This window comes from Nycticebus coucang, chromosome 10, assembly GCF_027406575.1.
Source record: "Nycticebus coucang isolate mNycCou1 chromosome 10, mNycCou1.pri, whole genome shotgun sequence".
NCBI classification, from domain to species: domain Eukaryota; kingdom Metazoa; phylum Chordata; class Mammalia; order Primates; family Lorisidae; genus Nycticebus; species Nycticebus coucang.
Genome location: NC_069789.1, coordinates 127,042,808 through 127,182,222, shown reverse-complemented (window position 1 = coordinate 127,182,222; position 139,415 = coordinate 127,042,808). Strand labels below are relative to the sequence as shown.

The following is a 139,415-nucleotide window of genomic DNA, read 5'->3' as shown; positions in this document are numbered from 1 at the left end:
GGACATATGAGCAGAGTCTAATGGAGCTGGGGACCTTAACCCTCTATGTTCTGCCAAGTCTCTTTGCTTGTTGAAGCAGCCCTTTCACCCCTGCCTGAGGGGTGAGTCTCTTCTTTGCTGTGATGGCCCTCCGTAAGGTAGTTGCCTTGCAAGGCACAGTCATTGCCCCTCAAGGCCTACATCTATCACTTCTTCTTGCTTGTAAGACCTGTGACTAAACTCAAGGCTCAGGGCCAAGTAGAGTGTAACCCCTAAAGAGGTGCAACACATACCCAAATAATTGTCAATTTCTGCTCGCCAGTTTATAGCAACAGAAAACTGGGGGATGTGTGTGGAAATGGATCTTAAGAGTGTGGAATCAAAGGGAAGAATATAAACTTGGATGAGGCATAGTTATTGATATTGGCCTACGGAGCAGAGATTCAGCTTGAGTGAGGTGCAAGGAACAGCTATGACAGTTTGCTTGGTTGGTTGATTGATATACAGACCCAAAGTTGGCTGAAATATCAAAACTTCCTTGGCATATTGCAGAGTATGAGTCAGCAAGCTTTTTCTGTAAAAGACCAGGTAGTAAATGTTTTAAGTTTTTTTGTTTATTTGTTTGTTTTTTTCAGTTTTTGGCTGGGCCTGAGTTTGAATCCGCCACCTCTGGCATATGGGGCCGGTGCCCTACCCTTGTGAGCCACAGGCGCTGCCTACAAATGTTTTAAGTTTTGTGGGACAGTCTCAGGCTATGAATATTCAACTCTCCCCCACTGTAGCAAAAGAAACCACCAAGAATAATGTATTAATAAGTGAGTATGGCTGTGTTTCAATAAAATTTGTGGACAGTAAAATGTTTGTGAACATTAAAATTGGAATTTCATATGGTTTTCATGTGTCACAAATATTATTCTTCTTTTGATTTGATCTCAACTAAAAAATGTAAAAACCATCTTTATCATGTGAGCCATACAAAAACAGCCCCTGGGCTAGATTGGGCCATGGTCTGTACTTTGATAATCTCTGCTTTAGTGAAAGGCTTAGGAGATTGGAAAGATGGAGCAGCTTTCTCATGTAAGATTTGCTTAACTACCCACACCAGGGGGCGGGTGGTCAAGGGGACATAACTTTCACTGTAACTATCAGAAATAAATTCTTTTTTTTGGTTTTTGGCCGGGGCTAGGTTTGAACCCGCCACCTCCGGCATATGGGACCGGCGCCCTACTCCTTGAGCCACAGGCGCCGCCCCAGAAATAAATTCTTAAAAAAAGAGTCCTGTCATCCTTGAAGAGCTCTATGGTGACTCTTCTTTGTATGTAAGACATTCTGGTGAAAGTCACCAAGACGGCTAACTAGAGGTACCCAATACTCAACTCCTCCACAAAGATGGACCAGAACAGCAAATACATAACTGCACTTCAAATTGAGTGTCTGAGGGAGAAGACTGGAATTCAGTAAGGAAGTGATAAAAAACGCTCTGAGGCACAGAAACTCAGGGTGGCAGCAAAGAGAAAGAAGAGAAATACCTGGCCAGGTCTGGCTCAGAGTCAAGAGGAACTCCCAGGACTGGCTCAGAGTCAAGAGGAACTCCCAGGACTGGCTCAGAGTCAATAGGAACTCCCTGAGGAAGGGAAAAGGTAAGCAGGAGATCCCCAACCATTTACACCCCCATGCGCACACCTTCAGAGCCTGCTACAGCAGAGCCTCACAGGCCCTGAACCCAGCATGGGGAGATGCCTGGAATCTACAAGACTGCATTGTTCAGAGAGGGAACTCACGCTGGCGCCCTCCCACTCCTCCAAGCTGTTACGACACAGCACCAGGTGGAGAACAGAGGCACTGCTATAGTACATCCCACTCTGGGGGCCAGTAGCCCCTGCATCTCCACATCTCTGGGGTCCTGCCATCATCCCACCATGCCTTCACAAAATATTGCAATGCCAAGACCCCAGCTAGATCCAGCAGTAGAGCCATGAACCCAGCATGGGGGCTCATGCAGTGTCCCACATCTCAAGGAACACGTAGTCGAGCACAGCAGGGTGGCCATCCCCCAAACTGGGGAGGCAACATGCATGTCTCTCAGGGACCAAGGATCAGTCTACCTGGTGCCCACTGATGTCAGTGATGCTGCTGGAATGATGGGCCAGGTTGCTGTTCTCAGTACATGCCTCCCCGAGGCCTGAGAGCAGGCCTGCCCAGTAGATCCTGCCTCTAGCAAAGCCATGCCATTGCCTGCACTAACACTTGCAGTCTGAGGGACTTGCAGGCACCACTGAGGCAGATGATTATAGCCAGAGAAATCACACGAAGACGGTACGACTGCACCCACCCAGAGCTAAAGCCAAAAAAGCAAAAAGAACGAAAGCGCCCTGCCCAGACGACATTGGAGGACACATATATAGCAAAAAGGCTTCTCCCATGAAAGCTACTCCATGAAATTGGAAGAAGTGACTGTTCTGCCAGATGTACAAATACCAACATAGGGACACAAGAAACATGAAAAAACAAGGAAATATGACATCTCTAAAGGAACAAAATAATTATTCTTATGTGTATGTGTGATAAGAGTCTCACTTTGTCATCCTTGGCAGAGTGCCATGACATCCTCATTCACAGCAACCTCAAACTCTTGGGTTTAAGAAATCCTCTTGCCTCATCCTCCTGAGTAGCTGGGATTACAGGCACCCACCACAACACTGGGCTATTTTTTTAGAGACAGGGTCTCGCTCTTGCTCAGGCTGGTCTCAAACTCATGAACTCAAGCAATCCACCTGCCTCAGCCTCCCAGGATGCTAGGATTACAGGCATGAGCCACTGCACCCAGCAGAACAAAATAATTCTCCAATAATGGATACCAATGAAATATATGATGAAATGCCCCCAAAATGATTCAAAATAATGATCTTAAGGAAACGCAGCAACATATAAGAGAATACAAGTAAATAATTCAAAAAAAAATCAGGAAAACAATTTGTGATCTGAATGAGAAATTCAACAAGAGATACATATCATAAAAAAGAACCAAACAAAAATCTTGAAGCTAAATAATTCAATAAATTCAATTAAAAAATACAATTGAGAGCTTCAACAACAGCCTGGATCCAGCAGAAGAACGAATTTCTGAACTTGAAGACAGGTCTTTTGAAATAACCCAGTGAGACAAAAAATAAATTATTAACAAATAAATGAAATGCTACGGGACTTATGGGACACAATTAAATAGAAAAATAGCAGTATTTACATTTTGGAGGTTCCAGAAGAAGAGATGGGGAAAGGTATAGAAAGCCTATGTAATGAAATAATATCTGAGAACTTCCCAAGTCTTAGGGAACATATGGACATACAGATCCAGGAAGGTCAAAGAACCCCAAATTGATTCAATCCAGAAAAGATCTTTTCCAAGGCACTTTACAGTCAAACTGCCAAAAGTCAAAGACAAAGAAGGAATTCTAAAACAGTAAGACCTAAGTGTCAAGTCACATATAAGGGAATAGCCATTAGATTAACAGCAGATTTCTCAGCAGAAACCTTACAGATCAGAAGAGAATGGAATGATATATTTGAAGGGCTGAAAGAAAAAAAAAAAATCAGCCAAGAATATTATAGCCAGTGAAGTTTATGTCAGACAAGCAAAAACTGAAGAAATCTATCACTGCTAAACCAGCCTCACAAGAAATGCTCAAAGAAGCCCTACCTCTGGCAGTGAAAGGATGGTATAATAACCACCACACAAAAATCACACTAAAGTATAAAACTAACCGTACGGCAGATACACAGATGAGAAAGAGAAAAGCATCAAACTTTATCAATATGGAAAACCACTGAATTCCACAGATGGTCAAGGAAGAAAGGAGCAAAGGATATAAAAACCTACCAGAAAACAATGATCAATATGACGGAGAAAAGTCCTCGCCTATCAACAAAAGACTTGAATATAAATGAATTAAAAATTTTCCTAATTAAAAAATATAAATGGCTAAATGGAGGAAAAAAATGACACAATTCTACGCTGCTTACAAAAGCCTCATGTGCACCTGTAAAGGCACTCACAGAGTGAAAGGAAAGAGATGGAAAAAGATAATCCATGCAAAATAGCCGGGCGTTGTGGCGGGCGCCTGTACTCCCAGGTACTCGGGAGGCTGAGGCAAGAGAATCACCTAAGCCCAAGAGTTGGAGGTTGCTGTGAGCTGTGTGACGCCACAGCACTGTACCAAGAGTGATTAAAAGAGACTCTGTCTCTACAAAAAAAAAAAAAAAAGATAATCCCTGCAAATGGAAACCAAAGATGAGCAGGACAAACTATACTTACATAAGATAAAATAGATTTTAAGTCAAAATCCGTAAAAACAGACAAAAGAGAGCATTATGTAATGATAAAGGAATCAATTCATCCAGAGGATGTAACAATTGTAAATACATATGCACCCATTATGAGAGTACCTGGATTTTATTATTAGATAGCAAATATTAGTAAAAAGGAGAGACACATTCTGATAAAAGAATTATTCCGGACCTCAATGCCCCACTTTCAGCACTGGACAGATCACCCAGACAGAAAATTAAGAGAGATACATTGGATATAAACTGCACTATTGACCAAACAGAGCCAACAGGCATTTATAGAACAATTTATCCAACAGCTGCAGAAAACACACTCTCCAGAATAAAACATAAAGGCAATCCCAAGGTACAAACATCCAACTTACATAGAACCTGTACTTACGAATAGAGAGTATTACAAGTAACAGGTAAATGTACCTGTTCCAATTTACATACAAATTCAACTTAAAAACTAACCTAAAGAACCTATCTCATTTGTAATCTGGGAATTGCCTGTATTAGGGCACAAAACCAGTCTCAACAAATTTCAAAAAACCAAAATCATATCAAGTACCTTTTCTGACTATAGCGGAATAAAACTAGCAATCAATAACAGGTGGAACTTTGGAAACCATCCAAATATCTTTTAAACAACATGTTTAATTAAACACCATGTTCCTGAATTACCGATGGTACAATGAAGAAATTAAGATGAAAATTTAAAAATATCTTGAAACAAAATAAAAACACAACATACCAAAACCTATGGAATATAGCAAAAGTAGTCCTAAGAGGGACATTTAGAACAATAAATGTCTACATTGGAAAAGTAGAGATATTTCAAATAAAGAACTTGATGTGGGTTTTTTTTTTGTTTGTTTGTTTTTTGAGACAGAGCCTCAAGCTGTCCCACTGGGTAGAGTGCTGTAGCATCACAGCTCACAGCAACCTCCAACTCCTGGGCTCAAGTGATTCTCCTGCCTCTACCTCCCAGTAGCTGGGACTACATGCGCCCACCACAACACCCGGCTATTTTTTGGTTGCAGCCATCATTGTTGCTTGGCAGGCCCCAGGCTGGATTTGAACCCACCAGCTCAGGTGTACGTGGCTGGCGCCTTAGCTACATGAGCCACAGGCGCCAAGCCAACTTGATATGTCTTAAGGAATAAGAAAAGGAAGAACAAACTAAACCCCAAATTGGGAGAAAAAAAGAAATAATAAAGATTAGAGCACCAATAAACAAAAGAGACCAATAAAATACAAAAGATCGATTAAATAAAAAGTTGGATTTTTGAGAACATAAATAAAATCAACAAGCCATTAGCTAGACTATGAAAAAGAGAGAGAATACCCAAGTAAATAACCGAAACAAACAAACAAACAAAAACCCATTACAACTGGTACCACAGAAATACAAAGAATCATTAGTGACTATATGCCAACAAATTGGAAAACCTAGAAGGAATGGATAAATTCCTGGACCCATACGATCTACCAAGATTGAACCAGGAAAAACTAAAAATCCTGAACAGACCAATATGAGTAATGAGATTGAATCAGTAACTTAAAATCTTCCAACAAAAGCTCAGCAATGAATGACTTCACTACTAAACTCTACCAAAAACAATCCTAAAATTCATATGGAACCACAAAAGACCCCCAAACCATCCTGAGCTAAAAGAACAAGGCTGGAGGTATAACACCACTTAACTTTAAAATAGTATACTACAAAGCTACAGTCACCCAAACAGTATTATACTGGTATAAAAGCAGACATACAGATTAATGAAATAGAGAACCCAGAATAGAGAAATAAATCCAAGTATTTATTACCAACTGATTTTAGACAAAGATGTTAAGAATATACATCAAGGAAAAATAGTCCCTTCAATAAATGGTGTTGGGAAAACTGGATCTCCACACACAGAAAAATAAAACTAGACCCCTCTATCTAACCATATACAAAAATGAAATCAAAATGGATTGAAAACTCAAATGGAAGTCCCGAAACTATGAAAATAATAGAAAAAAATGTGGGGGAAATGGTTTTGGCAAAGAATTTATGGGTAAGACCTCAAAAGTACAGGGAACAAAAGCAAAAACACACAAATGGGATTATATCAAATAGAAAAGCTCTCTGCACAGCAAAGGAAATGAGAGCGTAAAGAGAGGATTTTCTCCCATTCGGAGTAAACCCACCGAATGAGAGAAAATACTGCATTTACGAACTATTCATTGACAAGGAATATGAATCTGGAACACACAGAGAATTCAAACAACTAAAGAGCAATAAAACACATAATTTAATTAAAAACGAGCAAAGAATCTCATAGGTATTTATTAAAATATACAAGATGTAAAAATGGCTAACGAATAAATATGAAAAATGCTCAATATCACAAGCCATCAGGGAAATACAAATCAAAACCACAATGGAATACCCAGTTAGAATGGCTGTTATCAAAGAAAAACATAACAAATGCTCATAAAGGTGCAGAGAAAGGGGAACTTTTATATACTTTTGGGAACATAAATATGGAGAACAGTATGGATGTTCCTCAAAAAACTCAGAATAGAACTATCAGATGATTATATGATTCAGCAGTCACACTCTTGGGTATTTTTCTTTTCTTTTTTTAGAGACAGAGTCTCACTTTATTGCCCTTTGTAGAGTGGGGTCACAGCTCACAGCAACCTCCAATTCCTGGGCTTAGGCAATTCTCTTGCCTTAGCCTCTCCAGGACCTGGAACTACAGGCGCCCGCCACAACACCCAGCTATTTTTTTTTGCTGCAGTTTGGCCAGGGCCGGGTTTGAACCCACCACCCTCGGTATATGAGGCCGGCGCCCTACCCACTGAACCATAGGCGCTGTCCTACAATCTTGGGTATTTTTCTAAAGAAAGAGGATCAAGGCTGGCACAATGGCTCACGCTTGCAATCCTAGCAGTCTGTGAGTCTGAGGCAGGTGGATTGATGGAGCTCAGGAGTTCCAGACCAGCCTGAGCTAAAGTGAGACTCCATTTCTAAAAATAGCTGGGCATTGTGGTGGGGGGCCTGTAGTCCCAGCTACTCCAGAAGTTGACGCAAGAGGCAAGTTTGAGGTTGCTGCAAGCTATGGCACTCTACCCAGGGTGACAGAATGAGACTGCCAAAAAAAAAATAATAAAGGGGTGGGGGGGAGGAAGGAAGGAAGGAAGGAGAGAGAGAAGTGTCAAAGAGATTTCTGCACTCCCGTGCTTATGGCAGCACTGTTCACAACAGCCTAAACATGGAATTAGCTTCAGTGTCCGTTGGCAGGGTGGAGAGAGGCAGCACACACACACACAGTGGATATTATGCACCCGTTCCCAGCTTCTGACCAGAAACTGTGCTTCCCAGCCTGTCACGATGGCTCCCCAGAGCTGCAACCCTTTATGAGAAACAGAGCTCTCCTTTCTAACTTTATGGACTTCACCATTCTTCACTTGACACATCTTCATTTTGTTATTGACTCCATCTAGTGAATTTATTATTTTGGCTATTGTGTTTTTCAGTTGCAAGATTTCCACTTATTTTTGTCTTGATATGTTCTATTTTTTTTTTTTTTTGCAATTATTTTATTTTGTTATTTCAGGTTAATGTGAGGGTACAAACAACCAGGTTACAATGTTTGCATTTGTCAGGCAGAGTCCTTCTTGTACTTGTGTCCCGCCCCCAGGAGGCGTGCCATATGGCTCTGACATTGTGCCCACTGGGTGAGAACGCACCAGTCCCCCTCCATTCTCCCCTCCCCCCCACTTGAATTGAATTGAGTTTTTCTCTTGTGTGGATGTATATTTGATCATCTACTGGCTTCATATTAGCATCGAATAGCATTGCTTTTCCATTCTTGTGATACTTTACCAAGAAGAATACGACGATATGTTCTATTTCTTTGCCGATACCTTTTATTGTATTTATTTATTTATTTTTTATTGTTGCAGTTTGGCCAGGGTCGGGTTTGAACTCACCACCCTCAGTATATGGGGCCAGCACCCTACTCACTGAGCCACAGGCACTACCCTGATACCTTTATTTTAATGTTCAAGACCATTTTTTATATAATTTCATTTTTTGTGTCATTTTAGTGGCATCTATTCATTGTCTTTTCGCAGGAGAGTTAAGATTTTTCACATGCCAAGTGATATCGGTTTGCCTCCTGTGTATTTTGTATACTACATTATAACACCCTGGGTCTTGTTTCAATTCTATTGAGACTATTGCTATTTTTGGTTTAGTGACCAGTTAGCCTGGGGAGAGACAGACAAGTTTCTACTTGCCTTATGTTATCTGTGGTTTCATTGTCAGTTCAGCTTTGGGAGAATTTGCCTTGCTGTTCTGATCTGTCTCACATATGGGTCATCCTGTGGTGATGCCAGGGCCTGGACAGAGGTCTAATCATCAGCTCACTTACCACGTCTGTGGTATGCTTATACGGCCCAGGTAAGTCTAGGAATTTATGAATTACTTTATGGGGTGACTTTCTCAAGTTCTTCTTGCTCAGTCTCCCTGATACGTTCTGGTTCCCTGAGCTCCCTTTTGGATCCTCCGGCCAGAAACTGCCCACTCTCGTGATTGTTCCAGGTTGAGGACCAAGAGATAAGAGAATAGAATGGGAACAAAAACCAAAACCCTGCCCCCTGAATGGCAAGAGAAGAGCTGCCTCTTTACATTTTTGGCTGCTATAGTTGCTGCTATGGCTTTGCTTGCAAGAGAACAGAGAAAAAAGAAGAGAAAAGAAATTCTCTCCACTCTCCCTGAGCTCTAGGAGTTCCCTTTCTTGCCTCTTGAGCCAAACTTCTGGGTCTCTCCCTGTCAGCACCACAGGGCTCACTTCCGAGTTTTGGACTGTGTTGAGTTGAAGTCAGGGGGTCCAGGAGGAAAATGGGATGGTGAACTCACCATTAATTCAGTGACACTTTGAATTCTGTGTCTCTCCCCAGTCCCACTAGCATCCAGAAGGTAGAAATGGGTGCAACTTACTTTCCGGAATTTTCAAGTAGCTGGGCTGTGTATTCCATCCAGATTTTATAGTCGTGTCCAGCGGAAAGAAAGGGTGACGTGTGTTTTACTCCTTCTTCCAAACTGGAACGCAAAACTGACTTTTGAAGATTTGGTTACAGTGCCATCTGTCTTAGTCTGTCCAGGCTGCTAGAACAAAAATGCCCTGTCCCTAGTGGCTTAAACAGTGGGCATCTATTTCTCACAGTTCTGGAGGCTGGGCAGTCCAAGATCAAGGCACTGGTAGATCCAGAGTCTGGTGGAGGCCCCTCTCTTGTTCATAAATGCTCCCTTCCCACTGTGTCTTCCCAAGGTGGAAGGGGCAAAGGATTTCTCCGGGGTCTCCTTTATAAGCTCACAAATCCCGGTCAAGAGGGATCTGTCCTCATGACCAATTACCTCCCCAAAGCACCACCTCTGAACTCTATCACCTTGGGGGGTGAGAATTTCAACTTATGAATTTGGTGGTGGAGGGAACACAAATATTCAGACCATAGCATCGCCCATGTGGCCACACCTGTGGTGCTGGGGCTCTGTTCTCTAGGACAGTGCTTTTCAACCTTTTTTTTTTTTTTATCTTACAGTACACTTGAACCTATGGTTAAACTTCCATGGCCCACTTAAATTATGTTGCTAAAAAAAAAAAAAAAACGGTAAAAAAATGAATACACTTACTGTGCTTTGAACTTCTTTTGAAAATAATTTAATTAATGACCTTTCAAAAATTTTTCCAGCATACCAGTCATTATGCCACCAGTTGAAAATCACTGCTCTAGAATGTGGTATATGCTCTAAGTCAGGGGCTAATATGTAGTGGTGTCTCTCCCCTCAGCAGGATTTGTGGGTTCTTGTGGGAGGGTTGCTCTCAGACCTACCCCTACTTCATCCACTGTCAAAATATTTGCTACCTGACCCCACAACTTTAGCTTCCGCTGCTCTAGAGGTCTTAGTTGCAATGGGAGTGATGCTTCTGCCAGCGGACACAACCGTGAGTCCCTTGAACTTGGGAGTGCTGCCTGGCTGCCTTGGGTTCTCCCACCCTTGAGTCAATAAAACAATAGGCAAGAGAGAGGAGGAGCTAAATTGGCTGGTGTAATTAATTCTGACTGTCAAGGAGAAATTGAAGGTGAGCAGTAGGCCTGGATTACAGAAGATTAACCAGGTGTCTCTCAGTACCCTCCTGTTTTGTGATTGTAAGTTAATTGAAAACTACAGCAACCCAACTCGGGCAGGGCTGCTAATGGACCGGGCCCTTCAGAAGTGAAGGTTTGGGTCACTCCACCAGGCAAACGTCCATAACCAGATGAGGGGGTCAGTATAGAATGGGGAAGGTAGCTATAGATGTAAATGCTGTGGGCAACGCCAGTATGGAATGGGGAAGGATGGAATGGAGAATGTCACGATAAATGCCAGCTGTGACCTCATGACCAGGTGTAGAAATACAGACTTTCCTTGTTAGAAGTATTCCTTGATTTGATATGAATATATTTATACGTATAAACCACACACTTTTAGTTCCTTTCCCTCTCTTCTCTCTGTCTCTCTGTTTTATTGTTGGGGATTCATTGAGGGTACAAGAAACCAGGGTACACTGATTGCATTTGTTCCCCTTTTAATTGCCACCCAGGCAGTTCTCATTCCATCTTCTACGTCGCAGGTAAGTGGCTTTATCTCTCCCACACCAAGGCCTGCAAATGCTGGAAGCAGCTGTCTGTGGCCTTCCACCATCAACTCCTGGTTCCTTTAACTGGAGGCTTTTCTGGATGCCCTCAAGGTATATTCCAGGGGGACCGATTATCTCCCACATTAGTCACCTCCTGGCATCATCTTGAAGCTCAACTTAGGTCAAAAGGAAAACACTACAGAAGAAATGCTTCTTGGTTCACTGCCAGCAAGAAGATGAGCTCTCCCGCGTTTTGCTTACACTGGTCAAGTATGACCTCTCAGAGACAGATTTTGAAAATACAGGTCTTGGCTGGGTGTGATGCTTCATGCCTGCAATTCCAGCACTTGGGGAGGCCGAGGCGAGAGGATCACTTGAGGCCAGGAGTTCGAGACCAGCCTGGGCAGCACAGCAAGACCCCATGTCTACAAACATAAAAAAATTAGCAGGCCATGATGGCCTGCACCTGTTGTCCCAGATCCTCGTGAGGTAGACCTATGAGTTTGAGGCTGCAGTGAACTCTAATTACACCACTGCACTCCAGCCTGAGCAAAGACTCTGTCTCCAAATAAATAAACGAATAAATAAATAAAACACAAGTCTTCGCCATTAGCAAAAGGCACGTCATGACGAGATGGATGTACCCCTCTCTCCGCAGCTGTGAAGAAAGCAGTACAATCTGCATCAAAAGTCTAGTTCACAGAATCTGATGGGACGAGGGGTAAGTGAGGGCACTGATGAGAACATTGCCCACACGCAGCAGAGGAGTAGCTTTTAGCATGAAACAAAAGGCCTCCTGCTGCCTCCACCTGGTGGCCTGGATGCTCACTCTCTAGCCTGGTCTCTTAGTTTCCCTGTGCTCCCACTTGCTCTCAACTCCAGCCACACGGCTCAGACTCATCATTCTCTCTCCTGGCACAGACCTTTGCACATGCTGTACCTTCTCCCTGAAATGCTGTTCCCTGCATTCTTTATCTAGTTAAGCCCCCTCCTCCTTCAAGTCTCTAGTCTCTGCTCATGCTTCACGTCCCTTCTAGTATCTGTTCTCATGAATTCCTATACTTGGCCTTGACATTTTATCCTTCACATGGGCCTTTGTAGTTAGGTGCATAAAGCGTCCCCTGCCCCTTTAGAACATAAGCTCTGTCAGTGCAGGGACCAGGTCTCAGTCACTAATGAATGTTTAACACTCACTGTGGGGGGTGGGGGTTGCAGATTGATGGTATTTGCTGATTTTCATGGTGTGAATCTCCCATCATGGCTGATTTCAAGCTACAAATGTGATTTTTACCACAATTGCTGAAAAAACTTAACAATCAGCTCCTGTGAATGTGCATGTTCCATACTCTTGGTACTGATGCCCCAATACTGAGCAAAGATTTACTGAATGCGGGAATGAATGAATGAAATAAGTTCCACAAAGCCGAGACCTTCTGCCTATCCACGAAACACTCTCTGTCCATCTACAGCTACTTTTTTTTTTTTTTTGAGACAGAGTCTCACTATGACGCCCTCAGTAGAGTGCTGTGGCAGTCCTGCTGGTGATATTCATGTGTTTACATAGTTGTCCACTCATTCATCAAACTTCACTTTGCCTCATGCTCTTCTGCACCCGTCACACACACACACACACACACACACACACACACACACACACACACACACGGCTGGAGTACAGCTTTAATTAGCTCATGCAAATAGTGTCTAGAGCAGAAAATGGAAAATAATTTACTATATAATTAGTTCAGCCAACTAGTATAGAGGGAGGTTTCCTGGTAGGTCACATGTCTTTACCAAGGGCCTGAGTCTGGCTTCACCTGCAGCCCTCCTCCTACCCTCATCCCCCAAGGGGCAGCTAGGGGCTGTCCCCCAGCACGGAGGGAGAACAGAGGGCAACGAGCCTCTGCCCCGTCATGCTCCTTACCCACCACACTCCCTGCCCCACCAGCTGTCACCGGGTGGGTAGCTAGTCTGTAAGTGCTCCCTCAACTCTAAGCTGAGCCACTGGCAGCCAGGGGAGCTGGGCGTGGGGGTGGTGACGACTGGAACAGGAAGTTCCCTGGTGTCCAAACAAGGCCTCTCTAGGAATCTCCTTCCCTCAAATCTGGGATCTCAATGGTCTTCACCCTTTATGTTTCAAGGGAAATGAGAGAGACAGAGATTCACAAAAGTCCAAGGGGGGTGGTGGGATTTTTCCAAGTAAAGACATGGAAAACAAAACAAAGCTACTAAACCAAAAAACATTGCTGTCAATGTTTGGACTGTGAAAGAATCGTTTTACATCACAACCATGATACAGACACACATTCCAGACACATCACAGCTGGAGACAGACTCTGATACTCTGAAATTTCTCTTACCCTCTACTTAATTTAATTTTTAAAAAATGCTAGTTATGACCTTCTCAACTGATCTCATGAACCACTCTAATGAGTCACAACTCACAGTGGGCAAGCTCTAATTACATGCTGGAAAGTATGTTTCAACACTGGGAGAAAATAGCAAAGCTTTACCCAGAGGATATTCCTCTTCACTGAATACACTTCACTTGATGACAAAGGCTGGACTTTTGCATTTTAAAAAAGTAGCTGCAGGATCAGCTCCCGCTGCTCAGCGGGTAGGGCACCAGCCACATACACCGAGGCAGGGGGTTCAAGCCCAGCCTGGGGACTGCTAAACAACAATGACAACTGCAACCAAAAAATAGCCAGGCATTGTGGCAGGAGCCTATAGTCCCAGCTACTTGGGAGGCTGAGGCAAGAGAATCGCTTAAGCCCAAGAGCTGGAGGTTGCTGTGAGCTGTGATGCTATGGCACTCTACCAAGGGCCACATAGTGAGACTCTGTCTCAAAAAAAATAAAAAATGTACATACAACATAATAGTTTTCCAGATGGTCTCAAAGCAACCTTTGAAACAAACTTTATAAGTCCTCATCTGCTCACTGCCTAAATAAATTGGTTATTGATTTCATATATTGAGCACAGGTCTCAAAAAAATAAATAAATAACAAGAAGTCAGTTATAATAGTAAAAATAAGAATGGCTAACCATTATGGGACACCTACTAAGTATTTTTAATATATATTTATTTACTGCATAGAATTCCTCACAGCACTTTCTCCCTAAATGTTTATAATCCAGAAGAAAAAAGATTTGAAAAAGTATTGCATTGTGCTCATGTTTTTAAAAAATACAAAAGTGTGGCCAGGCGTGATGGCTCACACCTGTAATCTTAGCACTCTGGGAGGCCAAGGCAGGTGGATCACTTGAGTGAGACCAGCCTGAGCAAGAGTGAGACCCCATCTCTACTGAAAATAGAACTAGCCAGGTGTGGTGGCAGGTGCCTGTAGTCCCAGCTGCTCCGAAGGCTGAGGCAAGAGGCTCTCTTGAGCCCAGGTGTTTGAGGTTGCTGTGAGCTATGATGATGCTGTGGCACTCTGCCCAGGGCAAGAGAGTGAAACTCAAAAAATAAATAAATAAAAATAATGGGCAGCACCTGTGGCTCAAAGGAGTAGGGCGCTGGCCCCATATACCGGAGGTGACAGGTTCAAACCCAGCCCTGGCCAAAAACTGCAAAAAAAAAAAAAAAGTAATAATAATAATGAAAATATTAAAATTCAAAAATGAACATTAGGATTACTGACGTGTTAATATGCCCAACTGCCTGGCTATCAAAACAGGTGACTGAGTTTACAAGGGCTGCTCCAAGCCCTCCCCAGGCTTCAGGGGGGCTGTCTTTGTACCTACTGTTCTGGCCATTTGGAGAGGAGAAGACCGGGGCACAGAGAGGGCACCATCACACAGAGAGCAGAGCTAGGTTTAAGCACTTGGCACTGAAGCTGCTTGACCCAGAGCCCTCTGAGCAGCTCCTCTGTGCCAGGCTTTGTGCTGGGCACTGGGTGACAGCTGTGATTGCAAGGTTCATAGCTTGAAAGTGTCAGAGAGAGAAAGGTATGCAGGGTGGCGAGCTTTGGAAAGGGCTGTGGGTGATTCAGCTGGAGTGTTCAGCGAGGGCTGCTCAGAAGTGAGAGGGCTGAGGGCTTAGAAAGAACCAGCCTCGCAAAGTTTGGGGATAGGATGTTTTAGGCAGAGGGGACAGCAAGCACAAAGGCCTGAGGTGGGACCAAGCTGGGTGTGTCTGAGGAACGGAAAAGAGGAAGTGAGAACGAGGCAGGGGAGGGAGAGGAGAAGCAGTTTTTGATGGCGCGGGGGTGAGGGGGGGTGTTTCCAAGCAGCACAGGAGCCTCAGGAGTGGAGAGAGGGACATGGGATAAGGTCTCCCAAGTAGGTCCCACCGTTGGCCCCTCCTCCTGGCTTCTGAGGAGTCCTAACATCCTTCCCCTCCTCCTCCTCCTCCTCTCAGACAACATCTGCCCTCTCCACTCTCCCTGCAAGGTCTACAGCCCAGCTCCAGCTCTCCTTTACTAAATGGGCTCACTGGTTCATTCTGAGCGGGAGGGAAGAAGGGGCTTTTCATATGCAGTTCCTGCCTATAGGGATTCATTCACTCTCTCTCTCATTCATTCTTGTCCTCATCCACTCAGTCATCAAATATTTCCCTCAGGTCTTCTGCCCTTTCCAGCCTCTCTACCTGAAATACTCACTTAACTCCCCCCTCCGCCAGGCTCTGCTTCCCATATTGCCTTTTCATCCCTAGGAGGAGAAAATCTGCACGAAAATGAAATTGATATTTTTGACTGGGGCCGGGCTTAAACCCACCACCCCCAGTATATGGGGCCAGCACCCTACTCCTTGAGCCACAGGCACAGCCCGAAAATGAAATTGATATTGAGGAAAGCAGAGAGGAGAGAGAAGCACAGCCCTGAGTGTATTGCTTAAGCGCCTGGATCCAGCCACACCTGAAATCCACACTTCCCTTGAACTTTCCATTATAAGAACCAATAAATTCCCTTTGTGCTTTAATTAGTTTGTGTTTCAGTCACTTGTGATAAAAGATCTCAATGATAATGAAGGCTCAGACATATGCTGATGGTAAAGATAAGGTACTTTCCTCTTGAGGGATGTGGTCAGGCGCTTCCTTCTCTCAGAAACCACTCCTGCTCTAGAGGCTCCTAGTCTACGAAGCCTGGGTGTTTGAAGTTCATTCAGCCTGAGGCACAAACACAAAAGCAAAATGCTAGATCCAGCAACTGCACACACAGCTACACAACCAGCAACAGGAACTGGGAATTTGCATTATTCATAAACAAATCCATAATCCTTTTACTCTGCTTATTTTTGTAAGGAGAGTCCTAATTTTATTAGCTGTTGACACGTGTTCAGGAAAAGTAACCTCAGCCTCTGAGGGGTCTAAACCAGTCACAGTTCTCTCGTCTCCTTGTTAGTGATTTGCTCTGGAGGGGGCGGTGACAGGTCTCTTGTCCTGCTCAGAAGATGCACGGGGGAGTCCGTCAAGGGCTGGATAGCAGGAGGCTTCTGGGCTAAAACGTTTTTCTTTTCTCTTCTCTTCTCTCTCTCTTTCTTTTCTTTCTCTCTCTCTCTCTCTTTCTTTCTTTTTTGAGACAAGAGTCTCACTATGTCGCATCACAGCTCCACAGCAACCTCCAACTCCTGGGCTTAAGTGATTCTCTTGCCTCAGCCTCCCAAATAGCTAGGACTACAGGCGCCCGCCACAACAGCTGACTATTTTTTTGTTGCAGTTGTCATTGTTGCTTAGCTGGCCCAGGCTGGGTTCGAATCCACCACCCTTGGTGCATTTGGCCAGTGCCACAACCACTGTGCTACAGGTGCTGAGCCAAAACGTTTTACTCTTAGAAAGTAGGCCAGACACGATGGCTCTTGCCTGTAATCCTAGCACTTTGGAAGACCAAGGCGGATCACTTAAGGCTAGCAGTTCAAGACCAGCCTGAGCAACATAGACTCCATCTCTACAAAAACACCCAGAAAAATTAGCCAGACATGATGGCGTGACCCTGTAGTCCTGGCTTCTCAGGAGGCTGAGGTGGGCAGATCACTTGAGTTCAGGAATTTCAGGTTGCAGTGAGCTGTGGTAACACTACTGCACTTTAGGCCTGGCAACAGAGTGAGACTCTGTCTCAAATAATAACGATAACAATAATCCAAGAGAAAGAAACTTTCTTTTTCTGCCTCACAGAAAAAAATGTGGCAGTGTGAGGAGTCATTAACTGCATAAACTGAGACTTTTCATACTCCTACTGTAAAGCAGATTATAACAGAGTCATGTGCTTTTATTTTCCTTTCTGTCTGCATGGGAGCTGAGAGGGTGGTAATATTCTTTTGTTTTAACAAAGGAAAATCTCATAAATATTTATTCTTTGCAGCATCTACATGCCACTTTAAGTATTATTCCTGGGGCAATAAATTATTAAGTAAGGCAAGAAATCAGAATTATAGATTTTGGAAGGTTAGAGTTTCCTTTGATAAGACATACTAATGATCTCTGAAGTCCCGGTGGCCTGCAAAGAATATTTGCAAGAAGAGTTTTGTGATGCTGAGCAGTGTCCCCGATTTTTCTGCAGCTACAGAGTAAAAGATCATTTTGCTTTTTATCTTTATGCAAATTATTTCACCAGCACTTAAAAGAGCCTGTAAACCTCAAGATCTAGAACCCATTAGTTACTACCATGAGCAAAATCAGAAAGACAAAACACTCAAAATAGAGAAAAGAAATGGGCAGAGTACTTTTTTAGTAAAAGGAAGTATACGGTTGCAATGCTTTGCAGTTGTAGGAAATGATGGCCGGAGCTGTGGCAGCCATGTTGCCACCACAAGGGATGATGTTGCCAACATATGAAGAAGGCTGACTCTATGTGGATGCCATTTAACTGATGCATGGACCATTGTAGACCCTCTCTGCCTTCATAGGACTATTGTAAAATAATAAAGGCCCTTACTTTTTAAAAGATGCTTGGAATGTATTCTTCCCTTGCTTGCACCCAACATCATTTATGTGATGCACCCAGGCTGAGTGATGCACATAAGATGGGTAAACCAATGCTGGCCCAGGAACTTAACCAGTATGGCCCATTCAGTATCCAGACCAGTGCCCTCTCTGGCCATTGTCCCAGCTGTCAGCACTGAGAGTCCCTCCTCTCCTCCAGGCCCGGTCACATCTGTGCATGAGAACGTTGATCATGGTCTCTGTATGCTATGGAAGGGAGCAGAAACTTTTTTTTCAACTCTAGCCAAACCACAAAATTTAACCAAGTTCATTCTAGAACATACCTGTCACCCACTCTGATAATTTAACAGTAACAATATCAGAACCATGATTGCCTTTGCAGGTAGATTTTGGGTGAGGATTATCAGGGATGGGGCATAAGGAAACTTCATGACGGAATAGAAGTGTTCTTTATCTTGGTAGGTGTTTGTAGTCTGCAGCAAAAGGGTACACTTTACACAACTGTATGCATTGGTCAAAACTTGGCAAATGCACGTTGGAGATAGGTGCATTTCACTAAATGCAATTGTCACCTCAAAAAATAACTGCAAACATTGAACTCTAGTTAAGTGATATGAATGCTGCAATGTATAGGGGTAAAGAATACTGTATAGGGGTAAAGAATACCTTCAGTGTAAGGCCAGGCGTGGTGGCTCATGCCTGTAAGCCCAGCGCTCTGGAAGGCTGAGGCAGGAGGATCACTTGAGCCCAAGAGTTTGAGATTGCTGTGAGCTGTGACTCTATAGCACCGTACCCAAGGCAACAGAGTGAGACTCTGTCTCAAAAATGAAAAATGATGACAATGGTAGAATCTAGAGGGTGAGAATATGGGTGGAAGAGTAAAATGTATTCATCTTTTCTATAGGTTTGAGAGTTTTCATATTTAACAGTTGGGGGGGAATAAAAGCCCACATATAGTTAGGAAGCTGTGTCCTCTACTGTGGCAGGTACCCCCAAAATAATCATGCTCAAACCAGGCGGAAAACCCTCTTTCTCGGAGACAGCCCAGGCAGGTCCTCCTCTCTGCTGTTGTGCCAACCACGGGCCTTGTCCGCAGGACCATCGTGTCCACATTCCAGGCTGAGGGAGGAGAAAAGCAAGAAGAAATAGAGATGCTATCTATTATTGAAAGTAGTAAAGATAATAGAAAAACCACAAATGGTGGTGATGGAGCGGGCATGGACAGCGGTGACAGCCGCACACTCCCCTGATGGTGGGCAAAGCCCCGTGCTGAGAGCTCCGTGTGAGTGACCCTGTTCACTCCTCACAGCCACCTGATGACATTATTCTCATTTACAGATGTGACCCCGGGGACCCAGGGAGGCTGAGCAGAGTCAGTACATCAGAGGGGGCCTGATATGAATTGAATCCTCCCCTCTCAGAGCTGAAAGTCAGCAGAGAAGGGCTCCGTGGGTAACGCTGGTGAATCTCAGAATCACAGCATAGACATCTTGTTAAGAAATGTGGAAATTCTGAAAGACGTGTAGCAGTGGAAGGTGGCTGATGCGTCTCCAGAGGAAGGAGGGAGATGGGGCAGCCAGGCACGGTGGCAGCACCATCGTGTCAGCTCGGCAGGACAAGAGGCTGGAAGCTGTGAATCTTGGAACCGTGGAGGGCTTCCTCACGAGATCCAAGTGTCAGCATGTCTCAGTCAGCATCAGAGCCAATGATTGAGGTCTGGGGAGGGGGCTGCTGCTGGGACGTCCTGCAGGGACGGCTCCAGCTTAGAAGCATGAGATGGGAACAGTACGCACGGGTGTGCCCAGCCAGAGGGCCTTGTTATGTGTCCTGCCCAGCTCTCCAAAACCAAGTCCAGGCACAGCCGCACCACCTGCAACAGGAAGTGTTCACGAGGCATGTTCTCTGTGCCAGGCTCTGTTCTGAGCATTACCTGTGTGTAATTATCTTCCCAACAGTAAGGAGGAAGTAGGTGCTGGAACTAACTCATTTCACATATGGAAAAACTGAGGCATAGAGGGATAACCCTACGAAGGGCAGTGGGGACCCAACTGTAAACTTCCCACCACAAATAGCCAAATGTCAGGCTTCCCCAAAGTTGGACGCTTTCTTCCTTCCTTTCTTTCTTTCTTTCTTTTTTTTTTTTTTTTTTTGTTTTTTGAGACAGAATCTCACTCTGTCCCCCTGGGTAGAGTGCCATGGCGTCATAGCTCGCAGCAACCTCGAACTCTTGGGTTCAAGCACTCCTCCTGTCTCAGCCTCCCATGGGGCCCACAGGTGCCCACCACCATGCCTGGTTAGTTTTTCTATTTTTTTAGTAGAGACAGGGTCCCACTCTTGTTCAGGCTGGTCTCAAACAAAGGTGAACACTTGCTTGATTCATTTTGGATGTCCTGGCTTGAATTTCCACCATAGTGACCACAACGTTGGCTGAGATCCTCAGTGGCAGGAGCAATGCAAGTCCCACAGGCAAGGGGGACTCAGCTTGGAGGAGCTCCCATGCCATTCTGACTGTGTCTGCAAGGTGGTAGAAAGATGGCTTTTTTTTTGAGTATCAGTAGCATTTAGAGAAGGAGGACTTGGGATACACGTGAATCCTTCTAGCTATTGCTAGTGTTATGATTATTGGCCTGATAAATAAACAAAGAAACAAAGAAGGGAAGGGGGGAAGGGACAAAGAAGAGATGAGGTACCTCGAATGAGCCTATAATCCCACACTCTGGGAGGCCGAGGTGGGTGGATGGCTTGAGCTCAAGCATTTGAGACCAGTCTGAGCAAGAGGGAGACCCCATCTCTACTAAAAATAGAAAAATTAGTTGAGCATTGTGGTGGGCACCTGTGGTCCCAGCTCCTTGGGAGGCTGAGGCAAAAGGATCTCTTGAGCCCGGGAGTTTGAGGTTGCCATGAGCTGTGATGATGCCACAGCACTCTACTCAGGGTGACAGAGTGAGACTCTGTCTCAAAAAAAAAGGGAGAGAGAGAGAGACAAGAAACAATACCTTTTAATGTCAAAGAGAAAGGAAGAGCGTGAGAAGGAAGGGGTGGGGCTGAGAATGAGAAAAGAAGGCATGAAGCGGAGATTCCCATGAACAAGTGAAAAAAATAGTTTTGTCCTTACAGGAGTCAGTGGCAGGGTATGGACGGTGCAGGTGAGGCGCTTTGCTAGGTGAGTTAAGTGTCTACCTGGAAGCCATCCCCAGCCCAGTATTATGTGCTGGCCACGAGGCTGAGAGCAAGTGATCCTCCCTCTCTGAGCCTCAGTTTCCCAGCTGCACCATGGGGACCAGTGTCCCCAAGCCCACAGGCTGGCGTGAGAGCCTGATAGGCCATGCGCTTGTTTGTGGCATTTGTCTGGGACAAGGAGAATTGCCTGCTTCCCACTCCTGAGACTTGATGTCATTACCTGTGCCCAGCTCCCACTTGGCAGGCAAATCAAAGAGCTCAAAACAACCGTGTCTTGGTTTCTCACAAATGCATTAAATATGACTTGGCGTCTTGCCCGGGCTTCCTGTCAGGGCGGTGGGCAAGGATTGTTTTGCAGAAGTCTGACAGGTGTCAGGGTTATTGTCATGTGCAAATGCACAAGGCAGGACTCAAAAGGAGCCCCATGTGCCCTGAGGCAGCAGGTGTGGTCGGCCCACCCTCCCTGTCCTCGGCGTGGACTCACACTGGCCACCCTGGGCCCTGGCGAGCCCCGTCTGGGGACTCAGGCTTGGCCACTGGCCTCTGCCCTGACTCAGCCCTCTGGCCCCACCTGCATTAGGTCAATCTGTTCACAAGTGAGTGCCGGAAGGGTGTAGGGCAGTAGGTGAAGGGCAGAGGAGGGAGAGGTGAGCGCACAGCTAGTGAGCACGCTGGGTTGTCCTGAGGGCTCCCTCCATTGCACTTTATGAAGCTCCCAAGTCTGACCTCACCCCTGGCTCAGGGGTATTACCCTGGGAGCAGCAGATGCAGACTCTGGACTGCACTGTCTGGGCTCAAGTCTCAGCTGCCCTATATGTGATATCAGGCTTAGCTAGGTTCTCAGTGCTTCAGTTTCCCCAGATGTGAAATGGAAATAACAACAATGCCTACTTCATAGTGTTGTTGGAAAGATGAAATGGATGATGATGATGATGATGAAGATGATTTTTTGACATTCAAAATAGTATCACGCCCGGAGTATCTGAGTAAGGGTTTGCTATTACATATATTACTATTTTTCTGCTAGAACAGTGTGGTAGTTAAGAGGAAGGACCCTAGAGCCTGGTCAGGTTCGATTTCCAGCCCCACAACGTACAACCAATGTAAACTTAGCCCTGGGTTTAGCCTTTGTGTGCTTCAGTTTCCTAATCTGTAAAATGGGAATGGTGATGATCCCTCATAGAGTGTTATGAGGATAAGTCAATGCTGGCTGAGTACTCAGGCTGGTTCCCCGCACATGGTAAACGCTCCACTGCTGTCGCCACCATTGATGTTTCTGTTACTGAAGTTGTGCTCAGTCAGTGGTGCTAAGCTGCTGTGATGGGGGCCTGGAGCTGCCAAAGGTGCTATCTCCTCTTGGGTAGCACCTGCTTGAGGGTGAAGGTAATGCAGGAAAAAGCAGAGCAGGGACATGGGGGAAGACCACCACAGAGGGCATTGTACGAGCACCTGGATCTAACTGTGCCTGAAGGAGAACCCTGGACTTCTCACTTCCAAGAGCCTATAAATTTCTTCTTAGTGTAAACCATTTTGCGTGAATTTCTGCGACTTGAAGCCAAATGAGTGCTTAAACAGAAGGCTATTGGGAGGCTCAAATAACAGATAGGGAAGCTATGCAAGGATGTGTGGAAACTGAGGAAAGAAACAGAAGTGAGACGAATTGAGAAGTGTAGGCTATGTGGAGGTGGTGTGTCTGTGGAACCCCAGTGTGGTACTGGCCCTGTGGGAAGGTGGTTACACCATAGAGGCACCCCTTCACTCCTCCCTGTACACATTTTCGTGATGTGACTTTGCCATTCTTCCCAACAAGAGATGGAGTCGATCTCTCCATCCTTTGAATCTGGGCTGACACTGAAACTTGTTTGGGCCAATAGAACTTAGTGAAAGTGATGCTGTGCTGGTTCTAGGCCTAGGCGTCAAGAAAACTTGCAGGTTCTGTTTGCTCTTTTGGATGGCCTCACCATGACCTCAGGACCATGACCTGGCTAGCTTGCTGGAAGATGAGAACCCAGAGGCTCCCCAGCCAACTGCCACCCAGCCCCACTGAGGCTGAGTCCTCTAGCTACCCAGAGCTGGCCACAGATGCACGAGTAAGCCCAGCCTGTGTTACCAACCCACAGAATGGAGACATAAATACATCAATGTTGTTTTAAGCCACTGAGTTTTGGATAGTTTCTTTTTTCTTTTTTGTAGAGACAGAGTCTCACTGTACCGCCCTCGGGTAGAGTGCTGTGGCGTCACACAGCTCACAGCAACCTCTAACTCTTGGGCTTATGTGATTCTCTTGCCTCAGCCTCCCGAGCAGCTGGGACTACAGGCGCCCGCCACAACGCCCGGCTATGGATGGTTTCTTATGCAGCAGTAGCTGACTGCTACTTCAGTTTAACTCAACCTTGTCCAGGGGCCTTTCAAAATCCTGACTTTCAGGTCACATGGAAAGCTGAGGTCTTCCCATCCTAGTCCCTGGTGATATCACATCTGGTGGTATTCTGAGACTGCGCCTTAAGTGAACTTGAAATTTCCATTCGGTTTCTTGGACCCCTGCCACCACCTGGTGGACAAGCCTGGGTCAGCCTGCCGGAGAATGAGAGACCACATGAGAAGAACCCAGCTGCCCTAGCTGATGACGTCTGGTCCAGCCCACAGAGAGCTGACTTCCAAATAAGTGAGTGACCCCAGCCAAGATCAGCACAGCCAACTCAAACCCACTGCCAATCAGAGAAGCGTGAATGATCCCACTGAAACCAGAATTATGCAGCTAACTTGTAGACTGATAAGCAAGCAGTAATGAATCCTCATTATTTAAAATCTCTGATTTGGGGGATATTTTGTTTGGCATCCATGACTGATATACTAACTTTGTATCTGTGGGCAAATGATTCACCTCTCTGGGTGAAAAAGAGGAGTAATTTGGGATGGTCATAAGGATGCTGTAAGCTCATGACCCTAAAGCTCTTGGCACAGAGCCTGGTTGTGTTAGCCCATTTGGGCTGCTGTCATAAATTGCCATGAGCTAAGTGGCTTAAACAACAAACATTTACTTCTCACAGTTCTGGAGACTGGGAAATCCAAGGTCAAGGCACAGGCAGAATGGGTATCTGATGAGGGCTCTGCTTTGTAGATGGCTAGGCGAGAACCTTGGTGTCTCTTATAAGGACATAGTCCCTTCATGAGGATTCTACTCTTACGACCAAATTATGTCCCAAAGGCCCAACCTCCTAACACCATCCCATTGTGGGGGAGTAGAATTTCAACATATGAATTTGGGGGAGACACAAACACACACTCCATACATTGGCAGAAAGTGAGGACTCATTTAATGATAGTTTTTAAAAAAGGTAAAATGGGCCAGGCGAGGTGGTTCATGCATATAATCCTCCCAGAGTGAGGCCAAGGCAGGTAGATGGCCTGAGCTCAGGAGTTCAAAACTAGCCTGAGAAAGAGCCAGACCTTGTCTCTACTAAAAATAGAAAAACTAGTTAGGCACTGGCGCAGGCACCTGTAGTCCCAGCCTGACATACATTTATTGAGGTTTTATGATATTCCAGTTTTTTAGGAGCTGGAGTTACAATGGGAAAATAACAAATTCATGACTTCGTGGAGCTCTCAGTTCAGTGGGTTAAAGAAAAAAATATTAAGCCCATTGAGAAACAAGTGGAAACTCCAAAAGAGACAAGTGTTTTGGAACAAGTGTGTAAGTCAGGATGGGCTAGATCATGCTGTGGTAACAAACATCCCCCAAGCCTTATTATAACAAAAGTTTATTTCTTACTTACGCACCAGCTGAAACTTGCTGCTCAGCTGAAACTCTGTTCCACGTCCCCTCTTTCTCAGTCCAGGCTTGCAGAGCACTTTCCACCTCAAGTATGGTGGGTTCTGCACAGAGGGAGAGAGAACCCTAGAGCATCTTGTCTCTGGCAATTAAACACTCTGGCCAAAAGCGACTCACATTACTGCTGCCCACATTTCACTAGCCAGAGCCAGTTGCATGGCCCCACCCACATAAAGAGGCCAGGAGGTGCTACTCTAGCCTAGCCTTATAAGGTAAGAGCCAGGGAAATTTAGGGAGCAGCACTAGTGGCACATATGTGGTGGGAAGGCTTCCACAACACAATGATGCTTGAGTTCAGGCCTGGAGGATGAGAGGAGGAAAAAAGACGGGTTTTCTAGGTGGCATGCATAGCACAGTGAGAAGGGAATGAGTGGGAACAGCTTAAAGGTAGCTAGTTTGGTTGGAGCTGAAAGGAAGGGTCTGAGAGTGTATCGTGTGAGAACAAGGGAGCAGTGATCAGCTACCCTCTTGTGCAGGCCTGCAGGCCACAAAGAGAAGTTGGCCTGATTCTAGGAGCAATGAACAGCCATTGCCAGGTTTTTAGGCAAATTTGCTCAAAAATTCAGGGAGAACATGGCCAGGAGCCCATGTGAAGGCCAACAGGTTGTGTCTCAAGCTGCATGGGAGGATGTGGACCCTCTGAAAATCTTTGTCTAATAAGACTCTGGAAGATCCAAAGCTTTATTTTTACCTAGATATGAGTAAAGAGGTAGATGCCAATAATCCTCTTACATCTGAACAAAGAAACAATGAGTATATATAAGTTTAGGAATTCAGAGAAGTTGGTTTAAATATTACCCTGAAGTCAACAAATCATTAGTACAAGGAATCAGAATTACAGATTTTTTTTAAGCAGTTAAAACTGCTTTCACAGAAGCCAGGTGCAGTGGCTTATGTCTGTAATGCTAGCACTCTGGTCAACTAAGGCAGGTGGATTGCTCAAGCTCAGGAGTTCGAGACCAGCCTGAGTAAGAGTAAGGCCCCCATTTCTACCAAAAATAGAAAAACTAGGCAGGCTTTGTGGCATATACCTGTAGTCCCAGCTACTCAGGAGCTTGAGGCAGGAGGATCACTTGAACCCAGGAGTTTGAGGTTGCTGTGAGCAGGGATGATGCCATGGCATTTTAGCCTGGGCAACAGAGTGAGACTCTGTCTCAAAAAAAAAAAAAAAGCTTTCACAGGATACAGCCACAATTTCTGAATCCTAACCTGTGGCATTAACTGGCCAGCTGCCCAATAATTTACCTCCTCTTTCGGGGCTGAGGCACATGGGAGGCCACATTTTCCAGCTTCCTTTCTGGTTAGGAGGAGCCATATGACTGAGTTCTGGCCAGTGGAATGTTCTGACCAGTGGATGAAATGAATGACATTTCTAGACCTGGTTTTACCTCTCATATCTGATTCTATGTTCTCTCTATCCATTGTGTGGTGACCTTGGAAACCAACACTTCAGATAGCAGCCTGGATCCCTGAGGCACCTGAGTCACAAGTGGAAGTAGTACACCTGGTCTGCGATTAAGATGTAAGTGGGAAATAAACTTTTGTGTTTATTCTGGGGGTTATTTATTACTGCAGCAGAGCCTACCCTATACTGACTAATACAGAATGATGAACAAAGCTCTTTCAATAGCAGTAACATTTGCTGGGACAATTTTGTGATTTAGAAAGTGTCAGTACTCTGGGTTGCCATGGGAAATTGTCCAGGTTAAGCACTGTGCAGTGTCCAGCCAAAGAGCAAGTAAGAACCCACTTCATGCTTTACTTACCAGTCTGGTACCCTGAGATGGGGCTGTGCCATTACAGGGTACAATTTACAAATCATACAATTTATACTAAGGTGACCTACAGGCTACTGGCAGCCTTGTCTGTATTTCTACAGCTTCAGCCAAAAAAAAAAATAATAATAATAAGAAGAAGAAATATTTTCTCCTCCTTCCCCTTCTCCAGTAAATGGGAGGAACTATATAGTGAGGTCAAGTACTGGAATTACAATTATTAGCAGTAATTTTTTTTTTTCAAAAGAGCAGGCTTGAGAACTTAAAAAATTACAGTAAGGAAAAGAAAGGGGCAGAATAGGATGGCTAAAAATGGAATGTGGGCCATGTTGCGTCTTGCACTGCACTCCGCGGGGTGGGGGAGGGTGGTGAGGGCAGGCCTTACCGTGGCTCCTGCTCAGTGGCGGAAGTTTCTGTCTTCAGGACAGGCACAGCAGCTCACCCCTGTAATCCCAGCACTCTGGGAGAACAAGGCAGATGGACTGCTTGAGCTCAGGAATTTGAGAGCAACCTGAGCAAGAGCGAGACCCTGTGTCTACTAGAAACAGAAAAATTAGGTGCGTTGTGGTGGTTGCCTATAGTCCTAGCTACTTGGAAGGCTGAGGCAAGAGGATGGCTTGAGCCCAAGAATTTGAGGTTGCTGTGAGCTATGATGCCACTGCACTCTAACCAGGGCAAAAGAGCGAGACTTTCTCAAAACAAAACAAACAGTTTCTCATCAAGTTGGCCACATGCAAAATGGTTGCTATATCCTGCCCAAACCTGGGGGCTACCCCAACCCTTGCCTATAAGGGACTCCTTATCAAAATCATCGTTTTATTTTATTATTTTTATTTGTATTTATTTATTTTGAGACAGAGTCTCACTTATTAACCCTCGGTAGAGTGCCATGGCGTCACAGCTCATAGCAACCTACAAATCCTTGGGCTTAGGCGATTCTCCTGCCTCAGCCTCCTGAGTAGCTGGGACTACAGGCGCCCACCACAACACCGGGCTATTTTTTTGTTTCAGTTTAGCTGGGCTGGCTTTGAACCACCGCCCTTGGCATATGGGGCTGGCGCCTTACCCACTGAGGCACAGACACTGCCCATCATTTTAAATGGACATCAGATCATGTCCCTCCACTGCTCAAAACCCTTCCATGGCTCCCACCTCAATTCAAGGCAAGTTCTAAGTCCTTCCTCAGGCCTACAGGGTCCTATAGAGGCTGGCTTCCCTGGCTACGTTTCAGAAGCCCTGTCCCACCTCGGCTGCCTCCTTGCCCTGGGACACTCCATCCACCCTGCAGACACCCTCTCTAGAACCTTTTTATCTGCTGCTTCTGCCTTGGGGAAGGCTGAGTAATGGCCTCTCCCATATCGCTAATCCCCAGGACCTGTGATACATTACACGAGGCACCCTCCAAGGAGATATGTCATCCGGGGTGAAGAAGCTGGATACTTCTCCACCTCCCATCCCTCCAGGCTACAGACTGCTCTCGGGGGCAGGGACTGGCCAGCGTCCAGACTGCTCTGTGGGTTAGGAAGCCCTGGGCACACACTAGAACCATCCCCGTGATGCTAAAGTGTGGGTACTTCCTGGATGGGCCGGGGGATATAGGTGGGTATATTAGTTGTCTATTGCTGGATAACATATTGCCAATTTTACTGGCTTAAAACGACATACATCTCTGTGCATCAGGAGTCCAGGCATGGCTCAGCTGGGTCCCCTGCTCAGTGTCTCAGAAGGCTGCAGGCGCCAGGTGTCAACCAGGCTGCACTTGTACCTGGAATCTGCTCTGAGTTCGTTCAGGTTATTGACAGAGTTCAACAGGGCCCTGGCTTTTTGCTAGCTGTCCTCCAGAGGCCACTGTGAAGTCCTAGAGGCCACTTGCCGTCCCTGCAGCCCCTTGCCAGCTGGGTTTCCTCAGCATGGCTGCTGGCTTCATCAAACGTGCAGACTGTCTCCTTCTGGTCTGCTGAGACAGAGTATTAGATGATGTAACCCCGTCTGGGGACCCACGGCCCAACACTCTCACCACTTGCTATAGGTTATAAGCAAGGTCACAGGTCCGTTCTAGACTGAAGAGGAGCAGATCACAAAAAGGCATTGGGGTCCCCTAAGTGTCGCCTGCCACAGTGGGGCATAGACAGACTCCATGGTGGGTTATGAGTCCTCTGGTGTTGTGCTGCCCAGACTGGGCACGGGACCTGTGCCTGGTTGTCACTGCTGCCCCACCAGCTACCACACGAGGGGGCTTGCTATGGGCACCAGACACTGCGGATTTCCTGGGAGCCAGGCTGGGGGGTGCACATGAGGTGCACCCTCCCGTCACCAGCCCCTTCCCAAGCTCACTGAGTGACCTCAGGCAAGTTACTTGAGCCTTCTGTGCCTTGATGTTCTCAGCTGCAAAACAAGGTTAATAGTAACACCAGCCTGGGGAGTGGGGTGGGTGTGGGGACAAGCTTATGATGGATTTGAGTTTTGACCACACCAGGAAGTCCAAAAGTATTTGCTATTATTATTGCTGTTCCCCGCCCCTGCTTCCCCGGGGAGCTCCCTTCGTTTCTCAGGAAACACCCCCTCACTTTGCAGGCATCTTTGAGTCTCTCTGGGCACCACCTTAAGTGTTTTGGCAACAGTGTCTGGTACACGGGGCCAGTTCTGCCCTGTCTTTGGGGCAGAAGTTCTGTTCTGGGAGAGTTTCATGTCTAGCTTGTAATTGCTTCACAGTGAACTATTGGGGAAACAAATTTTAAAAGGCATTAATATTTTATTTCTCACTCTTGCACTTGGCTAAATTTCTGGGAACAACCAGGCCTAGTGATTTCTGCTGGCCGGCTGAGCCAGCCCTGGCGCCTTGTCCCGGCAGAGGGGCTTGTCTCTCTCCCCTCTCCGGGTCTGAGGGGGCTCACTGCACCGCCAGAGCCAGGACGGCTGGTGTGGGCCCAGCTATCCTAGATCTGGACTTCTCCAGCAGCCCCTGTCTCTGACCTGGGTGCAGTGGAGAGGGTGGGCAAGGGACAGTCAGTAGGGCACAGGGCAGACCTGGGGGCATGGACACTGCCAGGTCACAGCCCTTGCGTTGTCCTGGGGAGAATGGGGTTAGTGAGGAGGCTATGATTTACCACACCTGGGGACACTCCTCCTCCCTAAAATGGCCTCATTTCTCCCTCCCTCCTTCCCTCTGGGGGGCACCAGACTTGAGCCAGGCACCCTGGGTTTGAACTAGGGCTCCAGTCTTAGATAGCCTTGCCTAAGGTTTCTCATCTGTGGAAGGGGATCCCTAATGAGTTAACAGAGCAGGACCTGGACAGGGGAAGGGCTCAGTCACTCTTGGCTACTGCCACAGGCTTGTTTTGGGTCACACCCTCGGAGCACGACGCGTGTGGGGCAGGCTTAGGAGTGAGAGCCGTGGACGGGACGCTGGGGCAATGAAGGGGCAGGACTCTGGGACCCTGGGACACTGAGGGCTTGCTTTATTTCACCAGTAGCACCTGGTCACTTTTTTTGCCCTGAAAGGGGTGGCAGAACTTGAGCATCAGCCCTGCCAGGGCCAGCACCGTGGCTGCAAGCAGCACCAGCTTCAGGCCTGTGAGGACAGAGTCGGACTTCCCCTGCGGGGTTTCCACGGCCTCCTGCTGCTCCTCGTCCTCTCCCATCTGGGCCTCCAGGATGTCCACGTTGGTGCTGGGGTTGAACTGGGCCATGAACTCTTGCTCCACGAAGCACTTATAAATGGCCGGCTGGTAAACCTGCAGCTGCCTGCCACCAGAGGAGGGGTCCAGGAAGGTGCTGACGTCCCGGCCAGACAGCTGGCCCTCCCAAGTCAGGGGAGTGTTGTTGGCTTCCCAGATGACAGGCCTGTGTGTGAGGAGGACAAGATCAGCTGCGGGGCCCCAGGGAGAAAGAGGGGGACCGATGTCTATCCTAAGGGAGGTGGGGACAGCAGCAGCCTCCTCCCTGTGCCCCCCGCAGAGGAATGTGCAGCAGTCAACAGGGAGGTGTGAACAGCATGGATCCTTACTGGCTGAGCGACCTGGGCAAAAATGGGAGTGGAGGATGGTAGTGACCTCACGGGGTTATCTGGAGGAACTAGCAAGCACCCTCCCTAATGATATGTGTCCCCTTCCCTGTCTGGCCCATCTCCTCCACACTGCCAGACATACCTCTGACCCATGGGTACAGCCTCAGCCTCAGCCTTGCAAACTCCTGAGCTCAAGTGATCCTCCTGCTTTGGCCTCCCGAGTACTGGAACTACAGGTGCCTGCCACCACGCCTGGCTATTTTTAGAGACGGGGGTCTCACTCTTGCTCAAGCTAGTCTTGAACTCCTAAGCTTAGGCGATCTTCCCACCTCAGCCTCCTAGAGTGCTGGGATTACAGTAGTGAGCCATTGAGTCCGGCTGCGTGGAAGGCTCTTCCTCCGCCTGCATGGCCCCCTCATCTCCTCCCATTCCTGGCCCCAAAATGGCCCTTTCTCAGAGGAGCCTTCTCTGGCTTCCTCTTTACAACTTTTTTTTTTTTTTGAGACAGAGTCTCACTATGTCGTCCTCAGCAGAGTGCTATGACATCATAGCTCACAGCAACCTCTAACTCCTGGGCTTAAGTGATTCTCTTGCCTCAGTGTAGCTGGAACTACAGGTGCACACCACCACGCCCAGCTATTTTTTTTGTTGTTGCAGTTGTCATTGTTGTTTAGCAGGCCTGGGCCGGGCTGGAACCTGCCACCTTCAGTGTATGTGGCTGGCGTCCTACTCACTGAGCTACAGGCGCTGAGCCCCTATTTACAACTTTAATCCCCCTTCCCAATGCCCAGCATTCCTCCCTCCCCTTATCGCCACCCCAACTACTCTACATTTTATGCATCTTAAAACACTATGTATTTATTTCTCCACAAGGGCAGGGATCTTTGTCAGTTTCGTTGTTCACTGTCTCCTAGGTCCCTCAGACAGTGCTTGGCGTATACGTGAGCAGTAAAGATGTGTTCAGTGAATAAACATGCCCAGCATGGCTGAGGATCAGAGAAGGCGCTCAACAGAATAAAAGCAACACACAACAGCCACAGCTGCCACCTGTGCAGAGTGTGGCACTGTGTCTGACATGGAGGTATGGACCATGTGGTGTCAGCCACCTTAAACATCACACTGACCCCAGGAGGCCCAGGCTAGTGAGACCCCTGTACTGAGTCAGGTAATGCCCCTCTGAAATTTATGTCCTTCCCAGAACCTCCTATTGTGACCTTATTTGGAAATTGGGTTATTGAAAATGGAATTCATTAAGATGAGTCATACATAGGAGAGTGGGCACTAAATCCGATATGTCTGGTGTCCTTTCAAGAAGAGGAGACGAGACATGGAGACACAGACAGGAAGGATGCCAGGCGGTGACGGAGCAGATGCTGGGACGATGTGGCTACAAGCTGAAGGAGGCTGAGGGTCGCCCACTGCCTCCAGGAGCTAGGGAAAGGCAAGGAAAGATTCCACCTGCTGGGTACGGTGGCTCATGCCTATAATCCCAGCACTCTGGGAGGCCGAGGCGGGTGGATTGCTTGAGCTGAGGAATTATGGGATCAGTGTGAGCAAGAGTGAGACCCTGTCTCTACCAAAAAATGGAAAAACCAGCTGGGCGTTGTCACGGGCACCTGTAGTCCCAGCTACTCGGGAAGCTGAGGCAAGAGGATTGCTTGAGCCCCAAAATTATTTGAAGTTGCTATGAGCTATGATGCCACAGCACTCTACCGAGGATGACAGAGTGAGACCCCATGCCAAAAAAAGAAAGAAAGAAAGAAAAGAAAGAGAGAGAGAAAGAAAAGATTCTACTCAGCCCTACTGACTCTCTGGCTCAGACTTCCAGCCTCTGGAATGGTGAGAAAATACCTTTCTGTTGTAAGCCCAAGTTTGTGGTGCTTTGTTACAGCTGCTTTATGAAACTAATTCAACTTTGTAATGAGGAAACAGAGGCCCAGAGATGTGCCAGCATCACACAGTCGCAAAGTGGTGCAGAAACCTTACAAGACCTGCCCTTCCACTCGGCTCCTGAGAGACAGGCCGTGACCCTGGGTTCTTCTCTCAAGATCCTGTGACTTGTAAGCACATGACATGGAGCAGGGGTTCCCATATCGATGGGAGGAGGGGTTCAGCTTGCTTTCCTCCCACTTTGAATTGTGTTTTTCTTACGGAAAAGATGTTACTTTTATACTTACAGGAGAAGAAAGGGAGAGAGACAAAAAGTCCCAAAGGTGAGAGGAGAGAATAGAAGTTACAGTTGGAAGAAACAAGGAAAAGAAAACTGGATGGGGTGGGGAGACCAGACACCATGAGCCCCAAGATGTGGCTGGGGCTTCCCCTTTACCAGAAGCCCATGCAAGCAACAGAAGGGCACATGGGGGAGGGCAAAGGGACCCCAGGGCGAAGTATTGGGAATTTCGGGTCTATGCTGCCGCCTCCTACTGTGGGTCCCCTGGGCCAGGCTGCACCCATCTGAGCTGCTGCTTTCCCATCTGTAAAATGGACCTCCTTGGGTCCAGCACTCCTGGGGCAGGGAGGATGGGGTGGAACGGATGGCACATCTTGTCCAGCCTCCTACCTAGAGTGGTTGAATTTCTTTTTTCTTTAATATTAAAATTTTGTTCTCCCTCCTCTCCCATTTGGAATCAGCAGTACCCTAGTTTTTTGTTTGTTTTTGTTGTTGTTTTGTTTTTGAGACAGAGTATCACTCTATCACCCTGGGTAGAGTGCTGTGGCATCATAGCTCACAGCAACCTCAAACTCAGGCTGAAGTAATCCTCTTACCTCAGCCTCCTGATTAGCTGGGACTATAGGCACTGGCCACAACACCCAGCTAATTTTTTTCTATTTTTAATAGAGACAGGGTCTCGCTGTTGCTCAGACTGGTCTTGAACTCCTGAGCTGAAACAATCTACCCGCCTCAGTCCCAAAGTGCTAGGATTACGGGTGTGAGCCACTGCCCCCTCCCTACCCCCCGGTTGTACTTCTTATTAGTTGGGGTGGGTGGACTGGGGAAGAGGAGGTGAAGGGGAGATTTCCTAGGAGCTCCAGCCAGGAAGACAAAAGCATGAGGGGGAGCTCCGGGAAGCAGATCCTGGTGGGCAACATGGGGGCACCATCCTTTCCCCCAGGGTCTGGCAGACTCTACCAATAAGTCAGGGGCCTCTCGGGGGAGCCCCCAGGCTTCTTGGTTTCCCCCATAACTCTGCCTGGATGTCTCCCACCCCAGCTCTGACCACTCTGGGCTGCCTACCCCAGAACTGTGGACGGCCTCAGGGCAAGGCCTTAAACTGTCTCCATGACCATTGAGCCTTGCTGGGCTGCCCCGCATAGGACCCCTCCCTCTCTGCACACATTAATCATGAGGGCTTCCCGGCCAAGGCCAAGAAGCAGGATTAGTGCTAGGCCCCCATCACCTGTAGATGGATCCTAAGGGGCAGGACAGCCATGCAGATGCTGACTCCTGGAGCTGGAAGTTGTCAAAGATGACATAACCCATCCCAAATGGTTTGCTAGAAAGGCACTTGACGGTGCAGGCTTCCACCTGCAACTCGGGCCGCATGCGGCTGGACCACAGAGTCACCTGTCTCAGGTAGAGCCAGCAGGGGAGGGGTTCCTCCAGGGGCTCCTCCACATAGCAGTACCCCAGGCGCTTCCGCTCGCCTGGCTGCTCGCAGTGGCTGCAGTCCTGCCAGGGCTCCCACCGGGTAAAGATGCGCTCTTGGCCACCCGGGTGTAGGGACTCATTCTGCAGGGGCTGTTGGCCCAGGCCTTTGTGTGTTATATACAGGGTGGTAACATCCTGGAAGTCAATCTCATACTGTGTCACTTGGATGTCATTGTGGTCACAGCAGTAGTAGGTACCCGTCTGGGAGGGCAGTGGATTTTTAATGAGGAGGCCACCCTCGGGCATTATTTCTAAGTTGGAGACACTGGTGATGTTGGAGAGCGATGGGCTGCTGCCTTGCATGATGAAGTAATACCAGTGCGCCCCTGACGCGTTGCAGAGCAGAAGGATATCATTGCCAGACAGCAGGGCCTGCTGGCACTGCTTGCCTCTGGGACAGCTGACAGAAACATAGACCCCTAGCACAGGGACAGCGAAGCTGAGCAGCAGCCTCAGGGTGGTCAGCATGGTGGACTGGGATCGTGGTAGTGGGCTGGCACCACCTGGACATTGTGAGGTCACCCAGGAACTGTGGCCTCAGTCCTGGGCAGTGTGTGAAATGCAGCCCATGTATGTGTGTGAGGTCACTAGCCATCCCCATTTGTTTTGTAACAAACGGACGACCCTACTTAATTTCTACTTCAAGGCTTCTGCTTCGCTGGGATAGAAGGAAATGATTTGCTTATTCAGGGTTTTCTCTAGCACCTACTTCTCCCATCTTCCCCAAGGGTGAGTCTGCATTACCAAGGATGGTCCAACATCATTAAAGTGTCATATGGGAATGTTAACCCATTTTTTTTTGGAACACCTATATTCCAAGCACACTTCTTAGCACTGGGGATATAGAAGTGAGCAAACCCTCCCTAGTTACTTTTCTGACCTCTTACACCTTTCCTTCCACTTCAGCCATGTTGGCCTCCCTGCTGCTTCCTGAACAAGTTAGGAAAGCAAAGGCACTCTTGCCTCAGGACCTTTGCACTTGCTGCTTCCTGGCTCTTCGCCCAGATATCTGCATGACACAATCCATCCTAAACAAATATTTTTCTCAGTTGCCCTTTCCAATCCCTTTTCTAAACTCCTTCTCAGTCTTGACATTACAAATAATTATCATGCTGGCTTGACCAGATGTCATTCACTCATTTCACAAATGTTCACTGACTGTTTTCTGTGTGCCAGCCACTAATCACAGCAGTGAGCAAATCAGACAAATCCTTTGCCTTCCTTGAGCTTATCCTCTAGTGGAAGAGATACATAGTAAACAGGTATGTAATGAATAACGATGGATACAATTGACTCTCATCATTCATTGAAGTTACATTCTGTAAATTTGCCAAAAACATTGAATTGGCAAATACTGAACAATTGCTCCTAGAGGAAATACAGGTTTAGGTTCCTGCATGCTTCTGATCATAACATGTTTGCTAACTGATCGATACATCATCAAATTTTATGTGGATTTTTGTTTAAAGGCAGATTTTTAATACATATGGTTGATTTGTTAACCTTGAACTTCTGGCCATCGCACTGTAAGCTGTGCCTGAACAATGCTTATCTAACACACATTTTCCCCGGGAGGCACACCACAGCCTTCTTGCATTTACGAACAAGAGAAGGCAGAGTGTCACCTTATTTTACCTGATCTGGGAACGTGCTCTCCTTTCTGGGTGACTCAGATTTCTCACCACTATACGTGTGTATGAAAATCCTGTGGGTATTGATTTTGGAGGTACAAATAATTTTAGTGAGTAGGCAAATTTGCAAATTCAGAACCCACAAATAAGGAGGGGTGACTGTAATAATAATTACTCAACAGAAAAAGAGTAGGCTCGTAGCACAGTGGTTACGGCACCAGCCACATACACCAATGCTGGTGGGTTCGAACCCGGCCAGGCCAGCTAAAGCAACAATGACAACTGCAGAAAAAAAGCTGCACATTGTAGCAGGCACTTGTAGTCCCAGCTATAGGGAAGCTGAGGCAAGAGAATCGCTTAAGCCCAAGAGTTGGAGATTGCTGTGAGCTGTGACTCCATGGCACTCTACCAAGGGAAACATAGTGAGACTCTGTCTCAAAACAATAAATAAATAAATAAAAAGAAAAACAGAGCAGAGAAATGAGGATAGAACCCGCAGGCCCGGCACCATGGCTCACACCTGTAATCCTAGCACTCTGGGAGGCCAAGGCAGGCGAATGCCTGAACTCAGTTCAAGACCAACCTGAGCAAGAGACAGACTCTATTTCTAAAAATAGAGAAACTACCTGGTGTGTTGTTGGGCATCTGCAGTCCCAGCTACTCAAGGCTGAGGCAAGAGGATGGTTTGAACCCAAGAGTTTGAGGTCACAGAGCTATGACGCTGCCATGGCCCTCTACCCTGGGTGACAGAGGGAGATTCTCTGTTTCTCAAAATAGAATTATCTGAGGATAGAAAGTGAAAGAATGGTGTGTAGGTGTGAGCTACTTTACAGAGGATGATTAGGCCTATCTGAGGACTTTATAAGGAGGAGGAGCCATTTAAAAAATTTTATTTTATTTGAAAGTTGAAAGCAAAAACATGGGAAAACATCATGCAAACACTAACCAGCCAGGAAACTTGTGTAGTAGCTATACCAATCGATAGCAGAAGAAGTAGACATAGGGCTCAAAAGTGAAAGAGATTCCAAGAGATACTTTATAAAATGGTCAATCCAATAGGAAGATATATAATCCTAAATTTGTATGAACTAAAACTATATAAAGCAAAACCTGACATATCTAAATGTTGAAATATATCAACCCACAATCACAGTTGGAGATATACATCTCTCAGTAATTAATGGAACATTCGAACACAGATTTAGCAGCGATATGGAAGATTTGCACCACATGATAAATAAATTTGGCTTAATTCATACACATGGAACTCTGTACTCAACAACGAAAGAACATACATTTTTTTCACATTTACATGAAAAAAAAACAAAAAGGAAATAATAAATACCAAAAATCAGCAAAATAGAAAACAAAAGTACAATAACAAAATTAAAAAATTGAAATTTGATTCTTTGGAAAGGTGAAGGAGACTGTAAAGCCCTAGCGAGACTGAAGGAGGAAGACCAGAGAAAGCCTGAATACTAACAACAGCGAAAAAAAGAGGCATGGCTATAGATCCCACAGCCATAGAAAGGTCTTGAGAGGATTTTACAAACTTTTAGCCAAAGTTTGTGCAAATTTAGGTGAAATGGACAAATGTATGGAAAAACTCAACAATGGCACAAACAAAAAACCACCCCAAAAGTTCTATATTTACCATTAAAGAAAGTGAATCTATACTTTAAAACTTATGTATAAAATCCCTCTATGCCCAGAAAGCTTTACCAGAGTTTTCTTTCAAACACGTCTGAACATAAAAATGACATCAATCTGACATTTCCCAAAATAGAAAAAAAATGGAACACATCTGAACTTCTTTTTTTCTTTTTTTTTTTTTTTGAGACAGATTCTCACTATGTCGCTCTTGGTAGAGTGCCGTGGCATCACAGCTCACAGCAATCTCCAACTCTTGGACTTAAGCTATTCTCTTGCCTCAGCCTCCCAAGTAGCTGGGACTACAGGTGCCCGCCACAACATCCAGCTATTTTTTTATTGCAATTGTCATTGTTGTTTGGCAGGCCTGGGCCAGATTTGAACACGCCTGTTCTGGTGTATGTGACTGGCGCCCTAGCCGCTGAGCCACGGGCACGGAGCCCACATCTCAACTTCTATGAAGAGCCTGAATCACCTTGATACCAAAATCTTATAAGGACATTACAACAAAGCAAAACCTCAGGTCAATCTCTTTATGGCATAATATCCTAAAGAAAATATTAGCAAATTTATTCCAATGATTGAAAAAAAGGATAAACATCATGACCAATTTAGGTTTACCCTAGGAAGGCAAAGTTGGATTTATATTTACATATCAGTCTATATAATTCACCACATTAACAGAATAAAGGAGAAAACCTTATCATACATTATCATCTCAGTAGATGCAGAAAACGCATTTGATAAGATTCAACACTCAAAACTCTTGGCAAATTAGGAACAAAACAGAATTTTCTTAATTTGATAAAGTGTTTCTATTAAAAACTTTGAGCTTACCTGGATGGAGTTGAAACGTTCTACTTAGTAAAGTATCACAAGAATGGGGGGGGGAGGGAAGTATCCAATGTACTCAATGCTAATATGAAACCAATATCTAAACAACTACATGCCCACAGGAAAGAAAAGCACAAGTCTAGCAAGGGGGAGGGGAGAGGACAGGGAGGGGAGGAGCTCAGGGGGAGGGGAGGAGGGTGGGAGGTGACTGGCAGGATCTCACCTAAGGTGCACCATGTGAGGGTGTTCAGCACACCCCTGGCTCAACTACAACTTGAACTTTACCTTAGAAATGAAAACAACGTAACCTAAAGATTTGTACCCTCATATCAATCTGAAATAAATAAATACCTAGAGCAAAATTATACTTAATAGTGAAATACTGAGACTAACAAAAACACGTCTGCCATCAACTTCTCTATTCACCATTTTACTGCCGGCAAGTGACTTTACCAAAATAATGAGATACAAGGTCAAGTATAATTTACATACCAGCAATAAAGAATTAAAAGATGAAATTAAAAGAAACAATTTGTGATTGCATGAAAATATCAAATACTTACAAATAAATATAAGATACGTAAGGCCTCCACATTAATAACCATACATTATTGAGAGAAATTAAAGTTTAAGTAAAGGAAGTATTTATCATGTTCAGGCATTGGAAGACTAAAAATATATTGATTCTCCCCAAATTTATCTTTAGAATCAATGAAGTCTTGATTAAAAAAAAAAAAAAAAGATGTCTTAGGTAGAAACAATAATAACGAATTGATTCCAAAATTTTTATATAAAGGGCTGGGAATAACCAAGACAATCTTAAAAACAAATTCAAAAATATTTACTACCATCTATCATGGCTTATTAAAAAGGTACAATAGGGGCAGGGCACAGTGGCTCACGCCTGTAATCCCAGCACTTGGGAGGCCAAGGTTGGTGGATTGCCTGAGCTCACAGGTTGGAGACCGGCCTGAGCCGGAGCGAGACCCTGTCTCTAAAAATGGCTGAGCATTGTGGCGGGCACCTGTAGTCCCAGCTACTTGGGAGGCTGAGGCAAGAGGACTGCTCAAGCCTGAGAGTTTGAGGTTGCTGTGAGCTATGATGCCACAGTACTTTACAGAGGGCAACAAAGTGAGACTGTCTCAAAAAAAAAAAAAAAGGTACAATAATTAAGATACTGTGGTGCTGGCACAAGAATGGATAAACTGTAACTGTCTGTCCAATCAGGCAGAAGGCAGAAACTATAGCAATGTATGTGTTGGCATGAACATGGACCTGACTGTCTCGGTCTCTGGATTTTCCATTTGGTCTCCCCCCCTGAATATCAGGATCTGGAGCAGACAAGAACAAGGTCTTTGTTAGTCACTACTTTGACCCTGACATCATCTGCCCAGGCCCCAGCTCAGAGGCAGCACCAGGGAATTCCTGCTAAACAAACCTCTGAGCTGGTCTGTGAAGAGATCCCTTCCCATGGAGGCTTAAGGGCTGGGAGAGAGCCTGATTATCTGTTGGAAGGTAAACGGCTAGCCCAGGGGGGCTCAGGAAACAAAGCCTGGGCTACTGCCCCGGTCCTGTCACCTGTAGATGGAGGCCAGGGGGCAGGTGAGCCACATACTGTTGATCAACATGCCCAGCTGGTAAATGTCAAAGATGAAGTACGGCTGGTGGATTTCCTTGATGTGCTCACAGGGTACATGGCAGGCTTCCACCTGCAGCTCAGGGCGCATGCGGCTGTACGGCGTCTTCTTCTCTCCCAGGTAAAGCCAACAGGGCATAGGTCTTTCCAGGGGCTCCTCAACATAGCAGTACCCCAGGCGTTTGCGCTCTCCTGGCTCCTCACAGCGGTTACAGTCCTGCCAGGGCTCCCACCGGGTAAAGATGAGTACCTTGCCACCCAGGTGTCGGGTCTCATTCTGCAGGGGCTCTTGCCCCAGGCCTTTGTGTGTAACATGCAGGGTGGTGGCATCCTGGAAGTCAATCTCATAATCCACTATGAAGGTTTCATCAGTGCCCTGGCACCGATAGAGGCCTGTCTGTGAGGGCTGAGGGTTGGTCAGTTGGAGGCTACCACCCGGCAGTTTCTTTATGTTAGACATTGAGTTGAGCAGGAGGGGTTCCTCCCCAAGAATGGAAGAGAAGTACCAGAATGCCTTGGAATGGTCACACTTCAAGACAATGTCATTGCCAGAGAGCAGGGCCCGCTGGCACAGACGCTTATAGCTACAGCTGATTAATATCTGGGAACACAGAGTGGGGAAAGAAAGGCTCACCAGCCACAGGGTGGCCAGCATGGTGAGCCAGACTACACAAACAGTCACGGAGCCACCCTACGGCATTGTGAAGTCACCTGTAGAACTCTAGGCAGTGGAAGGAACCTCGTTCCGCTGCGCTTCCAAGAGTACAAGTCAGTTCATGCCATCAAATAGTATGGTGTCGGGTGAAAACTCCAGTGTCCACAGGCACTAGGCAAGAAATACAATGAGTTAAGTCAGAGAAAGTAAACTACAAAGGCAAATATTTGGCCTCCAAACCCTCCATAGAATGTGGTGAGTTCATGCTCAACAGAAAGGAGAGACACACAGAAATCAGTGATCTGTACTATTTCCAAAAATCCAGTGAGAAAAATTACAAGTGTCTCTTGTCGATGGGGAGGGCTCCTTAATCAGCACCAAATTAGCGCCTCGGTGGGGGAGGGAGGGGAGCGGAGCGTCCAAACCCCTGGCTTAGGTCTCCACTCTTGAGGGAGCTATCTCCGTTTTCATTAAATTCCTTGGCTACAACTGAAGTGAAATTGAAAGATGTGTCATCAGAAGTTTTCTCAGCCTGCTTTCTGTCCCCCAAAGTTTGGGATCTAAGAATCCTGGTAAGCTTCCAGTTCACTTCACGTATAAAACAAACAAAAAAACAACCAAAAACCACATCCTCCGTCCTCTTCTCCTTCTTTTCCCTTCCTCCTCCTTCCTCCTCCTCTGTCCTCTCTCCTCTCTCTGGTTCATGGCAAATAAACTCTGTCAAGCATCTTGGAGAGCCACATCCTTCATCTCTCTTCCACGGAGACATTTGTCTACCTGAAAGGATTTCTTGGTAGTATCTTAAAATCTCATTCAGAGATTTTAAACAATGGTTAATAATTATTTAACTAATGCTATAACCATCCTTTCCAAAAGCTGAGTTCTCCCGGTGGCCAACATGCACTCCTAACTCCTCTATTCCAACTGCTTTCCCTAAAACAGCAAGTTCATGAAGTAAATTATTTGCCTTCCAAAGTATCTCTCAGGCAATCATCTCCATCCTTCTGGTTTCAAACAACTTTTCTTGTTCCCAGTGTATCTAAGCCAATGCCATGTATTTTTACTTTTGAATACATTAGCACTACCTGCAATGATTTTGGTATTGGTCTAGATAGGCTATTTGATACTATACTATCTTCCCCCAGATATGAATGACTTAAAACAATGAAGGTTCGCTTCTCATTCATGTTCCATGTCTACTACGGGTTGAAGTAATAATTAGTCAGGGATCCAGCATAATGGAGCAAATGGCATCTCAAACGTTTTTGGTTTCTTCAGAGGAGGGAGAAAGAAAGCTCTGTAGGATTTCCTGCCTATATTAAGGGCTCTGCCCTTGCATAACATACAACATTTGCTCACAAAACATTAGCCAGAAACAACTACATGGTACCACCAGTCCACCAAGCCAACAAAAGAAATGGGATCCCATGAGGTCTAGGAAACTGTTTGCAAATGGCAGTCATGATTACCACAGCTAATGTGTATTACAAGGAGTATTTCCTCTGGTGCGCCCCTTTATAACAAAGTTAAAACCATTTCCAAAATCTTCCCATAGGTTCTTCTCAAAAGTTCCATTGGCCAAGATTGAGTCCTATGCCCGGATCTGAACTAATCCCTGAAAGGAAATGAAGTTTCCAGACTTGGCTTAAACCAATCAGAATTTCTTCCTTAGGACTGGAGAAGGGTGATCTTTGCTTACCAGAGAAGCTATTGAAGACTCAAAGAAAATCAGGGTTTTGCTTGCAGGAGAGTTGCAGAAGAGAATGTGCGTTTGGTGTCGCCAACCACGACTCCAACAGCATCCACTGATGGGAAGTTTCAGGTGTACCAGGATTGTGCTAGGTGCTGTCAGAGCTATAGGATTTTAGGCAAGTTGCTGAGATCGCTAAGCCTCACTTCCCTCATCTGTAAAATAGGGACATTAGAACTCTCCATCACATACTAAGGTTATTGTAGAGCTTTCAAGAAATTATTCATTTCTAACTCTTGATACAGTGTGTTTTGTAATAAGGCAGTGGTTAGGATAGTAGGAATATGGCCAATCTCAGCCTTCCCTTCTCTGGGCCAGGAACATTTACTTACTCCATGAATAATTATTGCCTACCCACCTTGCACCAGGCACAAAGGATCCAGGATAGGCCTTTGACCTCTTGGAGCTTATAGTCTAGAGGGATTGTATTAGTTCGTATAGGTTAGGTTATGCTATGCAACAAAAGAATTCTGGAATCTTAGTGGCTTAAAATCATCTTTTTCGTGCTACATGTCCAATGTTGGCTGATGGAGAGCTCTACTTTACAAAGTCCCTTCAGATACCATAGCTAATGGAGGCTGCACCACCAGCAACATCATTAGTTTCTATGGCAGGAGAAAGGGGAGGTAGCAAGACATGAACTGGTAATTAAATGCTTTGGTCAGGGAGCAACCCACATGACTTTCGTTCACAGACCATTAACTAGACTTCATCTCACGGCCCCACGCAATAGCAGAGGGGCTGAGAAATGTAGGGGAGTTTGTGAAATATTTGCTGAATAATATCATCTTTACATCGCAGGGGGCAAAGCATGTTAAATAAATAAACAATGAGGTCATGGTAACTGCTTTGAAGAAAAAAAAAAGCGAGGGGAGAGAGATTGTGGATGAAGACTGTTATGGGATAAATTTTGTCTCCTCCTCCCCAAATTAACATGTTGAAACCCTAATCTCTAACACTCCAGAATGTGACTGTATTAGGAAACAGGGCCTTTAAAGAAATCATTAAGTTAGAGTGGGCTCTAATCCAATCGGACTCGTGTCCTTAGAAGAACAGAAAATGAAGACACAGACAGAAAGATGACCATGTGAGGACACAGTGAAAAGGCAGTCATCGGCAGGCCAAAGAGAAAAGCCTCAGAATGAAACCACCCCGACAATACTTTGCTCTTGAACTTCTAGCTTCCAGAATTGTGAAAAAATAAATGTATGTAGTTTAAGCTACCCAGCCTTTGGTGTTTGTTATGGCATCTCTAGCAGACTAATACAGGGACTTTGGTAGAGGAAGTGCAGAGAAAAGTCTTCTCTGAAGAAGTGACATTGGAGCAGACCTGCATAAGACAAGCCATGAAGATTCCAGAGGAAGTGAAGTCAGAACTAAGCAAATAGCACATGCAAAGCTGTTGAAAGGGGAATAGGTTTGGCATGTAGCAATGCCCTTCAGCCAGAGACCATCAGGAACACACCTGTGAGCAAAGTTGGGTTTTTTGACTCAATGCAGCCAGGGAAGATATACACCATGGTGAATGGTGCAGTGTCTCAGCAACAAGCTGTTAGAAAAGACAGATTTGTGTTGTGTTGTGTCATGTGGGGAAAGGTTCAAAGAACTGAGGATTTGCTCTGGATTGGGTGCTGTCAAAACTTGTGACTAATTCTATTTTATCTAGAACATGAGAAGAAGGGAGTAAAGCTAAAACTAGAACTGTTAAAACAGCAGTTACTCGTATTAGCTAGGAGAGGGGGTGTTTGACATCTTGTGGTTTGGACAATGTCCCTGTTTTGTCTCTGTTCAGACATGGTTACAGAATGGTCTTGATTTCATCTAGATTCCTTGATTTTATCTAGATTCATTACAGTCACAGAAAAGCCTTGCCCGATGTTGGTTTTCTGTGAAACTTATTTATGTTTCAACAGAAGAACACCATCAACTAAAAGGGAATTCTAGGTCAGTTTCTAGCAACACCAAGACTCGGTTGTTACTGTCAGTCCAGGTCCTGGCTATCAGGGGATGCTCTCTCTCACATATTTGAGGAACTGCACGAAGTGTGCTTCAGTTTGTGAACCTCCATTTCCTAATTTTCAAAGGATTCGAATGGTTCTGGCCATTAGAAGGGCTCCTTCTGGGTGGTGCTTGTGGCTCAGTGAGTAGGGTGCTGGCCCCATGTACTGAGGGTGGTGAGTTCAAACCCAACCCCGGCCAAACTGCAACAATAAAAAAATTAAAAAAAAAAAAGAAAGGCTCCTTCTAAGGATCTGATAAGATGTTGTATATGAAGTACTTAGCCAGTATTATTGCTAGGGGGTGAGCAATAAGGACTTTGTCCTCCAAATATTAGAATTATGTTCTGATCACAAAGGTGCAGGCACAGAGGTGAACTACTATTAGTTTAATCCCCTCCAACTGAAGTGGTTTCCAGGAGATTTCCCTGAATTTTCTCTTTTTCTCTTCTTTTGGTTACTGGACATTATAGGATAAAGATATTCAATAGCAATCACATATACAGGGAAATTTAGAAAGTCACTGCACAAGCTGAGGAAAATATAAAAGCTTAGACCTAAAATGATCTTAAGCTTTTGTTTCAGGCTGATCCCAGCAGTTTGTTTACTGATCTGCAACAGTAAACAAACAAACAACAACAAAACCCCCAGCAAACTCTGGGAAATGAGGAAATCTGATTTCCAGAGTTATCACATAACATTAAAATGTTGATTTTCAACAAAAAATAAAATCACAATACATATAAAGAAAAAAAAAAGTATGGCCCATTAAAGAAAAATGATCCCTGAAGAAGCCCAAGTGGTAGACTTACCATACAAAGACTTAAATAATTGTCTTAAAGACATTCAAGAACTAAGGGAGACATGGGCAAAGGCAGAAAAATGATGTATGAACAAAATAAAATACCAATAGAAAATAGAATATAAAAAGGAACCAAAAGGAAAATCCCAGAGCTGAAAATACAATTACTGAAATTAAAAACAAAAAATCATTAGAAGCATTCAGAAGTAGATTTGAGGCTCGGTGCCTGTGGCTCAAGTGGCTAAGGCACCAGCCACATACACCTGAGCTAGTAGGTTCGAATCCAGCCCGGGCCCGTCCAACAATGATGGCTGCAACCAAAAAAATAGCCAAGTGTTGTGGCAGGTGCCTGTAATCTCAGCTAGTTAGGAGGTGGAGGCAGGAGAATCACTGAGCCCAGGGGTTGGAGGTTGCTATGAACACTCACGGCACTCTACCCAGGGTGACAGCTTGAGGCTCTGTCTCAAAAAAAAAGAAAAAGAAAGTAGATTTGAGCAGACAGACAAAACAATAAGCAATTTGATGATAGGACTGAAATTATGGAATCTGAGGTACAAAAAGAAAATAAAGAAAATTGAACAGAGCCCGAGGGATTTGTTGGACACCATAAGAAGACCAACATACATATTGTGGAATGCTCCCAAGGAGGAGAGAGAGAGAAAGGGGAAGAAGGAATTACATTTGAAGAAATAATGGTTGAAAACTTTCTAAATTTGATGAAAGACATGAACCTACAAATCCACAAAGCTCAACAAATTCTAACTATGAAAAACCCAAAGAAATTTGTCATGTTCAAGAAACCTTCAATCATCCCTGGCAGGTTTCTCATCAGAAATCTTGGAGACCAGAGGCAGTGAGTTGATACATTCAAATCACAAAAAAACCCCAAAACAAAAAAACCCAAACACCAAAATCCTGTCAGCCAAGAAGTCCATAACCAAACTATCCTCCAGCAATGAGGGAGAAACTTAGACCTGCTCAGATAAACAAAAGTTGAAGTTTATTACCAGACTCACCCTGCAAGAAGTGCTAAAGGGAGTCCTTCATGTTGAAATGAAAAAATATTAGACAATAACTTCAAGATGTATGAAGAAATAAAGATCTCTGATAAAGGTAAAGGCAAGGGCAATTATATAAGCTAAGGTCATTGTAAGTTTGGTTTGTTATTCCACTTTTTATTGCCAACATGATATAAAAGAAAATGCATTAAAAATTATTAATCTTTGTTACTGGGAAAACAATGTATGAAGATGTAAGTTGTGACATCAACAACAGAAAAGTGGTGACAGCATATAGAAGCAGAGCATGTATATGCCATCAAAATTAAGCTGCAACAAATTCAAATTAGAGTGTTATAACTTTAGGATGTTATATATAATATAATCCCCATTATAAACTATAGAATATACATATTCAGAAATGAAAAGAGAATCAAAACTTTTCATTACAAAAAAGATTAGCTGAACACAGGCAGCAATGGAGGAAATTAAGGACCTTAAAAAGAAGGCAGCAATGGAGGAAATTAAGGACCAAAAACTATAATGCATATGCAAAACAAGTATGGCAGAAGTTCCTCCTGATAGTAATTTCTTTAAAGCAAAACCAGATTAGCAGAATGGATTTTAAAAAATGATCCAACTATATGCTACCTACAAGAGATTCATGATCAATCCAAACACACGAATAAGCTGAAAGTGAAAGGGATAAAAAAGGACATTCCATGCAAATAATAACCAAAAGGCAGCTGGAGTAGCTATACAAATATCAGACAAAATAAACTTCAAATCAGAAAAGTTTACAAGAGACACAGGTGGACATTCTATATTACTAAAAAGTTCAATACACAGGAAGATATAAAAATTATAAATATTTACATACCTAATAACAGAACTCAAAATATGAAGTAAAAACTGATAGAATAAAAAGGGAGAAATACACAGTTCTGTGTACCTTTACCTCATACATCTTCAAGTTATTGTCTAACTTTCTTTCATTACAACATGAAGGACTTCCTTTCGCATTTCTTGCAGGGTGAGTCTGGTAATAAACTTCAACTTTTGTTTATCTGAGCATGTCTAAATTTCTCCCTCATAATAATCGGAGATTCCAACATTCCACTTTTAATAATGGATAGAACAGGGTGGTGCCTGTGGCTCAAAGGAGTAGGGTACGGGCCCCATATGTTGAGGTGGTGGGTTCAAACTCAGCCCTGGCCAAAAACTGCAAAAAAAAAAAAAAAAAGGATGGAACACCTAGGAGATAGAGGTCTTGACAACACAATAAATCAACTTGCCTAGCAGACAGAACTAACAACAAAAAAATGCAAGTGCACATGGGCATTCTCTAGGATAGATGACATGTTAGGCCATAAATTAAGTCTCAGTAGATTTAAATAGAGAGACATTACACAAAGTATTTTCTCTAACCATAACAAAACAAAGTTAGAAATCAATTAACGGAAGGAAAACTGGAAAAGACACAAATATGTGGAAATAAAACCATACCCTACTTAATCAACCAATAGGTCAAGAAATTGGAAAATACTTGGAGACAAATGAAAATAAAAACAAATTATATCAAAACTTATGAGATAGAAAAACAATGTTCAGAGGTAAATTAATAGCTGTTAATGCTATGTTAAAAAAGAAAGATTTGACTTAATAACCTGATGTACACATTAAGAAACTAGAAAAAGTAAAGCCAACAAAACTCAAAGCTAACGGAAGGAAGGAAATAATAGAGATTAGAGCAGAGACAAATAAAATAGAGAAAAAGGATAGGAATAAAATCCATAAAACCAAAAGTTGATTTTTTTGGAAAAGATTAACAAACGTGACAAACCTTTAACTAAGCTAATAAAGAACAAAAAACAGAAGGGACAAACAACTAAAATTCAGAAAGGAAAATGACAACATTAATATCGACCTTACAGAAATAAAACAGATTATAAGAACAACTGTATATGAATAAATTAAATATTATAAAAGAAATGAACAAATTCCATGAAACATACATTTACCTAAACTGACGCGAAAAGAAACAGAAAATCTTAACACACCTACAACAAGGAACAGAATCAGTAATTAAAAACCTCTCAGCAGGGCGGCGCCTGTGGCTCAGTCGGTAAGGCGCCGGCCCCATATACCGAGGGTGGCGGGTTCAAACCCGGCCTCGGCTGAACTGCAAACCAAAAAATAGCTGGGCGTTGTGGCGGGTACCTGTAGTCCCAGCTACTCGGGAGGCTGAGGCAAGAGAATTGCTGAAGCCCAGGAGTTGGAGGTTGCTGTGAGCTGTGTGATGCCATGGCACTCTACCGAGGGTGATAAAGTGAGACTCTGTCTCTACAAAAAAAAAACCTCTCAGCAAAGTCTTAGACCAGATGGCTTCACAAATTCATCCAACCAAACATTTAAAAGAGAATTAGCAGAAATCCTTCTCCAACCCTTCTAAAAAATTGAAGAGGAAACAGCCAGCATTACCCTAATAGCAAAGCCACATAAATGCATCACAAGAAAATCACAGACTAATATCCCCTCTGAATATAGATACAAAAATATTCAACAGAATATCAGCAAATCGAATCCAATAACATATTAAAAGAATTATTTATCTGAGCAAGTTTGATTTATGCAGGCAGAAAAGAAGTGGTTCAACATAAGAAATCAATGTGATAGGGAAAAATCTTCACATGATCATCTCGATTAATGCAGAAAAGACATTTAACAAAAATCTGATACTATTTTATGATTTAAAAAGTCCCTCAGAAGACTAATGATAAAGAGTAATTTTCTCAATATGATAAAAAGTATTTATGCAAAACCATACTCAGTGGTAAAATCTGAAAGCTTTTCCTTAAGATCAGATATAACACAAAGATGTACCCTGTCACCACTGCTATGCAACACTGCCCTGGAGGTTCTAAACAGAGCTATCAGACGGGAAAATGAAGTAAAAATCATCCAAATTGCAAAGAAAGAGGGAAAACTATCTCTATTCCCAGATGACATGACCCATATATAGAAAACCCCAAAGAATTCACAAGACAGCTATTACAGTTAGTAAACAAATTTCAGGGTACGTGAATGGAACACAAAGTCGGTCACCAGCACTGAACAATCTAAAGAAGAAATTAAGAAAACAATTTCATTTACAATAGCATCTAAAATAAGTAAATGCTTAGGAATAAATCTAACCCAGGAGGTGAGAGAATTGAACACTAAAATATACAAAAGATGGCTTAAAGAAATTAAAGAATACACAGATTTTAAATAAATGGAAAGACATCTCATGCTCTTGGGAAGGAAGAATTAACATTGTTAAGATGTCCAATACTACCAAAAATAACATACAGATTTAACACAATGCCTATCAAATTTCCACGGTCCTGTTTCAAAGAAATAGAAGCAGATCCTCAAATTCACATGGAATTGCAAGGGACCCCAAATAACCAAAATAATCTTGAAAAAGGACGAAGTCGGAGGACTCACATTTCCCAACTTTGAACTCAGTACAAAGCTACAGTAATTAAAACAATATGGTACTAGCAAAAGGGTAGACATATAGGCTAATGGAATAAAATAGAGAACTCAGAAACAAATTCTCACATATAGGATCAATTGATTTTTTACAAGGAAGCCAAGCCTGGGTAATGAGGAAAGGACAGTCTTTTTTCAACAAATGGTGATAGGAAAACTGAATATCCACATACAAAAGGATGAAGTGAAATCCTTATTTTATACCGTATACAAAAATTAAAATGTCTCAAAGACCCAACTTAAGAGTTAAAATTATAAAACTCTTAGAAGAAAATATAGGGGAACATTTTAACCACATTGGATTTGGCAACAGTTGCATAGATATGACATCAAAAGTACAGGGAAGAAAAATAATGGATAAACTGAACTTCATAAAATTAAGAAGAACTTTGGTGCATCAAAAGCACATCAAGAAGTGAAAAAATCTGAAGAATGGAAGAAAATATTTGCAAATCATATATCAGACAATGGATTAATATTCAAAATACATAAAGAATTCCTTCAACTTGACAACAACAACAACAACAAAAAACTCAATTCAAAAATGGGCAAAGGACCTGAATAGAAATTTCCTCAAAGATATACAATCTTCTTTGTGTTGGACAATACGTACATGAAAAGATGTACATCATTAGTCATTAAGAAAACAAGGATTGGGCACCGGCCCCATATACCGAGGGTGGTGGGTTCAAACCCAGCCCTGGCCAAACTGCAACATAAAATAGCGGGGCGTTGTGGTGTGCGCCTGTAGTCCCAGCTACTTGGGAGGCTGAGGCAGGAGAATCGCCTAAGCCCAGAAGCTGGAGGTTGCTGTGAGCTGTGTGACGCCATAGCACTCTACTGAGGGCGATAAAGTGAGACTCTGTCTCAAAAAAAAAAAAGAAAGAAAACAAGGATTAAAATTGCACTGATATGTCACTTCACACCTATTAGGAGGCTTTAATTAAAAGAATGGATAACAAGTGGTGGTAAGGATGTGGAGAAATTGGAACCTTCTCGGACTGCAAGTAGGAATCTAAAATAGTGCAGCCACTGTGGAAAACAGTTTGGCAGTTCCTCAAAAGGTTAGAAATAAGGGCTGGGCGCAGTGGCTAACTCCTGTAATCCTAGCACTCTGGGAGGCTGAGGTGGGAGGGGAGTTTAAACTCAGGAGTTCAAGACCAGCCTGAGCAAATGAGACCCTGTCTCTACTAAAAATAGAAAACCTAGCTGGACGTTGTGACGGTCACCTGTAGTCCCAGCTATGCCAGAGGCTGAGGCAAGAGGATCACTTGAGCCCAAGAGTTTGAGGTTGCTGTGAGCTGTGATAGCACATCACTCTAGGGTGACAGAGTGAGATGCTGTTTCAAAAAATTTTTTCTTTTAAGTAACAATGGTGATATTTACAAAAAGTAGCCATGAGAGGCACTATAAAGGTGACTTCTAAGCAAAACCCTGAAGGAGGTGGAGGAACGCGTGGTCATCTGTGGGAAGGGTGTTCGGGCAGAGGGAGTAGCACGGACAGTGGCCCTAAGTGAGAAGCGTATTCGGAACAGCAAGGAACCCAGGAGGAGGCTGGTGTGGCTGAAACCGAGCGAGCCAGGAGAGTGCGCGGAGGTGAGGTTGGAGAGGGATCCGCTCACGGCTTCTGCTAGGAGTGCGGAGGAGCCACCGGAGGGCTTGAGCCGAGCGGCGTGCGCTGACTTGAGTTTTAACCGGATCTGGTAGAATACATGTCTGGATACTGAAATCACCAGCTAGTAGCCAGTTTGCAAGTCCCACTGAGGGAGCGCCCGTGACTCCCTCAGGATGCGCTTCCCTCAGCTGCCATCGGGGGCCAGCAGAGTCGCGCCGAGCTCCGCGTGCACTGATTGCTGCGCCCTGCCCCGCCCGCCCTCAGGCACAGGTGGCTAGTCCCTGAGAATGCAGAGACAGAAACCGGTACCTAGCGCCTCCGCTCGGCCCCTTTAAAAGCTGGTTTCCGGAGGCCTGACCTAGGGCATGGGATGCTCGGGGTGGAATCGAGAGTTGGGAACCCGGGAGGTGGTGAAAACTTCCTTAGTTAAGATTCCAACTTCTCCCGGGCCTGATTCCCTTAGGGCGTCCCCAAGTGGGCAGAGCTTCCCAGCGGCGAACTTCGTTTGGTTCCTTAGGTCATCTAGCTGGGAGGCACAAGAGGCCCAAAGCGCCTCCCTCCACCCAGACCAGAGAAACCCCAGCACGACTGGGAAAGTCAGGAACCACCGCGTAGCCTCTTCCAGCCCGGACCTGGCTTAGACTCGACTCTCTCCGCAAGACACACGTAGGCAGGTCCATCGCCAGCCGGGGAGAGGGGTGTGAGCAAGAAAGGAATAGGTGCGCGGCGGGACCCGCCCTCTCTCAACAGGTGAGTCACCCCAAATGGATTTCGGTTCTCCAGGATCTGAGTCCGCTCGGTTTAGCTTAATGCATAGAGGGCCGGACAGGACCAGCAATATGAGAGCGCCCTCTTGGCCAGCGGGTCACTTGGTTCCGGCGCCGGGGGCTGGAGCGCACCTGGATCAGCCCACTTCCGGGGAGGGAGGTGGAGGAACCCCTCCCCGCTGCCCACCCCAAGCCCTGCCCTCCGCTGCAACCCTTGTGTACCTGGGCGGATCCATTCCCCAGGGCTCGTAGGGGGTGGCCTGGTTCAGAGAACTACAATTGGGGCAAGGAAGTTTCTCCCCGATAGCTGAAAGCGTGCGCTTCATCCACGTTGCTTCCGTTCATTAAAACTTCTAGAACGCGGCAGGGTGGACGTTCAAGGAATAGGAACAAGGAACAGAAGCGGGAAAGGGGAGGAGCGTGCACCCCTCCCGGCCTTGGTGCGCGCCGCGCCCCCTACCCTCCGGTACTTGGGAAGGGACGCGCGGGCTGGACGCGCCCAGACGGCCGAGATGGCGCTGGTGGCCCGCGGGCTTTCGCTTGGTCTGCGCTCCGATCCGGCCGCCCTAGGCCGGGGTACGGTTGTCTTCCTGTGGCTCCTTTTTAGCACCTGGTGCACAGGTACGGGGGACGGGGGCGCTGGTGCTGCGGAACGGTGGGAGGTCACTCTAGAGCGATATGGATAGAGTTGCATACGGCCGAGGAGGCGGGAGAACGTGGTGGGGGCCAGAAACTAGGACCTCCAGGTCTAGTGGGTCTTCGGAGATCCCTTGTGTGCCGGGATGAGGGGAATTCCCCCATCGGTGTAGGGGAGCGCTCCCTGCGCCTTGTCTGGAGATAGCAGGAACTGAAACTCCCGCACGGTGAGCCTCGGGGCTGCTAGAAGAACGCGACCCTTTGTGAGGCTGGAGAGAAGGACCGCCATATCACTGGGAAAGGCTGGGTGGGCACCTGGGCGCACCCCGATTTCTAAGTGTTGGAGTAACGGGGAGAGGGCATAGGAAGGCTGGATCAGACTCTTCCTGGAGCGAGAGATTAACAAACAGCGCCTGGGCCTCGGGTGGATGTGGGATTGGGGACTTCCCACTTTCCGAGCCGCACCTACCTCCCGCGGTCTCGGGAGTGTCTATGCGTTAAGAGTCCAGTAGGGTGGACTTATGTACTCGAAACCATCTTCTGCTGGCACACTTTCGCCTAGATGGCATGCTTGTTTAGGTGGGGGTGAGGGAGCTCTCTCTTTGGGCCAGCACTTTTTCACGCGGTCATTTGAGATGGCCTTGGGTAGGGTGAGGTCGTGGGAGGCTGGTGGAGATACTGCAGGGGCCTTTAGCCACTGCCTGGGAAAGATTTTCATCAAACAAGACCAGAATTTTTCCTCCAAATTAAAGGAAAGAAAGAACCCTAGATAACGTGGAACAGTTGATGGTTCGTTTTGAAGTGGGGCCTGGGGCACTGAAGGCATTGCAGTGGCCAAAGACCAATAGCCAAGGGAAGAAGGGATGGGGTGGTTTAGAGCTGCAGTCCCCAATCCCAGGGTGGTGGACCGGTAGGGTCTGTAGCCTGTTAGGCACTGGGTGGCAGAGCAGGAGGTGAACTGTGAGCAGAGCTTCATCTGTATTTACAGCCACTCCCCTGGCTCCTGCTACCACCTGAGCTCTGCCTCTTGTCAGATAAGTGGGGATATTAGATTTTCATAGGAGCGATAGCCCTACTGTAAGATGTGCCTTCAAGGGATCTAGGTTGTGAGCTCCTTATGAGAATCTGAGGCCAATGAGCTGAGGTGGGGATGTCATGGACTGAATCATCCAGAAGCCATCCCCCAGTACCCTGTTGGGTGGAAAAATTGTCTTCCATGAAACTGGTCACTGATGCCAAAAAGACTGGGAACTGGTTTAGGGCTACAGGCTGGGAAGAGAGATGGCCGGGAGGTTCCAAGGAAACTGGCCATGTGTGACTGTACCTGCCACTTCAGCCCCACGGGTCCATATAATGGGCATGATTATCGTACCTACCTCACCGGTCCTGGGGATTAAGGAAGAAAGTGTGCCAGGTGCTCCATGAAATCGTACACTATGTCAAGCCGGTGACAAGTTGTGTTCCTCATTTCTGTTGAAGTACCTCCCTGAGCTCACAGTAGTCCCTGTTGACACTTCTTTTGCCCTCAGCTCCTGCCAGTGCCATCCAGGTGACCGTGTCAGACCCCTTTCACGTGGTGATCCTCTTCCAGCCGGTGACCCTACCCTGCACCTACCAGGTGACCACGACCCCCACAGTACCCATTGTGGTCTGGAAGTACAAGTCCTTCTGCCGGGACCGCATCGCTGACGCCTTCTCCTCAGCCAGTGCTGACAACCAGCTCAATGCCCAGCTGGCAGCTGGTAACCCTGGCTACAACCCTTACGTGGAGTGCCAGGATAGCGTTCGCACCGTCAGGGTTGTGGCCACCAAGCAGGGCAACGCTGTGACCCTGGGAGAGTACTACCAGGGCCGGAGGATCACCATCACAGGAAGTACGTAGGGGGGTGAGGCTGGGCTTGCTTGGGTGGTGGGACTGGAGCCTTTGTGCCCCGTCTACAGTTCCCATGTCGATGTCTTAGAGGACAGTGGAGGGAGTGATCCTTCCTTCTGTCTGTCCATCCAGTCCTTTATTTAACAGCAAAGATTTATTGACCACCTAACATGTAACAGACATTGTTCTAGGCCTGGGGAATACAGCAGTAGTCAAAATTGTTAAATCACAGGTCACGTCCCAGTGAGAAAGACAAATTCAACTTAAACTGTCAAATGCTTGACAACAGAGAAAATCGGGCAAGGCAGGGATTCATTTGTAATAATGCCAGTCATATGAACAATAAGAAGTAAAGCGTATGTAAGTAACAACATACTCCCGTGTGCCAGGCTCTCATCCAGGTCTATATGGAGGGACTCATTTTAGATTCATTTAGTAATTTAATGAATCAGTTCTATCATTGTTATTTTACAGAAGTCCAGAGAGATAAAGGGACTTGGATTGGGTCCCACAGCTGGTAACAGCTGGGATTGTAACTCAGCCACTGTGGTTCTAGGCTGGAGAGAAGGTGGCATGAGTGACCTGAAGGGGCAAGAGACTTGAACAGGGGAAACCACAGCTTGCCGGGCACTTTATGCACATTGTCCCACTGGGTCTTGACCACCTGATTTTATATTCCTGACAGCTGAGGCAACGTTAGTTCCTCTGGGTACACAGGTAGTAAAGGCTTGGGTCTGGGACCCAGGCAGCCCTGACAGCTCTTGTTCATAACCATAATGTAGCCTCCTGCCAGAAGGGCCTAAGTGAGGGGCAATGGGAAGGCAGCCATTCATCCGGTCAGTATTTATCAAGCATCTGCTATGGGCTAGGCACTGTGGCGAGTGCTGGGGATAGTGTAGTGATTGAGATGGCCAAGGTCCCTGCCCTCAAGGAGAGGACATTCTAGTGCATGAGACTGGCAGTAAAAATGCAGGCAAAGAAAGAATAAGAGGATTTCAGAGAATGCCCAGTGCTGTAAAGAAAATAGCCCTGGTGATGTCCCCCTGAAGAACTCTGTGAATGTGATTCGAGGGAGCACAGGGTCTGGGCCCTAACAGTGAGGGGCAGTGGGCCAGGGTGAAGGCTCACTCACTTAATGGATGTATCCTTTCACGATCTTGAACAAGGATTAGAGTTTTAGTCTCGGGCATGGGAGCAGAGGGGAAAGGGAGGATTCTGTTGCAGACCCCAGGAAACCAGGCCACTTTCCTCCATGCTGTTGGAGCAGAGATGAAAGGCAGGGTTCTAGGGGACCAGCCTGTCAGTCCTGTTCTGGGGAGGGACCAGGCTTGCTTGTCATGAATTCCCGTAGGCAGCTCAGCTGTCAGCATCCTGCTGTTCTGGAGGTTGGGGTGCTTCTAGTGTGTGTTTATATTCCTGATTTTATATTCCTGACAGCTGAGGCAACGTTAGTTCCTCTGGGTACACAGGTAGTAAAGGCTTGGGTCTGGGACCCAGGCAGCCCTGACAGCTCTTGTTCATAACCATAATGTAACCTATACAGGCACCCCCTCTAACCCAGGGATTGCTCCAGTCTGGACCAGCGCCTGTCAGGACAGCCCAGATACTGAGAGTGGCTCCTCTGCTGGGCACAAAACTCCAGAATGTGGGTGGGGAACCTTTCCTGCTCTAGAGGCCTCACAGGCCTAGGTCTTTCAAGCTGCCTTGAGCCAGGTCCTGCCCTGACTGTAAACATCCATTGTGAGTCTATCCTTTCAGGAAACAGTACCCCTGAGAGCTTCCTCCATTTCAGCTTTGAGGTTGGGGAAAAGGGGACTTTCCTGTGGTGTTCCTGTGGTTATCCACTGTGCTGGTTTTAAAAGTGAAAAGAGTCCTGGGCCACCAGAAAGCTGTTCACCCTAGGGGTCCCTTAGGTCAGGGTGAGTCCTCCCTTCTGTTCATTCTTCTCTGCTTGGAATGGTGATGGGGCACCCAGGGAGACTCTTTGGGGTCCATATGTCCTCGTTTAGCAGCAGAGGAGTAGAGGGCCCATAAGACTTCTGGAACCTTGAGGGCCACCTCTACCGTGTATAAAGAGGGAACCAGAGGCCTGGCTTCTGGTTCCCTCCCATCAGAGACCCAGCATCTTCTCCCTGCACCTAAAAAAATTAAAGCAGTGCCTAAACCCATGTGATCTCAGAGCCAGATGGGGACTGGGAACAGGGTGTGCCTTGCAGGAAGGAGGTGGGTCCAGGCCTTTAGATTGATCTAAAGATGCCAGAAAGCCATTATTATTTTTGTGGGTTTTAAAAACATTATACAGGCCAAACCAAATGCAACCGGGCCCATACTGGGCCCATGACACTCCCAGATGTCACCCCTGACCTGATGTAAAGATACAGGTGGAAAAAAAATGGGTCAAGGGGGCACTATGGAAAATCTGGAGGATTTAGGAGAATCTATTATAATTTAGAGCGGTGATTTTCAACCCATGTGCCACGGCACAGTGGTGTGCCATGAGAGGATCTTAGGTGTGCCACGAAAATTTTTAAAGATCATTAATAATTTTTGAAAAAAGTTCAAAGCACTGTAAGTATATGCTTTTAAACTCTTTTTTGGATCAACATGTGTGCCATGGACGTTTAACTATAGGTTCAAGTGTGCCATGAGATTGAGGATTCACTGGTATAATATGTACAAAGGGACCCAGCGCACAGTAAGAGCTTAATAACCAGAGGCTAGGCTAGATGCCTGGCTGTGGAGGGGAGGCTCGGCCCCCACTGCTTCCCTTCTGCTCCCAAGGTCACCTTATCCGAGGCCCTCCCTGGCCTCCTGCTCCTGGCCAGTACTCCCTGACTGCCTTCTCTGATTCGTTTTCTTGGTACTGCTTATCGCTCTCTGATATGTGACGTAGTTCAATTTTTTATTTGTCTCTCTTTCCCAGTTAGAATCTGGGCTCTGTAAGGGCAAGAATTTATGTCAGTTCTTTATGGCAGTGGTTCTCGAATGTTTTGGTCTTAGAATCTCTTCACACTCTTAATTACTGAGGTCCCAAAGAGCTTTTGTTTTTATAGCCAGCAGACTGAGAGGAGTTTAACAAATGTTTTAAATGACACTAATAAACTTATTATAGGGTAACATAAATAACATGCTTTATGGGGGGAAACATACAAAACACGCCAATGTTCCAAAGAAATTTCAATGAAAAGAGTGGAATAGTTTTATATTTTTGAAAGTCTCTGAAGTCAGGCTAAATAGAAGAGCCTGGATTCTCAATGCTGCTTCAGCGTCTATCTTATCTCCCCGAAGCCTCTGGAAAACTCCACATTACACTCAGGAGAGATTACAGAGAAAGGTAAATAATGTTTTGGTATTGTTATGCAAATAACACAGGCCTTAGTGCAGAGGTTCACATCTATACTCCCAGCACTTAGAGAGGTTGAGGTGGGAGGATGGGCTGAGGCCTGGAGTTGGAGACCAGCCTAGGCAAAACAGTCTCTTAAAAAAAAAAAAATTTTTTTTTTTTTCTCTTCTAAAGATAACATATTTAAAAAACGAAAAAGAAAAAAAGCTTTTAATCTTAGGGATCTCCTGAAAAGGTCTGAGGGTACCCCAGAGGTACACAGGCCACACTTGGAAAACCATTGTTCTGTAGTATAGCAAGTGTCCCCAATACCTCCTAGAACACAGGGTGTGCTCAGTAATTATTTGTTGAATGTTGAGTGAGTGAACAGATGTGTGCCCAGAATGCTGGAATAAGGAAGGTCAGCATGAGGAGAGAGTGGGTTCTTTTCTGCTCCCCACCTGGCCCTGTGTCATGTGCTGGGGACCCAGCAGTGGCGGAGACAGACTGGTTTCTGTGGTGTAAAGCCTGCTTTCTCACAGGGCGATGGATGGTCGGCAATGGCACAGCAAGGCAGGCAGGAGCCCAGTGGAGTCTAGTGAGTGAAGGTGATGGGGTGAGGCTAGCCTGTAGCCAGAGGCCAGGTCATGCCAAGGGCCCTGTGGGCCTGGAGAAGGCGTCTGGGATGGTGGAAACTGATCCTGTTGAAAGGAGGGTCTCTCTGTGGACCGGAGGCATTCCTGCTGAGGAGAGAAGGCTTAGGTTCTTTCATTCCTTTAGCAGTCTTTGACAGATGTCCCATTGGGCACCAGGTGGTACAGCTGGGGACACCCACAGTTACTGCTCTCAGAGCCGTCATGGTGGAGGGCAGGGTGTCCAGGGTAAGGCAGTAGGCAGGTTACAGGGAACTGGAGCTGCCAGGAAAGAAGTTAGGGCACTTCTTGCCTGCTACGCTCACCTCTGGCCTGCTCCCCCCACCCCCCTGGGTGCCCCCTGTCCACACTGCTCAGTGCCTAAAGGTATTTAACTAATTAGGGCCTGAGGAGTAGTGCAGAAACCGGATGTGGTGAAAGACTTTGATTAGTGGCATAATTAACAGTCTCCTTGCCTGGGACTGCTTCTGGCTAGAGCGTCCCCAAGCCCTGGGCCTGACCTGGAATGTGGGGAGGAAGGTAGGGAGTGGATAGGTAAGTGGGAGGGTCTCAGTCCCTCTGCCTCCCACACAGACACACTGGCTCTTTGGAGTTGCCTGGGCATCTCCTGCTTTCTGGAACGTAGCCCATCTCTGCCTCTCTACCCTGGGCCCATCCCCTGAGCCTATCCTAGGCTCCATGGCAATGCACGGCCAGGGAGTTAAGGCTCGAGAGGTGGTGCAGAGGATGGCTCTAAGTTGAAAAGCACTGTCTCTGGAGACTGATTGTCCCTGCCCCACCACTGGTGATCTGTCCAGACCTGGTATCTCATCTACAGTACGGGGGTGAGAATGGTACCCTCCTCACAGACTTCCTAGGATAACCTGAGTAAGTGTTCAGAACAGGGCACAAAGGGCAGCATGCCTTTGGTAGGAATTCTCTCCTCGCCCTTCAATAGCTGCAGTGCCAGTGGTGTGTTGGGAGCAGGGGTGACTCTGGTTAGGTGCCCCCCACCCCTAAGGTGCCCTTATGCCATGTCCTCCTGACCCAGATGCTGACCTAACCTTTGACCAGACAGCGTGGGGGGACAGTGGTGTATATTACTGCTCCGTGGTCTCAGCCCAGGACCTCCAGGGGAACAATGAGGCCTACGCAGAGCTCATCGTCCTTGGTGAGTGGGGCTGGGCCCCAGGGGCCTGGGATGGGGGAGGGTGTGGCCCCTTCTGTGCACCTCTGTCTGCCCTCTGCTCACGCTCTGGGCTCTGTCGCCGGCTTTGCTCTCCCCTCAGCACTGCCAGTCACTTGGGCTTTTTTAATATCCTGCACCCCAGGCAGGGTCCCCTTGCCCATAGGCTTGAAATCAGCCAGAGCCAAACAAGAGTGGAGAGAACTGGGGACTCTGCTTCTTTCCAGTCTCTTTTTTTTTTTGAAAATCCAGACATGCTCAGAGATATCAGCAGTGAGTGAGGATAGCTGATTGTGTATAAATCGATCAGCAGTGAGTGAGGATAGCCGATTGTGTATAAAATTACAGGGACCACCTGCCACACCTCTGAGTCCCTTGCCAAATAATAGGTGCTTTGCCATCTGCCCTGCTGGGAGAGCGCTGCAAGGCCTATACAGACGTACAAGTTTGAGTGAGGCTGAGAGGAGGCCAGCTCCAGGCGCCCAGGGGCAGAGTAGGGGATCTGGCTATGAGGCCTCCCTGCCACATGTGGAGGGGACATGGCCACTGGCCAGGTGCCCTTATGTCCGCTAACATACATAGTCTTATGTGGTACCTGCTCTGTTTGAAAGATGCTGGGGGCTGCAGCTCAGTCGCCACGTGGCTGGAAGCAACCCAGGTGCTCGTGCCACAGCACAGTTCACATGTTGCACTGGTGACTCGGCAACCACTAGGTGCCCTTTGACAAAACACTCCATCTGCACCAGTAGTTCCCATACTCTAAAAGTAATTATCGAGGGTCTCCCGGAGTTTTTTAAGTTTTCGTGGGTTGTATCTCTGGTTGCTTAGAAGAAGAAACGGGGAAATGTTTTAATTTTTAGCACACGATCCACTAGCCAACAGGGCAATGAGGTCATCTTGTCATAGAACCTTGGGGAAACTCCACTGTACGCTCATGAGAGAAGAAGAGTGAAAAAGGCAAATAGTGTCTTAGTGTTGTTAGGAAAATAGCGTTGGCCGAATAGCCAGACTCTACTCTGAGAGCCACCAACTGCCATGTGTCCTGCCTTCTGGGGCCAGGTGGTGCCACAGGGGTGAGCCCCGGAGAGGGCTTTGTGGGTGCAGGACTGCTTGTGTGGAAGCCCCGAGACACAAGGGCTGTGGACACAGAGCTCCAGGGCCCCTGAAGGGAGACAGGTGGGAGACGTTTCTCTGTGACATGATGTGTGAACTGGGTTCAGTCCCTCAGGGGTCATAGAACTGGGACCACATTTGACTTTTGCCTTTGTAGGCCTCTTCTGTTTAAAAAAATTTGGGGATCGTGTTATACAGACAATTCATTATTATGTATTTTTGCAGATTTTAAAATAAAAGTAAAATATTTTCATGGGCCATAGGGCACTGTGCCTACTCTAAGGAAATAGGACTGTCCCTGTCCCCTGGGGTGGAGCCCTTTGAAGTGCTAGGACCCATGTATGAGAAGGAAGATGGGGTGCCCAGGCTGAGGTAAAGTCCTCAGAAAGCCCTGGGGTATGTGCTGAACCCTTTGCAACATGAGAGCCATGGATTATGTGATGGAAGTTTTCACACCTTCCAGGACCCACATCTGGGCTGGGGTGGAGGGTAAGAGCCACCTGCTAGGACTCTCCTAGGCCACCAGCTGTTCCCCATTCCAGGGCACAACTTTGACTTGACCGCCCTGGAGCTGACATGATGGGCAGGGGCAGCCTGGGCTGGCTCTTACCAGCATAATCTCCTGTTTCTCTTTTGTCCCTCCAGGGAGGACCTCTGGGGTGGCTGAGCTCTTACCTGGTTTTCAGGCGGGGCCCTTGGAAGGTATGGGGGGTGGAGTCCGGAGTGGGACTTCTCTTGGGAGTTCCCCCTCCCCAACTAAACCCTGCTCGCTGTGGACCCCCTGCTAACCTGGCCTGACTCAACTGCGTGGCATGTAGTGACCTGGCTCTGGGCCTGGGGGAGGGCAGGGTGGACTGAAGAGGGCCTGGGGTGCAGGCCAGGGATCCTGTGACTGGCACTGCAGTGTTCTTCAAACAGGGGTCTCTGGGCAGCTGCCTCTCTTCTTCCTTCCCAGAGGCAACTGTCTGTCTTGCTCCGGCCAGGGTGCCTGTTGCTTTCTGCCTTGTGTTTTTGAGCCCAGAAGAGGGCCCCTATCTGGGTGCTGGCCTGGGCTATAGCGTGGTGACCTGCCCTCTGCTGCTGAGCCTGGCCTCTGGCACAGAGAACAAGCAAGGGCTGCAGGTTCCCCACAAGCTTTGCACATAGTCCCCCATGCCAGCTCTGCGCTGCCCTGCTTAGCCTGTCCGTCCCTGTCCTCTCACAGACCTCCCAGCTCAGGACCTCTTCTCCTCTCTCTGCAGACTGGCTCTTTGTGGTCATGGTTTGCCTGGCCGTCTTCCTCTTCTTCCTCCTCCTGGGCATCTGCTGGTGTCAGTGCTGCCCACACACCTGCTGCTGTTACGTCAGGTGCCCCTGCTGCCCAGACAAGTGCTGCTGCCCGGAGGCCTGTAAGTCTCCTCAAGTGCCCACCCCAACCTGGCCCCCTTCCTGGGCCTGGAGCAGGGTGGGGAAGAAGAGGTGGCTATCCACCTGCCCTCTGGGGTGGCGCCACTGGTCTGGAGGTTATGGGGTTATCAAATGGGGAGAAAGTAGGCCGGGCAGGGTCTGCTATTTCAGATTATCATTGATTTACTCCAGTTTTCAGTTTATTTTTAATTCTCACTTTGAGTTTTTTCTTTTGCTGGTATAATCCATGTATATGGTGAAAAGATGCTGTGCAACTGTATAAGGTAATATTCACATGGAAGTAAAGCTCTCCTTTTCTTTTTCTTTGAGACAGAGTCTCACTTTGTGGCCCTTGGTAGAGTGCCATCGTGTCGCAGCTCACAGCAACCTCTCACTCTTGGGCTTAAGTGATTCTCTTGCCTCAGCCTCCCAAGTAGTTGGGTGCCCAGCTTTTTTTTTTTTTTTTTTTGCCTTTTTTTTTGTTGTAATTGTCATTGTTGTTTGGCAGGCCCAGGTTGGATTTGAACCTACCAGCTCCGGTATATGTGGCTGGCACCCTAGCCACTGAGCACAGGCACTAAGCCAAAGCTTTCTTTAAAAACAAAATTTTGGCTGGGTGTGGTAGCTCACGCCTGTAATCCTAGCACTCTGGGAGATGGAGAGGTGGGAGGATTCCTTGAGCTCTGGACGTGTAGACCAGCCTGAGAAAAAGCAAGACCCCGTCTCTACTAAAATTAGAAAAACTAGTGGGGTATGGTGGCAGGCACCTGTTGACCCAGCTACTCAGGAGGCTGAGGCAAGAGGATTGCTTGAGCCTAAGAGTTTGAGGTTGCTGTGAGCTGTGACACCATAGCACTCTACCCAGGGCAACAGAGCAAGGCTCTGTCTTAAAAATAAACAAACAAATAACAAAATGTTTAGGGAAAAAAATAAGACATCAAACAAGGCTTACAGCACCACATAATTTAAGCAAATTTTTAAAAGCATGTTTCCACACAAATGCTACAATTTTACCTAGCAAGGACATAATCAGAGTGGGCACCTGTAGAGGGCTAAGAGTGGACGTGGGGCCAGGGAGAGAAGCAAACCAAACAGAAAGGCAAGGGAAGAAAGAGTCCTCTCTAGCTACTGCCCTGTTTCCATCTCCTCCTTGGGAATGACAGCTGTCACTAGTCCCTAGTTTCCTTTGGTGGAATGTCATAGAGTAGACCAGCATGTCGGCCCACCATCCACGGAGCAGTCACCATCAAACACCAGGCAACCATTACAACCTCAGGCTGTGTGTCTTCCACCATGAGATGGGGCTGTGGAAGAGCATGAACTAGGTACACCTAGGGATTTGGCAAACTCAGGTGCACAGCACTTGGCTCCTGACTTGGCTTATATATGGTGTTCCATGCACACGGGTTGTCTGGCATTGCTGCTGTCATGCTCAGCAGTGACTAAGGACCTAGGAACCAGTTGGAGCCCTGCCAGGCCCACTGGCTGACCTCAGACAAGCAGCACTCCCTCTCTGAGCCCTGTTCCTTCTCTGGAAGGTCCCAGTCTCCCAGGGTGCTGGGAGCATTACGGGAATACCATTTGTAAATGCCCAATACCAGGCACAAGGCACAATCCTTGCTGGCTGATTTTATAGTCATTGATCTCAGTGGTGGGCATCCTAGTTCCTCTGGAAAAGTTCTGGTCCCTGCGGGCTCATCCTGGCCACAATTTCCCCTCTATTGTCATGATTAGCTGAGAGGTTCCTGCTTGGGCAGTGGGTTTTAGTCTATTTCACAGATGGGCTACAACCAACAGATTAGCCCACAGATTAGGACTAGGCCTGGGCTGCATTCTTCTGTCCCAGCACCATACTTCCCCCATCCTGAGACCCTTCCACCCCAGCCAGAGGTCCTGTTAACTCCTGACAGAGGGCCTGTCCCTTTTGTCCCACACCTGATGGGGGACAGCACCGCCCTCTGCTAACTATAAAATGGCATGCTTTCTGAGCCAGTGATGCTGCTTCTCCTAGGTAGGGCCATGTACTTAGCCTTCTGGTTCCAAAACAGAAGTGAAGGGAAACTTTGAGCCCATCTCTGCCTTCCATTTTCTTGTTAGTGTCCCAGGGAGGAAGCGACTTCCTAGTGCCCACTGACCTTTCTGGGGAAGCGGCCACCAGAGCCCAGCCTCTTACCAGGAGGAGGAAAAGCAAGGGGGATTTGCCCATGAGCTGTCAAGCCTAGAGCCTGGGGTGGGGGGAAGGTGGGTGCAGCCTGGGAGCTGGAGGCACTAGGAGATATTTTGCTGCTCTGCCAGGGCTGGTAAGTTAACTAACTACTGAGGCTCGTGTCTCAGACTGACTTCCACTGCATCTGGATCTGGAAGGTGACTTGGTGGGGGAGGACCCAGCATGTATGAGCACAAAGTGAGCAATGCCTCCTCCCAGATGACTCATTTTTCTAGAACAGGGGCTCGGTCACTGAAGTGGGTACGCGATTCCAGCTGTGGGTGCAGTGGTGGACGCTGCACACAGCCTGGGAGCGAGTGGCTCATGACTGTAATCCCAGCACTCTGGAAGGCTGAGGTGAGAGGATCCCTTGAGCTCAGGAGTTTGAGACCAGCCTGAACAAGAGCAAGACCCTGTCTCTCTACTAAAAGTAGAAAAATGAGCCAGGCAGGTACTCAGGAGGCGGAGGCAGGAGAGTCTCTTAGACCCAGGAATTTGAGGTTGCTGTGAGCTGTTATGACACCATGGCACTTTAGCATGGGTGACAAGAGTAAGACTTAAAAAAAAAAAAAGAAAAAAATGGGTGGGGGACAACTTTGCCCACTGTTGCCCTGTAAGCAGGCCCAGGGTGGGCACATCTTCTAAGAAGTCAGCTGGAAGTGGGAATTATGTAAAACTTTTGATTGTCACGTGTTGGCAAACCACCCTACTGTCAAGCCAAACATGCCAGTCTTCCACATTGGGTTCATGGGCTGCCGGTGTGCACTGCCTGCTCTAAAACTTCTGTGAGGAATCACACAGGACATCTCTGATGTCCCCTAGCCTCAGGGATGCTGCAGAAATGCAATGAAGACCAGCAGGGACCCTAGTCCCTAGGGAAGCTTTACAACACAGGGGGTACTGGGAAGAAGGTCTAGGCGCCTGTCCCTCCAGAACCCCTGTGGGTGGAGGGCAGCATGGCTCCTGCCCACTTTCTCATGCAACTGTCTGTGTTCTCCTAGTGTATGCTGCTGGCAAGGCAGCCACCTCAGGAGTCCCAAGCATCTATGCCCCTAGCACCTACGGCCACTTGTCCCCAGCCAAGACCCCACCCCCACCAGCCATTATTCCCATGGGCCCTGTCTACAATGGGTACCCTGGAGACTTTGACAGAAGCAGCTCAGGTGAGGCCTGGGGAAAAGCAGGAGGAGCTGGGGTCGGGGGCAGGGCTGGGAATGTAAGGTTTGGCTCCAGGTGAATAGCCACTGACAGCCAGTCTCCCTTTAGTCGGCGGCCACAGCTCCCAGGTACCCCTGCTTCGTGATGTGGACAGCAGTGTGACCTCAGGTGAGAACCCATCATCCTGAGCTTGGATGTGCCTGCTGGGGAAAGGGCTGAGCTGGCATCCTTCCTTCCAACCTGACCATGTCCAACCCTTTGTCCCTAGAAGTCCGTAGCGGCTACAGGATTCAGGCCAACCAGCAGGATGACTCCATGAGGGTCCTCTATTACATGGAGAAAGAGCTGGCCAACTTTGACCCTTCTCGACCAGGCCCCCCCAATGGCCGTGTGGAGCGGGGTGAGCAGGACCCTTGGGGTCTGAGGGTTTCTGGGGTTGGGGGGTAGAGGGAAGCATGACATTCTGATACTTGCTCCAAGGATGCTTGCTGCAATTCCTTATATAGACCTTACTTTCCTACCATGGCCCTTAGAGAAGGTATGAGCCAACAGGGTGACACTGCTGGACATCAGGCTCCTGGCCTACCTCCAGCAGTGACACCCGCCCCCTCTTTCCTTACAGCCATGAGTGAAGTCACCTCCCTTCATGAGGATGACTGGCGATCTCGGCCTTCCCGGGTCCCTGCCCTCACCCCGATCAGGGATGAGGAGTGGGGTCGTCGCTCTCCCCGGAGTCCCAGGAGGTGGGAGCAGGAGCCCCCTCCAGAGCGACCAGGGAGTGGCTGGAGGGCTGGGCGGCCCCGGGCCCACTCTGTGGATGCTCTGGACGACCTCACCAGGCCAGGCTCTCCTGAGTCAGGGAGGCGGTCTCCTCCAGGTAGAGGGAGGCGAGGACGGGCCTACACACCCCCGCGAAGCCGCAGCCGTGATGACCTCTATGATCCAGACGACTTGAGGGACTTTCCTCACTCCCGAGATCCCTACTACAAAGACAGGTCTAGGGATCGCCCTCATGCTGATCCCAGGTCCTACCCCCACCGGTCCCAGGACCCTCGGGACAACAGCTCCAGGTCTGAGGACCCTCAATATGATGGGAGATTACTGGAAGAGGCCTTGAGGAAAAAAGGGTCTGGGGAGAGGAGGAGACCTTACAGGGAGGAAGAAGAAGAAAAAGAAGCCTATTATCCCCCCGCGCCTCCCCCTTACTCTGAAACCGACTCCCAGTCGTCACGAGAGCGGAGACTTAAGAAGGTGAGAGCAGCCTTCTGACTTTAAGACCCTTCCTGAACCCCTCACCTCCGGAGCCCCCCAGTTTATACTTTTTTTTTTTCTCCTTTACAGAACTTGGCCCTGAGTCGCGAAAGTCTAGTCGTCTGATCTCTCGTTTTTGTATCTTTTTTTTGTATCTTTTTTTTTTTTAACTGAAGTAACATTGATGAAGGTCTTCCCCTCTTAAGTCTAAATAAAATTTATAATCACAAGGCGAAAGTCTCCAGAGAAATGTTTGTTTTGCTGCGCAAGGTGGGAGGCAGCTGCGTCCTGTCTCAGGAGGAAGGCACTGTCCGCCCGCCGCCTCCTCCCTCTGCCCAGGCCAGGAATACGTGCCCCACGCCTTCTCCGCCTGGCCCCTGCGTGCGCGCGCCAGCCCCGCCCCGACGTGCGCATGCGCCCCGGTCCTCCGCGCACAGCTCCCGGGTCTCCGGGAGTGCGCGCGCGCCCCCTCCCGTCCACCCACTTACCCCTCCCCCTCGACCTACTTTACTGTCCCCTAAACCCTGGCGGTCCGCCTGGTCCCCGGCGACCTGAGCCCCTCCTCCGGGCGCCCCGACGTTCCATCCGGGCCCGCATTCCACCTGGGTAGCGCGCGGCGGGCGCCGGAGGGCCGCGGGCGGCAGCGGCGGCGACCTCGCGCCCCGCCGAGACCCGGGCCCCATGCGCGCGCCCGCCTGCCGAGGAGACAGACAGCGCGCGCGCTCCCCGGGGGCTGCCCTCCCCCCGCGCGCGTCGGCCCCGGTCTCGCGCCGCCGCGCGCGCGCAGCTCAAGTAAAGGAGGAAAAAAAAAGGGGGAAAAATAGAAAGCCGCGGCGGCTGCAACAGCGATCCGCCGCCGGACAGGGCTAGGCTGGGCGGCGGACGCGCGAGCCGGTGATCCAGGGACAGGCGGCGGCCATCCAGGGCGGGCCGTGTTAAAAATAAAAGTCGCGGCGGCGGCGGCTGTTCAGGGAAGGAGGCCCGAGGGCCGCGTGAAGCGGGCGGGGGGCAGCCGCGCTGCGTCCCGGAGCCTCGAGCCGCCGGAGCCGGTGGGCGGGCGGAGGCAGCGGCGGCCGGAGGAGGTGGCGGCTGCAGGAGCGGCGGCGGCGGCGGCGGCATCTCCTCCTCACATGACCCCACTGTTTGTCCCCGTGATCAGCGCGAGCGGCTCCCGTGTCTCCTCCGTCCCCTCCTGCCGCGCGGCGTGAGCGCCGGGCTCGGGGCCCCCCCGGCCGCCCGCCCCCTCCCCTCCCTCCCCTCCCCTCCCCTCCCCCCGGGCCTCGCGCCCCCCCCCCGCCCCTACCCCCCCCATGGACATGTTGGACCCGGGTCTGGATCCCGCTGCCTCGGCCACCGCTGCTGCCACCGCCAGGTAAGAGCGCCCGGCCGGGCCGTGCCCTCGCGCGTCCGGGCTCCGGCCCTTCGGCCTGTAGGCTGGGCCGCCATGATCCCGAGCGGCCGCCAGGCCCGGCTCAAGATGGAGGCCGTGAGGGAGGGGGACACCCGGACCTAATGTCCCTGGACCCGGTCCTAGCGGTGTCCCGAACGTCAGGCGGAGTCGGACGGGTTGGGGCCCTGCACCTGGGCGGAGGGGCAGGGGCGCTGGCAGCCCTGACCCCTCCTCTCCTTGTCTTCTCCACAGCCACGACAAGGGACCCGAGGCCGAGGAGGGCGTCGAACTGCAGGAAGGTGAGTGCTTGCGGGGCCCACTGGGGCTGCGGCCGCGCCCAGGAATGGGGCTGGGGGCCCCTGCCCGGCGCGACCAATGACTATCCCCCTACCCTCCTCCGACCGCAGGCGGAGACGGCCCTGGGGCGGAGGAGCAGACGGCGGTGGCCATCACCAGCGTCCAGCAGGCGGCGTTTGGCGACTCCAACATCCAGTACCAGTTCCGCACAGAGACTAATGGAGGACAGGTGAGCAGCGGGCTGGGAGCCCGGCGGGCCAGTGGAGGGTTGAGCGGAGGGTCGAGCGGGCGGTCTGGGAGAGGCTCGGACCTGGCCCCAGCGCCGGTCTCGCCGCTCTGCCGCCCCCTGCAGGTGACATACCGCGTAGTCCAGGTGACTGATGGTCCCCTGGACGGCCAGGGCGACACGGCTGGCGCCGTCAGCGTCGTGTCTACCGCTGCCTTCGCGGGGGGGCAGCAGGCTGTGACCCAGGTGGGTGTGGACGGGGCAGCCCAGCGCCCGGGCCCCGCTGCTGCCTCTGTACCCCCAGGTCCCGCAGCGCCCTTCCCGCTGGTAGGTGCCCAGCAACCCCTGGGGGGTGGAGAGGGGACACTGACTTTGCTCTTGGGGACTTCCAGGGAGTGGGGCAGCTGACATACATATGCTCCATTCAGGCTGTGGGGTCACTTACCTGTCATGCCCAGTAATTCCTTGGGCAAGAACTCTTGGAATTTTTTTTAAAGTTTTTCTTTTTTTCTATAAAGTGGGGATGATATCTCTAAAAGAAAAGTTTCTTAGAGTTAAAAGTGGGTTGTCTGGGCAAGTGATTGCCAAGTATTTGCCAAGTTCCAGAGTTATAACAAGACACAGGATGGAATGATATAGGTAGAAGGGTCCCACTCCTGTTTATGGCAAAGAACGTTATTATCTCACAAGCAACAGGGAAATGGGATGGGGGAATAGAGATGGCTAAGGGTTGCCTCTGTTTCCTTCTCTCCAGGCTGTAATCCAAAATCCCTTCAGTAATGGTGGCAGCCCAGCGGCCGAGGCTGTCAGCGGAGAGGCGAGATTTGCGTATTTCCCTGCGTCCAGTGTGGGCGATACCACGGCTGTGTCTGTACAGACCACAGACCAGAGCTTGCAGGCTGGAGGTAAGAAGAAGCCAGGTTGGAAGACCTGGAAGGCAACAGGTCTGCTAGGTAGAGAAGTCCCATAGTGGTTCCAGCTCTGCCCCGTTATAGCACTAACCCCCATTCTCCCTGCAGGCCAGTTCTATGTCATGATGACGCCCCAGGATGTGCTTCAGACAGGAACACAGAGGACAATTGCACCCCGGACACACCCCTACTCCCCGTATGTTCACCCTGGACACAGCCCTATTCCCATGAGCAGGGAACACTGAAGGGCCTGGTGTTGGGGCCAAAGGAAGGGAGGGTTTTCTGGAATAGGAGCTGGGAAGTTCACACAGCAGGCACATGGTGAATTTTTTGGCCTATTGTTGCTTCTCTAGTCTGGGTAACGAAAGTGCCATTTCCTCTTTCTGCACATAGATTTATCTTGCAAAGATAATTTTCAAGTGTAGCAGGTTAGTGAATGCTAGGGCAAATAGGCCTGAGATAATATATGCCCATTTTCCCCCCCTCTTCTAGAAAAATTGATGGAACCAGAACTCCCCGAGATGAAAGAAGAAGAGCTCAGCACAATGAAGGTAAGGACAAGGTGGAGCTCCTGGGCCAGCCCAGGCCACCACAGCCTCACAGGCTCAGCCTGTCCCCGTGTTTGCAATAACAGATAGGGCGATGGCTCTGCTGGAGAGATGCTTGTTGGATGCTAAAGGTGGTGACTGGGAAGGGGAGAGGGTCCAATATTAGAACAGAAGGGCAGGAAGTATGAGCTGGAATTGGGCATGTGTTTTGACACACCTGGCTAGTGATTTTGAATTAATGACCAACATCTGAAGAGTTGATTTCACATTCCCACATGGATTTCCTGCCCCTCTTGAAAAATTGGGTTATGTGGCTCACCTGGACTGACCTTTCCCCGCATTAGCTGTTGCACTCACATTGTTCCCATGCCTGCTTGGCCTCCAGAAATAGCTCTGGTCTGCTGGGGAACACATCTGAGAGAGACACCACAGGAAGCTGTGTCTCTGGCTGGCTGAGCATTCTGCTCTCCCCAGGAGTCTCACCTAAGATCATTTTTGGGCTGCAACACTGTCCCCCTAGGTCCTGTGCTTCAGTCGTAGCCACTGCAGTGGGCATAGTGGTGCCAGGACAGCCCTTGCACCCAAACAGCCATCGTTCACCAAATGTTTACTGACGGTGGATTCCAGGCTGAGCAGCGTGGGCCCTGCGCCAGGTCTGGAGTTGGCCTAAGTGTCAGGGAAGCTCAAAGGCAGGGAGGGCTCGTATCTGGCTGATGGGGCATGAAGGATGAGGGATGAGGCAAGGCTTCCCCAAGAAAGCATTCTTTGGGAGCATCTGCCAGGAAGAAGGCAGCATGGGTCAGGTTGCTTCAGGGAGGGCTGGTTTGGTTGCAGCCGAGGGTCCGTGTGGAGTGTAGCTGGGAGGGTTGAGGCAGGGTTGAATGTCAGTGAGATAGTAACTTCTGAGGGTGTTTGATGGGGTGGGAAGTCTTTCGTCTACTGAGTTGTGTTCTAAGCAGCTCACTGAGTTCAGGCATTCATTCAACATACACTACGTGCCTGCATCCCCTGCCCTGTGCCAGGCCTGCTGGGGCAGTGGTACCCTGGGTAACAGAACAGAATCTCAGCTCTCAGACAGGAATTATACGCAGTTACAGTATAACATCAGGTGGCACAATAAGTCACAGGCTGGGAAGTATGGCTGGATGAGGGGAGGGAGAGGAATGGCAGCAGGGTGCGCTGAAGGCCTCTCTGAGAGGTGACATTTGAGCAGAGATCTGAACAGCCCTTAGGAAACAACCAGTCAAGAATGTGGGGAGAGTCCCAGGCAGAGAGAAGAGCAAGTACAAAGGCCTAGGCCCTGCGTTGGCCCAGATTTGCTGTGTTTGAGAAGGAGCAGAATTCAGGAGAAGAAAGAGAAAGTTAGCAGGTGGCAGTGGGGGGGCTGCCAAGGCCAGATCACAGAGGGCTCAAATGACCCCCCCCCCCAGTATGGATGTCCCTGCTCCTGTGGTTTTATTCTGGGGTGATTTCTGCATGGAGGCTGGATGGTGAGGCTCAGAAAGTAGGAAGTGACCGCAGGCGGGGGCCTGAGACAGGGCAGGGCGAGAGGGGATGGGCATAGGGAATACTCCAAGGAGGAAGAATCAGGGTTTCATGCTGAGCTCCAGCCCCTTTAGAGGGAAGGGGTGAGTCCGAGCTTGGTTTCAGTCTGAGCTTGGGGTGTGTGTTTATGAGGGACCTCCAGGGTGGTTGTTAATCTCTGCTCTTGTCTCACCCTCTGTAAAATAGTGTTATATGACTGCCCCAAGGTTGCTAGTGAGGACGTAGGGAGTAGAGATGACAGGCTCCCAGCGGTGTGTGGTATGCCACATGATAAAACTGAAATGAGGGACTCTCATGGTGGCACCTGGCCACCTTCCCACCCTGCTCTCACTGTGCCTCTCCCTAGATTGATCTGCTTCCCAACAGTCTTGAGTGAGTCTGTCTCATCCTATGGAAAGGGGCTTCTTCATAAGCTTGCCCTCATCCTCCAGCTGTGCCCTGCCCATCCCCCCGGTACCCTCAGCAGTCTGGCTCATTTCTCTACCAAAACAGTGCCACTTAAGGTCACCACTATGACCTCATTGCCAAATCTGCTGGCTTCCTTTCCTGTCTGAGCTCCAAGCATCTGACCTTGCTTATTCCTCTCCTTTCGGGAATGTTCCTTCTGTGCTACCCTCTCTGATTCTCCTATGCTCTTTGCTTCCTTTCCCCCTCACGTACCTCAGAACAAAGCTCCCAGACTTCCTGGGAAGCTTGTCAAGATCTCAAGGGTTCTCCCAGGAGGTTCTGAATGAGTAGATCAGAAAGAGGGCCAGGAACCTGTGTTTTCAGTAAGTTCCCAGGTGATTCTTCACAGTGGGTGAGTTTGAGAAACTGCTTTGCCTGCTGGTGTTTCTAAGGCAGGCCCCTCTTCATCTGCCTGGGAAGTACGGCACCTGAGGCCCAGGAATGGCCCTCAGAAGCTCTAGTTGAGCTGAAACTCTGTTCCCAGTTGCAGTTATTAATCATTTCTCTTTTCTCCAGAAGACTGTGTGACCCACGGAAAGGTGAGAACTGCTTCCAGATGTCCCCCTGGGCTTCACCTACTGCCTGCATCCTCGTGGTGGTCAGCACTGTGTTCTTTCTCCATTCTCCTCTCTGGACCCGTATTTTGAACTGTCCATTTAAAATCTCCCCCTCTGGATGTCCTTGAGACACTCAAACTCAACTTGTCCAAAATAGAATTCACTGTCTCCCCTCTCCAAGGCTCCCATGCCACAGGTCATGCTCCAGAGCCGCTGCACCCTAGTCTCAGTTACCAGAAACAGAAGCCTCCGCCCTCTTCTTCCCTCCCCGCCTCAAACTACAGAGTTCTGTTGTCACAGTGGATTTCAAATCAGCCCCTCTTTCTCCTTTCCTCTCTTTCCCACCACTTCTTAGTCCCACTGCTGCCTGTCTCAGAGTCACCAGCTCCAGTGCCTGCAGGGCCTTAGGGAGGGACAAACCCTCCGTGTGTCAGAAAGGGAACAGGGTCCTGGTGAACTGGGACACACATGTCCTGCCTGAAAGCAGTCCTTGCTCAGTGCCAGCCCGTTGCTGTCATGTTAGAATTGAGAGTCACTGTTGCTAGAACCTCCGAGAAGCTGGAAATCCAGATCTTTATTTAAAATCAGAGTTTTAAATGTCACATGGAATTACCTTTTCTGTTACCTTGATTTCCACTCTGAATGTTACAAACGTGTTCTTTCTACTTACTTTGGGTTTACTTTGCTGTGTTTTGTGTTTTGGAAGTTTTTGCCTCCTAGCTTTGAAAGGTGATTCTAAACCTTTTTTTTTCTTAATGTAAACTTTAATGGCTGCAGACTTCACTCTGACACCACCTTAGCTGCATCCTGTTTGGATTTATTGTGTTTTGTATTTTCATTATCATTCACTTCAAGGTATTTTCCGATTTTCCTTGTGATTTCTTCTTTGACCCTTGTCTTATTTGGAGGTATGTTGCTTAATTTCCAAATATTTGTGGGTGTCCTGGATCTTGTTTTTGTTACTGATTTGTAATTTATTTGTGTGTAGTCAGAAAGCATACTCTGTATAATTTCAGTTCTTTAAAATTTTCTGAGACTTACCTTATAGCCCCAGTACAGTGTAGCTTGGTGAAAGCTCTGTGCACACTTGACTAGAACATGGATCTGCCATTGTCAGGTGGAGGGTCCCTGAGTGTCGGTGAGGTCATCATGTTGGTTGAGAACATTTAGGTTTTCTGAACTGATTCTTTTGCCTACTTGTTCTGTAAGTTTTTGAGAGAGAAATGTTGATTTCTATCAACTGTATTTGTGGATTTGTCCAGTCTTCCTTTAGTCCTAGCAATTTTTTTTTTTGACAGGGTCTTGTTCTGTCACCCAGGCTAGAGTACAGTGGCATCCTCATAACTCACTGCAACCTCCAAAGCCTGGGCTCAAGTAATTCTCCTGCCTCAGCTTCCCAAGTAGTTGGGGCTACAGGTGTGCACCACCACACCCAGTTGATTTTTCTTTTCTTTTCTTTTTCTTTTTTTTTTTTTAGATACGTTCACTCTGTCACCCTGGATAACATGGCATCATCATGGTTCACAGTAACCTCAAACTCTTGGGCTCAAGTGAACTTCTGGCCTCAGTTTTTATATTTTTAGTAGCAACGAGGTCTAACTTTTGCTCAGCTGGTCTTGAGCTCCTGAGCTCAAGCAGTTCACACGCCTCAGAGTCCCAGAGTTCTAACATTACAGACGTGAGCTACTGTGCCTGGCCTGATTTTTCTATTTTGTATGGAGATGGGATCTTGCTATGTTGTCCAGGCTGGTTTGGAACCCCTGGCCTCAAGTAATCCTCCTGCCTTACCTTCCCAGAGTGCTAAGATTACAGGTGTGGCCCAGTTCTGGCAGCTTTTGGTTTTAAATTGTGTTTTAAATTGTTATATGGGTGTAACTGAGGTCCTTCTGTGGAACAGACATATCCTTGATCTTAATGGGTCTTCCTCCATTTTAAATGTGCCTAATGGTTTTCCCAAGCCAAAGCCCTGACCATATCATCACCTCCTAGTGACAGGGCCTAGGCTAACGGGCCTGGACCTCTAGAGGAGAAGAAGATGAGGTCCAGACCTGCTGGCAGAGCATTCAAGGCCTTGACAACCTATTTTTACAACCTCTCCCCGCCCCCCCGCCCCCCCCCGCCCCCCCCCCCGTTCTCAGTGTAGTTTCTTGTTTTTTTAAATTTAATTTCAGATTAATACAAGGTTACAAGTAATTAGGTTACATTGTTTGTGTTTGGTAGGTAAAGTCCCTGTTGTACTTGTGTCCCGCACCCAGGAGGTGTGCTGTGTACCCTTATGTTGTGCCCATAGGTGGGAGGTGGGAGCTCACCAATCCCCCCCACCCTGCAGTATTATTTTCATGTCACATCTTCTGGGTTCTTGCCACCTGTCTGCCTGATGTCCTTCCTCTCAGGAACCAGCCCAGTGTTTGCTAAGTCTTTATCCGGGGTTTGGTCATACCCCCACTCTGGTGCAGAAACCATGGCTTTTCCCCTGACATCCCCCAGGCATTTTGTATAGTCTTCGGTTGTAACACTTGTGCTTGGGTGTCACCACTCACGTGTACTTCACAATGGCACTGAGTGCCAGATGGGGCAGAGCCAGGGCTAGTCCCCCCTAGACTCAGCCTCCAGGAAGGCCCTGCAGGCAATGGTGCAGTGGTGAGTTTTAAGATTTTGACTCGACTGGGGAAGCTGCAGCCTGGGCTCTGAGGCCGGGCCATGGGGAGGCCCCTCACTCCACAGACACCGAGACACTGTCTGCAGCTGAGTGCCACTGTTGGAGACCTGAAGACTGGGGTGGCTGTCTTTGTCAGGAAGGCTTGGCTCACCATGATAGTGACGTAGTATTAAGCACTCACTAAGCCCAGGGCTGGTATCAGGGTTTCAGAGAAAAGAAGAGCAGGGGAGGAGGGGGGCCCGTCACTGGAAGGTGTTTTCATTCTGGCCAAAGTGGGAGGCACTTGGAGGTAGAGAAGGGCTGGCTAGCAATAGGGGGACAAAACCAAGAGATGAAGCTGGGATTTGCTTGGCAGTGGGCCACAAGGATTCTAAAGGAAGGGCAGAGTTGGATAAGGTGTGTCCTCTGGGTGTGATGAGGAGGAGGTATGCTCTGGCCCGCCCTCCTCATGCTCACTGGGCACTTTCCCCAATGTCCCTTCACCACCAGGTGTACGGAGACCCCAGGCAGGTGTCAGAAGGATGGGACGTGGCCACTAAAAGGCATGTGTCCTGTGTTCAGGGGCAGCTGCCACCCCAGGCAGGTGTCAGAAGGATGGGACGTGGCCACTAAAAGGCATGTGTCCTGTGTTCAGGGGCAGCTGCCACTCAGCAAAGTTTGAACAAGATTGTGAAGTTGCATGGAACAAAATCACACATGTGGTTTTGTCATGTAAGATCTCCCTTTGGTTTGCCGCCCCTGGCCGGCAGAGCAGTGTTCGTGTTCCTGGGTGAGGCCAGAGCCACAGGTGCAGCTGCTAGGGGCCTGGAAAAGGATTTTAAGTGGGGGTGAGACATGGTCAGATTGATTATAGAGATGAAGTGAAAAACAGAATCACAGCCTGAGGCCTCTGGGGAGACTGGAGAACCAGTCTGGGGCTGCAGGAGCTGGCGAGGGGCTCTGGCCCATTCCTACCCTCCAAGAATACACACCCACTGTGGGCAAAGCTCTGTTTTTCAAAAGATGCCAATTTTGTTGAGAAATGCCTTGAGTTTTAAATGTTGGCTCAAATTTTGAAAAATATGCTGAGCTGGGCAACATAACCAATGGGAAGCCCCTGACATATGATTCTGGCCCTAAAGGTACGTGGCACTTGAGGGTCAGCTTGGCATGGAAGCTGGCTGCCTGGGTCCACTTCTCAGCCCACACTTACCATTGCTTAGATTTGGGCTGGGGCTGTGCTGTACCTCAGTGTCTCCGGTCTCAGCATCTCCCCTCTGAGGGACGCTGCTGGGGTACCCCCAATAAGTGCCATCAGCGCAGTGGTGTTTGTGGCTGTTGTTCCTGCAGTGGAGCGGAGGCGGAGGGACAAGATCAACAACTGGATCGTCCAACTCTCAAAAATCATTCCAGATTGTAATGCAGACAACAGCAAGACAGGAGCGGTGAGTGTCCACTGCTCCCTCTGGCCAGGCAGCCACCTGACCCTCAATTGCTGTGGTGGGCCAGGCCTCCAACCCCTTCCAGAAAGTCAGACCACCTTGGGGCCCAGGACTCATCCTGGGTGGGCCACCAGGCAGTGCTCACTCTGATGTGCTCACCCCCTTCCCGCAGAGTAAAGGAGGGATCCTGTCAAAGGCCTGTGATTACATCCGGGAGCTTCGCCAGACCAACCAGCGCATGCAGGAGACCTTCAAGGAGGCTGAGCGGCTACAGATGGACAATGAGCTCCTGAGGCAACAGGTGGGTGCCAGGGCCTGCAGTTGGGTGGGGAGCCCAGAGCACCAGATGCCAGCAGCCAGCCCTGGGCTCCCTTGCCCCCGTTGTGTCTGCCAGATCGAGGAGCTGAAGAACGAGAATGCCCTGCTTCGAGCCCAGCTGCAGCAGCACAACCTGGAGCTGGTGGGCGAGAGCGCCCGGCAGTGACACCCGCCTGCCCACCGTGCAGCCGCCACCAGTGCCGGCCTCTGCTGCCCCCTACCCCAGCCCTTAGCACAGAGAGGGACACTTGCCCCTCCCCCAGCTGCGTTTTTTTATAGTAGATTTTTAACAAAAATGGGGAGAAATAATGCATTTCTGTGGATACAGTGCCCACCATCCTTGACTTGGAAACAATGTCCTCCCTCCCCATCTGTCTGTCTGTCTGTCTTCTCCTGCCCTCACTAAGCCCTGGCGCTTCTAGTGCTCTCACCTGGAGGCGAGAGGGAAGAGGACAGGCCCTGCCATATCCGCTGCCTCCTCAGTCTCTAGAGGTGCTGAGACAGGGTGCTTATGGGAAAGAGGGGAGCCTGTGGGGGGCCATCCCTGCAGCAGGGAGGCCACATCCTACCCCACCTCTTGTTTCTGGATCCCTGCTCCCCTTTGAGTGTGTGTGTGCGCGCGTGTGTGCGTATGTGCGTGCGTATGTATGTGTGTTTTAATTTTCTTTATGGAAAAATGGACAAAAAAATAGAGAGGTATTTAACTGCAATAAACTGGCCCCATGTGGCCCCCGCCTTGTCTGACTGCGTGTCTGTCCATCTTGGGAGTGGGGAGGCGGTCTGGGGTCCATGCCGAGTTCTGTGATGGCAGGGCTTCAGCTGCTGTGGTTGTGGACATGGCCAATCCCAGCCATCCCGCACCCCTGGGTGCCCACTCATTGGTTGGACGGATAGAGGAATTAAGAAGTGAATGTCCTCTTTGAGGCCTTAGGGGTGTGTTGGGGGGGTGGGGGAACCTAGGGTCGAGGACATGTCCCATGTTGGAGCAGAGGCTGGGGTCTCCCGTGTCAGCAGTTCCTGAAAACAGACCTGGCTTCTGACCCTGCCCTTCTGGGCTGAAGCCCTCCCCTCTGCACAGCCAATGGTGGGGCCTGGCCTTGAGCCCCCCACCCCCAGGGAGGGCAGATGGCCAGAAAGCCAAGCTTGGCCCGTCAGCCTGTCGCCTTGTGCCGTGGCTCTGGCGCCTGTGCCGTGACCCCTGCCCCTGGCTGATGATGAAACCTGGCCTGAGCTGAGATGCAGCCACGCCTGGTAGGGCTGGGGGATGCTGCTGCCTCTCCCTGTGAGTGAGCATGGGGCCATTTGCCAGAGTCTTCCTCATCCTGCAGCCCCATTAGGTCCCATCCACTCCGAGGAGCTAGGCCTGTCATTTGGTCGCCTTGCTGGGCTCTCTGCCCCCATCTCAAGTGTTCCCAACTGGTCTCTTCCTTGAGAGTCCTATTCCTTTTACTGGCCATTCCCATCTTAGGTCTCCCTTATGAATGGGGAGGCATATGGTAGGGAGCTCTCCAAGAGCCTGTCCATATTTATGGTTTTGAGTGGGCCTTGGCAACATTCCTGGGCTCCAGTGACACGGTTGACACTAGATGGTCCTAGAGTGAGTCAAGAAACAAAATAGCCAAATGTTGAAGGGCCTATCTCTGCAACCAAAGTTTGTGGGTCTCCTGGGCTGTGTGCACCCTGAGGTGTTCTAGTAGTAGATAGGTGTGAAGATGCCACAGTTAGGCAGCCTGGGTTTATTCCCCTGTCTATCCAGCAGTCTCCTGGAAACCAGCTTCCAAAAGAAAGCCCTGGTTTGTAGGGTTTGCCAATTCCTGTAGTGTAAATTCTCCCACCACTGTTGATTTCAAGGCACCAACATGGTGCCACTGAATGTGGAGTTGGGATGTTGCACAGTCTTCCCTGTTGACCAGTTTTGGCACAACCACTGTGCTCTACTATTTCAAGCTTGGGGATGGGGGGAGAGCCTGGTGGTTAAGGGCACAGGCCTAGAGTCGGACTGGAATCCCAGCTCAGCTCTGGGCTAGGCAATCTTGAGCAGTGTCCTAATCTCTGCCTTCAGGTCCTTTCCTGTAAAGTGAAGGAAGTAATTCTCCAAGAACAGGAAAGGTCCTCAGAGGAGGATGTGGGAAGCCAAGCCCCCAGGGTCAGGGGGCTGAGAAGGCAGCAACGGCCCCCAAATCCAGAGCAGAGCCCAGGATGGGGCAGCTGGGAGCAGCTTAGAGAGTTAGCACAAGGTGTGCCAATATCTTTGCCAACATCTGAGACATGTTCTTCACATGTCAGTGGTCACCGTCACCACTGTCTTCTATGGTTAAAAGCTTGCAGGAACATCTCGCAGTTTTGTGGGCTGTATCTCCAGGTTCTGGCATTGAGGAACACTCTGCCATCCCCCTCACCCCTGCACCTGGGTATTCAGTGCTCCCCCAGAACCTATGCATGTGTGAAGAGAGCCTGAAGCTGGGGTACTTGTCACGCTCCATGTGAATGAGGGTGTCCCAGGAGGGGGTGGGGAAGGAAAGCGGTACCTCAATTCTGCTTGATGACCTCTCCAACTTCTGAGGCAAAAGGAGGACTTTTTTCTAGATCAACAGGGTGATGTCATGATGGGGTTCCCCAGGTGGCTGGCCAGCAACACGTGTCTGTGACCCCATCGACCCCACCCCCTAGACACACCTCTGCTGGCTGAGGGTGACACAACCCTGTTCCCTGTCACTCTGTTCCCGCTTATCTCTCCCGCCTTTTCGGCGCCACAACCTTCTTGGAAATGAGGGCAAAGGGGAGGGGGCTCAGACCACCGCCTTCTCCAGCAGGGCCCATAAAAGCGACTGTACCTGGGTCCCAGACACCAGAGCGAGTTCTAAACCCAACAGCAGGACAGCCAGACAGCACAATGGCCCTGAACGCTCAGATCCGGGCTGCCTGCCTGCTTCTCCTCCTCCTCGCCAGCCTGACCAGTGGCTTCATTTTCCCACAACAGGTGAGAGCTCACAGGGGTAGGGGAAGCAGACCCCTGGGAAAGGCTTCTGAGGGCTTCTGGAGACTCCCCAGCACAGAGCAGAGCTGTGTGGAAGCTACTGAAAGAACAGGGATGGAGGAAGGCCTGGTGGCAGGGACGAGGGCAGTGGGTCCCTGGGCCAACTACCCAGGTGTTTACTGAGCACCTCTATGTCCAGTCTTACTCTAAAGGCAGGAACGAGGCAATGAACCAGGTAGACGAGAGAGAAGAGTTTTGCTGTCATGGAGCTTATATCCCGGGCAAGGAATTGGTTAATGAATGATTAAAATACAAACAGTCGCGTTTAGTAACTGACATTCACGAATAACGTAAAGGATGGGGGTAGAGTGACCATGGGGGCCCACCGATGGGGTCAAGAGGCTCACGGCCAAACAAACGTCTTGTGGAAAAATGATACTTGACCTGTGCCTTGGAGGATAAGGGATGAAGGCAGCAAGCAAAGACTGGAGGTGAGGGCAAGTTTGGCGTACTCCAGGGTCAGAGTGGAATCAAGGCAGAAGGTGGTGCTTGGAGATGAGATGGAGGCTGGGTGAGGTGCAGGGCGTGCAGAGTCTTGCGGGCAGTTGTGCAGACACTGTTTTATCCTCTGAGTGTGGCGGAAACCCCTGTCAGCTTTTAAAATGGGGACAGCCCCTCTGCCATTTCATGGGTGGACCGTGAGAGGCAACAGCAGGGACACTGGTTCCGAGGCTGGCGCTGGCATCAGGCTAGGGCAGGTGATGTCCCCAAGAAGATTAGGGAGGAGGAGACTGGTGTGGGAGGATTTTAGGAAGGAGAACCGCCTGTGGGAAGGCAAGAGACCTTTCCTCAGCTGAGAGCTGGGTTGCCAACCTCCTGGACAGGAGTGGGTGAGTGGGGTATGTCTGAGAGCTCTGCCCGGCCCCCTGCCATCCTCAATACCCCTCTGCTTTCACAGACAGGACAGCTTGCAGACATCAAGCCCCAGGACACAGCTGGAGCCAGGGCCAGCTGGACGGTGAGAGTTCCAGGGATACCCTTCCCAGGACCTCCCTTCCCCTTGCCCGGGCCTGCCCCCTCACTCTGTCTCCTTCCAGCAGCCCATGCTTCAGAGGCGGAGCCGGCGAGACACCCACTTCCCCATCTGCCTGTTCTGCTGCGGCTGCTGTCGGACATCAAATTGTGGGATTTGCTGCAAGACATAGAGCCTTCCTACCGGCTCCCCAGTCTCCCCTCCTTTATTTATTCCTGCCATCCCCCAATGCCGATCTTGGAATAAAATGACTGGTTCTATCTTCCATTTTCCAAACTTGAGTGTCTGCTGTCCTTTCTCCCGGACGATACTAGGTGCTTTTCTGGCCCCTGCCACGCCATGGCCGGTGCTGGGTGGGATGCGCAGGGTTGGCGTGTACTGCAGGTTGCCAGGATTCTTGGTAAAGCAAACTTGTTTTCTGTTCTTTCCCTTTTTCTCCACTTCCCCAATTGCTGGAAATCATGTTGCAAGAGATGAAAGTTAAACAAAGTTTCCTTTCCTTGAAATTCTTTATTAAAACAAGGGTAACAAACCCAAATGCCTAGAAGGGTTTTCACAGTAAGAACCAGGGACTCCTTCCAGGGATCCACAAGGTGGAAACTTCTAAGATGTTATCTGCTATTTTCACTCACCTTCTCTCATGTGTATGGTGGAGTTTTTCTGAGGTTCCATGACAGGTGGTTAACATCATCACCATTATGGCTAATGGATTATGTGCTTGTGTTTTAAAATTCTCCATCCCTGGCCTGACACAGTGGCTCACACCTGAAATCCCAGAACTTTGAGAGGCCGAGGCGGGTGGATTGCTTGAGCTCAGGAGTTCGAGACCAGCCTGAGCAAGAGCAAGACTCCATCTCTACTTAAAATAGAAAAACTATCCGGGTGTCATGGCAGGTGCCAGTAGTCCCAGCTACTCGGGAGGCTGAGGCAAGAGGATTGCTCGAGCCCAAGAGTTTGAGGTTGTTGTGAGCTATGATGCCATGGCACTCTATCCAGGGCTACACAGTGAGACTCTCTCATAAATAAATAAAAATTCTCAGTTTCAATTTTTGATATGTTAGTCAACTATAAATATCGTCCATTTAAATAAGAGCTTTTTCGAGGCCTCAATAATTTTTCAGAGTGTAAAGCGATCCTAAGACCAAACAGTTTGAGAACCTTGGCCTTCACAGACAGGCATAGCAAACAAGTGAGGCCTGTTGGATTGGTCTTGGAGGAGTGTCTTAAGTTGCATTCTCTCAATAAGGGTAAACTTTGCACTTAAAACACAAAGGAATAGGGTTCTCCTCCACAAGGAATAAAATTTCCTCACATTATTCTTGAAAACAGTATCTTTCTCACTCCAACTGCCCCATTTTTGACAGAAAGAGAGATATATGATGTGCTTCACTATCTTCTTAGCTTATAAGAAAACACCAGCATTCGGATGACGGAAAAGGACATTGGCCATTCGCCCTCAATGTTGGGTGTAGATAGAGAGTGGAAGACTGGGACCACTACACCCACAGGTGGGCAAACCTGGTTAGAGCATTCTTTTTTTTTTTTTTTGAGACAGAATCTTTCTCTGTCACTCTGGGTAGAGTGCTCTGGCATGATAGCTCACAGCAGCCTCAAACTCCTGAGCTCAAGTAGTCCTCATGCCTCAGCCTCCTGAGTAGCTAGGACTACAGGTATATGCCACAAAGCCTGCCTAGTTTTTCTATTTTTGGTAGAAATGGGGGCCTTACTCTTACTCAGGCTGGTCTCGAACTCCTGAGCTTGAGCAATCCACCTGCCTTAGTTGACCAGAGTGCTAGCATTACAGACATAAGCCACTGCACCTGGCTTCTGTGAAAGCAGTTTTAACTGCTTAAAAAAAATCTGTAATTCTGATTCCTTGTACTAATGATTTGTTGACTTCAGGGTAATATTTAAACCAACTTCTCTGAATTCCTAAACTTATATATACTCATTGTTTCTTTGTTCAGATGTAAGAGGATTATTGGCATCTACCACAACACCTGGCTAATTTTTCTATTTTTAGTAGAGACGAGGTCTCACTCTTGCTCAGGGTGGTCTCAAACTCCTGCACTCAAGTGATTGATCTGCCTCAGACTCCCAGAGCACTGGAATTACAGACACAAGCCTCTGCACTCAGCCAGAGCGCTAGGATTACAGACATGAGCCACTGTACCCAGCCAGAGTTTCTTATTTTTTTCAAGAGAAGATGGAGATCCTTGTTTTTATGAAATTTTCTGATTTTTAAAATATTGGCAACTGATTAAAGGAATGTGGTTTTGGGTTTCTTTAAATTCTAGTTCAATATAATTTCTTTTTTTAAAAAATTGCAGTTTGGGGCAGCGCCTGTGGCTCAAAGGAGTAGGGCGCCAGCCCCATATACAGGAGGTGGTGGGTTCAAACCCAGCCCCGGCCAAAAACTACAAAAAAAAAAATTGGGTTAACTTAAGGGTACATACAATTAGGTTACATTTCTCTCTCTCTCTCTTTTTTTTTTTTTGCAGTTTTTGGCCGGGGCTGGGTTTGAACCCACCACCTCCAGCATATGGGGCTGACACCCCACCCCTTTGAGCCACAGGTGCCACCCCATTTTTCTCATTTGTTAGGTAAAGTCCAAGTTTCAGTTGAGCCCTTCACCCAGATGTGCCAAATACCTCTATATCCCTACATTGTACCCAATAGGCAAGAGCTTACTGCACTTCCTTCCTCTCTCTCCCTTCTCCTTCCTGAATTCAAATGTTTTCCTCTCACGTGGGTATGTAGTTGATCATCTACTAGTTTCATATTAATATCAAGCACTTATATGCTTGCTTTTCCATTCTTATGATACTTTACTTAGAAAGATGTTCTCCAAATCCTTCCAGGTAAATACACAAGATGTGAAGTCTCCATCTTTCTTTATGGGTGAATAGTATTCCATGGTATACGTATACCATGGTTTATTTATTCTTCAGGAATGTGCTTTTTAAAATCAACATTCTGGGAGCCCAATTACACCCAAATGGGATCCAGATCAACTCTGTACACTACTAACTCTGTCCTCAGCCTTAGAGGCTTGTCATCTGGGAGGCAAGGTTCCCTGAACGAAGACTGAGGGCGGGAGAGAGAAGGGCGCTGGGCACTCTTGCTCAGGGTGGTCTCAAACTCCTGCACTCAAGTGATCAATCTGTGCTGCTGTGTCTTGCATGCATCTTTCCCCCATCGGGAACTCGGCTTATAGTTATCATAAAATGAGATCATTGCAGTGGGTCCTAATCCAATACGATGATGTCCTTAAAAAAAGGGGAAATTGCACCAGAGATGACACACACAGTAGCACACCATGTGAAGATGAAGACGGCTGTGTAGGCCAGGCGTGGTGGCTCACTCTAACCCTAAGACTCTGGGAGGCTGAGGTGGGTGAATCGCTTGAGCTCAGGAGTTTGAGACCATCCTGAGCAAGAGTGAGACACTGTCTCTACTAAAAATGCCATGGCACCCTACCCAGAGTGACAGAGTGAGACTCAGTGTCGAAATAAATAAATAAAATAAAATTCATTGGCTCACATCTGTAACCAGCACTTTAGGAGGCTGAGGCAGGTGAATTGCTTGAGCTCAGGAGTTCAGGGCTGGCCTGAGCAAGAGCAAGATCTCATCTCTAAAAATAGCTGGGCATTGTGGCAGGTGCCTATAGTCCCAGTCCTCGGGAGACTGAGGCAAGAAAATCACTTGAGACTAGGAGTTTGAGGTTGCTGTGAGCTATGATGCCATGGCACTCTACCAAGGTGACAGTGAGATTCTGTCTCAAAAAAAAAGACAGCCATCTACAAGCCAGGGAGAGAGGCCTGGAAGAGACCCTTCCTAGTCCCCCAGAAGGAATCAGCGCTTCCAATACCTTTATTTCTAATTTCAAACTTCTAGAACAGTGACACAGTAAATTCTGGTTTTCAAGCCACCCATTTTGTGATGCCTTATTGTGGCAGCACTAGCAGAATAATACACCTGCTTTCTCACAAATGATAAACTGATCAGGTGGCACTGACCCCTGGTGTCCCAGCGGCTGTCACCTATAGGTGGCACCTGTTCTCCAGGCCACAGTCCTGTCACCCAGCCCTCCCTCTTAGTCCACCTGCTCTCCTTTGGTGGGCTGTAGACCTGAGATCGAGACCACAGGCTACCAGAATGCTCAGTGGGACCCACCTGTCTGCACATCCTGCCCCCAGGAGCACCCAGAGAGGACATGGGGCCCCAGGCCACACAGGCATATCACCCCAATAACTGAGGGCTGTGACGTATGAGTACCCCAGGATTTGGGTGTCCTACCCCAAAGCCCCTCTCTTCTCTGGGCCCCAGGCGTTCAAGCCCCACCCCACTCTCAATAGGCCTTTGTCCCCTGACTGGGAAAGGCACGGGCAGAGTCTGACATCATGAAGCCAGAGGTGGGGGTGGGATTCCCCCTCCCCCTCTAGCCTTCCCTGACTCCTCCACTCCCCAGGCTGAGGGATTTCCCCACCCCTCACCCCCTGGGTTCTCCCTTGGGAGAAAGGACCCTCCGTCCCCATTGCAGTGGCTTGAAAGAGGACAGAAGATATCCCAGTGTGGCTGAACAGCTCATGGTCAAACCACTGCTACACTAGATCACACCACCTCCAGCTGCCCCAGCACCCCATCCTGCAAAGGCCATGACCAGTAGGAAGGGCTGCGATGGCGGCAGGATCACTGTGAAATCTGCACACAGAGGGCCCTTGGCCAGTTCAGAGTCTGCACAGACCTCTGTACCAAGCATTCCAGGGACACAGGGTGCACAAGACAGACAAGTTTCTGCTGAACGAAGGCCTGTGCTCTGAGACCCCCAGTCTAGCCAAGGGGCAATGAGCAAACGTGCAAGTGGCAAGTGCTCTTAGGGCTGTGGGGGCAGTGGAGACCCTATTTTGGTGGGCTACAAGAAGGCTTCTCGAGGACACTGCATCCAGGTTGCTGAACCCAAAGGATGAGTAGGCTATGGCCAGCACTGGAGTGAAGAGTCCCATGAGGTGGGTACAGCTTTCCAGGGACAAATGCCCCTGTGTCCAGAGTTGCCACAGTCTCTCAGGGACACATTCAAGTGTGTAACCAGTTATCAAGCTTAACTGTGTGGCAGGAGCTAGTCTACAAGCAGGATAGATTGAGAATAACCCAGACGGAGCCCTTGCCCTCATGGCGGTTGTGTCCCCATGAAGGAAGACAGTTAATGCATAAGGTCATTTCAGTTGGTAAGGGGAGCCAAGAGGAAAATGGACCAGGATGACCAAGGGGGGCAAGGCTCTGAGAGGGTAAGAGGGCCCTGTATCTTCCCCCCGTCCACACAAGCCTCAAGATTACACCTGACGTTGCCAGAGGACAATGCTTTCCATCCCTTAGCCCGGGATTTCCAGATAGATTACACTGTGTCTATGGGATCCAGAATCAGGGTGCACAGTGATGGAGGACGGGGGACCGAGCAAGGCAGCACACACATGCCCTCCAGGAAGGAGCTAATAGAACCCAGGCGTCAGGCTGCCCTGTCTAAGCCCCGTGGTGACAAGGGCCCCTTTGTGCCCCCCTCCTCCGGGGACAGGGAGGAGCTGGGCCCTGGAGGCAGGCGGCCCCTGGCACCCGGGGGGAGGGGAGGGGCCGGCAAGTGGGGGCCTAGACCTTGGGAGGCAGGGACCGCAAGCAGGGCCAGCAGAGCAGAGGTGCAGAAGCAAGAGTTCCCGAGTGAGTACTGTGCGGAAAGGCCAGGGCGTGGGGGAGCACCAGGCGGCGGCACCCAAAACAGGACAAGGTCAGGTGCTCTGGGCAAGGGAGGGTCACTGGGAATGGCCACTAATTTAGGATGCAGGAGGGTGTGGTTTGGGCTTGCTTTGGGGATGGGCTGGGATGATGTTTGGGACAGGGATGGGGACTTTGGAAAGAGTCCACAGAGAGGAAGCACACAGGGTGCTACTGGGCACCCCTGGCTGAGGTTCTGCAGGAGCAGCTGCCCTGCGGCTCTCACCGGTGGGGCAGACAGGTGGGGCTGTCCTGGGTTGGGGGAAGAGCAGATGCCTAAGTGACAAGGCACGTGCACCCTGCAGACTGGGAATAGGTGGGGGCAGCGGGCCGTGAGTGAGCAGGATTCGGCACCCAGGTGCATGACAAGTGTGTGTGTGTGTGTGCGCGCGCGTGCGTGTGTCCACACCTGCATGCCCGCCCTGCACCTCTCTTGTGTGGATCCCAGTTTGCGTCCATGTTCCTCAGCTCTTTTCCTTATGCCCTACTAAGGAAACTTTCTGGGTGTGTCTTTCCTCATCCCACCCTTGAAATTGTAACACTGCGGATACACTGTCCATGCGCTCATGTATCACTGCTCTCAGGGAGCAGGACACATAGTAACAGATCAGATTGTTTCCGCCCCAACCTGGGAACAAGTTTTCATCATCCTCCTTAAGAATGTGTGGCCTCTGCAGGGGTTTCACATGTCTGCTCAGCCTGTGCCCCAGTCCCCTCCTGCGTCTAACTCCTGTACCCTCCTGTGGCAGGTGCAAGGGTGACATGATGTTATGTGTCCATCTGTGAGTGTCTGGGCGGACCCATATAGCGACAGCTCAGTGTGTAGGGGGGTGGGGGAGTGTCTTTGCATCTTGGCGAGCCTGAATGCCAGGCCGGTCTCTGTCCAGGTGGGTGTGGAGCCCAGGCGTGACTTTGTGGCCATGTGAGTACCAGGACATCTCTGTGGGCCCGGGGGGCTCAGTGCCTGCATGTGTGCACAGGGCCTCTGTTGAGCGAGCCTGCTCCTTCTGGCAGCGACTAGACCTGTCACATTTCATAGCAGTGTTTGGATATGTCTGCATGTTTCTGTGTCTGTGGGAGGGGGCAGCGAAGGCTGGGAAAAGCACGTGGAAATCCTGGCTCCAACCTCGAGGCGTCCCAGTGCCAGAGACTCCTTAACCCCCACCTGGGTCCCTCCTGGCCCCACTCAGGATGAGACACAATTTCCCTGAGGGAACAGGACTCTTTTGTACCAGCCAGTGGCCTCTGGAGAGGGTGGGGACACTAGGGGCCGTCTGTGGGGTGGGAGAGGGCGGCAGGAATTCACGCGGCATGTTGGGAATGCTGATGCTGTGAAACCCAGTCATTGATGGACTGTGTCCCTGCCGGCCACCCCCAGGCCTCAGCCGTGGGACATCTGCTCCCTCACCCCCTCACCCCCTCACCACACCCCGGCCTTGCCCCCCATGCTGCTGTCCTCCCCTTCCCACAGTTTTCCCACATCCCAGCTTGTGGGGAGGTGTTGCTGTGGAGTGGCTTCAGGGCTGTGTGGGAGGGTCCCAAGCATCTGCCAGCAAGAGACACCATGTGGCAGTCTTACAAAGGGCTGCGACCTGTGTAGGGGACACCAAAGGAGCAGGGCAGTGGGTGCTCAGGCCCCTGCCCCCTCGCACCTGTCTGACTCCTCTTCCAGGTTGGCTGGCAGCTTCAAGTGGAACCAGAGGACGTTCTCCACTCAGGGAGATAGAGGTGAGGGTCAGGGGATCACTTCCCCTTTCTTCCTGGCTTCTCTTGCTTCTCACCACTGCTGCAGCCTTGATTCTTAACTTTCTGGAGATCCCAAGGGGGCATGATAACAATGAAAATAGTTACAGGACATCAGTACTGCCTAGGACAGCCTGGTGGTTAAGACTGCCAACCAGCTATGTGGCCTGGGGCAAGTTACTTAACCTCTCTGGATCTCAGCTATAAAATGAAGCTAATAATTGAATCTTCCTCAAAGAGAACAAATGAGTTAACGGAGCAAAGTAAAGCACTGGGGCCTGGCACATGGTCTATGCCATATAAGTGTTTGTAATTATAAATAATGGCAGCCCAGCTAACATCTGAACAGACCCCCTCCAGAAGCCTTGCCAGAATGCCCCTTTCGCCTCCCCTGAGGTTGCTAACCCTCTGGTCTCCCCTCCAGCTATCACTAGCTTGCTGTACAAGATGATATTCCTCACTGCACTGCCCCTGTTTTGGATTATGATTTCAGGTAATCGCAAGGTCCTGGCCCCTGAGCAGGCTGGGACTCTTTCTCTGGGTCCCTGAGCCCCCAGGCCAGTGGCAGGTGATGGGAGCAGGAGGGGGCGATCCAGGAGGGACACGGTCCTCAGCTTCGGTACCCCTGCTCTCCCACAGCCTCTCGAGGGGGTCACTGGGGGGCCTGGATGCCCTCGTCCATCTCAGCCTTTGAAGGTACCTGTGTGTCCATCCCCTGCCGCTTCGACTTCCCGGATGAGCTGAGGCCAGCTGTCGTGCATGGCGTCTGGTACTTCAACAGCCCCTACCCCAAGAACTACCCACCAGTGGTCTTCAAGTCACGCACCCAAGTCGTCCATGAGAGCTTCCAGGGCCGCAGCCGCCTCCTGGGGGACCTGGGCCTGCGCAACTGCACCCTCCTGCTCAACAACGTCAGCCCCGAGCTCGGGGGCAAGTACTACTTCCGCGGGGACCTGGGCGGCTACAACCAGTACACCTTCTCCGAGCACAGCGTCCTGGACGTCATCAGTGAGTCTCCCAGAGGGCACGGGGGGTGGGGGGTCTGGGGGTGTCTTCCCTAGCACCTCCGCCGCCTGGAGGTCTGGACGGCCGGAGGTGCAGACCTCAGCGACACCGAACCGTGGAGGCGACAGAATGAGCAAAGCAGGGCCCCCAATTTCCTGCTGGCCTCAGAGGAAAACAGGAGCCCTTACTTTTCTAGAATCACCAGAAGAGGGGTAGTGGGGCCTAGAGGTAAGGGGCAAGGACTCGGGATCCCTGCTTTACCAGGTAACCTTGGGCAAGTTGCTCGACTTTCTCCACCTTGGTGTCCTCCCCTGTGGGGTGGGAACAAGGTCAGCAGTTAAAGCTGGGCAGTGAAGGGCGCCGTGCTCAGAGCAGGCCCACGCTGCAGCATTCTCTAGGGTCACGGACTTTCATGTAATCTCTTAATTATTAAATATTGGCTAATTCAGATACTTAAAAAAAAATTAGGTCAAATAAAATGCAGCTATGGCCAGATTTGGCAATCAGAACAGGGCTCACTGCCTGATTTCTGAGTGGCCATTAGCGTCTAGCCCATAGATTAGGTTCCCTGCTGCTGGAGAGGACAGAGGAGCCAGATTACAGCCCTGGGTAGGAAGAAGCCGCATAGGTGCAGCATAAGCACTCACACACACACACACACACACACACACTCACACCCACATCACACACTCACACCACACACCCACCACACTCACATCACGCACCCACCACACTCACACCACATACTCACACACACACCACACACCTACCACACACACTCACACTACACACCTACCACACACTCATACCACACACCCACCATGCTCACACCACACACCTACCACACACACCGCACACACACCACACAGACTCATACCACACACACCACACACCTACCACACACACTCACACACACACCACACACACTCATACCACATACCTACCACACATACTCACATCACATACCTACCACACACATTCACACCACACACCTACCAACACATTCACACCACACACACTCACACCACATACCTACCACACAATTTCACACCACACACCTGCCACACACACTCACACCACACATCTACCACACGCACCCACACCACACCCCTACAACACACACTCACGCCACACATACACCTACCACACACACACACCACACAGACTCATACCACACACTCACATCACACACCCACCACACACACTCACACCACATACCTACCACACACTCACACCACACACATACCACACACTCATACCACACACACCACACAGACTCATACTACACACACACCCTCACACCACACACCTCCCACACACACTCACCCCACACACCTACCACACACACACACACCACACAGACTCATACCACACACTCACATCACACACCCACCACACACAACTCACACCACATACCTACCACACACATTCATACCACATACCTACCACACACATTCATACTCACACACTTACCACACACCTATCACACACACCACACACCTACCACATACACTCACACACACTCACACTACACACCTACCACATACACACTCACACCTATCACACACCTTATACACATGCATACATCACATACTCTACACACACCACACACCCACACACCACATACACATGCACACATCACACACACTCACACACTTGTGAATGAATAAACAAATGAATGGCCTAGGGGGAGAAGGAAAGCAAAGCCAACGTTGGGGAGGAGAGTGGTTCTTGAGGAAAACAACGAGGTGTCACGAGCACAGCTGCTGACTCCTGACTCCGAGTGACCGGGTCTGGAGCTTGGCTTTATCTGGTACTAGCAGTGGCCTCAGTTTCCCCTTTTGCAAAATAAGCGAAATAACAGCAGCCTCCTAGCACTGCTGAAAGGACGGGGCAGCTCACACTGTGAGGGGCTCAGACGGCTGTACTGTCATTTATTTTCACTCGCTCGCTGGCTCTGGGGGAGGGTAACGGAGAGGAGGAAGAAGGTTGAGGGAACTCTGTGGCCCAGGCCCCCACAGAGGAGTTGGACAAGGTGGGGTGACCTGCAGCCCCATGCTGCTTCCTCAGCCCTCCTTCTCCGCACCTCACGTAGACACCCCCAACATCGTGGTGCCCCCGGAGGTGGTGGCGGGCACGGAAGTGGAGGTCAGTTGCATGGTGCCGGACAACTGTCCGGAGCTGCGCCCGGAGCTGAGCTGGCTGGGCCATGAGGGGCTGGGCGAGCCGGCTGTGCTGGGTCGACTGCGCGAGGACGAGGGCACTTGGGTGCAGGTGTCCCTGCTGCACTTTGTGCCCACCAGCGAGGCCAACGGCCACAGGCTGGGCTGCCAGGCCTCCTTCCCCAACACCAGCCTGCAGTTCGAGGGCTACGCCAGCCTGGACGTCAAGTGTGAGCCTGGGTGCGGGCGGGGCGGGGCGGGGTTGGAGAGGAGGCCGCGGGCGGGGCCGGGGCCTGGCTGCTGCCCCTGCCGGCTAACACAGCTGCGTGTGTCGTGGGCCTCAGACCCCCCGGTGATCGTGGAGATGAACTCCTCAGTGGAGGCCATTGAGGGCTCCCACGTCAGCCTCCTCTGTGGGGCAGACAGCAACCCCCTGCCGCTGCTGACCTGGATGCGTGACGGGACCGTGATGCGGGAGGCCGTGGCCGAGAGCCTGCTGCTGGAGCTGGAGGAGGTGACCCCTGAGGAGGATGGCGTCTATGCCTGCCTGGCAGAGAACGCCTATGGCCAGGACAACCGCACCGTGGACCTCAGTGTCATGTGTGAGTCACGGGCCTTGCGTGCCCACATGCCTGGCAGGGCCTACAGCGGAGCCCTAGGGCAAACTGGCCTCCTCCAGGGCAAGTGTGGGCTGGGCCTGGGACACAGTTGAGGAGGCGGGTCAAGGTGTTCCTTCATTGTTTCTGCAAGTATTGGTGAATATCTGCTCTGTGCCACTATTATCTGAAGGTGGGATCAGAAGATGGCACATTCTGTCCTGCCTCCTGGGAGAATTTGTTAAATAGTTTCCTGGGGGGCAATCTGGGGCAGTCTCCATGTAGATGTGGCCCTGGCCCCAGGAATCTGCATTTTATTTTTATTTTTTGAGTGCCATGGTGTCATCATAGCTCACAGCAACCGCAAAAGCTTGGGCTCAAGCAATCTTCTTGCCTTATTTTTCCTGTATTTAGTAGAGACAGGTCTTGCTTTTGCTCAGACTGACTGGTCTTGGACTCCTGAACTCAAGCAATCTGCCCACTTCTGCCTCCCAAATGCTGAACCACCACATCCCCGCAGAATCTGCATTTTAAAATGAACCCTGTTGTAGTTCTAATGGTGGATTGAGGGGACCCCAGACTTCTCCCAGCCCCGCTGTGTGCACAGACATTTTGGGGCTGCCAGAGGGGGCTGATCAGAACAGAATTCTTAGCTGGGAAACAAGGAGAGGCCATTCATTTGTTTATTCATTCACAAATATTTATCGAAGCCAAGTGCCCAGGGCTGAGGATAATAAGCCAGCCACAGCCAACATGTTCTCAGCAGTTCCTGAGTGCTTTACACACACACATCCCCATAGCTAGGCTCACTGAAGCCTTCCCTCACAGTCCTCTCTAGAACTGTAACTACCCTGATTTTGCATCCTCTTGCCCCCTTTATCTTTCTTCACAGAACTTGTCCCCATCTTGCTGAGTATATATTTTACTTATGTAGTCTCTCCCCACATGGGCCTTCTTGAAGCTAGAAAAATGCCTGTCACTCAGCAGCTGTCAGTGAATGTTGGATGATCATCTCTGTGAAGTTGTAACTATTATTAAGCCAATTTTCCAGATGAGAAAAGCGAGGCCCTGAGACATTAAGACACAGGTCCACATGTAGCTCAGAAGAGATAGAGCTGGGATCCAAAGGCAGATACTGTGGTTGCAAAGCCCCTGGACTTGTAAACAAGACATCCAGGACAGGGCTGACTTGAGTCATCCTGAACTGGTGTGCTAGGTTTGGGGTGTCTTGGGTCATATTTGAGGGTGGGAGCTGGCTGGCAGAAGACGCACCTTCTAGTTTCTGACCATCAGCTCCCTGTCCTTCATTGCCCCTGTCCCAGATGCTCCCTGGAAGCCGACAGTAAACGGGACAATGGTGGCCGTGGAGGGGGAGACAGTCTCCATCTCATGCTCTACACAGAGCAAGCCGGACCCCATTCTCACCATCTTCAAGGAGAAGCAGATCCTGGCCACGGTCATCTATGAGAGTGAACTGCAGCTGGAGCTGCCGGCAGTCAAGCCCGAGGATGATGGAGAGTACTGGTGTGTGGCTGAGAATCAGTATGGCCAGAGGGCCACCGCCTTCAATCTGTCTGTGGAATGTGAGTAACTCCCCTTCCATCTCCACTCCCAGCCAGGAGGATGGTTCGATGAGGGACACCTGGATTACCGAGAGGTATCCACATGTCCCAACTAGGATCAGCTTTGCGTGTGCTCACCAGCAGATGGGGAGGGCAGGGAAGCTGAATTTGCAGCAAGTACGTAAAAATTCTGTCTGAGTATACTGTGTGCTTTCATCCTGGGGTGGGCTTTTGACCAAGTAGATTTCTGAATCCTGTGGGCGCTGACCCTTTGCATGAACTAAATAGTAACCATGACATCTAACCCTCGTAGAGTGTCCCTGGGTATAGGCACCATTGGAAGCCCTGCTTAGGGACACGCTCATTTCATCCTTATGATGTCCTGGGGAGACAGGTTCTATTACTCTCTCTACTTTACAGAGAAGGAAATTGAAGCCCGTAAAGGGAATGCCATTTGCCCCAGATCTCACAGCTAAGAAAAATAGTATAACTTGAGATCCAGGCAGTCTGGTTCCCCTCTACTGTACTGCCCAAAGTTGACCTCATCCTATGTAATGACATCAGAATACATTGATGGGGCAATTGTTATGTGCAAAGGGCTGTTCAGCTCTGTGGGACGTTGGGGATAGGGCTGAGAGGACAGCAAACTTATTAGTAAATACAGTATAGCCAGAGAGATGAGATGGGTGTACATAGAAAGCTACTCTCTTGGAAATGAAACTCACCATTGTTCTGCTAACCAGCACCTCCCCTGGCCTCCCCTGTGTGGGCAGCACCACCAGCCCCAGCCCCAGCCCCACCCCAGCCATCTCTCCAGGTTGTAGCATCCATCCCTGTTTCTACTCTCCTTCCTCAAGCAACTCCCTCCAGAATGTCTCCTCCATGCTTCTATTTCTCCTGCTTCCTCAGCTCCCTTCTGGCCTCTGGCATTTGCCTCTAAATTCCTCCTACAGTGGCCCTCACCAAACAAGTTTGCCAGAAGGTGAAAAGAGATTCAGTATGTAAAGTTTTCAGTACAGTGTCTGCTATCTGGTACTTGCTCAGTGCTCTGAACATGGCAATAATCGGTACCTGGTAGATCCAGCTTATTCTTGGAGGGCCGCCTTCCATGGCAAAGCTAGGGCAGCCCGCTCCTCGGCTAACCTATCATCTTCCGGCATGCCCCCCCCATCTCTGCCCCCTCACGTCCCTGCTGTGATCATGGCATGTGGCTGCACGATGCCCTGCTTTCTGCATCCCTCCGTGCCCCCTGGGGCTGGCTTCCCCTCCTGCTGCCCCCTTTCCCAGTTATTCCCTGTGCCAGTGGTTCTTACATTTATTAAGGGCTGGGAATTTCATCCTCTACAGGGGTTATCTCGCGATCCTTGTGGCCACCATGTGAAACAGGTGTGCATTATTCTTATCCCTCTTAAATGGGAAGAAAACTAAAAGTCAGAATTCCCAGAAGCCATGTAGCTAGGAAGGTTGGTTAGAGCCAGGATTCTTCCAGACCTCTACCTGCCCCAGCTGTGAGATTTGTGGCTGCTTCACCTCCTCATAGCCCTGGACATCCAAGGACTCACTTAATCTGGCTTCTCTTGAAATCAGACAGAAAAATTTGGAGTAGGTGGTTTGCAGCCTGTCAGAGTCAAGGGGCATCAGTGGCCTTGTCCCCTGCCCCACCGGCTAGCTCCTCAGTCCTTTCCAAGGCCTGTGTCAAAGTGTGGGCCCTCTGAGAGTGCAGCCCTTGGGCCCCTTCTGGCTACCCGCCCATCTTCCCTTTGGACTGGAGCTCCCTCTGCTGGGATGGATCTACCTACGCAACCCTAAGTGCTTGAGTGGGACACACTCGGGCTCCCATTTTTGGGGTCCCCTGGCTCCTTGCCAGTTGAGGAGGACGGTGAGAGCAGTTTGTGTACATCAGTACTCCATGGTGGAGGCCCAGGGAAGCAGAGTGGCCTCATCCAGCCAGCAGATGGCAGAGGTGAGATTCAAGCCAGATTCTTCCCTTCGCAAACTCCCCTTTCCGTGTCCCTTTACCTTTGGGGCTTATCTAGCGTCACTTCGGGGTTTCAGAGTTCTCCCAGGTGGCCCTGGAAGCTGCTGAGCACAGCGGGGTGTTGGCATCATCCCACTGGCTGGGGCAGACATTGTCACTGAGGCACCACGGGGCCATCTTGGGTGGAAGGTTTTTTGTTTTTTTTTTTTAATTCAATCTCTTCTTAGTTCAGGCTTGTTATTAATTTACTCTGTGGTGTGTTAAATCAGTTAACACCATAGCAAATGGAATGCCTACCTGCCTAACCAGAATTTGGAACCTGTCATTTTGTGTTCAGTAGATTTAGAGATGTTCGCACTGAGGTCCCCATCCCTGCTGAGAACACATCTGCTCACTGATCCCCTAGCCCATTACTGTTACTGGTATATTCTTTTTGACTAGAAATTGAAATCAAGTGGGGCATATGGGCCAAGGGTCTTTTTCCCATGTGTAGGTGAGTTTTAGTCAGAACTAATGAAGAACCAGTGCTCAGTCTAAGTGAGCAGAGGAGGGTGTCAAATGCTCCAGGAGGGAAAAAGAACAGCTTAGAAAGAGACATTCAATGCTGTAATATCATTTCTAACTTTGGAAGATGAAAAACAGAAAAAATACATAGTACTGTTTTTTCGTAGTCAAATGGCAGCAAAGCAAAGCTCAACAGAAGGGCCTTGGGTGGAGGGTGGTGTTTGGTGCTTGTGGCAATGGGGAGTCCAGAGACATCCAGGAGAGGAGCTGGGAGTGGCAGCAGAGGCTGGGGGGACGGGCGGGAGACAGTGCGGGGGCCCTGAGAGGCTCCATGCTGTGAGGGCTCGGTAGCTCCTACCTTCTAAGTGGGCACAGGCCAGAGACTGAGCAAGCCATCTTGATGGAAATAAGAGACCAAATATATTGCATGTGACACGGGTAGGGACAAGTGCTTGGGAGGAAACCTAAGACGGGGAGTGAAGGAAGAGAGGGGCGAGCACAGCTCCCTGGTGTGCAGAGAGGGAGTAGCGCGCCCAGGGAGCTGCACCTGCTTAGAGACCTGCGGGGGAGCCAGGGCATCTGCAGGGGTCAGAAGCAAGTGTTCCAAGGTGAAGGACAAGTACACAGATGCTGTGGTGGGAAAGAGCTCTGTGAGTTTGAGAAACTGGTAAGGAAGCAGGGGGTGGGGGGAGAAGAAGAGGGAATGTGGTCAGGGCCTGAGGGGCCTTGTGGACCAAAGAATTTGGATTTTACTCATGGGACCCAGGGAGTAATGGAGCAGGGAGCAACATACATTGATGATGTGCTAGGAGAGGTGGACAAAGTTAGAGCACATAAGAGACAGTGCCAAGGGGGAAATGCGCTCATCTCTGCAACACAGCATCCCTCCCAGGCCGAGCCTGAGACTGGAGTTGCCCACTTTTGGGGTGACTAGGGAGGTTCCAACAGCAAGTGCCCCAAACTGTCCTGAGATGGGGTTGATGCAGATTCCAGAAGGAAGCACAAAACGGTAGGGCGATCAGCCCATTCATTAGGGGACCATACACAGGTGTCTTCGCAGACGGCGAGAGAAAGGGATGTTCTGCTCAGCTGTGTCTGGCGGAAGCGTCAGGGCGTGGAGTTTGGATGAGGATGCAAGGAAAGTGGCTGAGAGCCAGGGCTGGTTTCTTTCAGTGTTTTGGACAACAATCTGAACACCTTTATCAGTGCCCGGGAATGTTCAAGGCCCTGCACCCCACGAGGAAAACATGCAGCTGGCCAGGTCCCAGAGAGGTCAAGGCACTCTGTGTTTCTCAGGACAGAGAAGAAACTGGCTACTGCCCGCAGGCTTAGCCACCCTGGCCTTGCCCTCCGCCAAGCAATCTCTGAGGTGCCACTCCATGCCGGCTCCAGGCCACTCTCAGTCTCCGTCTTTCCCTCCCAGTTGCCCCTGTGATCCTCCTGGAGTCGCACTGTGCAGCCGCTCGGGACACAGTGCAGTGCCTTTGTGTGGTGAAGTCCAACCCAGAGCCGTCCGTGGCCTTTGAGTTGCCTTCACGCAATGTGACGGTGAATGAGACGGAGAGGGAGTTCGTGTACTCAGAGCGCAGCGGCCTCCTGCTCACCAGCATCCTCACACTGCGGGGGCAGGCCCAGGCCCCGCCCCGGGTCATCTGCACCTCAAGGAACCTCTACGGCACCAAGAGCCTGGAGCTGCCCTTCCAGGGAGCCCGTGAGTGGCTTGTCCCAGAGGTGGGAGCTGCTCCTCTCAGATCCAGCTCCCCATGGCTGACCATCAGATTGGTAAAATGGCCAGATTCCCCTTCCACCTGGTGAGGAGAGGCTGCCGGAGGTTGCCCACGCTTATGAACCCCTCCCCTGTGACCTCCCACAGCTGAAGGGATTGCAGATGGAGCCAGGAGCCTCTGCTAGCCAGTCAGTGCAAGGATGTGGGAATATTTCTACTATCACCCCAGCATGTCTCCTAAGAACCCAGGTGTCCTCACCACCACCAGCATCCCTGAGGGTGCCTGGGTCTTCTCTGTCCTCAGACCGACTGATGTGGGCCAAGATTGGGCCAGTGGGAGCCGTGGTTGCCTTTGCCATCCTAATTGCCATCATCTGCTATATTACCCAGACACGCAGGAAGTGAGTGGCAGCGTGGTCTCAGGATGAGGAGTCTCCAAAGGGGGGTTGAGGTGGCGTAGGAGCTGAGGGTGTGCGAGGGAGGCAGGGCTGTATGTAGGGGGAGGTTAGATTCTGCTGGGAGAATGGTCAGCTGGACGGGGCAGAGGGCTCCTGCAGATGCCGGACACTGTTAGGGCCTCAGCTGAGCACTCGACACACACAATTTGTTCCCTGCCATGGCCTCCCCGTCCCCAGGAGATCTCCCTGGCATAAGTGGGGTGGGAAAGCCCAAGTACCCTGCAGCCACAGTATCCATTCCAGTCGGTCCCAAAAACCCTACAGATGACACAACTGTGGCAACAAGACCCACTCCAGCCCAAAGCACAGTCACCTGGTGCCCCTGAGCTGCTGCTATTTTTTGCTCTTGGGGCACACACATCAGCTGTCCTGAAAAGGAATTAACCTCCTTGCTCCATATCCTGGCAGCAAAAGGGACAGACAGACCCAGAGCACATGAGGGAACCCAGAAAATCCAGACTGGGTCCCTAAAAAGTGGCTGAGACCAGAGACCAGGTCCTCAGCCAGGGCAGGAGCCCCAGAGGCAGGGAGGGATGGCAAGAGGACGTTGGTCCTTCCAGGGAGGTTGTTTGCCCCATCCTAGAGAGATGGGTGGGAGAAACTTTGGGGTTGTATGGGGCCAACTCTTGAGGTAGTTAGGGGTGCATAAGGGGAGGAAAGCGGGAGGCCTGGGAAGCCCACTGAGGTTGATGTGTCCTGCCCTGCAGAAAGAATGTGACAGAGAGCCCGAGCTTCTCAGCAGGGGACAACCCTCCTGTCCTGTTCAGCAGTGACTTCCGCATATCTGGGGCACCTGAGAAGTATGAGGTGAGGGCTCCCGAGCCCTGCAGCCCCAGGCTAGCTGGGGGCTTGCGAGGCCAAGGGCTGGGGGTGGGGGAGCAGCCTCTCAGGAGAGAAAGGAATTGGGAGGGCTGTGCCCAACCTGGAGGCTGGGGAGGAGGTGTCCAGGCTGAGGCTGTCTGGGGTGGGGGCCGAGGGAGCCTTCACCTTTCCTGCCTGCATCTGTGACTGCATTTCCTTCTCCAATAGTCCAGAGTGGTCTCTACCCTGGAAACCCACTGAGCGCCCCAGGAGGTAGGTTCCAGGGGCCTCAGTGTGCTGCCTCTGCGCCCTCCTCGGGCCTCGGGATGGGCATGCCTGTGTGTGTGTCCCTGTCAGGCGTCCAAGTGGTCTCTGCTTAAGTCTGGCCCTGCCCAGCAGTCCTGGCCTTGTCTAGTCAGTCCCTCTGCTGCTCCCTCCTGTCTGTGGCCACCGTCCTGTGTATGCGTCCAAATGTCTCTGGGGTGGGAGGGATGGCGATCACGGGCTGCCCCAGGTTACCTGTGGGACCGCCCCAGGTGGGAATAGAGACCACGCCAGATACAAACATAGGGGTGGACCTGCTGAACCAGCCATTCCCCCAAATTTGGAAAGGTGGGAGCCCTTGTAGGTGGGGTTGATTGGGAAGATACTAGGGATTTGATCTGGGAAGGTGTTAAGGATTATATTGTATGCTCCCAAAATTTTTGTATGGAAGGAGGCTCCTGAAGAAACCAAATCTGTGGACACATTTCAGGCTCTGCAGGGAGGATGGCCTGAGCCCCCTGGTGGCCACGGGACTCATTAGGCTGGTGATCTTTGAGAAAGGACGTTCACACGGGGCTCCTGGGTTGAACTCAGTTGCTATGGGACTACAAACCAGCCCTTGCATCGGGAGAAGGCGGGGACAGGAGCCTGCTAATGGGTAGTTTCCCCTCACAGAGTGAGAGGCGCCTGGGATCCGAAAGGAGGCTACTGGGGCTTCGTGGGGAGCCCCCGGAGCTGGACCTGAGCTATTCCCAGTCGGACCTGGGAAAACGACCCACCAAGGACAGCTACACTCTGACAGAGGAGCTAGCTGAGTATGCTGAAATCCGTGTCAAGTGAGGGAGCTGGGGGCAGCCTGCGTGGCCACCCCCCCCTCAGGACCCTCGCTGGCCCCCACTGGCTGTGGGCTCCCTTCTTCCCTAAAGTAGTGGGGGGCTGGGGTAGGAAGGGGATGGGGCAGGTGACAGTCCTGGGGCCTGGCCTCCCCTCCTCCCCAGCTGCCCTCCTTGCCCACACCTACACCCCACATTTCAGCTCCCCTCTACTCTCCTTTAACCTCTTCTGTCTGGAGGGGAGCTCTGTCTGTCCGTGTTATTTATTGCTACCCCCCTGCCTGGTCATCTGCCCCCATACCTGGCCCCAGGGCCTTTACAAAAGGGACATGAAATAAATGCCCCAAAGCCAAGTATCCGTCTAGTTCCTTATGTTTTCTGAGCTGTCCTTGGAGAGCCTGCCATTCCGAGTCTCCAGAGTGATCATGGAGTTTTTTCTTTGCCCTCTGCTAGGCCCTGTGCGCGGGCAAAGGGACCAGGGACTCTAGCTTGGAGCCCTGGCTGATGGCCATTAACTTGTGGCCTCTCTCAACTGGCAGCTGTGGTTGGGTGATTTCACATGAAAATCCTCATTCTTGCTTCTGTCAGAGTCAGGTCACCTGACAGCAGCCAGGCTCGGGACTCACACATGGCCATGGCTCCCTGAAGGGGTGGGGGGTCTCCACTTGCCACAGTCTCTAGCATTCCCTGTTGTCCCACCCAGCCCCTGCAGCTCAGGGCTGGAGCCACCAATCTAGGTGTGTTGTTGTCTTGGGGCAAGGTAAGGACCACCAACTCAAATTAGAATTTCAAAAAGGAGTCTTTAATTGACCAAGGGGCTGTCTCAGCAAAGTCTGATGCAGACTAAGTGAGAAAGCATTGAGGGGTCTGAAATTGGGGTTTCTCTAGTCTGAAAGTTGGCAAAGGGCCAAACAGGTGGGCTGAAAGTTAGCAATTAGAAGCAAAAAGAAAGTTGGCAAAAGAAGTAAAAGGCAAGCACGGGGTCACGATGACCCCTTTTACAGAAGCGAACCTTGCAATTTAGCTGTTTAGCCAATAGGTCACATAAAGCGCAGTTAGATAACAATAAGGTAACATAATGCAGATCTAGTAACTAATAAAAGTAAAACAATTCGTCACAGCACTTAGGTCGTTAACTCTCATCATGACAGTACTTGGCCCATTTGTTCTTATCTTGTCCTGTTCCAGCCCAATCCGGACTGATCTACCAGTCCTGTCATCATTTCAGATTATGGCATTCTCGTCTTTTTGTCCTTTCATCTTTTATCCTTCACAGCCCCTGGTGCGCGTCGGTGGCGGGCGGTATCCATCTGATGGGGGTGATGAGGCAGCTGGCACCCATCTCATTGTGAGCCTGTGTTGGTTTGACTGCCATCGCTCTCTTTTATGTTGTGCTCTGCAGCGTCAACCTGTCAAATGTCACTGCATTTGGTTGGAGAAACATTATTAAGTGCCTGTTGCATACTGAGCAGCTGAGAAGGGATCCCTGGACAGCCCTGTGAAGATAAGGACACCAAGACTCAGAGAAGCTAGATGATTTTCCCAGGATCCCAGAACTAGAAAACGGTGCAGGCAGGTCCTGGACTTGGTTTTTCTGATTAAAAATGCACTTTTTCTGTAACACTGTCAGGAAGTTAGAGAGGGTCTATGGAGTAAATAGTATCCATAACTAACATTCATAGAGTGCTTACTATGATTCTACCTAGTTTACTATGGTTAATCTCCATTTCCCTTCCTCAACAACTACCACAATGGTTCTCAACATATGGTCCCTAGCCAGCAGCGTTAGCATCACTGGGGCACTTGCCAGGGAGGCAGATTCTCAGGTCCTTCCCCAGATCGCAGGGATTGAAAACAATCTGTCTTTTGACCAGTCCCCCAGATGACAACCGGAGGTGCTGGGACACAGAGGTGTTCCATCACTTCCAAGGTCCCCTAGGTCCCTGGCTGGTAACCAGGGAGCCCATATCGGACTCCCAGCCCCCAGCTCCAGAGGCCATGCTCTCACTCTATTCTCTATGGCCACTATGGTGAGAACCACCCCCTCCACCCCTTCACCCTCCCAGCCCCCACCCAGCGCAGAGGGAACAGCAGGAATGAAGCTGTGGGCTGCAGGCAGTGACGGCAGGATTTCCTGACACGGCAGAGCTCCCTGGCTTTGGAAGGAGGCAGAGGACACAGGACAGAGACCAAAGTAAAGGGATGGAGGCAGGAATAAACCAACCACATTGGAAGGGAAGGTGACACGGGGCCACTCGACCAGAAGGGAAAGTCTACATGCAGGAGAAAGGCAAAGATGAGGGGCTGGGCTGTTAACAGTGGGAACAGTGGGAAGGGGGCCTCTGTGAGGCTGCCCCAAGCTGGTCAGGGCTTGCCCCTTCCTCACAGAGCTGAGTCTTGCAGGGAGAAGGGCATGAAAGAATGTCACGCTTAACACCAAACTGCAACTTGTGATACCTGCCCCAAGCAGAAGCTCAGAGTTTATACAGCAGTGGTCCCCTACCTCTTTGGCACCAGGGACCAGTTTCATGGAAAACGATCCTTCCTGCCATCTGGGGAAGAGCCTGCAGGAGAGGGGATGTTTTCAGGATTATTCAAAAGCATTTTATTGTGTACTTTGTTTCTATTGTTATTACATTGTAATACATAACAATATAATTATACAACTTGCCATAAGGCAGAATCAGTGGGAGCCCTGAGCTTGCTTTCCTGCAACTGCATAGTTCCAGCGCTAGCTAGCGTGAGCACCTTGCTCCACCTCAGCTCAGCAGGCATCAGATTCTCATAAGGAGTGTGCCACCTAGATCCCCCCGAATGTGCAGTTTACAGGAAGGTTTGAACTCCTATGAGGATCTAATGCTGCGGTGCTCTGGTGGGAGGTGGAGCTGAGGTGGTGATTCGAGTAACAGGGAGCAGCTATAAATACAGAGGAAGCTTCCCTCACTAGCCTGCCACTCCCCTGCTGCTGTGAGGCTGGGAAACAGGTCATGGAGCAGTACTGGTCTGCAACCTGGGGTTGGAGACCACAGATTCAGAGCACAGAATGGAGTGTGTCTTTGGGTCTCAGGAGCCAGGGGAGGCTTCTCTATGAAAGGAAAGTCACAGGTGTGAAGGCCTCAAATGGGAACATGTGTGGCAAAATTCCAGGAGCGGAAGCAATGCCTGGGAGGTGTGAGGTGAGGCAGAGAATAGGTCAGAGCCTCTTGACAGCCTGGATGGAAGTTTCTTCCAGATTTCCTGCACACATGCTCTTGGCCCCACCCTGACACGCCTGAGTCCTGACGATAGACCCTGGCTCCAGCAGGTCTAGCCTGATAGGAATTCTCCTGAGGACTTCGCCCTGAAGAGCAGACCAGTGTCAATAACGGGGGGCAGGGGAATAGCAAAGTGCAGCCTGAGCTCCAGGCTGGTGCAGGAGCTGATCCCAGGAGGGGCATGGGGCGACTTGTACGTTACTGTTTATGCTTCATGTAGTGTGTTTCAGAACAAAAGGAAACCAGCTTAACAAACTGGCTGTGGATGAGGCTGTCAAAAATAAATAAATAAAAAAGAAAAACACAAAAATGAAAGAAAATCAATCAAATGAATCAATTTAAAGAAATATGTTAAATAGACATATTTTAGGTGGTTCACAGATAGGGCAAAAATCTGAAGATCGTTGGCAAAGTTTTAAAGTTAAGGAAACAATAAAGTAATGTGATGCACAGATGATCCCTCAGGCGGGACTGGCCTTCAGCGATGAAAAATAAGTTGGATCCAAATTCAGGGTCACGTTCTTGGACTTTCTCCACCCAGCAACTGGACCCCGCTAGAATTCAACACATGTTTACTGAGCATCTCCATGCCAGGCCTCTGTTGAGCTCTGGGGTTACAGCAGTGTCCCCCAAAGAACCACCCTCTGACCTCCTGGAGCTGACATTCTGCAGAAGAGACATGTGCTGGTCAGAGAAGCAAAGACAATGCCACAGACCAGACAGTGAGGCTACTAAGAAGGAACCTAAGCAGAATGAGAGTGCAGAGCATGCTGGGAGAGGTCATCTAGCTGGGCATGGTAGCACATGCCTTTAACTAGGCACTTTGGGAAGCTGAAGTGGGTGGATGGCCTGAGCCCAAGACTTCAAAATCAGCATTTGTAAGAGCGAGTCCCCATCTCTACTACAAAATAGAAACCCTAGCCAGGTGTTGTGGCAGGTGCCTATAGTCCCAGTTATTCAGGAGGCTGAGGCAAGAAGATCGCTTGAAGCCCAAGAGTTTGAGGTTGATGTGAGTTGTGATGCCATAGCATTCTACCCAGGGTGACAGAGTGAAATTGTGTCTCGAAAAATAAATATATAAATAAAATAAAAAGAAAGATCATCTAGCCAGACATGGTGACACATGCCTATAATCCAGCAGTTTGGGAGGCTGAGGAGGGAGGATCCTTTTGAGGCCAGGAGTTTGAGGATGTGGTGAGCTAACATCGTAACCCTGCACTCCGGCCTGGGCAACAGAGCTAGATCTTGTCTCTTAAAAAAAGAAAGAGAAGAGGAGAGGAGAGAGGAGGAAAGGAGGGGAGGGGAGGGGAGAAGAAAAGAGAGAGGAAGCAAGGAAGGGAGAGAGAGTAAGAGAAGTCATCTGAGTAGAGAGCTGAAGGAAGGGAGGGAGGAGGCTCTGCAGGTTTCTGGGAAACATGAATCCAGGGAAAGCTGAAATCAGGTGCAAAGGCCCACACTTGCTCTGCTCTGAGAATAAGAAAAGCCGCAAATCTGAGCAGCCTGATGGAGCAGGGGTGATTGCCCAGGGGCTCGCAGTCACAGAGGCCTCGTAGGCCACAGGCAGGACTTGGGGGATGTGGGCTTCTCTGAGTGAATCAGGAAGCCACTGGGAAGTCTGCTCAAAGGAAGGTTCTGGAGGGGCTTGAGGTTTCAGGGGCAGGTGTGGGCAGTGAGCAGCAGGGTGAGGGCTGGGGGCACGGGGTTGACAGAGAGGGCCTGGTGGGGAGGGGAGAGGTGTGAGGACCTATAGTGGGGGGAAGAACTGGGACTCGCTGTTGCTGGAGGTGAGGGGCCAGAGTGAAGCTCAAGTAGCAAGTTTGTGGAGAACCCGGGAATGGTCTACTCCTCTGCGTATAGGCTGGGGTGGGGGGACTGTAGAGACAGGAAGGCTAATGGCACCCCTCCCTTGGGAAATGCCGAGCTGAGGAAGAGTCAGACCCTATGGCACAGTGACTCACCCTGCTGACTTGGAGAGATGGGGACAGGCTGAGATGAGGTCTGGTGGAGCTGGAGCGGATTGAGGAGGTAGGACACTCAGGCACCGGGCAGTGGTCAGGACACAGGCCTCTTTGTCCCTTCCCTGCTGCCATCCTCCTGAGTTGCTCCTGACTGAGATGACCGATCCATCCCTGGCCCAGCCCTGTCCTGTCCCTAGGATGGTGCCTGGGGCAGGCAGCTCCATTATCCTCACTGTTGAAAGGGCTCCGGGCTGGTGGGGGCCCCTACAAAGCCTCTTCCTGGCTGACAATGCAGGGCTGAGCTCTCACGAGGGGCCAGGGGTGAGGACTCACAGCCCTGCTCAGGGGTACCCAAGCCTCCTCTTTCCCCACCCTCCTCACCCTTCGCTCCAGCCTGTGCCCTGTGACGACCTCACCCACAGCCTGCCTAGCAGAAGCCCCCTTCCCACCCCAGAGCCCGTCTGCTTGGAATATCTTCCCTGCAGAGTGGGAGGGAAACCACAGTTTGGTCCCAAAGGGCCTCTCTGTCAAGTTCAGGCTGGGACTGAGTGGCCACAGAATTGTGAATTCATGCCACCAGAGAAATTCCTAGTCAACAGAGCAGGTGCTGATGCCCACGATCAGGACGGCTCACTTTTACAGGGTGCCTTTTCCAAGGCCGCCACCGTGCAAGGTGTTATCCTGGCTGGTGACCCTGCGCCGCACAGCCGTGACGTCGTCACCAGTCTCACCACCACCCTTAGAGGGGAAACTGAGGGGATGTCACTGTCGACAAACCGCGGGACTGGGATTTGAACCCAGGTCTGTTTGCCACATGCCTGTCACGCTGCTGAGTGTGCCCCATACGTGACCTTGCCGACTCTGTGTGGAAGGCAGTATCATTATTCCTGATTTACGGTCCTGGGTAGGTTCTGGGTGGGGAGTGGCCACCCAGGGCTCAGTGGGGGACCTCCTAGTTGCCTGGCTCCACTGCTTCCCTGGAAAAGGGATGAGAGTCAAGTCACCCGAAACAGAGACACGCTGCATCTTGGGAGGGCAGGAAGACGAGTGAAGGCACAGGAGCTGTCCGATGCAGGCGTCCTGCTGCCCCATCCTCACCTTCTCCACGCAGCCTTGGCCTCCAGAAGCCAAGACCAGTCAGTGAACCTGTTGTCCAATTGCCTCTGAGCAATGCCTGTGCGAGGCCGGCAGAAGCCTCAGGTACTCCTAGGTGATAAGCAGGGATTCAAGTCCCAGTGAGACCTTTGGGACCCTATCCCCTGGCAGAGAGTTCCCCACTGAGATGTCTGTGGCTTTCTAAAACATTTAATTTTTTACTTTTCAGAGATGGGGGCCTCATTATGTTGCCCCAGCTGGTCTTGAACTCCTAGGCTCAGGTGATCCACCTGCCTCAGCCTTGTGAGTTGCTGTGATTACAGGTATGAGCCACCGTGCCCTGCTTGACCTTTTGAGAGTCACAGGAAGTTGCAAAGATAGAACAGACAGGTTGAGTGTGCCCTTTACCCACTTTCTCCCGATGGTGACTTCCCACATCATGATGGTACAGTACCCAAACCAGGAATGGGACATTGGTACAATTTGTGCATTCTACACCATTTTATCACATGTCTAGATGTATAGAACCACCACTGCGGTCATGACACGGAATTATTCCGTCACCACACAGATCTTCCTGGTTCCACTTTATAGCCAAACCGTCTCTCCTCCCCCCCACTGCCCCTAAGCCCCAGCAACTAGTAATCTAATCTCCGGCTTTATCATTCTGTTATTTTTTTTCTTTTTTTTTGAGACAGAGTCTCAGCTGTTGCCCTTGGTAGAGTGCTCTGGAGTCACAGCTCACAGCAACCTCCAGCTCTTGGGCTTAAGCGATTCTCTTGCCTCAGCCTCCCAAGTAGCTGAGGCTACAGGCACCCGCCACAACGCCTGGCTATTTTTTTGTTGCAGTTGTCATTGTTGTTTAGCTGGCCTGGGCCTGGTTCGAACCTGCCAGCCTTGGTGTTATGTGGCTGGCACAAAACCACTGTGCTACGCGTGCCAGGCCTATCGTTCTGTCATTTTAAGAATGTTACATGCTTTATAACCACCCCCTGTCCCCCCTCTTTTTAAGAGAAAGAGACAGAGTCTTCCTTTGTCACCCAGATTGAAGGGCAGTGGCATAATCATAGCTCACTGTAACCTCAAACCCCTGGGCTCAAGCGATCCTTCCACCTCAGCCTCCTGAAGTGCTTGGATTATAGGAATGAGCCACAGTGCTCGGACAGAATGTGGCCCATTGAGATTGTCTTTTTTCTCTCAGTATATTGCTCTTCCAATTCCTCATCCCTTTTTGTTGCTATGTAGTCCTCCATGGTATGGACAGATCATATTTTGTTTGCCTATTGCAGGACATTTTGGTTGTTTCTAGTTTTTGGCTGCTATGAATAACCGTGTACAGGTGGTGGTGTGGACACTAGTTTTCACTTCTTGGAGATGTGAAAATGCCCAGGAGTGTCATTGCTGACTCATAGGATAAGGTATATTTTATTTAGCTTTTCAAGAAACTGACAAAGTATTTTCCAGCAATGTATGCATGATCCCCCGGATTTTAGCTGTTCTAATAAGTATGTAGTGATATCTTGTCATGGGTCTTAATTTGCATTTCACTAATGGCTAGTAATGTGGAACATCTTTTCATGTGCTTATTTGCCATCTCTATATATATCCTCTTAAGGGAAATGTCTTCTGCCCATTTTCTAACTGGATTGGTTTTTAAAAATACCTATAACAGCTTTTCTGATATGTAATTAACATACCATACACCATACCCATTTAAGAAACCACCTAATGGTTTTACGTATGTTCACTGAGTTGGCAACCATCACCACAAGCAATTTTAGAATATTTTATCACTCCCAAATAATCTTATACCCCTTAGCAGTCATTCCCCACTTCCTCTCACACTCCTCAATCCTGCCCTGGCCCTAGGCACCCATCGCACCCACTTTCTGTTTCCACAGATTTTCCTTTCCTGGACATTTCACATGGATGAAACAACGCAGCATGTGGCATTTTGTGACTAGTGTCTTTCAGTCAATGCAGTGTTTTTTTTTTAAGAGACAGACTCTCACTTTGTTGCCCTCGGTAGAGTGCTGTCGCATCACAGCTCACAGCAACCTCCAGGTCTTGGGCTTAGGCAATTCTCTTGCCTCAGCCTCCCGAGTAGCTGGGACTACAGGCACCCACCATAACACCCCGCTATTTTTGTTGCAGTTTGGCTGGGGCCAGGTTCGAACCTGCCACCCTCAGTATATGGGGCTGGTGCCCTACCCCCTGAGCCACAGGCACTGCCTCAATGCAGTGTTTTTCAACTTTTATTTTTAATCTCATGGTACACTTGAACTATAGTTCAACTTCCGTGGCACACTTAAATTATGTTCATCCACAAAAAGAGTTAAAAAAAAAAAAAGAATATACTTAACTGTGCTTTGAACTTCTTTCAAAAATAACTTATTTAATGATCTTTAGAAATTTTTGCAGTACACTTAAGATCCTCTCAGAGAACACCAGCATGCCGAGGCACACCAGTTGAAAATCACTGATACAGGGCAGCGCCTATGGCTCAGTCGGTAAGGCGCCGGCCCCATATACCGAGGGTGGTGGGTTCAAACCTGGCCCCGGCCAAACTACAACCAAAAAATAGCCGGGCATTGTGGCGGGTGCCTGTGGTCCCAGCTACTTGGGAGGCTGAGGCAGGAGAATTGCCTTAAGCCCAGGAGTTGGAGGTTGCTGTGAGCTGTGTGAGGCCACGGCACTCTACCAAGGGCCATAAAGTGAGACTCTGTCTCTACAAAAAAAAAAAAAAGAAAATCACTGACACATTTTCAAGGTAGATGTTAAAAGGGGATGATGTATCAGTACGTCATCCCCTTTCTGCCAAATAATATTTCCTCTTAATTATTGTGTAGCATCGATGTCTCATTGTCATCTTAATTTGCATTTTCCTAAAGGCTAGTGATGTTGAACATCTTTTTATGTGATTCTTTTCCATCCATATCTTTTCTTTGGTGAAATGTCTTCATGTCTTTTGCCCATACTATAATTGGATTGTTTGATTTTTTTTTATGTTGAATTTTGAGAGTTCTTTTTTTGGTGGGGGGGACTGAGTCTTATTATGTCACCCTTGGTAGAGTGCCATGGCATCAAAGCTCACAGCAACCTCAAACTCTTGGGCTCAAGCGATCTTCTTGCCTCAGCCTCCCAAGTCGCTGGGACTACAGGCACCTGCCACAATGCCTGGCTAGTTTTAGAGATGGAGTCTTATTCTTGCTCAGGTTAGTCTCAAACTCATCAGCTCAAGTGATCTGCCTGCCTCGACCTCTCAGAGTGCTGGGATTACAGGCAAGAGCCGCTGTGCCTGGCCCAAATTTTGAAAGTTCTTTGTGTATTAATTCTAGATATGAGTCCTTTGTCAGATACGCAGTTTGCAAATATAATAGACTCTCCTTAGTTGATCAACTCCCTACACTAACCATCTCCTTAAGGTGACCTAAATTTTGTAGACCAGACATGCAGCACATGTACTCAGTGGAAGACTGGCCTCTATATGTTGACCACCTCTGTAAGTTGTGTCTTGACCAGTTGGACTGTGACACAGTATTAATTTACCCTCTATACCTTGACCAGTTGAGTCCACTCTCCATGAAGGGGTAGGTGTGGACTTTGCTCACTAGTTGTATGATTTTTTCTTTAGTATAAGTTCTTTTCTCATGTTTTATTATTACCATGTGTTAGATTAGGCCTAACATGCGATTGTTTATCACATGATGCGTAAGATTTTTTCAATCTGAAGGACTGGTCTGAATTGTAGGTACCGCCCACCATTACCTGAAAATTTTAACAGTTAGTTGAGATGTTCTGGTCTAAAGGAAAGAACTCAAGGAGCTGATGTTGAAGGAAAAGGTTGGTCTTCTACATCTTCTGGAAAGCAGTAACCAAAGAAAGATGGTGGAATATTTTGGTGTTAGTAAGACCACAGTCAGCAATATCCAAAAATGTAATCATGACTACGTGGAGAGACAGGAAAGCAGAGACCTATATTGGAAAAGGAGGAAAACTTCCCTTGATGAAGTCAAAAAAAACACATTAAGCTGGTTCAAACAAATGAGGGCAGTTAATGCCAATCATCCAAGAAGTTGCTAAAAAATACACACAGGAATTTGGTTTGGCAGATTTCCAAGCATCAAGTGGTTGGCTCGAGGAATTTAAACTTCGAAAGGAGCTCTCCCAGAAAGTCATGTGTGGTGGGTGAATCCATTGAACTTTGTTTTTTTTTTTAATTTTCTTTTTTTTTTCTGTTCTTCCTTTAGTGATTCTCTTGCCCTTTGCCTCCCAAGTAGCTGGGATTACAGGCGCCTGCCACAATGCCCGGCTTTTTTTTTTTTTTTTTTTTTGTAGAGATGGGGTTTCACTCTGCCTCACTCCTGCTCATGCTGGTCTCAAACCTCCAAGCTCAGGAAATCCACCCGCCTCGGCCTCCCCCAGTGCTGGGACTACAGGCATGAGCCACCATGCCCGGCCAGATGAACAATCTTATAGTTGAAGCTGGTAAATGCTATATTGACATGACATGACATGACAAATTGGGCAGCTGGAAGATCAGAGGGTAAATCCCCCAGTTAACATCAGATGCCATAAGTGTGGGAAGCTAGGCCATAAGAGAAAAAAGTATTTAAAAGGGAAAAGAACGCTGAATGCTAAAGAAAAGGAACAAAGAGCATGTAAACCTCCAGGTATATGTAAGTGTAAAAAAGGCTTTTACTGGGCAAACGAATGCCGTTCTCAATTTGATAAAAATGGAACACTTTTATTGTAGGAAAATTATCAGTTGGGCCAGAATCAAGACCCACTGGTAAATGAAGTTAAAACAACATAGTTTTCTTAATATTTCCATTTCAAACTATTCTTGGAAAAACAGTATAATTCAATTCTATGCCATGGGAGCACTTGGTTAGACCTGTGGTGCCTCAGCATAAAACTCAGGAAATTAAAGCAGACCAATGGACGATGATGGAGAATAATTAGATTAAATATGTTTGTGGAATATTTGGTTATCCTGCGTGGTGAAGGGGTAACCCACCTCTCATTAGCGTCTGTGTACTATAACTGGGTCCAGCTAAAGAGCCTGGACATGGCCCAAAGGGGAAAGGGACACTTGGGGTAAGTGACTCCTTTGGAAGATTGTGAGAGGGAACAAAGGGAGGGAAGAGAAATTAAGAGTTAAACCACCTTCGTGCTAGGGAGCTCCATTAGAAAAAGGGTCTGGAATTAATTAGCAAAATTTCCACTGGAAAAGCAGCTTGAAAGCAGAAAAACTCTGCTACTGAGGAACTGTGAAGCACAGGACCATTAGTCCGTGAGTAACAGTCTTTTGAGATCTGTGAAGGGTGGATTTGTTAGGACCGCGAGTAGCAAAGCCTTTGGAATAGCGAGAGCGAAATCCTTGCTTGCAAAGATTGCAAGGAAAGCATTATCTTACATTGTCTGTTAAGTAATTATCAAAGGAAAGTTCATACAGTAAAGAAATGATAAACTCTCTCAGCTAAGATTTTCTCAGTTTAAAAAGATCTTTAAGGGAATTAACATTACAATCACCATTTACCCCTAGTGGCTAATAGTTTAAATCTGTATTGGGCTTGTCATTTAAAGAGCCCATACCTGGAATTCTGAACTTTGACAATTACCATATTCTTTTACCTAGAAAGAAAAGGGCTAGATAATAGAAAGAATTGTCCTTACTACATTAAAAATTATTTTGTTTGTATATAAAAAGGGGGTGGGGGGGGGGAATGTAGCAGCCTGTATGGCTTATGGCTAGGAGAAGTGAGAGTTATAAGAAATACCTGTATAGCTCAATAATGGAACACCTTGGTGAAAAGGGCATGGAGAGGGATTTAGCTCTCCTAACAAGCATGAGAGAGCTCATGAGATGAGAACATTGGCAGTCTCTATACCTGTGGTATTGAGAGGCATGAGATCAGCCTTATTTTAGGCTAGAGGAGAAGGCAGTCAGGAGCATGTGCATTCTATCATGAACCCACTTACTCTGACTCTGTCATTTCTGCTTGCAGAATGCCAGCACCGTGTCTCTCTGCTGAAGGTCACTAAGCTCTGCTAAGACTAAGATCTATCTTTCTAAGAAGACTGCTTTACTCTCTCAAAGACTCTCTCTCCCTTCTGCTAAAGTAAATAGCCCTAGGCACCTAAGAGCAATTGTTCCTGAGCGACATAACAGCATTGCTGTCCATATCCTCAAGATAGGCTGGGGCTGGAGACCAACCAGTCCTGGGCCTTGATAAGTGGTGTCCACGAAGGGACCCTGACACTCTGGGTCAGTTCTGCTTGGAATAAAGTTCAGCCAGAAAAGATACAGAAGTATTTCAAGAAAGTAGGATTTGTCACAACCCAAGAGCATGATGTTTTGGCTCCATCAGACAGTCCATCTCTCATGTCAGAATTCGGAAGTTTTATTGCAATGGATGGTAAGGTGGCACCCTGAAATGAACCTGACCTGGGTCAGTTTAATGCATTAAAAAACTTTTATCTTGAGATTTCCTCTTTGATTCATGGATCATTTAGAAGTGTGTTGTTTAATTCTCAAGTTTTGGGAAATTTTTCTATTATCTTTCTGTTATTATCTGTATCTACTTTGATTCCATTGTGGTTATATAACATACTCTGTGTGATTTCAGTTATTTCAATTTTTTTGAAGCTTGTTTTATGGCCCTGGATATAGTTTATCTTAGGATGTGTTCCATAAGTGCCTGAAAAGAGAGTATATACATTATGCTGTTATTGGGTGGATGAATCTATAAATGTCAACTACATCCTGTTGGTTTATGATGTTGTTGAGTTCTTACATATTCTTGCTGATTTTCTGCTTGGTGGTTCTATCCATTGTTGAAAAAGAGGTGTTAAAAAGTTTCCGATTATGATTGTGAACTTGTCTATTTCTCCTTTCATTCCTATAGGTTTTTACTTTACATATTTTGCAGTTTTGTTGTTTGGTGCATTTGTATTTGAGATTGGTATATCTTGGTGGACTGACCCTGCCCACATTATACATATAATGTTTCTTTCTGGCCCTGGCAATTTTCTTTGCTTTGAACTCTGTTGTTGATATAGCCATTTCAAGTTTCTTTTGATGAATTTTTGCATGGTATGTCTTTTCACATATTTTATATCATTATATTTAAAGTTATTTTCTTATAAACAGCATATACAAGGTGGCCATAAAGTTCATGTGCAATTTTAATAGTACGCAATTTTAAATTGCACACAAACTTTATGGACACCTGAATTTAGACCATTTACATTTAATGTAATCACTTACATGCTAAAGCTTAAGTCTGCCATTTATTTTTTGTTTTCTCTTGGTTTTCCTTTTCCTTTGGGTTCCATGCAAAGTTTCTTAGAATTCCACTTTGATTTATCTATAATCTTAGTATATCATTTTTTATCTCTCTTTTTTTTTTTTTTCTGTTTGCTGTAGGTATTACATTATAATTACCAGAGTCTGCTGTTTTCAGTATTCTACAAGTTCAAGTAAAGTATAGAAACTTTATCTCCTTTAAAACCCTTTATCCTCTCCCATTTAAAGTATAATTATCTTAACTATTTTCTCTACATATATTGAGAACAAAATTAGTTTATGGTTCTTGCTTTGACTGTTACACATAATTTAGAAAACTCAAGTGGAGAAGTAAAGTATTTACCATAGATTTGCTCTTCTATGTCCTGTCTTCTTTCCTGATGTTCTAAGATTTCTTTTCTTTTTTTTTTTTAATTATTTTCTTTTTGTTTACAGAATTCCCTTTAGCCGTTCCTTTGGGGTAGGTCATATTGGACAAAAATCAACTTTCTTCCACTTCTGAAGAATATTTTCACTAGATACAGGATTCTGGATTGGTAGTTCTTTACTTTGAGCACCTGAAAAATATTTTGTCACCTTCTTATGGCCTCTATGGGTTTTGATGAGAAATCCACTGTCATTTGAAGGGTTTCCCTGCTATAGGTAATGTGTTATTTGTATGTGGTTGCTTTCAAGATTTTTTTTTCTACCTCTCTAGTTTTTAGAAATTCAGGTACGGTATATCTTGCTTGGCATGAATTTCCTTGGGTTTACCTTGTTTATGATTCACTCAGCTTTTTAGATATGTTTTGTGTGTGTGTGTGTGTGTGTGTGTGTGTGTGTGTGTGTGTGTTGTCAAATTAAATTTTTGTAACCATTATTTCTTGCATTTTTTTTGGTCCCACCTCCTTTCTCTTTTTCTGAGACTCCAATGACGCACATGTTAGACCTTTGATTATAGTCACACATGTCCTTGAAGCTCTGTTCATTTTTTTTTTTTCAGTTTATTTTCTCTCTGTTGTTCAGAATAGGGAATTTCTATTGTTCTATGTTTCAGTTCACTGATTCTTTCTTCTGTACTTGCCATTCTGCTGCTGAGCCCATCAATTAAATTTTTTATGTCAGCTGTTGTATTTTTTTAGTTCTAAAATTGCCACTTGGTTTTTCCTTATATTTTATATTTCTTTGGTGAGTCTTTCTATTTTTTCATTTCAAGTGTGTTTGTATTTTGTCAGTGAAGCATTTTTTTATGATGATTGCTTTAAAATCTCCATCAGGTAGAGAAATGCACATCAAAACTACTCTGAGACATCACCTAACCCCACATCAGAAAATCCCAAAGCTGCAGATCCTGGCATGGATGTAGAGAGGAGGGAACACTTTTGCCCTGCTGGTGGGATTGCAAACTGATACAACCTTGAAGTATGGACACTTCTCAAAGAACTAAAAGTTGACCTTCCATTTGATCCTGCAATCCCATTGCTGAGTAGATGTCTACCCAGAAGGAAAAAAAAAATCATTAGCCACAAGAACATTTGCATGAGATTGTTTATTGCAGCTCAGTTCACAATCACTAAGATGTGGAAGCAACCCAAGTGCCCATCAACTCATGAACAGATTAACAAACTGTGGTATATGTATAACAGGGAGTACTATTGAGCCATTAAAAAGGATGGAGACTTTATATCTTTTGTATTTACCGGGATGGAGTTGAAACACATTCTTCTTAGTAAAGTATCACAAGAATATAAAACAAGCATCCAATGTACTCAATACTAATGTGAAGCCAATATATAAACAACTACACACCCACATGAAAGAAAAACACATGTATGTTCAAAGTGAGGGGGAGGGGGCAGGAAGGAAAGGGGAAGGGGAAGAGGGACATGGATGGCAAGTTCTCCCTTAATGGCCACAGTGTAAGGGTATACAGCACACCCCCTGGATGAAAGGCTCAACTACAACTGGAACTTAGAAATGACAGAAAGAAATAAAAAAAATAAATAAATAAAAATAACCTAATCATCTGTGCCCTCATAGTAATCTGAAATTAAAACAAAGCCTCTGTCAGATATTTCTAACCTCTGAGTTGTCTTGGTGTCTGCTGATTATCTTTTCTTATTCAGTTGGGAAGTTCCTGGGTCTTAGTATGATGAATGGTTTTTTATTGAAACCTGGATATTTGGGGTATTATAAGACTCAGGATCTTATTTCAATCTTGTGTTGTAGCAGGCCTCCCTTTGTACTGCTCCAATGAATGAAGAGGGGGGCACTGCCTCATTATTTCCAGATGGGGGTAAGGGTCCAGGTTCTCCATTCAGCCTTTCTTGATACCTGGGGGTGGTGGTGGTGAAGATTTCTTGTTATTGCTGGTCAGGAGTGGGGGTTCAGTTCTCCATAGGTATTTATTAATACCACCCTGGCTGGAGGGGGAGGGAGGTCTCATGCCTGTTTCCCTTGTAGCTTCTGACACTGTGGAGGGGGCTTGTCACCACTGGGTTGGTAGTAAAAGTCCAGACTCTCCACTAGGTCTCTGCTGACAGCACTCCAATGGGGAAGAGGGGGACATCTCATTACTACATTGGGGTGGAAGTGGCTGTCCAGGCTGCCCACTGTGGTCTCCACTGACACTGCATGCAGGGGGGTGATCCGGTGGGATGGAGGTCCCCAGCTCCACAGTCATTCTTCTCTGGCACCAGTCTGACCGACCGTGGGGAGTAGCTTAGGGTTCTTTCTTATAACCTGGCAAGCCTGGAAGTCCAGGCCTTTGCCGGCAGGTGAGAATGAGGCTGCAGTGTTTTCTGTGGTATTCGGCTGGAATAGAGCAGTTAGTGGCTGAAAGAGTTCTTTCTTTCTGTGATGCCCCTTTCTTGATTCTTTGACTAGAAAAGCAGACTTTTCCTGGAACTGTTTTGTTTGTGCTCGTGGGGGTGCATTTCCAGTGGACAGTTTCTCCAGCATCCAATCTGGGGTGTATTAAGGCAAAGAGGAAATGCAGAGAATTCACCTCCACATCATCCCTGGGGTACCAAGGTCCCTGACCAGTCTGCCTTCTCTCCACTTCTCAATCTTTTTATACTTATTTTGCAATGTCCAGAGTTTTTAAGCTGTGCTTGGCAGGAGAAGTAGGGGAAAGTACATCTACTCCATCTCCCAAGGCCATCACTGCTTTTGGCCAGCTGCCCTTGGAGTGCAGTGGTATCAGAATAAAGAGTTCTCAGAAGCTTCTTTCATCTCTGTAGGATTTGCATGGCTTTGATTGCTGTCTGCTTTTGCTCCTGAGACACTGACAGTAGACAGGTTTCAGCCTCAAGACTTTCCCATTCAATATCACTTCCTGGTATCTATGTTCTTCCCTCAACCCTTGGGGCTGCCAAAGCAGCAGCGTGAGAGGTCAGATCCCCACCATCCATGCCCATGATGGAGGGTGACAGAAATAGTAATAAATGGTGGCTCACGCCTGTAATCCCAGCATTCTGGGAGGCTGAGGCAGGTGGATTGCTTAAGACCCTGTCTATACTAAAAATAGAAAAACCAGAGCTGGGCATGGAGGCTCATGCCTGTAATCCTAGCACTCTGAGAGGCCGAGGCCGTTGGATCGCCTGAGTTCAGGAGTTTGAGACCAGCCTGAGCTAGAGCGAGACCCCCGTCTCTAAAAATAGCAGGGCATTGTGGTGGGCACCTCTAGTCCCAGCTACTCAGGAAGTTGAGTTAAAAGGATTACTCGAGCCCAAGAGAGTTTGAGGTTACTATGAGCTATGAAGCCATGGCCCTCTACCCAAGTTAATAGAGTGAGCTCTATCTCCAAAACAAAAACAAAAACTGGATAGTGGCACTAACACTGCTAATATTTTCAAGCTGACTTGTGCCTTTTTCAGCAGGACAACAGTTCCTCTGCTTGGCTTGAGGCTTAGTATTTCCTGAGAGCTGGGTAAAGGGGGAGTTGTGGAGCAGTCAACTTGAGACTGATCTGATACAGCAAATCCATGCCCTGAAACTAAGAACTTACCATGGGTATTTGAGTCTCCCAGGCTGACTCCGAGCCCACATCCCTGCTCACATTGACTCTCTTCCCCACTCCCCAGCCCATGGTGCCTCTTGGTCACTTTCAGAGCCCTAGACAGGCGGGGGGAGGAGTGGCTAAGGAGGTGACAACCAGTTATTGCAGACTCCACTGTACTTCCCCCTTCACTCTCAGATGCTGCCAGGGTAAGAGGGACGACACAAGGAAACAGGTAAAAACCATTTTGTTCTTTCTTTGCATTCAACGAGCAAGTATGAGCAGCTGCTGTGTGGCAGGGCATAATTCCTGGGGCTAGGGACAGCGCAGGGACCTCCCTTTGTCCCTGCTGCCTGTGTGACAACAGGTTGTGGACAGACCCCTGCCTTTGAACGTCCCTCATGTCAGGCTTGGTGAGGGTAGGATGGGTCACTGGATGCCCAGGAGGAAAGCATGGCGTCAGGGAGGTTGGTTTTGAGATGCTGAATTGGCCTGTATGGAGCAGACCACAGGTGTGGACAGTGTGGCCTTGTCCTGGCCTTGTGCCTAAGGACTACTGTCCCTAGCCTTCACACCCACCCTACCCACTCAGCTTTCCAATGCCCAGGCCTGGGGCCTCAATTCCCAGGTTCCAGAGCTAGTTGGGGTAGGTTAGCAGCCCTGCTCTGGAGATGCCCTCGGCCACTCGTGCTGGGGCTCTCCAGCTAGGCCCTGACGACAGGGTGGCTGGTGGGTTCTGGCAGAGGGGTACAGTGGCCCGGCTACTGGAGTCTACTCTTTGCCCCATGGGATGGGTCCTTGCCACAGCCTTTGTCTCCCCCTAGGAAACTTTACAGGGATTTCTTTTTTTTTTTTTTTTGAGGCAGAGTCTCACTATGTCGCCCTCGGTAGAGTGCTGTGATGTCATAGCTCACAGCAACCTCAAACTCTTGGGCTTAAGTGATGCTCTTTCCTCAGCCTCCCAAGTAGCTGGGACTATAGGTGCCCGCCACAATGCCCGGCTATTTTTTGTTTGTTTGTTATTATTGTTGTTGTTGTAGTTGTCATTGTTGTTTAGCAGGCCCAGGCTGGGTTTGAACCCACTAGCCCCAGTGTATGTGGCCAGCACCCTAACCACTGAGCTACCGGCACTGAGCCAGGATTTCAAAGTATGTCTCTGACTTACTTTCACTAGCCTTACTTTCACTCTGCAAGGGTTTTTATGGAAAATGTGAAATAGAGCCCACAGACAAAGAAGTATGGGCAATATACTGTAGTACAGTATTCTAATTCCCATGTCTGGAGATTTATGATGCAGACATAGCTTATTAAAGGATTTGAAAAGCTCTGCAGTAAGGGTTCTTAACATTTTAACACAGCTTTTCTTCAAGTGGATGTGACCTTGAAGACTTTTGTGTGTGTGGCACTGTTAGGACCTACAAAGCGGATGCCAGCTCTGCCTAGAGAGTATGCCCCAGCCCAGGGCCCTTGCCCTGAATCCACACTCAGGCCAGGCCAGCCCCTACACCTGGGGACAGATCTTCCTGCTCTGGGCAAGCAGCTGAACGGTCCCCACACCCGATACTGGACACCTGACAGCCCTTGGCATTAGCCCAGGAGATAAACAGACTGGGTGGGGGTGTTAGCACGTGGGAAATGTTGGTGGGGTGGGTAAGAGGGGTGCAGCTCTGTGCTGACACCGGAGACACACTCCATGGACGCATCCTGCCAGCTCCCCAGGGACCAACACAGAGGCGGCCACAACTATGTAAATTGGGATTTAAATTTAACTCTATGTAAATGTAACTCTGTGCAAAAGTCAAGAATGGTAGAGGGCAAGCTCATGGCAGAGAAAGAGAGAGAGACAGACAGGTTTGGTTTGACCGGCTCTGGGTATTTTTCTTTCTGTTTTGTAAAGCAGAACATTTCACATAAAAATCAGGCTTCTTATTTCTTTCCAAACAGATCAGACAATGCTGAGCTCACGTTCCACTTGGCAGCAAATGGCTGGAAGTGAGACAGCAACCACCTTTAGACAAGGCACGGCCTGTGTCCCCACTTGGATGACAATGTTTCTTACGTGGCCCTTAGGGGCATCTGTGTGGGACCCTTGGACCACATTCTCCCAAGACCCTCCAGACCCCTCTCGATGCTCTCCTGGCGTCATACTTTATTAACAGCTTTAGAGTTATTTTTTTCCTGGTCTTCCAAATCAAAGTTTGACCCTGCCTCTTCCCTGTGTAAAATTTCCCATTAGCAGCCCCAGGGAGGGCTCCAAGTTACTCAGTGCCCGGCACTAGATGGGGGTCCACGTTCTGCTGTCTGTCAAAGCCTGAGAGCCGGGCAGGACGTTTATAAAGTTATAGATGGATGAAGGGATGGAAGGGAGGAAGGGAGCGAGGAAGGAAGGAAGGAGGCCTGAGAAGAGAGAGAGTCTGCCCCCATGGGGCTCTCGGGCTGAGGGAGAGACACAGCCTATTCAGAAAAGGCTCCATGAACATCCTGAATCCCACTTCTCCACGATGCTGCTACCAGCCAGTCCTCCTAGAATTGGGGAAAGGCTTGGAGCTGAGTGGGTGGAAATAAAAGCCATCTGGGAGAAGCAGTGATGGCTCAAAGACAAACTCTTCCCAGCCAGACTCCTGCCTCGACAACGCCATGCACCGCCCCATCCCTTGGCTCCTGCTCCTGGGTAAGGACCGTGGCCTAGGTGGTACTCGGGTCCTGGGACGTCTGTGGGTACTGAGGGAGGAGGGAAGACCCGGGGCAGAGGAGAGTGAATACACGGACGCAGGCCTGCGCCTCTCCCTGCGCCTGGCCCTCTTTACGCACCGCCCCCCCAGCCACCCCTCCATCTTCAGAGGGAATGAATTCTTATGAATTATTTATCCCTTTGTCAGCTCTTGTGCCTCCTCAATAATCTTTTCTGATCACTCTGGTGATTTCCAGTGTCCATGGCTTCCTCTGATGTAACGAAATGGAAGGTGACGCACCCCGACGCCCTCTATGCCTGGGCAGGGGCCTGCGTCTGGATTCCCTGTGAATACCGTACAGTGATGCAGGGAGAGAACCTGGACAACGTCACCGTGTACCTCAACCCTGAGTTTATCAAGGACGTCAAGGCCTTCACTGGCCACATCCTCTATAACACCACGAAGGTCGAGGAGGCTCCTTCTCAGCAGGGAAGGGTGCAATTCCTGGGAGACGGAACACGTAACTGCACCCTGAGCATCAACCCGGTGTGGGTGAATGACAGTGGCCAGCTGGGGCTGAGGATGATGACAAGGACCGAGAAATGGATGGAGAAAATACCCCTCAATGTCTCTGGTAAGGCCTTAGGGGGAGGCATCCCTCTGCCTCAGGCAGGGGGAAGGAAGGAGGTGGAACCTAACCCAACTCTTGGAATAGGGGTCACAAACCAAGTTGCCCACAGAGGGCAGTAACGGGGGACACACAAGATGAGGCTGTGGCAGACTGCAGGACAGGTCTTGTCCCACCTCCGGCATCCTGCCTGCCCCCATCTCCTCCCCATTCTGGAACCTGGGTTCTAGGTTGCCAGGCTTTCTGATTTTTCAAGAGAAGAGGGAAATCTGGATTTTCATTTCTTTTCTTTCTTTCCTTTTTTTTTTTTTTTTTGAGACAGAGTCTCATCTGTCACCCTAGGTAGGGTGGCAAGGTGTCATAGCTCACAGCAACCTCAAACTTTTGGGCTTAAGGGATCCTCTTGCCTCAGCCTCCCAAGTAGTTGGGACTACAGGCACCTGCCAGGATGCCCGGCTAGTTTTTCTGTTTTTAGTAGGGATGGGGTCTCACTCTTGTTCATTGTGGTCTTGAACTCCTGAGATCAAGCAATCTACCCGCATCAGCCTCCCAAAGCGCTAGGATTACAGGCATGAGACACTGAACCAGGCCAGAAATCTGGATTTTACACCTCCCAATGTGTTAATGTTGATGACTCATTCTAATCAAGCCTCTGAGGCTAGATGGCATTCATGTGGACGTGGCCCATCAAACACAGGTCTGAGGCCTCCACCCTGGGGCGTGTGGTCACTCCGTTTCAGCAGCCAGGTCTAAGCAGCCCTAAGTCTGGGGCATGGGGGGCTGCTTCAGACCCTGGAGTGTGAAGAGTGGGCTGGGCTGGGAGAGCTGACACAGACCCATCCTTCCAAGGGAATGCCGCCCTCGAACATCCCCGGGACCGAGGCTGGTAGACAAACTCAAGTTTGTCATCAAGCCCCCAAACTTGTGGTGAACTAAATTGGTAAAATTCACCTGGGACTGGTGGGAGGTACAATCTTGCAAACACTTAGAAAGCAAACATTCAGAAATACGAAGGATATGAGTGCAGAGAACAATTCTCCAAGCAGGTTTTAGAGCACTGGTTCTCAACCTGTGGGTTGCGACTCCTTTGTAACAATGAAAATACATTGCGGCATTAGGAAGGTTGAGGACCACTGTTTTAGAGTATTTTGGCCAAACAAAAGTGATTCAAAGCAGAAAAAAGCAGGTCAGGAGTGACATGGAATGGACAGGCCAGGGCCTCCTGAGGAGTCACTCGGGACAGGACGGCTAAAGCCAGGTGTCTGCCCCCATCCTCGTCCGGTAGGCCTCACCCATGGTCTCCACTCTTTTGCAGAAAAGCCTCTCGTACCTCAGATCCAGCTCCCTTCAGAAATTCGGGAGTCTGAGACAGTCACCCTGACCTGCTTGCTGAATTTCGCCTGCTATGAGAAAGCGATCCGGTTGCAGTGGACCCTGAACGAGGGAACTGATTCTGTCTCAAGATCCATTTCCGTTGCAAACATCTTCACTAAGAGCCAGCTCACATTCCAGCCGCGGTGGGAGCATCATGGGAAGAACGTGTCCTGCCAGCTCTGGGGAGAGGAGGAGAGGCAGGTGCTCTCCCAGCAGACTGTGCAGCTCAATGTGAAGCGTGAGTGTCCACCTGCACCTGTGGGAAGGATGAGTCCTTGTCACCTTCTCCCCAACCCAGCAGTCAGCATGAGCCTACCTAGAGGGAAGGGTAATCAGCCTGTGGTCACCCGCAGTGGGGAGCAGCCCAAGCAGAGCCACTGCTGCTCAGCCCTGCTGTTTCGGGGACACAGGGTCATTCTAGCCTTTCCTTTGGCCTGGCAGAATAAAATGATCCATCCTCGAGCCATGGCATGATCTTGGCATTATCTGGTTAGGTTTTTGTTCTGCCTTGGAAGGCATTTTTTTTTTTTCACATCATTGTTCTGTGCCTCATTCATTCATTCAGTAAATACCTGCTGGGAACCTACTAGGGGCCAGGCCTTATTCTGGCTGCCAGGAGAGGGCAGGGAGGCCGGCTGGATACAGAGTGGGAAAGTTCCTGCCCCTCACAGAGCTAGCACTACAGTGAGGCAGACAATGGGAAAGGAATAACAGAGGAGAACTCGACTGCAGGGAGCGACCTGCGCACAGGGAGTGATGGGTGGAGGGTTCTCTGAGGAAGCGGAGCACTTAAGCTGACTCAGAGGAGCAAATGCCAAGAAGGTTCCGGGAGAGTTTGAAAGAGCAAGACAAAGGCCTGGCGGTGGAAGTGGGAGAGGAGGACAGGAGAGGCTGAGGCTCACCACCTGAGAGCAAGTAGGTGAGAGAGCGGGGACACTGGAGCCCAGGGGCTGCCGGAAGGATTTGGGATTTTATTACAAGTGTGGAATCCACTGAATGGTTTCAGGGAAGGACTGATAAGGTCTGGCCGATGGTATTAGGAGTCCTGCCGGCTGCTGGTAGAGACCAGCTGGTAGGCAAGTGGGTAGGGGGAGGCAGAGAGCTGAGTTAGGAGGCCACAGCAGCACCTGGGTGAAGGGACCAGCAGGCCATTGCTGTGTCAGAACAGAAGTGCTGCCACCTCTCATACGTCCCACCCCCTGGGGACCCCCTGTCCCCTCCACCATGGCCCCTCTGCTCCTCCAGACCTCCCGAAGTTGAAGATCCAAGTCAGTCCCTCTGAACCCACTGTGAAGGAGGGGGAGTCCGTGAACATGATGTGCAAGGTTGTCAGCAGCAACCCAGAGTCGAAAGACGTATCCTGGTACAAGGACGGGGCCCTGAAGAGTGCGCAGCGGACCCTGACTCTGCCCGCAGTGGCCAAGGAGGACAGTGGGAAGTACTGGTGTCAGGCCTCCAGTGCCCTGGGCACAAACAAGTCAGAGGAAGTGGCCCTTGAAGTGCAGTGTGAGCCTCCTTGCCGCTGGGGAGGGGCAGGGAGTCAGCGGGGGCGGACCCAGAGCCCTGGAGAATGAGCAGCCGTGCGGAGTGCTCGCCTCACCTTCCCACTTGCCCCTGCCCCCTTTTTCCAGATGCTCCAGAGCCTTCCAGAGTTCAGATCCTCCCGTTACCAGCTACTGAGGGAAAAAACATAGAGATGACTTGTATATCACCAGCCAATCCTCCGCCAACAAATTACACGTGGTATCACAACAGGAACGAAGTGCTAGGAAAGACAGAAAAGAAATTCCAGATCCCAAAGGTCTTCCTCGGGCACGCAGGGACTTATTCCTGCTTGGCAGAAAACATTCTTGGCATTGGAAAGATCGGCCAAGGAGCTAAGCTGGATGTCCACTGTGAGTAGTCACAGAGCCTCTGGTCTAGGGAGAGGAGAGGGAAGTGGGGAGAAGGTGGAAGGATGGGGCGCAGGGAATTCCTGGGCCCCGGCAGGAAGTGCGAGCAGAGGCCAGGGTCCCCTGCTGTGGAAGCTTCTCGGGGCAGAGGCTTTGTTGCTGCTCACAGTTCTACTCCCAGCACCTAGAACAGGGCCTGGCTTTGGCGGGTGTTCAGTAGATGCTTGTTGAATGAATGAACTGAGGGATGAGGAGGGATGAGGGATGAGGAGTTGCTCCGGCAGCAGCCGAGTCCCAGGAGAGGTCCTGAAATTTCTGAGGAGAACTGGGGCAAACACAGTGAATCTTATCACTGAGTGAAGCCCAGGACAAAGAGAACCCATAGACTTGATCCTTGGACCCCCAGATGTCACATGTGCTGGTAAAGGTGCCCCAGTCTTGAACATCTGGACAGGTGGATCTGAAAAGCAGCAGCATTTATTGAGAGTTTTCTACATGCCTGTCTACATGCTCGACAGGCTTCACCTCATTTTCCCCGTGTAGCAGTCCCATGAGGTTGGGTCCTCTCTGGACCCCATTTGACAGAGGAGTAAGCTGAGGTCTACAGCCTGCGGCCACGTGGCTCTCAGGGGCAGATGCATTGTTAATTGCTGTGTGGTCCTGCCTCAAACCACAGCCAGGCCAAACTGCCGTGGCAGGGTTTCCATCCTCACCCAGATGAGGAAGGGAAGCCCAAAGCCCCTCTGATTACTTTAGGAACCATGTGAACACCAGGGCCAGGTGGGGCGTATGGAGACACTGGCTTTCTTCACTCATCTCTCTGGTTTTCTCCCAGATCACCCCAGGAACGTGACCGTGGTGATTCAAAACCCCACACCAATTAGAGAAGGAGACAGCGTGACCCTTTCCTGTAACTACACTTCCAGTAACCCTGCAGTCACCTACTATAAATGGGACCCCCGAGGGGCCTGGACTGAGCCATCACCCGGGGTGCTGCTGATTCAGAAAGTCGCCTGGAATGTGAAGAACATCACCTGCACAGCGTGTAACGACTTGTGTTCACTGTCACATCCTGTCAGCCTGAATGTCCACTGTGAGTTCCAGGCCTGGTAGGGGGAATGGAGAGGTGGCCCCGTTGGGACATGGGGATCAAAGGGTGAGCAGAATGGAGCCTGGACAAGAGTCTTTGATAGAATTGAGGGAGGGTATGGGAGCCAGGCCTAAGGGCCAAGGTTAGAGGAAGCCCTGGGGACAGCAAAAGGAGGTCAGCCTGAGGTCCTTGCCCTCCAGATGCCCCCAGAGACGTGAGGGTCCTGCAGACCAGCCCCACTTCTGAGGTTCATTCTGGACACCGGGTCGTTCTTCAATGTGAATTCTCAAGCAGCTACCCCAGAGAAGTCCGTTATATCTGGAAGAAAAATGGAGGAAGCTTTCTGGGAGAAGGAAAACAACTGACTTTTGACTCCGTCTCCCCTGAAGATGCTGGAAATTACAGCTGCTCAGTCAACAACTCCATAGGACAGACTGCGTCAGAGGCCCGGCGCCTCCAAGTGCTGTGTGAGTGGCTGGGGCTGGAGGCTGAGAGGAGGGACGGGCAGGGGGCTGGCCGCCTGGTCCTGACTCTGTTTCTCCTTACAGATGCACCCAGGAGGCTGCGGGTGTCCATGACCCCAGCCAACAGCATGATGGAGGGGCAGAAGGCAGCCCTGACCTGTGAGAGCGATGCCAACCCTCCTGTCTCCCAGTACACCTGGTTTGACTGGAATAACCAAAACCTCCCCCATACCGGCCAGACGCTGAGGTTGGCTCCTCTGAAGGTCCAGCACTCAGGCGCCTACCGGTGCCAGGGGTCCAACCGGCTGGGTGTGGGCCAGTCGCCTCCCAGCACCCTCACTGTCTACTGTAAGGCCCCTTCCCTCTCCCCAGGCTTACCCGTCTCCTTTCTCTCCCCTGACTCTAGGATCCCCTCTCCAGCTACCTCTGTCTCCCAGGCATCTGAAACTCCTACTACCCTGTTTCCCCGAAAATAAGACAGTGTCTTATTTTAAGGTGTGCTCCCAAAGATGCGCTAGGTCTTATTTTCAGGAGACGTCTTATCCTTCCTGTAAGTAGGTCTTATTTTCGGAGGATGTCTTATTTTCAGGGAAACAGGGTAGGTCCTCTCCTCTGTCTCTCATCTCACCCTTGATAGGCTCCTTCTTTTTACCTTTTAAGATTTTAGTGTTTGGAGGGGGTTTTTTTGCAGTTTTTGGCCAGGGCCGGGTTTGAACCCACCACCTCCAGTGTATGGGGCCAGGGCCCTACTCCTTTGAGCCACAGGCGTTGCCCTTTAGTGTGTATTTTTTTTAATTTCTTTAGGAACTATGCAAATGCAGGGGACAGGTGGGATGTTATGAAGAAGGGGACAACGTGAGAGTACAAACAACTAGGTTACAATGTTTTCATTTATTAGGTAGAGTCTCTCTTGTAGATAGTCCTGCCCCCAGGAAGTGAGCCATCTACCCTTACGTTGTGCCCATTAAGTGGGAGCACACCAATCTCTCTGCCCCCAACTTGAATTGAATTGACTTTTTCTCTTGTGTGGGTATTAGATGATCTACTGGCTTCATATTAGTATTGAGTACCTTGGATACTTGTTTTTCAGTTTTGTGATACTTCACTGAGAAGAACGTGTTTCAGCTCCATCCAGGTTAATACAAAAGATGGAAAGTCTCCATCTTTTTTTGTGGCTGAATAGTATTCCACGCTATACACACATCACAGTTTGTTAACGCCCTACTGCTTCCCTGTGCCCACGGAGTGGTGTATCTGGGCAGGATCCCACAGCTAAGAGGCTAGAGTCCTCTTTCCGCTGTTTCACTGCAAGTGGCTGGTAAGGAAATGCCTCTAGTCTGCCATCTTGCTCAACATCTCGATTTGAGTGGTTTTTAAAAAGCTAATACAAGCACAAGGTAAAAAAAAAAAATGTTAAAGCACAAAAGGTAAATCAGGGGCAATAGGTATCATCTGTCCCTGATCTCAGAGAACTCTAGTCCCCTTCCTAGAGGCCCCCGCTCCTCTTGGGGGTGTTCTGCCCATGCAGGATGCCTGTGCAGGTCTGCAAGGCTCTGTGCCCTACACAGAGGGCAGTGGAGCTCACACTGTGCCCTGAATTTTTCTTTTTTCCTTGTCATAGTCACTGGCGATGGCTCCATATCCACGTGTCTACAGAGTGTCTAAAGATTCTTGAAATGCAGGGAAAATATGTAATTTGTTTAGTATACTTTTTCAGATTAATGATTTCAGCCATGACTTGATTTTCTTATTTTTAATTGTTTTTTTCTTTCACAACCCAGTGATGGTTAATTTTATGTGTTAACAGCAGCCATGGCTTTAAAGTTAGAGAACCGTTGCCTGGAAAGCCGGTGCTAAAGGAAACCTCTTGAGCGTGTCACATGGACGTGAACTGGGACGCGCTGTCTAAGATCCTGTCCTCTGAGTCCCCACTTTTCAGACACCCCGAGGCCTGCATCTTTTCCTCAAGGCTGTACCGTGCCCATCTGTGTGAATGTGGCGTACCTGGGTCTACCCAGGGCCTTCTGTGGGCACACCTGCAAGGCAGTTGCAAGACAAATTCCCAGCCAGGTTCCAGGGACTCACGCCTGTAATCCTAGCAGTCTGGGAGGCTGGAGTGGGTGGATTGCCTGATCTCAGGAGTTCAAGACCGGTCTGAGCAAAAAAGCCAGACTCCATCTCTACTAAAAATAGAAAAACTAGCTGGGGGTTGTGGCAAGTGCCTGTAGTCCCCATGGAGGCTGAAGCAGGAGGATCACCTAAGCCCAGGAGTTTTGAGGTTGCTATAAGCATTGATGCCATGGCATTCTACCCAGGGCAACAGAGGAAAACGCCGTCTCAAAATAAATAAGTAATAACTTCGCACGTGGACTTGCTGGGACTGGTGTGTTTTAAGTTCTGACAGTGTGTCCAACTGCCCTGAAGAGGTGTGCCCGTGTACAAGGGTGAGGGTCACTGCTGTGTGTGAGGAGAGCAAGCCCTCTGTCCCTAGGGGAGGTCCGAGGGCGGAGGCCAGCTTCTCCCTCTTCCTCTGCCTCACCGTCCCGCGCACACAGCAGATGTGCCATGAGAAGGGGCGGCACGCAGAGAGAAGTTGAGATGCTTCCCAGGCAGATGCTGCAGGACAGCAGCAGCCCCTTCACTGATTGGGGTCTCTCCTTTCTCCACCAGATAGCCCAGAGACCATCGGCAGGCGAGTGGCCACGGGCCTCGGGCTCTGCCTGGCTGCCCTCATTCTGGTCATCTTCGGGGTCAAGCTCCGGCGGAGGTGAGCTCCTCCCACCACCCGCCTCCCATGCTCTCCCTTCTCTGCACGCCCCTTCCAGTTGTTCAAACCCAAAGCCTCCAGCCTACCGGATCCACCCAGTCCTGCTCCCATCCCCTGGACCCTCACTGACCTGCCTTTATTCCTTAGCTGGAAGAAGATCCAGAGCCAGCAGGGGCTTCAGGAAAATTCCAGTGGTCAGAGTTTCTTTGTGAGGAATAAAAAGGTAGGCTGGAGAGAGAGGAAAGGCAGGGCCCACCGTGACGTGGAGAGAAGACCCCGGTGAAGGAGGGTGATACAGTCCTCTGGGGAGACCTGGGCTGCCAGAGGCCGGGGGAAGGGACTGAGTCTGGGCAAGGGTGCTCAGAGGTCTGGCCTTTCCTGTCTCCCAGGTGAGAAGGGCCCCTCTCTCTGAAGGCCACCACGTTATGGGATGCTGCAACCCCGTGATGGAAGACAGCGTGAACTATGCCACCTTGCGCTTTCCTGAGACGGACACAACAGCAACTGGGTACTGAGGATACCGGGAGGGTGACCTGCCTGCCCTGGCCTGTGCCAGGTGCCACCATGCGCTCTTCGCCTCATTCCCGCTCCCCAGCCCCTGTGGGGAGATGATGGTCTCCGAAATTGAATGTGTTTTTCAAGTCAGGGGTGTGTAAGTCCAGTCTTAGTCTTTATCGTGAAGATCAAGACCTTGGCACAGAGGCCTCTGCTCACCCAGGTGGCACATGCTGTAACTTGTTCCTCCTGTGCGCACTGGGCACTCTGGGGACGGCTAGTTACTTTCACATGAAGGGCTGAGGTTGGGGTGCTGCCGAGGGGCTAAGGGAACTGGGAAAGGAGAGCTCACAGGCAGTGCTTCTCCATGGTCATCCATCTGTACACCCCACCCCCCACCCCCAGAGATGCAGAGACCTCAGCGGCTCAGAGGCTCCACCAAGACAGCAGTGACATGGTCACTTATTCAGTGCTGCAGAGGCCTCGAGTGGTAAGAGGACCAGGCTGTGGGAGGTCAAGTGGGGGAGGGTGGGAGCCTCTGTCCTACCCAAAGGAAGGGCTTGGGTAGACATCAGTGGTGGCACAGGCTGGGGGTTGGCTGGGGAGGCAGGGTTGCTCAGGCAGAGCTGAGGCTCGGTCACCAACCACAGCTGGCTCCTGGACAGAAACCCCCGAGTGGGCTTCTGGACCGCCAGGTGGAATCAGGGAGAGAGGGACAGGAAAGCAGCCCGCGGGAGGCTGGAGGTGGGAGGCCCAGCTCACCACGGCGTGGATTTCTCAGGGCGACTATGAGAACGTTTCTCCGGATTCTCCCGAGGATGAAGGGATTCACTACTCAGAGCTGATTCAGTTTGGGGTTGGGCAGCGGCCTCGGGTCCAGGAAAATGTGGAGTACGTGACTCTCAAGCACTGATGGCCAAAGTGGCTGCGGCGAAGGTGCCTGCAGGGACAGGGGCTGGGGAGATCCCAGAGCTGCCCCAGCCACTGACGCTCAGCTGCTGCCCCACGGTGTCCCCCAGCCCCCATTCTCTCACGCTTACCAGCGAGGACCACTGATCCACTTATGCCTGCTCCACAGCCAGTCTTTTTGGCACTGGTAAACCCAACCCTCCAAAAGGCCTGTCCCACTCTCCTTCCTGCCCAGAAACTCACATGAACACCTGCTCTGTGCCGTCTGCCACCACCTGCCCCTCTCCAGCCCTACCTCCAGCTGGCTATGTGCCTGCCGGGATCAGCTCGTCATCATTTCTCCTTCTTCCCGTCCCTCTCCCTTTGAGCCCTCTCCTACTCTGACATCCCCACTCCCTAATGTTCTGCCCAATTTCTGCTTCTGGAGAAAAGCCTGGGAAAGGACAGAAGTGGGAGTAGATAGAGGCACCATCCCAAGCTGGCTTTTCCTCTGGAAACATGTCTCCATGTAAGCGAGCGTTCCGCGGAAGGGGTGATGGGACAGCAGCTCCGGCCCTTGGGGGCCTGGGAGTCTGAGACCTACCTCTGTGTGGATAATGTTTAAGAAACAGAGAGATACCAAATAAAAATGACTCAGACAACACCTCCAAGGCCCAGTGAGCTCCTTCTGGTCTGGGGAGTGAGAGTGCAGATGGGAAAAAGAGGAAGGCATCGTGGGGGCCTGGACGGGGGAGGAAAAGAGTCACAGCAATCGTGTCATCAAATCAGCAGCTGGGAGAGTCTGCTGCCTTGTTAGGGGAAGTGCGCGGGCTTCTGCAGGCTGACAAGTGTCTGATCTTGGTTCTTCTATTTGACTAGCTAAGGGACCTTGGGCAGAGTTCACCAGTTCGCCTGAGCCTCAGTTTCTCTGTAAAATGGAGTTGCCACTACCTCTACCACAAGGATGGTTCAAGATAAGGAGTGTGAAATAATCTTACATATGCTGAAGGCACCTTAGAAGAGACCTAGCAACAAAGCCAAAAGCCTCTAAAAAACAAACTCTCACCTTTTATTTGCATTTCTTGAAGGATATAAAAAAGGGGAAGCCATTCAATACTCACAGCTCTTCTCAAAAGTGAACTGATGGAGATCTTTCACAACCCACAGCTGCTAAAAAAAAAAAAAATGTCTCGGAGCTGCCTTGAGGAACCTCACAGCCTTTCTTTTCTTTTCTTTTCTTTTTTTTGTGGTTTTTGGCCGGGGATAGGTTTGAACACGCCACCTCCGGCATATGGGACCGGCGCCTTACTCCTTGAGCCACAGGCGCCGCCCAACCTCACAGCCTTTCTGTCATTCACTGCCCACCCCCCATTCCCTATTATTTTCACTGGTTCGAACTTTCCATTTAAGTGCTCTCCTCCACCACTTCTCAGCTTTAACCTGTCACTCATTCACCTGCTCTGCCAAGCGGGTAAGGCCCATTCTCCTCAGAGGTCAGAAACCTGTGATTCACCAGTCGCCAAGGTGATGAGTGCACAGCTCCCGGCCCATGGCAGGTGGCCCCAGAGTGTCGCCTTCCTTTCTCATGTCTGCCCAATGCGAGAATGGCTACTCTCAGAACTGCGGGTGAGTCCCGGATTTCCCCAGCCATCTGCTTTGTTTTCCGGCGATTTCTTGTGAGCACCATCCACTTTTCTGGACAAAGGTGTGAGACTTCAAGAACTGAGAGAAGGAGAGTTTTGTGGTTTCTGTACCCAAAACGAGGGCCACTGTCATTCAACCATCCCTTCATTCAGTCCACAAACATCTCCTGAGCACCACTAGTTTCTCCAGCACAGAGCCAGTTATGGGGCACAAAAAAGGCAAGACCAGTCTTGGGGATCTCTAGTCCAATCTAGGACCCCCACAGGCTTTTAGGACAATGTCCCCTCCAGGGAGCTAAAGGCAGCTCTCAGCCTGATGGGCCTGGCTCAGAATCCTAGCAACCATCGAGTGCCTTCCCATCTTGTCCCTGTGCCCAGCTGCTGACATAAACCTACTTCATGAGCCATTGACCACAAAATGTGGCTGTCAACAGGCATTGCTGAGGCATAGAGCAGGTGGCCAGGAAGCTGGGAGGCAGGTGTCCATCCAGCCCAGACTTCGCTGTCCTCGCAGGGCCCAGACAACTGGCCATTCATTCGACAGCCTGAGGGCCTACTATGTACCATGCAGTGGACCAAGCAGACTAGAATCTGTCTCGAAAGGCCACTATTCTGGCAGGGAGCTCACCTGAGGTTGCAGAGTCACAGGTGCTCTGAATAAACACACGTAAAAAAACACAGAGGACAGAGGGGTCAGTTTGGATGCAGGGACCGAGGTAGTCCCTCAGAGCAGGTGACCCGACCTACTGGGTGGGGCACAGCAGGGAGCCCTGGGGACGGTGTCTCTCTGCAGTGCATTCCTTCCGATTCTTAGTTCTGTTGGGGTCCCAGTGTTTCTCAAAGACACAACGCTCAATAACAGGAGGCATGTTTTTCTGCCTTCATGGGGAGGTGACGCGCCATGTGTGTAGGATGTGGAAAGGAGCTGAGCAAGAACTGGTTTAGTGGCGTGGAGGGAGAAAGAGGAAATGAGATAATTTCACTGGAGGGAGCTGCTGATACTCTGAGAACACTATGATGCTCCCCCTGAGAGGAGCTTCTACTGGCGACTTGGAATTTGGAAGGGACACAGAGGTCTGGTGACTGACACACACATCTGAGGCAGCAGGGGCAGACAGAGGCACAGGGATAGACAGAGAATCATAGGGACAGAGAGCTTTCTTTTCTGCATCTGAGAGGGCCAGTTTGCAGCCATTTGAAATCTTGCTTAGTGAGTCTTCTAGGAAGGGCAAGGTGACCCCAGCGGGGATGTGAATGGCCGGCCAGCTGGACGCCCGGGGTCGAGAAAAGGAAGCTGAGTGGCACACATCACCTGTGCCCCAGGGAATGTGCCCAGGGTCTCCACATGGGGAGGAGCTGGCCTGGACAGAGTGGAGGAATAGCCCGGCCACTCCAGTGCCAGCCAAGTGAGACTCTGCTTGTCCTTTGCCCTTCTTCCTCCTCTCTCCTCCTCCTGCCAGCACAGGAAAGGCCAGAAAGGAGAGGGAGCCTCGAGGGGATCCTTCCTTACATGTCTGCCTTCAGCCTGTACAGCTGCACCTTGGAACGACCACACAGAGATGGTTTCAGGGATCACAGTCACCAGAGTACTCTTTGCATCCAGGAGTGAACCAGTAAGGCACAGGCCTGCCCAGGGGTCAGTTCATCCAGGAGCAGGGAAGGCCTAGCCCCCAGTAGCAAGTGTATATGTGGGAACACAGCTGTATCCTTGCTATACCCCATAAACCCTGCTCCTTCAAGGTACTGGCGCTACACACCCCTCACCCCACCTGGACCAAACCTAGACTACTCTCCTCACCCTTTTCTGTGTCCCTGTCACTGTCTCAGCCCCTCACCTCTTTCTGGGCGGCCTCAGCTCCAGCCCAGATGCCCCATTAGCTGCTCACCCAAGCTGCTAGCGCCTCAGGCTAATGGCCCTGCCCTCCGCCCTTCTCTCCCTTCCGGCTCACTGCCCAACCTGGGCATCCTCCACCAGCCCAGTGAGGGGACTTCTGAGCCTCAGAGACATCTGGCAGCACCAAAAGGTGAGTCCCTCTTTCTGTGACTCCTCTCCACACCAGTGACAAGTTCCCTGAGCCCCTGTTCAGGTGCCCCCTGGATGTGCTAAGATCACATCCATGACCCTTGGGCCCTCTCTGGGGGACCCCCTTTGACTGCCCCCCACCACAGCCCCCATCACATGCACACCCCCCACAGCTCCTGCCTGCCCTGCAGGTTTTCCACCAGTAGGTCCTCTTGCCAGGGAATTCCAGGCAGGGGAGTGAACTCAGGAGTCCAAATCCCATTTCCAAGAGAAACACATACTGCTGGGCCTCACCCAGCTCTGAATTCTCTCTCCTTCTTTCCCCCCTCAGAGTCTTAGAAATCCGGAGGCCTCCCAGCTTCTGGGACCTGCAGGCCTACGTTCTGTCCTCATCCTGGGAGGTGGCCTGGCGTACCGCGCAGAGGACTGCGGGCTGGCGTCCCAGCTTCTAAGGCAGGCTCCACTGCTGCCTGGTGACCGCCCCTCCTGTGGGCCTCAGCTGTCCCCCAGATGCCTTCCGGTCCTCCGAGCAGCGCTGAGACCCACGTGTGAGCCCAGGAGTCCCTCCTTTTCTGTGGGTGGGACAGGAGCGAGTTGGACTCGGGAGCCAGAGCAGCAGCAGCAGCACCTGGTCCCATGGACCTGCCTCCGCAGCTGGCCTTCGCCCTCTACGTGGCCGCCTTCGTGCTGGGCCTCCCGCTCAACGCCCTGGCCATCCGGGGCGCCGCGGAGCATGCCCGGCGCCGCCTCACTCCCAGCCTGGTCTACGCCCTGCACCTGGGCTGCTCCGACTTGCTGCTGGCGGTCTCCCTGCCCCTGAAGGCGGCGGAGGCCCTGGCCTCGGGAGCCTGGCCCCTGCCCGCCGCACTCTGCCCGGCCCTGGCCCTGGCCCACTTCGCCCCGCTCTACGCCGGCGGGGGCTTCCTGGCCGCCCTGAGTGCTGGCCGCTACCTGGGCGCGGCCTTCCCCTTGGGCTACCAAGCCATCCGGAGGCCGCGCTATTCCTGGGGGGTGTGTGTGGCAATATGGGCCCTTGTCCTCTGTCACCTGGGGCTGGTCTTCGGGTTGGAGGCTCCCGGAGGCTGGCTGGGCATCGTCACCCCGGTCAACGGCTCTCCGGTGTGCCTGGAGGCCTGGGAGCCCGCATCGGCCGGCCCGGCCCGCCTCAGCCTCTCCCTGCTCCTGTTCTGTGTGCCGCTGCTGGTCACGGCCTTCTGCTACGTGGGCTGCCTCCGGGCCCTGGCGCACTCGGGCCTGAGCCACAGGCGGAAGCTGAGGGCGGCCTGGGCGGCCGGCGGGGCCCTGCTCACGCTGCTGCTCTGCTTAGGCCCCTACAATGCTTCCAACGTGGCCGGCTTCCTGCTCCCCGGCATGGACAGCCACTGGCGGCAGCTGGGGCTCATCACAGGTGCCTGGAGCGTCGTGCTCAATCCGCTGGTGACCGGTTACTTGGGAAGGGGTCCTGGCCGGGGGACTGTATGTGCGGCAAGAACGCAAGGTGGGATATCCCAGAAGTAGCAGACCTGGGCGCACGGGAGAAGCGCAGCGCAGGAGAGGCCTCTGCTGCGGGCCGCTGCCAAGGAACTGCAAGGCAGCCTGGCGTGGAGGCAGCCCTGGAGGCCCTGGTGGAAAGGGTTGCCCCGGCGAAGACAGCGTCCCGAGCCCAGGAGGAGAATGGAGGCTGGGAGAGAAGCCGCAGAGGGGAAGGTAGGCTCACCTCCGGGTCTGTCTCTCCCCTCCGCGGTCCTGCCTGCCTGTGGGCTGTGGGCGGAAGCCTTGTGCTCATTGGGAGGAGAAATATCTCCTCTTAATCGAGAGGAACTGCCAGTCTGATGATGCACTTTAGGAGATGCTACTCTGAAAAAAAATTCATTTCATAAGGAGGCAGAAAGCAAGATAATGATGCTGTTATTCCCTTTTGCATCACAAGGGGGCAGCATGAGAGCCGCGCACGGTGAAGTGGAGGGAAAAGATGCTTCGGCAGGGAGCGCGCCAGCAATGAACAGCTGACCCTTCAGCTGGCGGGGCTTAGAGTTACACAGTGGAAAATCCGTGTCTAACTTTTTTTATATATATAAAGGGCATCCATAGCGATGTATATACCTTTTGACTCCCCCAAAATCTTTTAACTGGAAGCCTTGCTGATGACATAAATTCGATTAACACGTTTTTGTTATATGCATTGCACAGGGTGTCCATAAATTCAAATTGCACACGAACTTTGTATCCTGTATTCTCACAACAAAGTAGGCCAGAGAAAAGAAAACGTTATTAAGGAAATCATAGGGAAGAAAAATACTGACAATACTATATTGTATTTATGGATGCCAGAAGTTTACGCCAACTGTTTACACAATGAATTGTCTGTCTGAAATGGCAGCACACACAGCCTGGGACCTCCGTCTACACTACCTGTCAAGCAATTCTACTTTCTCTTGTAATGTCATTGCTTCTCTGCTCTTTGAGAGCCCTTGCAGTGTAATGAGTGGCACTTCCTGCGAGTCCCCATGGGGCTATTCAAGGTTTATGGCATTGCACTAAACATGATGAAAATTCCACAAAAACTATGAGAGATGACTTGATACTTTACTGCACAATTTATGGCAGAGTAAACTGCTCACAAGATGATTAGTGTCACACAGCATTTTAAGTGGATACCTAAAACAACTTACGTCACCAAGCTAGCAGCAGGAGGTGCCTACAAAATGATGTCAGGAGTAAAATATTATGTAGTAATATTATGCAGTTATTTTATGCAGTTATAATTTCATCCTGTAACCTTATATTTGTGTACACTTCTCTCTTTTCTCTTCTTTTTTTTTTTTTTGAGACAGAGCCTCAAGCTGTCATCCTGGGTAGAGTGTGGTGGCATCGCAGCTCACAGCAACCTCCAACTCCTGGGCTCAAGCGATTCTCCTGCCTCTGCCTCCCAAGTAGCTGGGACTACAGGCACCCGCCACAACGCCCGGCTGTTTTTTGGTTGCAGCCATCATTGTTGTTTGATGGCCAGGGCTGGATTCGAACTCGCCAGCTCAGGTGTATACAGCTGGTGCCTTAGCCACTTGAGCCACAGTCGCCGAGGCAAGTGTACACTTCTCTTGACTGCAAATGGAATTATGAATAATCTATGTGCTTACATTTTTGATGAAGGTTAACTTTTTATAGATTTGTGTATATATCATGGTAGTAAGTGATAAAAGAGACTAGTATCTACCTTTGTTTTTTGCATTTGTGACATACTTTTGTCTTAATGTTTTTGATATTTCTAGGCTCTTTACTGCAATCTTTTTTAAATTATTGAAAATCTCTAAAAAAATTTTCCAATCTATTTATTGTAAAAATAAATGCAAACCTGTGCTATTCACGGGTCAAGTGCACCATCTCTCCTATGCTGGGCATCCAGCTGAGTGCTTTATAATGAGTGCTGATTCCCTGCACCCACAGTCAACCCTTGGACTTGGCTGTGCAACTGCTGTGCAAATGAATAGGTGGTTCACTACCTGAGGGTGCCAGGCAGAGGGGCAAACATTGACTGAATTCCACCCTGTGCCTGCCTTAATAGAAGGAGCATCTTACTCTGACTTGAATGAAGATACCACTTACCCCTCTGGCAGTGTGTCTTGACACTAGGTGTGCTCCCCTGAGCAAATTTTTTTTGAAAATTTAGCAAATTTTTCTTAATTTGCAAAAAGGTGCCACACCAAGTAGCTACCATCCTCTAACAGGGACAGACAGTAGATTAGTGACTGTCTGGGCAGTGGGGGTGGAAATAGAGATTGCGTGTACATGAGTATGAGAGATCTTGCTTCTAAAAGTGGATTATGGTAATGAGGGCACATCTCAGTAAATTTACTAAAAATCATTGACTTGTTTGTTTAACATGGGTGAACTGTACGATATGAAAATTAAATCTCAAGTTGCTGAAAGTACAATGGTGAGCAAAACAACGTTTGCTGTCGTGGGGCTCCTCTTTGGTGGTGGTGGGGCTTAGGGGCTGGAGTAGGGGGAGGTAATGCAGACTTCAACACGGAATTGGGAAAGAGCCCCTGGAGAGAACATGACAGACGGAGGGAATGGCAGACACAAGGGCTGCCATTGTGTCTTAGCCTGTGGCCCTACTGCAAGAAAGAGGTAGACACAGGCTACAATCCTTCCAAGCAAGATCTCAAGGCCTGGGGAATATTTGGAAAATGGGGTGTTGGGGTTAATGCCTATATTTGTGGTCCATTTTGCAAAAGGTGAAGGGTAGCACCAAAAATCCATGAGAGGGAGGGCAGAGGACAGTGGCCGTGAACGAGACGGACACCTGGGCGTGTGCTCTGCTGAGCCGAGGTGTAGGGATCAGACTTGTGTGTCTAATGACAATAATGTTGTGCATATACGTACAGGAGCACAGCAAGTGGCAGCTACGTGGCTGGTGCACAAACCGGTTTACCCAAATGGTCTCTGTTCACGCTCAGTTGTCAACAAGTGCAGGAAGGCTTCTTTTATTTCCTGAGGTATCCTCAGCACCTAGAAGAGAGACTGGCACATAGTAGGTACTCAGTAAATGTTTGCTGAATGAACGCTCCCAATAGCCTTCCAAAGAAAATTCCATTCCTTTCCTTTTATAAATATGGAAACAGGGCAGAGAAGTTAAGTAATTTTCTGTGGTTGCCAGAAAAAAGCTCAGCCCCCACACAGTGGTGACACCAGAGAATTTCTGTCAAAGCCCAACCTCCAAGCCCAGGAAGCCCCATTGCCTCCCTCTACCTCCCCACACCCACACCATGGTGCCAGGGACCACTCTCTATTTCCACAGGTCTGGCACGCCTGTGGGTCCTGGGCCACCTTGCCTGCTTACTTCTCCCTCCTCCCGTGTAGGGGAGAACCCAGTCCCTCCCTAAAGCCCGTGAGACCCAGTGTGATCCACCCCAGCCTCCTCTAGCCCCTTGAGCCCTAAACCTTCACGGTTACCCCAGTGGGGGAAGCAGCCCTTGTGTCTGCCATTCCCTCCGTCTGTCATGTTCTCTCCAGGGGCTCTTTCCCAATTCCGTGTTGAAGTCTGCATTACCTCCCCCTACTCCAGCCCCTAAGCCCCACCACCACCAAAGAGGAGCCCCACGACAGCAAACGTTGTTTTGCTCACCATTGTACTTTCAGCAACTTGAGATTTAATTTTCATATCGTACAGTTCACCCATGTTAAACAAACAAGTCAATGATTTTTA

The 139,415-nt window shown here is 49.4% G+C and overlaps 7 protein-coding genes across 23 annotated transcripts; 6 read left to right on the top strand and 1 right to left on the bottom strand.

The window, feature by feature from the left end:
- Nucleotides 1-30,111: 30,111 nt before the first annotated feature.
- Nucleotides 30,112-34,778, bottom strand: LOC128595792 (protein FAM187B). The gene is made up of 2 exons (XM_053604774.1): nt 34,060-34,778; nt 30,112-30,498 (listed from the first exon to the last, which is right to left on the bottom strand). Exons 1-2 carry the CDS (start codon nt 34,776-34,778, stop codon nt 30,114-30,116), a joined length of 1,104 nt encoding a protein of 367 aa, XP_053460749.1. The 3' UTR covers nt 30,112-30,113.
- Nucleotides 34,779-51,720: 16,942 nt separating this feature from the next.
- Nucleotides 51,721-67,350, top strand: LSR (lipolysis stimulated lipoprotein receptor). 7 transcript variants are annotated; one of them, XM_053604767.1, is made up of 11 exons: nt 51,721-52,165; nt 52,540-52,803; nt 54,348-54,692; nt 59,697-59,816; nt 61,590-61,646; nt 62,186-62,332; nt 65,538-65,699; nt 65,803-65,862; nt 65,963-66,094; nt 66,317-66,945; nt 67,036-67,348. In XM_053604767.1, exons 2-11 carry the CDS (start codon nt 52,695-52,697, stop codon nt 67,069-67,071), a joined length of 1,797 nt encoding a protein of 598 aa, XP_053460742.1. In that variant the 5' UTR covers nt 51,721-52,165; nt 52,540-52,694; the 3' UTR covers nt 67,072-67,348. The 7 variants fall into 7 exon arrangements, with proteins under 7 accessions (XP_053460742.1, XP_053460743.1, XP_053460741.1 ...); XM_053604768.1 differs by lacking the exon at nt 51,721-52,165 and having other exon boundaries at nt 52,427-52,803; nt 65,966-66,094; nt 67,036-67,350; XM_053604766.1 differs by lacking the exon at nt 51,721-52,165 and having other exon boundaries at nt 52,427-52,803.
- An 836-nt stretch (nt 67,351-68,186) lies between these two features.
- On the top strand, nt 68,187-78,005 carry USF2 (upstream transcription factor 2, c-fos interacting). 3 transcript variants are annotated; one of them, XM_053604776.1, is made up of 11 exons: nt 68,187-68,317; nt 68,588-68,634; nt 68,743-68,861; nt 68,985-69,185; nt 69,613-69,763; nt 69,878-69,965; nt 70,262-70,320; nt 72,826-72,848; nt 76,855-76,949; nt 77,119-77,247; nt 77,341-77,360. In XM_053604776.1, exons 1-10 carry the CDS (start codon nt 68,256-68,258, stop codon nt 77,237-77,239), a joined length of 966 nt encoding a protein of 321 aa, XP_053460751.1. In that variant the 5' UTR covers nt 68,187-68,255; the 3' UTR covers nt 77,240-77,247; nt 77,341-77,360. The 3 variants fall into 3 exon arrangements, with proteins under 3 accessions (XP_053460751.1, XP_053460750.1, XP_053460752.1); XM_053604775.1 differs by lacking the exon at nt 72,826-72,848 and having other exon boundaries at nt 77,341-78,005; XM_053604777.1 differs by lacking the exons at nt 68,985-69,185; nt 72,826-72,848 and having other exon boundaries at nt 77,341-78,005.
- Nucleotides 78,006-80,085: 2,080 nt separating this feature from the next.
- HAMP (hepcidin antimicrobial peptide) lies at nt 80,086-81,541 on the top strand. The gene is made up of 3 exons (XM_053604778.1): nt 80,086-80,244; nt 81,200-81,259; nt 81,342-81,541. The coding sequence occupies exons 1-3, from the start codon at nt 80,158-80,160 to the stop codon at nt 81,444-81,446; spliced, it is 252 nt and encodes an 83-aa protein (XP_053460753.1). The 5' UTR covers nt 80,086-80,157; the 3' UTR covers nt 81,447-81,541.
- A 5,399-nt stretch (nt 81,542-86,940) lies between these two features.
- Nucleotides 86,941-101,025, top strand: MAG (myelin associated glycoprotein). Of its 4 annotated transcripts, none has more exons than XM_053605883.1 (11): nt 86,941-86,986; nt 88,713-88,768; nt 89,208-89,276; nt 89,423-89,791; nt 91,884-92,180; nt 92,295-92,552; nt 93,869-94,129; nt 98,014-98,301; nt 98,621-98,717; nt 99,482-99,581; nt 100,515-101,025. In XM_053605883.1, exons 3-11 carry the CDS (start codon nt 89,231-89,233, stop codon nt 100,677-100,679), a joined length of 1,881 nt encoding a protein of 626 aa, XP_053461858.1. In that variant the 5' UTR covers nt 86,941-86,986; nt 88,713-88,768; nt 89,208-89,230; the 3' UTR covers nt 100,680-101,025. The 4 variants fall into 4 exon arrangements, with proteins under 4 accessions (XP_053461858.1, XP_053461859.1, XP_053461857.1 ...); XM_053605884.1 differs by having other exon boundaries at nt 86,950-87,053; XM_053605882.1 differs by lacking the exon at nt 86,941-86,986 and adding an exon at nt 99,804-99,848 and having other exon boundaries at nt 87,077-88,768; nt 100,515-100,653.
- Nucleotides 101,026-118,462: 17,437 nt separating this feature from the next.
- Nucleotides 118,463-130,565, top strand: CD22 (CD22 molecule). Of its 5 annotated transcripts, none has more exons than XM_053605875.1 (14): nt 118,463-118,505; nt 120,884-120,941; nt 121,199-121,576; nt 122,886-123,182; nt 124,190-124,450; nt 124,576-124,839; nt 125,672-125,929; nt 126,316-126,393; nt 126,475-126,738; nt 129,061-129,157; nt 129,305-129,380; nt 129,547-129,665; nt 130,058-130,142; nt 130,434-130,565. In XM_053605875.1, exons 2-14 carry the CDS (start codon nt 120,908-120,910, stop codon nt 130,563-130,565), a joined length of 2,343 nt encoding a protein of 780 aa, XP_053461850.1. In that variant the 5' UTR covers nt 118,463-118,505; nt 120,884-120,907. The 5 variants fall into 5 exon arrangements, with proteins under 5 accessions (XP_053461850.1, XP_053461849.1, XP_053461847.1 ...); XM_053605874.1 differs by having other exon boundaries at nt 126,127-126,393; XM_053605872.1 differs by having other exon boundaries at nt 126,112-126,393.
- A 4,207-nt stretch (nt 130,566-134,772) lies between these two features.
- FFAR1 (free fatty acid receptor 1) lies at nt 134,773-138,025 on the top strand. 2 transcript variants are annotated; one of them, XM_053605880.1, is made up of 2 exons: nt 134,773-135,913; nt 137,041-138,025. In XM_053605880.1, the coding sequence occupies exon 1, from the start codon at nt 134,843-134,845 to the stop codon at nt 135,722-135,724; it is 882 nt and encodes a 293-aa protein (XP_053461855.1). In that variant the 5' UTR covers nt 134,773-134,842; the 3' UTR covers nt 135,725-135,913; nt 137,041-138,025. The 2 variants fall into 2 exon arrangements, with proteins under 2 accessions (XP_053461855.1, XP_053461854.1); XM_053605879.1 differs by having other exon boundaries at nt 137,037-138,025.
- Nucleotides 138,026-139,415: the final 1,390 nt, after the last annotated feature.

Coding starts and splice junctions, on each gene's coding strand:
- CD22 (XM_053605872.1), top strand. CDS start 120,908: ATGCACCGCCCCATCCCTTGGCTCCTGCTCCTGG. Junction 126,394..126,474: donor CCGGCGCCTCCAAGTGCTGT/GTGAGTGGCTGG, acceptor TTCTCCTTACAG/ATGCACCCAGGAGGCTGCGG. Junction 130,143..130,433: donor TGCTGCAGAGGCCTCGAGTG/GTAAGAGGACCA, acceptor TGGATTTCTCAG/GGCGACTATGAGAACGTTTC.
- MAG (XM_053605881.1), top strand. CDS start 88,486: ATGCTGCTGTCCTCCCCTTCCCACAGTTTTCCCACATCCCAGCTTGTG. Junction 89,792..91,883: donor CAGCGTCCTGGACGTCATCA/GTGAGTCTCCCA, acceptor CACCTCACGTAG/ACACCCCCAACATCGTGGTG. Junction 92,553..93,868: donor CGTGGACCTCAGTGTCATGT/GTGAGTCACGGG, acceptor CCCCTGTCCCAG/ATGCTCCCTGGAAGCCGACA.
- FFAR1 (XM_053605880.1), top strand. CDS start 134,843: ATGGACCTGCCTCCGCAGCTGGCCTTCGCCCTCTACGTGGCCGCCTTC.
- HAMP (XM_053604778.1), top strand. CDS start 80,158: ATGGCCCTGAACGCTCAGATCCGGGCTGCCTGCCTGCTTCTCCTCCTC. Junction 80,245..81,199: donor GCTTCATTTTCCCACAACAG/GTGAGAGCTCAC, acceptor CTGCTTTCACAG/ACAGGACAGCTTGCAGACAT. Junction 81,260..81,341: donor GAGCCAGGGCCAGCTGGACG/GTGAGAGTTCCA, acceptor TCCTTCCAGCAG/CCCATGCTTCAGAGGCGGAG.
- LSR (XM_053604767.1), top strand. CDS start 52,695: ATGGCGCTGGTGGCCCGCGGGCTTTCGCTTGGTCTGCGCTCCGATCCG. Junction 61,647..62,185: donor TCAGGCGGGGCCCTTGGAAG/GTATGGGGGGTG, acceptor CTCTCTCTGCAG/ACTGGCTCTTTGTGGTCATG. Junction 65,863..65,962: donor GGACAGCAGTGTGACCTCAG/GTGAGAACCCAT, acceptor CTTTGTCCCTAG/AAGTCCGTAGCGGCTACAGG.
- USF2 (XM_053604775.1), top strand. CDS start 68,256: ATGGACATGTTGGACCCGGGTCTGGATCCCGCTGCCTCGGCCACCGCT. Junction 69,186..69,612: donor CCGCAGCGCCCTTCCCGCTG/GTAGGTGCCCAG, acceptor CCTTCTCTCCAG/GCTGTAATCCAAAATCCCTT. Junction 69,764..69,877: donor CCAGAGCTTGCAGGCTGGAG/GTAAGAAGAAGC, acceptor TTCTCCCTGCAG/GCCAGTTCTATGTCATGATG.
- LOC128595792 (XM_053604774.1), bottom strand. CDS start 34,778: ATGCTGACCACCCTGAGGCTGCTGCTCAGCTTCGCTGTCCCTGTGCTA. Junction 30,499..34,059: donor CCCTTAGGATCCATCTACAG/GTGATGGGGGCC, acceptor CCTCACACACAG/GCCTGTCATCTGGGAAGCCA.